The 103,680-nt window shown below is 43.6% G+C and overlaps 2 protein-coding genes and 1 long non-coding RNA gene across 4 annotated transcripts; all 3 read right to left on the bottom strand.

The window, feature by feature from the left end:
• Positions 1 to 6,492: 6,492 nt before the first annotated feature.
• LOC306904187 lies at positions 6,493 to 8,424 on the bottom strand. Its single transcript, XR_013787610.1, has 5 exons — positions 8,357 to 8,424; positions 7,575 to 7,805; positions 7,255 to 7,349; positions 6,806 to 7,170; positions 6,493 to 6,666 (listed from the first exon to the last, which is right to left on the bottom strand). It is a non-coding gene; the product is annotated as an uncharacterized lncRNA (long non-coding RNA).
• Positions 8,425 to 18,356: 9,932 nt separating this feature from the next.
• On the bottom strand, positions 18,357 to 29,565 carry LOC306904008 (membrane-spanning 4-domains subfamily A member 15). Its single transcript, XM_079473605.1, has 7 exons — positions 29,507 to 29,565; positions 28,530 to 28,718; positions 27,658 to 27,765; positions 23,672 to 23,728; positions 23,425 to 23,553; positions 21,951 to 22,064; positions 18,357 to 18,857 (listed from the first exon to the last, which is right to left on the bottom strand). Exons 1-7 carry the CDS (start codon positions 29,510 to 29,512, stop codon positions 18,816 to 18,818), a joined length of 645 nt encoding a protein of 214 aa, XP_079329731.1. The 5' UTR covers positions 29,513 to 29,565; the 3' UTR covers positions 18,357 to 18,815.
• A 4,613-nt stretch (positions 29,566 to 34,178) lies between these two features.
• On the bottom strand, positions 34,179 to 95,025 carry vit (vitrin). 2 transcript variants are annotated; one of them, XM_079473731.1, is made up of 22 exons: positions 94,848 to 95,025; positions 83,589 to 83,673; positions 81,310 to 81,369; positions 81,070 to 81,226; positions 76,958 to 77,091; positions 76,793 to 76,870; positions 70,123 to 70,275; positions 69,892 to 69,924; positions 67,817 to 67,855; positions 67,688 to 67,741; positions 65,916 to 65,978; positions 65,770 to 65,817; positions 57,937 to 58,005; positions 48,955 to 49,017; positions 48,439 to 48,489; positions 44,128 to 44,175; positions 43,612 to 43,677; positions 43,378 to 43,525; positions 40,533 to 40,636; positions 36,691 to 36,917; positions 35,833 to 36,346; positions 34,179 to 35,614 (listed from the first exon to the last, which is right to left on the bottom strand). In XM_079473731.1, the coding sequence occupies exons 2-22, from the start codon at positions 83,620 to 83,622 to the stop codon at positions 35,436 to 35,438; spliced, it is 2,322 nt and encodes a 773-aa protein (XP_079329857.1). In that variant the 5' UTR covers positions 83,623 to 83,673; positions 94,848 to 95,025; the 3' UTR covers positions 34,179 to 35,435. The 2 variants fall into 2 exon arrangements, with proteins under 2 accessions (XP_079329857.1, XP_079329858.1); XM_079473732.1 differs by lacking the exons at positions 67,688 to 67,741; positions 67,817 to 67,855; positions 69,892 to 69,924.
• Between the last annotated feature and the right edge of the window lie 8,655 nt (positions 95,026 to 103,680).

The raw sequence follows: 103,680 nt of genomic DNA, 5'->3' as shown, positions 1-103,680 counted from the left end.
AGCATTTTTTTACAGACATTAAAACATTCAGTGACATGTCAACATATTAAACTTCAGGGGTCTCATTTATAACCGTTGCGTACGCACAAAAATGGCACTGAAACAGGCGTACGCCACTTCGCACGCATAAATTGTGATTTATAAAAACAAACTTGACGGGAATATTTGCGTACCTGCACGCAAACTGTGACCCATGCGTACGAACATTTAGGAGACGGAGCAGTTTTGGCGACAACCGATGGTGAGCTGAGGGATTGACGGTAGATTAATGAAATTAAACACATTGAATTGAAAAGTTGCGCATATAGACCTATCCATATAACAATAAACATACAAATCACTTTCAATCCTCATTATGCGTCCACAATAAAACATGCATGTCCACAATACCAATTTATATAAATAAATGGTAATCATTTATCAAATAAAAGTGCATCAATTTAATTTATTTTACTTTCATTTGCTAATGATCTAAGGGTGGGCGTATGGGTTTACCACTCATTGTCTGATTGGTATGACAGGTGTAAAGGCTTGAATGTGATCGCTGCAAACATAAATACTACGGTGAAACCCCTGCATCTACGACATGATGGATGCGCTGGCATTGCTGGAGGACTATGCCAATGGCAGACTTAGGAGGGAAAGGGTGTTTAGAGACCGCAAAGATTTCCTAGCCCACGATGATGACTGGCTAATAAGCCGATTTAGATTCCCTAGACCCATGCTTTTGGATCTGTGTGCTGAGTTGCGGCCAACATTACAAAGGCAAACTAGAAGAAACCGCGCCATCCCGGTACCATCCCAAGTCCTGTCCGTTTTAGGATTTTTGGCAACCGGGAGTTACCAGCGGGAGTTAGCCGATAGGCAAGTTAACAATATGATGATACTATTTTTTTCCTGAGCAAAGCTTGATGTGGACATTTATAATTCTGTTAATTTGACATAGGTCTGGGATTTCACAGCCATCACTGAGCTCCTTAACGCCTGCTGTTTTGAAAGGGATTATTAAAATGACAAATCGATACATAAAGTTTCCTTACACTATTGGGGAACAGGCCAATATCAAAAGGCAATTTGCAGCAATGTCCGGATTCCCAAATGTAATCGGCGCAATTGACTGCACTAATATTGCTATAAGGGCTCCACATGAGAACGAGTACATTTATGTGAATCGAAAACATGTGCATTCCATAAATGTGCAAGTTGTTTGTGAGGCCAACATGATTTTTACAAACGTTGTGGCGCGATGGCCTGGTTCAACACATGGCTCGTTTATCGTAGTGCACAGCAGTGTAGGGAATAGACTTGAGGCAGGTGCTGTGCGCGATGGGTGGCTTCTTGGTAAGTGAAAATTAAATAATGGTCTGTTTTCTAACAGTTAAAGCCTAATGTAAAATTAATTATTAGTTATACTGGTAGGTGACAGTGGTCCCCCTGAGACGTTGGCTCCTCACCCCATTTCCAAACCCTCAGAGTGCCGAGCAAATGCGTTACAAGGATGCCCATGCTCGTGCGCGCTCAGTAGTTGAGAGAGCCATTGGCCTCCTCAAGTGTAGATGGCGTTGCCTTGATGTTTCGGTGATAGACTTTTATATCAACCAAAAAAAGTCTGCCAGATCATCATGGCATGCCCCATTCTACACAACATGGCACAGAGGAATGGTGTTGCTCTCCCCCCTGACCTCCCTTACCTCCAGCATGAGGAGCCTGACCCACACCCCCCTCCCCAACATGAACGGCATCATCAGGGAGCAAGGATCCGCAAGGAAATAATGCAGCATTTTTGAAGGAACAACACAAAGGTTAATTTTATAACAAGATCTTTTAATGTAGACGCAATGTCGCCCAAAACAACCCTTATTTGTTTTAGCTCATCTGCTATAACCGTAATTGCGTCAATAGTGTCCCTCTGTGTCTGAAGGACAGCCTCCGTTAACACCCGGCCACTTCCGACCGTGCCATTGGGTCTGGACGCGCTCCTGCTGGGGACCTCCGAGTCTGGACACTCCATCGTTGCTGCAGACTCAGCGCTGGGAGTCTCCTCGCCACCCTGTGCTCCCATATCATCTGGAAAAACAATACCACATTTACCTATTGTGCTATATTTTATTTAATTGTGCTAATGCAATAAAATTATTTACCCGTTTCCACCATGTCTGTGTCTCCCTCTGTGTCAGGCAGAATACCGCACACACTGGTTTCTCCAATTATAGAAGCCAGCCGGGTCTCCAAGGGGGACAGATCGGACGTCCCAGGACCCCCACCAGTCCCAGACACACTCTGTCGGTGACTGGCGAGCCTTTTTTTTGCCCCCACTTTTAAGTCGGACCACTTTTTATTTTGGGAACCGTCCGGTTAGCTGAACCAACTGCATTTACAGCTGCAGTCACATGCTGCCATTCCACACTTTTTTTTTTGTTCGTGACGCCAATACTATGGCTACCAAACAAAATAAATGTCCTTTCTTCCACCTCAGTCACAAGAACCTCTATTTCTGTGTCTGTGAAATTTCTCTTTTTCCCCTTAGTTTCCATTGCTGCTATTATCACGCATACAGAACCTTTTGCTCATTAAGATGCACGGCCATTCATGAGGTGATTTGCATGGGCTATATATGGTTGAAAAGGGGCGGGTCAAGGGCGGGATGTCGATTTTTTTCACGTGCGCAAATTATCAGGTAGATTGTGATTTATAAATGGAAAATTGCGTGCAGGTGTGCGTGCGCACGGTTTTATAAGTGTCAATTTTTGTTTGTGTACGCCATTTTTGGCTTTCGGGCGCACGCACAGTTTTATAAATGAGACCCCAGGGGCCTCATGTAGAGGTCTGCATTCCCGCGGCTCTCCCGCGGGAACCGCGGGACCCGACCACAGTTCTTGCGACGCGGGATACATTGCCGAATTAAATGCGGTAGCGGTACGGTACTTTGGTGTAATTTGATCGGGAACGGGCGGTCTAAAAACATCCCGTTCCCGTCGTCCTTTCAGAACAACATGTCTGCACTCATTCTTATCAACCACAAATAGGGCCTACAGTCTGCACTTAGGACTATTGTGCATGCGCTGCAAACATGGACCCGTGCGTGCGTAGGCCTACGTAATGCATTTTTTGCAAGGTCCGTGCACGCAGCATTTGCATAACACTCCTCAGAGCGGGCTGTACCGAATAAAGATGGCAGAGCAAAGTGCGGATGCGCTGTCCTTGAAGGATGTTCAACATGGACTGGAAAACGGTCAGTTTACTGTTAAGAAACCCACGTCAGGCAAGTCTGATGTATGGGAGTCTTTTTCGTGTGTTATAGACGCAGATGAAAAAAAAACACCCTTTGTGCGATGTGATAAATGCCTAAAAGTTTTACCGTTCAGCAGTCACAAGACTGGAACCTCGGGATTAAGGCGGCACTCATGCCTCACAAAGGGGCAAACCAAACTGACATTTACTAAGTCTAGGCAGGTGCCAGAGCAGTTTAAAAAAGAGACCACCGAAAAATGTGTTGAATTTGTTTGCAAAGACATTCGACCGTACGATACTATATCCGGAAAAGGCTTCACACAACTGGCCCAACATTTGGTCAACACAGCAGCAAAAATAGGAAGATTTGAAGTCAGTGATATACTACCACACCCAACAACGGTGTCAAGAAATGTTGAACTGAGGGCTCAGAGTCTACGTAGACATGTTGTGGATGAAATCACTGCAACAATATCGAAGTTCGGATGCGCAGTTACAGCAGACATATGGACAGAAACCTATCGCAAAACGTCCTTTTTGTCAGCAACCATTCATTACGTTGATGAACAATCTGAGCTACATTCAAGGGTGCTTTTTGCTGCCCCTTTTGACCCGAGCACCCCAAAGACGGGTGAAAACATTCGAAGGCACCTGCTGCAGAATCTCAGAGTGTTTGGCATTGATGCGACAGAAATGGGCAGAAAGATAGTTTTTGTCACAGATCGTGGAGCCAACATGATCAGTGCCTTACGGGGATACACAAGGCTAAACTGCACAGCGCACATACTAAACGTGACTCTGTCCAGTGCGTTTGGTCCCGCCGTAATGGAAATGTCTCCGGAGATCGCTGGGCTTCTAACTGATGTTAAAAAGTTGGTAACATATTTCAAACACTCAGGACAGCAGGGCAAACTAAGAAAGTCACTGAAACAATCCGTAGAGACACGGTGGAACTCCAACTTCGACATGCTAAATTCTGTTTTGGAACAGTACGAAGACATTGCATCTGTGCTGACTGAGAGCAACAATTATGACAAGATCGGACGCATCAGCGCCAGCACGCTTAAGTTACTAGTATCTTTCCTAAAACCCTTCAAAGAGGCAACTGACGACTTGGAAACCGACAACACAGCTCCAAGTGCCTCCCTGGTTCTTCCGTGGTCTGTGCGGTTAATTGAGCACTGTACGTGTGCCACCAAAGACCCTCTGCTTTCTGAAATTGCAACCGTCTGTGTGACACGGCTGAAAGAATTACTGTCAACAGACAGCACTTCGCTACAGTCGGTTCACATGCTTTATAAAACAGCAACCTTTCTGACACCAAATCTGCGAGGTTTGAAAATGTTGGATGAAAAAGGGCGACAGGAGGTGATACAGGTAGTCAAGGAGATGATCGACGATTTAAAGTTTGATATGCATGATGAGGATGTTGAGCCAACACCGGCCAAAAAGCCTACTGTTCACCGTAAATTTTCAGAATGGGAGGATGATGAAGAATCATGTGGATCAAAATCCCTCGATGTGCAGATTCAGGAATACAGGACCATGCAACTTGAACTATCAAGTCAACAAGTTTTGCAATGGTGGAATTCACATCGTTTCCAGTTCCCTGCTCTGAGCAAGCTTGCAAGATATGTCCTCTGCATCCCGGCCACGAGTGCACCTTCCGAGAGAGCATTCAGCATTTGTGGCCGGATTTTGGAGGAGAGACGTTCGTTGCTGAAGCCGCCGTCAGTCAGTGACATTCTTTTCCTGCATGGATATTTTAAATAATTTAGAAAAATATGATTTTGCAAGTAAGTAAACTGTTTTCGTTCATTTCGTTAAAGGCTTACCATTTTTTAGATGTAATTTAATTTATTATCAGTTATTGTTGCTGTATTTATAGGCTTTATTTTCTTTTGTAGGAGAGACGTTGAAGTCGACGGCGGGGATTTTTTTGTTAAATTGTTAGGTTAAAAGGTGATTTAATTTGGCAATGGTTAGCCAACAGTTTTGTTCTTTTGTTTCTAATTTTAAATGACAGATGTCTATTTTTTCCTGCTTCTCTTGCTGTGTTGACAAACATATTACATTTATATTTTGAATAAAAAGAACAAATTATTAACAAACATTTTTTTTCTGCAACACGTGTTCTTTGTGTTGACGGCTAAATGTTAAAAGCATCTTGACAAGATTAATACAAATAAATATATTTTGTACAACCTACAGTTTTATTTGTTATCTCTCTCTTTCAGTAGTGGAACTTTAAATGTGATATTGTGGAAAAGATATTTAAATTTAGCGGGAACGGTCGGATCGGGAAGAAATGTATTCTAAGCGGACAGCGGGTAAACAAAGAGTAAATACATGGCGGGAGCGGGCGGATGCGGAATATAACCTTGCGGGAGCGGGCGGGAGCGGGACGAAAAAAACTGTCCCGCGCAGACCTCTAGCCTCATGTACAAAGACTTGCGTTGAATTCATACTATAACATTGCGTACGGACAAAGCTGTAAATGTGCGTACGCACAAAAAAAACAGATGTATGAAACTCTGCGTACGAAGGATCCCACGCATATTCTCTTTGTACATCCCAATTAACGTAGAATTGAGTGCACATGCATGAGCACAACTCCCCACCCAGTCTCCTCCCCTAATTAAATCAATTTAAATATGGTAATGAGTTCACTTTGGCAAACGATAGCAGTAAGAAAATGGCTAAAGCAAGCGGCAAGAAACTAAACTTTACGGAAAGTGAACTGGAGGTGCTACTATCGGAGGTAGAAACCAGTAAAAAATATATTATTTGGCACTTTGTCCTCCGGAATTAACAACAAAAGGAAAAAATAAGAGTGGGAGAGTTTGGCTGGAGCCGTCAATGCGGTGGGATCTGAAAGTCGCACTGTAAATGACCTTAAAAAGAAATGGTCTGATATTAAGGTGGACCTAAAACGGAGAACTGCTGCGCACCGACAAAGTGTGGGCAGAACAGGCAGTGGTAAAGGGGTCGATGAACTAACACCCTTTGAGCAGAGAGTTGCCTCAATTATAGGTGACACTTTACTCTCTGAAGTGGTATCTGCTGCTGTGGGAGACTCCGATTTATTACAGGACTGCCACGAAGGTAACAATTTCTCATTTGTTTTTACTTTGGTATATATAGCCTTTTTCATTATCAAATGCATGCAATGTAGTTGACCAAAACTACACCAGAGATTTTACATATCCATTGCATTTATGGCAAATGCGTGTGCCCCTTAAAAATGGAACGGACTCAAATCAAAGTTAACATGTGCCTGTGTTTATTTAGACTCATATGGTGCAATAGCCGGAACATCCACTGGCACGCACTTGGAATCCGCCCCTCCTGAGCAGCCAGCGCCCACTGTGCCCAGTGTTTCCAGTGCTCCCACCAGTGCTGACGCCCGTCCGTCTGGCCGCGTCTTGACGCATGCTGTTTTGGAGTCACAACAGCAAATCGTCATGGCCATCGGAGAAATCAACAGTCACCTTAAAAATATCACTGACGCACTCACAGACATAAGCCACTCATTAAAGGAATTGGTCAAAAAATGAACTTTGTCTCCGATTACCATTTATATTGTTGCAATCACATGTTGACGGGCCTGAATAGCTTGTTGGTTGGGCTGCACATACATTGGTCCTGGGTCAGGGTCATCTGGCGGTGCTGCCACCTCACCAAGTGGTATGCCATGCCTGTGCGCGACATTGTGCAGCACACCACAGGCCAGCACAATGCGGCACACCTTGTCAGGGCGGTATAACAGCATCCCCCCACTCCTGTCAAGGCAGCGCCACCGAGATTTCAGCTGCCCAATCGCCCGCTCTACAACTGACCGAGTGCGAGAATGGGCATTATTGTATCTGCGCTCTTGGTCAGTTTGTGGGTTGGTGAGGGGGGTTAAAAGCCACGTCTTTAGTGGATAACCGCGGTCTCCTGAAAGGTTATTCAATAATTAAATGCAAAAAAAATAAAATAATATACAATAAGATAAAGCATAACTTTAAATGCATCACTTACCAAGAATCCACCCATCACGCAACCTGCCAGTTTGGAGCCTCATCCCAACCATGCTGTTTGTAAGGATGTATGAATCATGGGTTGACCCAGGCCACCTTGCCACAATATTTGTTAGGCGCATTTGTGCATCACATATTACCTGCACATTTATTGAATGGAAATGTTTCCGATTCACATATGCAAATTCTTCTTCAGATGGCGCCTTTATAGCAATGTGTGTGCAGTCGATCGCTCCGATTACATTAGGGAAACCGGCTATCGCTGCAAATTGCGTTTTAATGTTTGTCTGGTCAACTGCATCATATGGGAACCTTATATACCTGGTAGACATGCAGATGATCCCGTCCCATACCGCTGCCATTGCGCGGCTCAAAGATGACTGGCTTATTCCTGAGCGGTCTGCCAGTTCCCTTTGGAAAGAACCAGTTGCCAGGAAACCAAGTGTTGTCAGCACCTGCAAGGGAACGGGTATTGCGTGGCTCCTCGCTGTCTCTCTCTCTATATTCGGACCCAACTCAGCACAGAGCTCCAAGAGGATAGCCCTTGGAAATCTGAAACGGCTGATAAGCCAGTCATCATCCTGAGCAAGAAAATCATTGTGGTCCCTAAAAACTCGTTCTCTTCGGATTCTGCCATTAGCAATGTCCTCTAATAAAGCCAAAGCTGCCATTGCCATAGACTAAGGGTTGTGTCAATTTGCATACCGGTATGCTTTTATATGTTCTTATTTAATTGCATAATTGATATAATTAATATAATCCCATAAGGCTTGTGTGACAATATATGTCAATTATTTATAAATTGCTAATTAATAGCAATGCTTCCCACAGGTGGTGGTGCGATAGACTTGTAGAACAAATTATTGTGTAATGTTTACAACTTCACTTCATTGCCTGTAAGAGTCGCCAACGGACAAAAACAATGAGAAATGTACGTACGCCAGACATGAAGTTGGCTTGGAGGAACGCACATTCTCGCGTTAATTTCACCGTTAGTACATCCGACCGTGAGCGTGAAAGCTGACGTACGCAAAGTTTTTGTGCGAACGCAAGGTTGATACATGAGGCCCCAGGTCTTTAGCACCATTTACAATTTCACCAACCTGAAAGCAGGAGAAAGAAGTGAGACAAAGTAATCTCGCTCAGCAGAAAGAGAAAAACCACAAAGCAGACCAAACTGACGTAAAGCCCTAGCGGAACACAATTATCGCCACCCTGCCCCCTGCTGGCGACCCCACAATTACTCCTGACGATCATACAAAATAATTGAGTGCAAGGATAGTGGAAAAAGGTTGGTTACCCTGGATTAAACATTCAAACACTAATTATAAAAATTACAAAACCTACCACAAATGTGATAGCACTTTAGTGGGCATTACACTTGGGAAACGTTTTGTGCATAAAGCTAAATACCTAAAGGTGATACCAAGGTTCTATGCCTTTCAAGGTGAATTTGTTTCATTTACAAAAGCTCTTACAGTAATCAAAAAGCAATTAGTTAAAATAGAAGAATATGATTTAAAAGAAAAACCCTAGCCCCTTGCACCCGTTTTGTACGTTTATGGGCAAGAACTGTTATTATTGCCATATTGTTTGTACATGAATATTTGTTCAATAAAAAAATAAAAAAAAGAATCTCGGAGATAGCGGGCGCGTTTTTTATCGCAGACGAAGTGGATGTAATCGAAAAATACCACTGTTTTTACATGAAGATGGTTACAATAATAATAACTCTGTCAAATAATGTCCAAATAAACAGCTTACACATGTAAGACATTTTCAAGGATTGTATAAACAAATGTTAAATGAAGTAAATAGCAAGTTGCTTTTGAGAGACAGAGGTCATAACAAATGTTTATCATATTTAATAACACGCAGGTTTCTGCCACCTGTAAGTCAAAGCTGTATTGTAGCAAACATTCTTCATAATTTCTTCCCTTGTTTTAGGACCCAGACATTTCTCAGATGAAACCACACAAAGATGAGGCATAATGACTAAACAGTCCATTTAGATATGTATGTGTGCATGTATATTTTTAATGCATTGATTTATTAATTCACAAACACATACAATAGAATAAAGAGAAAATTACAACAAGGAAGAATTCTAATGATGAGAAATATAAAATAAACGCATGTCCTAATTCTTAACTTCACTAGGCGTGTTTTGTTTTTGTTTAGTTTGCATGTAAATATAAATAAACAGATGCGTAATCTAATTCTTAGAATGAAGAGAAAATGTATCCGTTGACATTCTCAGCCAATGAGCTTGAAGCTGTGTCGTCAGTCAGTCGTTTCCCATCATGCTTTTGAACAGCGCAGTCGGAGGAGAGCAACTGCGCTCGACTGCTCAATCCGACACAGCCGCCTTCATTTGTTTTGAGAAAAAATGTGGTCGGCTTAGAACATTTGGCCGCGTCAGTTTCCAGAGCTTTCTTCTTTTAGCGCCGCCTTTGCGTTCTCTGTCATCCATTTTTATTTCTGACGGTTTTTTATTTTGAGCAACTTGCAGTGGCGCTGTCGGGGGCGGGGCCAGGGAGTCAAAAGATAATCACGTCATCATTAACCTGCAGGCTGCGCTCTGAGTTGGGCAGCGAAGAAATATGAAATACAAAAGAGTGGGGCTGAGATAAAATAATAAATAAAAAGATTAGGGCTGCTGTGAGTGAAGGGAGCCTAGGGAAAGCCACATTTCAACCCTCGCGGCCAAAAAAACTGACCGGCCCACCGGGAATTCTCCCGGTGCTCCCGATTAGCCAATCCGGGGCTGGGCCAGAATGTTCACGTGCCGTAGGTTCGGCTCCCTACGGGACGTGACGCGCGTCTCTTTACTCTGCTAGTAGGCTTGTTTAGGATGAACAAAATCTGCGCAGAACCGATCACCGGTGATCACCGTGAGATGCATGCCGGTTAGAAAAGTGTCCGAGTTACGTCCGCCTTGCTCTGACGTCATGATGACGTGTGCCCAAAAACTCTCGCGACAGCGAGGCGGCTGTGTCGGATTGAGCAGTCGAGCGCAGTTGCTCTCCACCGACTGCGCTACTCAAAAGCATGATGGGAAACGACTGACTGACGACACAGCTTCGTGCTCATTGGCTGAGAATGTCAGCTGATATTTTTTTCCCCTTAATTCTAAGAAGTCCATTACCTATAGCCTAATACGATTTACTTTTTCTATAGTACTTAGTAATTAGGACATGTTTTATTTTATTTTCTTGGTTTGAAGTGAAGTCCTGTTTGTTTTTTTCTCTTTATTGAGAGATGTGTATTCCCTTTATACATTGACATTTTTGTACAACATTATTCCATTAAATAAATTAGTCAATCCATCAATACATGCATACATCTAATGTGACTGTTTTACAATTAGGCCTCATGTTTGTGTTTTTATCTGATATCTTTATTTGGATATGTCTGATTCCAGGAGTGCAATAAACAAAACCCACACATGCTCATTTCTTAATTTAGAATGTGTTGTTGTTTCATATTATTTTTTAAGAATAATTTGCAGCACACACTTTTCCTAATCATTAAACATGAATTGAAACTTACATTAAGGTGACAAACAATTGTGTAATATATTTATATGGAATATTTGTCATGTAAAAAAGGGATAGTTCACCCAAATAACTTTAATAATAATAAAAACAATTTTCTTTGGTTTTGAATTATCTGCAGTCAGGACTGTTTATTTTTTACTCGACATTAATTTCATTAGATGCAAGTTGCAATACCACTCTAGATCAGATAGATTTATATCCCTACCATTTACTGAATAAGCCATTTTAAGTAATGAGCACTGTTCACCTTCGGTGATTCTCCTCATCATAACCATCTTCGTGTAAAAACAGTGGTATTTCAACTGCATCAACTTCGTCTGCGATAAAGAACGCGAACGCGATCTCTTCCATTGTTGACGTTTGCAGTCCACAACACAGCGAGATTCAGGAAGTGTCCGGCTTGCCTGCACTTTTTTTCACTCCTCCCCTCACTGTAGCCGCCTACTCTCGCCTATATTTCAGGCGAGGCGAGGCGCATCTCAAACAAGCCGTTTGTTCTCCTGTCCCTTTACTTAGTGAGCGGCAGAAATTGCACGTGGATAACCGGTCAGCGCAAGGTGCATGCCGGGTAGAAATGTGTCCGCCTCGCTCTGATGTCATGCTGACGTACTCTCGCGACGGTAAGTAGGCGTGGCCGAAATCCGCAAACGAGCGCAGCTTGATCGCTTTCTGATCTATTAGGTCTCAGAGGTCTACCTCTGCTCCATGCACTAACCAGGTTAACTAACCTATATTTCTACAAATGTAATTGATTCATTTCTGTTTTATAAGTAAAAATGAAAATAAATACATTTGGGAACAAAATTCTGTACTAACAATAGTAAGTTATTCATAAAAAACCCTTTGACCTCATTTTCATTTAAAATTTGTATAAACATGTTCAATTTAAGCAAAGTTATTGCACTTGGGCTCTTGTGTTTTCTGTAAAGGAGTTACAGAACTTGCATAATATATGAACTCTCCAGAAGGATAAATATCACATCATTTTCTTATGAATGTCTTTGATTTTTGGGATAAACTGGAAACTTAAAATAGGAGGTTCTAATATGTTAAATCCAAATTCTTTCTTATAGACTTGTCACGGTTAAGCGTTTGTCTAATATAAGATTTAGAACATTTCTCAATTTTAAACCCTGCGTTCCAATCCGCATACTATGCATCCTAAAAGTATTCAAAAGTAGAATGAGTATGTCCCAAATCTTAGTATGTCGAAAATAGTATTCCAAAGATTTCCGGATGGTCTAATACTTCCGGTAGAAATTCTAAGTGCAGAATGATGCACACTAACGGCTGATTATACCCACAACTCACTGCAAGTAGGCGGAGTTTAGCGTTAATAAATAATATAACTGATGCGTCAATAAATTAACAAATGAAAATACACAGTAAACACATACATATGAAATTATGAATAAATAAATACCTTAATGTAAAGAAGAGCTGTATTTTGTATTTGTTATAGAGGTTATGCATTGACGTCTCTTTCCCATGTGAACACGCCTGGACACGCCCCATTGAGCGCCAGGAAATGTTCCCTTGAGTGGTAAAACACGCAGCAAAATAACCCACGTGGTCTTAAAGAGACAGCTCGCACAATGGTTCCAGCTTCGGAATACGCAAGAATTGAAGATATTAGAAGAGATGCTTTTTGCAGTAGTCAACACCGATTTCATCAGGCTCCGAAAACTCATCAAAAATAACACAAAGAATGGCCTTCTCAGCTGTCAAGAGTTCAACTCTTGCGTCATCACAACAGGTTTCAACCGCACCACTGTTTCCATTTAAAAAAACATCTTGTAAAGTTTTGTCGGGGCTGAATGCAGCCCAGGTGTTCCTGGACACTGAAATGTTGTACAGAATTGCGTTTCCTGATATTGTAAGCAGTCATTTTGCTGAATGTTTTGCCCCTCACAGGGGCACATTAGGTGTGCACACGTGGTGTTCACATGGTAAAATGACGACACGTCCATACCCTCTATTGGCCCCAGTGTTGTCTAAGCAACAACGGCCACTTCTGCTTCCTGTTAGAATGTCCCAGTGTGTGCAATCTCCTTTTCCATGCACTCGAAAGTACTTCCTATTCCAACACATTGGATTGCTCATGATGTCATTACACTGAAGCTACCGCACCGCTACGTTGGTATGCCCAAACGTTCTATCAAATTAAGAGGGAGTTATTACATATTAATGATACATTTTTATATCTAAAGTCGCAAAAAACATTCTTACATCGCAAATCAGTTAAAGTCCACATCACTTCCACCACTGCAAATGGAGCCGGTGATCAGTTGGTGTTTCTGCTTGGTGATATTTATCGATGCAACATTACAAAATTTTTGCAGAATCTGGAGCAATCTGTCACATCTGCAACTAGAATGGATAAAACATTGGATCTGTGCTATGGAAATACACCTACGTCCCCCTCTGGGTCGATCTGATCATAATGCTGTTCTTCTCTTGCCTCGGTATAAGCAAAAGCTAAATGGTATTGATATATTGAATGCTTCCATTTCTGGGTATGTGGATTTTTGTGTGCACAGAGCTATTCCTGTAAAACGTGTAAAATGTTACCCTAATTACAAACCTTGGGTTTACAAAGGATTGAAAACACTGTTTGAATCTAAAAAAGCTCTTTTAAAGGGAGATAACCATGGTGTTAAACTCTTGGAAAAATAATTAAAGCAAAAAACTAGGGAGGCTAAATTGCATTACAAACGTAAGGTGGAGGAAAAGTTCAAATTGGGAAATGCGTGGTTGGCCTGGCAAGGCCTAGATAGAACTGAATCAGTTCTATGCTCGTTTTGATAATTCTGACGAGAAATTGACTCCTACAGGGCTTCTTGTATCTCCCTCTCTAGCAATAGTGTAAAAGACATTGGAAATGGTGTTATTACAAGTTAAACCTTAAAAGACAACAGGGCCTGATGGAATACAGGGGAATGTGCTGAGGGAATGTGCAACACAGCTAAGGGAGTGTTAATGGAGCTTTTTCAGCTGGCGTTAGATTGTAATGTCGTACCTCAGGCCTGGAAAGCGAGAATTATTATACCACTGCCAAAAAAGGCACATGCTAAGGATCCTATTGACTATAGACCAGTGGCTACTCAATTCCAAGAGTCCACTCCAGAGTCTTCTCAAGTCCTAGAGTCTATTCCTGAGCCAAGTCAGGTCCAATAATTCCCCCTCCTGAGTCTAGTCAATAGACTCCACCTGTTTCACCCAGGCCACTATCTGCTTCATCGGCAGCATCTGTTGGTCAGTCAACTCCACCAACTCTGCCTGCTCTGCCTCTACTCTGGTCACGCACTCTGCTCTTCTACCACCACTATGGCCGCTGCCTCCAGTTTCATCTGCTCCGTCCCTGGCTCTCACCTCCAGCTCTGCTGACTCCCCCCGGTCCCCTTCTGCTCCACGGCCCAGGTCTACCTCTGCTCCATGCACTAACCAGGTTAACCAACCTATATTTGTACCAACTATTAGTGAAAATGTCTCTGTTACGTATAAAACCTCTGTCCCTGATGTAGGGACCGAGACGTTGTGTCTATTGACGACATTATTGGTTTGTATACCAGGCTCTGCCCCGGATATATAAGGAAGTCTTTATGATTTATTTTTCGGGTTTGTGCTGTCGGGTCATCAAGGGGACATAACATCTTGTTTTCTCTATCAGGGAACAGAGGTTACATATGTACTGGAGAACAAAAACTACACAGGTGGCACAAATTCCTAAACCTGGTGTGTCTAAACAAAGAACAGAACTAAATGTGCACCATGTACATCATGTGACAGAACAAGAGAGACAGACAGCACTTTGGGTGGTGGGAACTTTGTTCTTAATCGAGAGATGAGAGAGAGCAGCATCTCTCAGGGGCTCGAAAGGGGGCCTCTGAAGGCCCGCCAGGACCACATCGATGTCCCAAGAGAGTACAGAGTGCGGACGAGGTGGATACAGCCTTCTTGCGCCCCTTAGGAACCTAGCAATCAGGTTGTGTCACCCCAGAGATTTACCACTGACTGGTCCGTGATGAGCGGCAATGGCGGCTACATACAGTGCCTTGTGAAAGTATTCGGCCCCCTTAAACTTTTCAACCATTTGCCACATTTCAGGCTTCAAACATAAAGATATAAAACTGTATTTTTTTGTGAAGAATCAACAACAAGTGGGACACAATCATGAAGTGGAACGACATTTATTGGATATTTCAAACCTTTTTAACCAATAAAAAACAGAAAAATTGGGCGTGCAAAATTAGTCAGCCCCCTTAAGTTATTACTTTGTAGCGCCACCTTTTGCTGCGATTACCTGACTCCATCAGGTTTTCTTCCAGAATGGTCCTGTATTTGGCTCCATCATCTTCCCATCAATTTTAACCATTTTCCCTGTCCCTGCTGAAGAAAAGCAGGCCCAAACCATGATGCCGCCACCACCATGTTTGACAGAGGGGATGGTGTGTTCAGGGTGATGAGCTGTGTTGCTTTTATGGCAAACATAACGTTTTGCATTGTTGCCAAAAAGTTAGATTTTTGGTTTCATCTGACCAGAGCACCTTCTTCCACATGTTTGGTGTGTCTCCCAGGTGGCTTGTGGCAAACTTTAAACAACACTTTTTATGGATATCTTTGACAAATGGCTTTCTTCTTGCCACTCTTCCATAAAGGACAGACTTGTGCAGTATACGACTGATTGTTGTCCTATGGACAGAGTCTCCCACCTCAGCTGTAGATCTCTGCAGTTCATCCAGAGTGATCATGGGCCTCTTGGCTGCATCTCTGATCAGTCTTCTCCTTGTATTAGCTTTAGAGGGACGGCCGGGTCTTCGTAGATTTGCAGAGGTCTGATGCTCCTTCCATTTCAATATTATCGCTTGCATAATATTAAGTGCTCCTTGGGATGTTTAAAGCTTGGGAAATCTTTTTGTATCCAAATCTGGCTTTAAATTTCTCCACAACAGTATCTCGGACCTGCCTGGTGTGTTCCTTGTTCTTCATGATGCTCTCTGTGCTTTAAACGGAACTCTGAGACTATCACAGAGCAGGTGCATTTATACAGAGACTTGATTACACACAGGTGGATTCTATTTATCATCATTAGTCATTTAGGTAAACATTGGATCATTCAGAGATCCTCACTGAACTTCTGGAGAGAGTTTGCTGCACTGAAAGTAAAGGGGCTGAATAATTTTATTTGTTAAAAAAGTCTGAAATATCCAATGAATGTCGTTCCACTTCATAATTGTGTCCCACTTGTTGTTGATTCTTCACAAAAAAATACAGTTTTATATCTTTATGTTTGAAGCCTGAAATGTGGCAAAAGGTCGAAAAGTTCAAGGGGGCCGAATACTTTCGCAAGGCACTGTACACTTTCAGTTTGCAAGGGGAGAGATTGCTCTGGAGTCTCTCTTGCAGGAAGGACAACACGCTCCCGATCGAGCAACTCTATGAGTCTTCTCTTTGAGAAGAGCACCAGGATGAGAAAAGGCGCCACTTAAGGCGTACAGCTGCCTAGTTGCAGGGGCCCTAACCTGGGTGATGGTTTCAACCACCGCAGGGGGTAGGGCACTCAGGATCCCCTCGTCCTGTCCAGGAGCCAGACATGGAGGTTCCAGAGATCTGGTCTTGGATGCCACAACGTGCCCTTCCCCTGCGAAAGAAGGTCCTTCGTCGGGGGAATCGGCCAGGGGGGGTTGTCGTCAAGAGCATTAGCTCTGAGAACCAAGTCCGGTTGGGCCTAGTAGCACTTGATACGCCTCTTCCCTGACCTTGCATAGGACCTGTGCAATGACACCCACTGGGAGGGAAAGTGTACTTACGCTTGTCCTGCGGCCCGCTGGGCTAGTTGTGATAAGAGGAGATACAGAATTGTTTTACCTTAAATCATGTTTAGATATTGCATTTCATCTAAAACAAATGATAATATTCGTCTCGTTTGGCTCTCCCCTTTTTCCCCTGCTTGCTCTCCTGTCTCGTCTCATCTATTGATAGACTCTCTCTGCACTGCTCTGCAACTGAAAATTATGGATCTGATCAACTGGACTCTCAACGCTATTGATACCATCTTCTCAACGAGAAGCTTGGGTTCGGGGGAACCTGTCTGCCCTGACGGAACGTTCGCAGCTGGCTACACGATAGACGCCTGGGAGAGATGACGGATCGTGTGTATGGCTCCTCTTTCTGTGCAGGACATTGTAGATATCTACCTATTTGGAACCATGATTACAGATATTATGCTAATTGGATTAGGCTGTGCCCTGGGTTATCGAGAAATTAGGAAATTGGGAACAGCTGTCCAAAATCTCACAAGGATGCCCGTTATGATGGAAGTAGTGGGAAGAGCAGTCAGCTCTGGAAATTAGACTTTTAACCGCAATATGGATTCTATCACGGAGAAGCTCACGACTTTGCAAAGAAAAATTGATGTTGTTGGAGACCAAAATGGACAAAGAGAGTAGCCGTGGAAATGGAATGCGGTTGCTCGCCCCAAGACTAAACAATCAATCTTATCTTTTTCGACTCCCCTGTATCAGCCTTGGCCAAGGCTGCTGCTGGAATTTAACCCCGAGTGGAGCATTACGATGAGTCGCTCTTGCGTCCCTCCCCCATTCTACTGACACCTGCACAGACTATCACACACAACCAGACTATCACACACACACACACACACACACACACACAAATGCCGCACTCGAGAGCGGTCTCCCATCCCCAGATCCATCGCCTCCGTCGCTTTGACCCACCAGCCTGACAGTTACACTGTACTTGTATGTGTGTAATGACAATAAATTCAATCCAATCCAATCCAATTAGTTTTAGCCATGTCATATGACCCCTTTAAGGCAACTGTAGTGTTCCCTCACCACATCGGAAGCCCCACCTCTCCATTCATTCGATTGGACAATGGAATAGAGGCACATGACGTCGACTCCTTTTCTGCTCAGAGTAAAATCTTTTCAACTTCAGGCGCTCTGACCGCTCCGCCAAAAATGTGGGGCGCAGCAAGTGACACGGACACGAGGCACCTGGAGCGCATAAGTAGCACGCAAAGCGCTCCATGCCAACTGAAAACAAAAAAGGTTCGTCTAATAGCAAAAGACTCGTTTTTAATGTTTGTGGATTCGGGGGTGCGGCTTGATCGGGCATAAATTAAGCCCTGCTGATAGGAAAATATGAAATAGTAATAAAATCGACAGTAAGTTACTTGCAAATCTGCAGCAAAGTTTTAAAGTGTGTTATAAATTGGCACCGTGTTGAGGACAGAACTAGAGCCGTAACAGGTTGTACGCGCATGCAGTATATTCATGGCGAGAACCAGTCAATCTATACACTTCAATCTATAAGTCTGTCTTTTACACAAGTTGATCCACACACAAGTTGGGGGGCAATTTAGATACTTTATTTAACCTAACCTGCCTGCATGTCTTTGGGCTGTGGGAGGAAACCACACAGGGAGAACATGCAAACTTTAGTCCACACAGTCACTTGCTGTGAGGTAGCAGTGCTAACCACCGAGCCACACCCTGCACCAAAGGACAACAGATGACAGGTTATACTTACAACGTCATTCAATTTTATTTGACTGTAGGAATATGTGCATACAATGCATTCACAGGGTGTAATCAATTTCATTACTTTTGTATTCTATGTAGATAAAAATCGGTTTACAAACCTCTTTAATATGCTTATCAAAAGTTAGTCCAGAATACCTAGAAGCATACATTCTTTAGACAGTGAGTTTCATATTATGTTAGATAACTAAGGTGTAAAATATCAAGGAGAAATATCAAATAACCAAGAATATGATTGGCATTTGTGCAGCTATTAATATTCATATATTATGAAATATTGGAGTGATGCTAGCTTAATCCTATTTATAATCCTATATTTTTGAGTACTAGCTTAATCCTATTTATACAGTAACATTTTATTTACCTTTTACAAACATAGACATTTATTTTACTGTGTAAAAGAACCTGTGTGGTTCTTTGTGTGTTGTGGTTTGGTCTGTTCACTCCACCACTGTTGACAGGTTTTTCATCACAACAACAGCCTGCATGTAAAAAAAAGAGGGTTAATAATCAATTTCATCTCATCCTATATCACACAAGAGAAACATTATTTTTGTCTCAAAACATTAATCTTCACTACCTTTACCATACTGGCTAAAATACTGCAGAATTGGATTGGACAACAAAGGGGAAACATTGACTTATCGATTTCTTTAAGTGTAAAGACATTGTATTTTACTATCATAAAGCGGGATACACACCATGCTGTAATGGAGAATTATTACCACAGACAAAAAGCAGGCTGTGAGGTCAGCTTGACATTTGTAATTTTCTTTCCTTGCTCACCAATGTCATGCAAAACTTGCTAAATACCGACGACTTTGTGAAATGATATATACAGCTGCAGAAAAATAAAAGCCCATTACAAATTTTTATTTCAAATCAGCATTTCTGGATGTATTGAAATCCACGGCTGTATGGATATAAACTTAACCAAATTATAAACGCAACACTTTTGTTTTTGCCCCCATTTTTCATGAGCTGAACTCAAAGATCTAAGACTTTTTCTATGTAAACAAAAGGCCTATTTCTCTCAAATATTGTTCACAAATCTGTCTAAATCTGTGTTAGTGAGCACTTCTCCATCCGAGATAATCCATCCACCTCACAGGTGTGGCATATCAAGATGCTGATTAGACAGCATGATGGGTGACTGTATTCTGCCTGGATACAGCCACCACCTCTTCAGCATCCCGTTTGATGGCGTCTGCTGCTTCCGCGCAGCCGTCCACCTCTGCAAGCGCCGTGAGTAATGTGGGGATTCCCATGGACTTGAACCTGACAGCCGCTGACTCGGCTAACCCGTCCTCACAAGGCAGCTAAGAGTAAGTACACCAAGCCAAGGCGATAAAAGATCTGCACAAGGGTATATCCGACCCGGGCCGTATGCAGGAACTTCACACTGCCACTGACCTCACCCTCTGGGTTGCACGATGTCCACATTAGTGGTCCAGGAGAGACACCTTTGGCAGAATCTCGCGCAGATGCGTGACGCCGAGAAGGTCCGCTTTCTCAATGCGCCTATAGTGCAAAGTCTTTCAGCCTCTCAACTATTTAAATTTCAGATCTTTTTTTTTTCTCTAATTTTAGACTGATTTGATTGTGACGCCGCCTCCTTCAAGCCATTCCATCGTTGCCAGGTCGGGACTGCGCTACCTTGTCACCAAAAGAGCCTCATTCTCTGGGTTTTTCGCTTTTCAGCCGGACCCACCCATTCACTCGATGGTGTGTCACGGACCATGGAGTGACAGCGCCCTCTTCTTGGTGCGCCGGTTCCTCACATTTGCGGTCATCAGTGCTCAAAACCCGACAGCATGTTGACCTCGCATGGTCTCTACTTGGACCGCACGCAAAGCTTCAGCAGAAGGGGAGGGCTGTCTCCAAACAGAGACTGGTGCACTGCATTGGGACGCCATTACTATGGCTTACCGATCATAAGATCTCACATTCCCCCCGGTGTCTTAATACACAGTACCAACAGGTGAGACCGGCGACCGGCTGGGGGTACGCCAGCGTAAGTACGCCTCTTTGGGTGAATGCAAAGGCATTCCTTTCATCACTAAGCACTTCTCTGGTATTGAGCCATTTGGAGCTTGACACCTTACCTTTTCCACTGGACGGCTAAGACTCTCAAGAATCGCTCACCTGTGACTCGCCCAGGCCAAGCAGTGTCGCTCCGCTAGAGCTCATGACGCAGCTCAGCGACATGACGAGACTGGCATGCTGACGCCATTCGCCAAGTTCATTGGCCTTTTCAAGTTCAAGTCAGAGATGATAGGTTCTCAAGTTCAAACCCCATTGTGTTGATCCCTCCATCAGGAAACAGAGGTTACAGATGTAACTGAGATGTTTATTGTATGTAAAATAAGTTTTTTTTACATACTAATTTAAAACGTTTGACTGCTGCTTCTGCAGTAATGTGGTCGATGTACCGGTCTGTCGTGGTGAAGAAAGAGCTAAGCCGCAAGGTGATGCTCTCAATTTACTGGTCAATCTACGTTCCTATTCTCACCTATGGTCATGAGCTTTGGATCATGACCGAAAGGACAAGATCCCGGATACAGGCGGCCGAAATGAGCTTCCTCAGCAGGGTGGCTGGGTGATCCCTTAGAGATAGGGTGAGAAGCTCGGTCACACGGGAGGAGTTCGGAGTAGAGCAGCTGCTCCTCCACATCGAGAGGGGTCAGCTTAGGTGGCTTGGGCATCTGTTCCGGATGTCTCTTCTACAAGAAGACCTAGGACACGCTGGAGGGACTATGTCTCCCTGCTGGCCTGGGAAACGCCTCGGTGTCCCCCCGGAAGAGCTAGAGGAAGTGTCTAGGGTGAGGGATGTCTGGGCATCTCTGCTTAGACTGCTGCCCCCGCGACCCGGCCCCGGATAAGCGGAAGAAAATGGATGGATGGATGATAATTTAATTTCTTCCAATTTTATGTGACCTGTCCCTTTAAATTCTGAGCACAGACCACACAGGGACTTATCATACAAAGTTTGTAAACCTTGTCAAAAGGGATTAATGAAAAAAGATGTTGTAAAATGTTTAATAATTAGATGTAGACTGTATTTAGTCACAATAGTGCACATATTGTATAAAATGAATATAGGAAAGTGAAGTGATGTGAAGGCCAAGTATGGTAACCCATCTGTCCACTGCATTTAACACTTCCAATGACCACACAGAGCAGTGGGCAGCCATTCACTACACCACTTGGGGTGCAACTGGGGTAAGGAAGATTACTCAAGCGTATCTTCGTCATTTCCTGTCTGTATTGAGAATCAACTTTGGTAAGTTTAAGTTTCCTTTCACAGACCCTTTGTTGACAATAAAAACAAAAGATGATTGTTGATTTGTTGTCCCTCAATAGCGAAATTGGCATTCTTAATTGCTTTTTGCTATTAGCATTGTAATTATTTTGCCCGGTTTTGTTTCTGCCGTAACTTTAAGAACAGAGCTCTGATAATTAGGTGTTGAGCTGGGGACAGATGAGCTTCATTCAGTGTTTATCTGAGGAGGTTGTGTTTATTGCTGGATTCATGGAGGTGAGTGGAATGGCAGATGATTTGTGAGATTATTGACCTGTGTTCTGCTGGAGCGTAACGCCGTTCTGGCGAAGATCATCATAATTACAAGCAGAACACCTCCTATCAGGCTGTGGATGAGAAACACTTGCTCCATTATAAACAAGGGCATCTGCCAAAACGAAACAAATGGAAAACATTATAACATATTCATACATTAGGGGTCCAAGCATGAAGTGATGGAACCCAAATACTATTTTAAGGATAGGGGTCAAGCCCCGAAAGGGCAAAGACCCCCTTTGGATTCGTTAGGTTTCTTCTTTTTTTGCTTTTTTGCTTTTCAAAAGCTCATCATCAGATATATCCACAGTTTTTCCCTTTTGCACATTAAAATGGATTAACACTGTAATAACAATTTGCAATTGTTTTAATTCGTTGTCTTATATTGAATCATAGGAAACTTGGCACACACATAAAGGACAGTCTGAACTTTTAGCATGGAAAATATGAAGTCTCTAAATCTAACTCTACAGCGCCCCCACTAGTTCAAGTTTCCAAATACATTTCTTTTTCCAATAACTTTTGAACTTTTTTTGCTACTATTTTTTTAACCTTGCAAAAACAGAACTGCTTGTGATCTGGGCCAACCCAAAGATTAACCACAACAGTAATTGATGATCAGATAAACTGCACAGATCATGTTGCCAGCACCAGCCGGTCCTGCAGATTTATCCTGTACAAAACTAGGAAAATTTGAACTTTCTTATCCGAGCATGCTACACGTCTTAGTCCAGGCTCTTATACTGTCCAGACTGGACTATTGCAATGAGATACTGGCTGACCTCTACAGATGATACAGAATGCAGTACCAAGAGTGGTTTTCAATGAAACAGAGAGCACACATCACCCCTCTGCTTTTTAAGTTACATGGGCTTCTATAGTCGCTCATCAATTTCTCTTGCTCTTGGTCTACAGAGCCACCATTGGTTTTGGCACTCCCATACCTTCGCTCGCTAATACAGACTCATGTTCCCTCTAGAAAGCGCTCTAGTAACGAAAGTCTTGCGGTGCCATCCCAAAAAGGGAAAAAAACACTTGCATACCTTTCCTGGATCTGATCCACGATTATGAAATGGTCTGCCTGTTGCTAAAAGATCATCAGATTCTGTAGCCATCTTTAAGAGTCGTCCACCAACACCTGACCCATTAATATAGACTTCTGTTTCTTTTCCTCTCCACTTCTTTTCGTTCCTTACACGAAAACGAACTTAGATTCATATACTGTGGTAGGCTTACTGAGTTTTATTGCACTTATGCTATGTTGTCTGTGTGTTATACTAATTGATTCTTTTGTTTACCTCATTTGTTTGTCGCTTTGGATAGAAGTAACTGCTAAATGACTAATTGTAAATGTAAACTGTACATCCTAGAAAAAAAATCCTCTGGAACATAGCATATTGAGACACTGCAGACAAAAAGTTAAAAGATTTTCGATTGTCCAATTAGCATCACATGAATTCAAGAGCACTTACGTAATAATGGTGCTTCTCCTTTTCATACCAGACCTGGTACCCAATGTCCATTATAGCCCTTACAAAATCCATGCAAGCGCTTATCAGTCCAATGGTGGTGATTATACTCATCGCAAAGCTAGCAGTGATCTGTGGGCCATGAATTCAGAAAGCAGAAATAATTCTCACAGACACATTTTAATTCCATCAAGAACAGAGAATTTTCTCAACGTCCTTTGTACAACTCCGTAACATCAACATAACTCACAATCTTTTTGGTTGGGTTGTTTTCAGACAGTATAAACAGAAGGCCACAGATGCTGAACTGCCAAAAGAAATCATGTTAAATGTTTTGCCTTTTTACTATTGTTTCTAATGATTCTGGACACAGAGCGGTAAATGTGCTGTACGTTAGACCATATAAAGCATGTTTGTTTCATTTAAACAATGGCATTCAATCAGTATAGCTGAAATTATACATATATACTGCATTCTGTCTACTATATATACTAGGAGTGTAGCTGTACATATATTCTTACCGCAGCGTCACAGGACAAATTCTAAATGGAAGTGATCATTCCTATGCCCTACTACCTATGAAGGGAGCAGGGCATTTGCATGCCATTATGTAGATATTTGGAATGCATTTGGCAAAGGGTACAACGTTTTTTCTTATATTCAGCTGCCACGTTCCTTCTTTAATCAAGGTAAAAATCCCTGGTTACATTTCAAGCTATTTTTAATATGCAACTTCTCAATAGACACCTCTTTTGAGTTTTCGCTGAAGTGTTATGCAGTAGCAAGAGGTGGATGGGGGTTGTGTGAGCAGTATCAAAGAGCTTTCTTTTAAACTGCAGGCTTCAGATAACTGGAAGAAAGTATACCCTGACCGTCACGATATGGTAGGGAAGAACCCAAGCGCAGGCAGCAGTGCACACACAAAAATGACTTTTAATAACAAAATAAAACCCACAAAGGGTGTAACAAGGTTCAATAAAAGGGAATGAAAGAGACGGGAACCGGCGAACATAAAATATCTTTTAATTAATAAACTCAAACATAAATAGGTCACAAACAATAACTAAAAGCCAGGCCTGGTTCTCTCTCTAAGACGGTCCGGTCGCTCGTCCTCTTATTCTCCAATCCCGGCTCTCGTCCCGCCTACCTCACTACAATGGGGTAAAACAGTAAGGTAACTAAAACACAACAAGAACAAAAGACTTCCCGCAATGTGGCAAAACCGAGAACACATGATAACCAGACTTACTAATAAAGTGATCAAATAATAATTCACAGTCCAACACAAGGCAAGGGATCAATAAGGCAAGGGATCAATAAGGCAAGGGATCAATAAGGCAAGGGATCAATAAGGCAAGGGATCAATAAGGCAAGGCAACATAAAGACGAGGAAACATGCAAGTAATACAAAACAATTCAGCACAGGACAGCAAACACAAGGGCAATATATAGGGAGACTAACAAGGCAGGTGTGGGGTATGAAACACTTAAGGGAAGCTAACGAGAGAACGAGAGGGGCGGGGCCAAAGACGAGACCGGAGAGAAAGCACATTATGTTGTGACCGACAATCATGTGTTTCTCTCCACAAAACACGCGGTACTGTCATGACCCAACCCTAAGACTAGAAAAAGTGGCAGAACCATGACACTGGCAACATTCATTTCTTAAATCTCTGGTAAATTCACAATTAAACAACATATTGCCGATCATAAATTAACCCTGACATCAACTACAGCATACATTTAGTTTCCTGAGCTGAGTGCTCATGTGAATTGCGAGAGCGCCATCTCACATTAAGCCTTGCAATTCAGTCAAGAACCGAATAATTTCAGCGCGTAGCAGTTTTAAAATGTATTACAAATAAGATGTTTATCTTGTCAGAAGTTGAGCTATAAAACAAATAAACCAATTCTGATATTTTGGCTGATGATGCGAAAAATATTCACACAGAAAGAACCTGGCTAAAGACGAAAGTTCAGCACCGGCGCTGTGGTGGGGCACTCGAGGGCCGTGCCCCCCCTAGCGGTCATTGATGCCCCTCCTACAGGCCATGGCGTGGCCCCCCAAAAAACAGTAACTTAAATAAAAAGAATGGGGAAAAAGCATAATTTTGGTTGTTCGTGGCACGTTACTTGGCTTTGTCATGGTGAATGCTTATTGGTCGCCGAGTAAACTTGTTACATTTGATTTGCAGAGCACGCGCAAAATCCATTTCAAGTTGAAGAACGGTTTGTTCGTCTATATTATGGACAGTTGTTAGCAGCTAATTTAAAAAAAATATATTTATGAAAATGGTTTAGACCTTCGCAGCCTCGTCAATCAGCAGACTTAGATACTCCGGCCACGACCACCAGTACCACGGTCCATGAGAGCCGAGCTGGCCCTTCTTCTGCTAATGTTAGCTCCGGACAACCGCCAAAAGATTTAACTAGCGCAGCCATAGAGCAACAATCTTCAAGCCCTTCAAGTCACCAGACAGCGGTTGATGATATCGGGACTGACAGGCCTGTCCAAATTGTGTTAAAACAGTATCCTGCAACTGTTTACTGTTTGGTAAGGGGCGATCATTCGTTGATAAATGGTTTCACAACAGAGAGTGCTTGGAGTACAGTATCAAGGCAGACGCAGCATTTTGTTTTTGCTGTCGGATGTTTAGCTTTACTAGAAAATCTGGAACATTGGATGCCTTCGCGAGTGTGGGCTATCGTAACTGGAAACACGCTTTGGCCAAAGACCGTGGATTTCATAAACATGAAGCAATGAGTCAAAAATTATTTATCAAACGACAGTGCCCCCCCACCGATGATCCAATGCCCCTCCAGTTTTAACTTTAATGGTAAAAAGATAGTTTCTGAAACGAATGATAAGAATCATGAGGCATGAATTAAAGAAATAAAGATACAAAGTCTCTTCAATGTTTCTGAAACCGCGGTTCCGGTGGCTATCCAAAGATCTCTTCACCTTCTGTTTAATGCATATATTTCACAACATGCTTTCATTTGGATCAATAGTTTCATTTTTTATGTTTTGACAGACCACGCTTTTCACTTGCTAAAATAACTTTAAAAGCCTGACATTGTGAAAAAGCCTTCTGCAGAGACATTTCTTGATTTATGACAACAAATCCCCAATGTACGTGAATGTAGTCTACCAATATTTATATGTGAATGTTTATAACTTAATCCTAGGTTAACATCAGAGTTTGCAGTGGTATTTATTCCATATGGGGGATATATGCTGATAATCCAACGATATTATAAAGCACAATCGCTTTCAAAGGAAATAAAGCGAAATCATGTTAGAGTTGGATTTTGCCATTTTTATGAATGACGCACATTGCAATACACACAAGCAAACACACGCAGACTTTTGCACAGACACTCTGATCTCACTCGCTGTATTTCTCAATTTGCACAAAACACTAATTGAGCAAATACAAACATTAAGATCAGTATGCAGTTTTATGCCTAAACTTCATGACTCTTGCCCGTCTGCTCGGTGAAGATCTGTGAATAGTCAACACACATTGTAGAAGTACTGCCGCAGAGACGGCGATGGCGGAATGATCATTCTTGTTGAGTACCTATTGTGTGCTGAAGTTATGCCATCAAAACTGTGACGTCTGCCGACGGACACAATGCTGCGTAGTCAAAGGAACATGCCGGCTGAAGATAATGAGACAATGACGTCGCTCCCTTTGCCAAGTGCCTTCCAAACATCTACATAATGACACGCAAATGCCCTGCTCACTCCAAAGTCTAAACTCCAAGGGTTCTGCTCTTCGAAGGGAGTAGGGCATTTTCCCCCTGTGACGGTTCGGTACAAATACAGGTACACCCGTAGTATATGGGCCTTTCTACAGAATTGGTGCAAAGTCAGATTTGGAAACATCTTGATGTTTACATCTTGTATGTATGCAACCACTGCACCATGTGGACTGCACTATCACATTCATCAACAGTGTTAATCTGGCTGTCACTATCTAAAATATAAATCAAATGTTAAAAATATTAAACAAAGCCATATCACATTAAGGAATTTTAGTTTTACACATTTTCTACATAATGTTTCATGATTATCATGATTAAGAAAATTGTGATTGTGGGACAGCAGTTTGCACCAGTTATGTAGAATTGCCCAGATACAATTACAATTTTAATGAATTGTGACTTTAGAAGATAGAAGTATCTCGTGATTAGTATTATTCCTAAAGGAAAATATACAAGTCATCATACCATAATCCCAAGGAAGAAGGGGCTGTATGAGGATCCTGAAGTCAACTGTTCTGTTGTCAAAATCCTTCCAAACACGCAGAGACATATGCCTATAAGCACCAGCACAATCTGACACAAACACAGATACAAATATTCTCAGAAAGACATCATAGAGTAATGTTCATTATCAATGAGCGGAAAATAATATGCAACTGTATTGTCTAGAGACATGAAGTGTATGTTCATCTAGCGAAAGGCTGTGGGTGACTGGGGTCCAAAGCACATGTCCAATGACGATAATCTTTTTGGCCCGCATCAACGGCATCATATAAACTTTAAAAGCTTGTTAATGACATATAAGGTCCTGAATTTTTTGGCTCCTCATAACCTGACTGATCTCCTGTCAAATACAGTCCTTCACATTCACTGTGGTCTCAGAATTCTGGGCAATACCTAGAAATGTAAAATCAAGTGCGGGAGGAAGATCCTTGTAATGTACAAGAGACAGACACACTCTTGTCAGTTTAAATCTAGATTCAAAACTCATGTGTCTTCACCCTGACTCTACTGCTCCACGCTCCAAATCCCTTACAAGATTGTTAGGCTGCGCTAGTTAGATCAACCGGAAACAGGTTGCAGTACTGCATTTGTTACAGTACATCAAAGTGTATGGAATGGTATTCGACTCTCAGTATGTTCAGTCTTCTCATTTTCACAAGGTAACCAAAGCTGTAATCCGAATGATGGTGGATCCGAAAGGATGAGACGATGGCCAGACAAGTCCTGGTCACAATATATATAGTGTAATATTCATTCGTTATATGTCTTTAGACAATTCTTAGAGATGGCTAAAGATTCCGCTGTTCTTATAGAAGAGGACAGAAAAGTCTTACTCCAATACACTTGGGTTCTCCTCTGATGAACCGATGCAGAGGTTTAGTGCCGCCAGTTACAGTGCTGATGGTCTCCCCTGCCTCTCCTGTCGGTGGATTCTCTGCCATACCTGCAGGACTTAATTTGCACGATTGCAATGCTTCCTTGAAAAAGTTTTTATTGCAAAAGAAAGCCAGTCGTGATTTCACCTGGATACAAGAGAACATTATTGATAACAGTATTGTTTATACACTGAATGAACATACTACAGTTTTTGGGATAAAGCCTATTTCTTACACAGCTCTTTAAAATACTTTTCACATTCAGATTACCAAGATGCCAAGATCTGTTATGTGAAGGATAATGTATAGACAGACAGTTGTTATCACAGTATGAGCATAAACTGAATTTAAGAATAACTTTACCACAGAAATGATTTTAGAGACATCAGAAACTACATAGTGTTGCTTTAAAGTGCGCCGGTCAAGATGCCTCACAGTATCCGGATGGCCAAGTGTTATTAGTCTTGAGTGATTGTTATCAGGGAATAACACCTTCGGAATCAACAGCTGTATTAAAGCAATAACACAGGCTCATCCAGGGAGTATGTGTCATCTTGACCTTAAAGATCATGTATTTGCAAATATAATTAATCCTAATTAGAGTTTTCAAATGCCTCTTGTTTAAATGTGTCTTGTTTGAATGTCTAGTTTTGGCTTTCCCGAGGGTTTGCATTCTTTATAAACAATTCAAATATTTCAAATCATCATAATTATTATTATCTAAGATAAGATTTACTCACATGGTAAGTGGGATAATGTACAACTAGCCGATTGTTGTCACAACGGGTCATACTATCTGTTTTATTTTGCTATAACAACCGGCTGCCTGTACATAATTGCTCACAAACAGTTATTTACACTAAACAGAAGCATAACACTAAAAAGCAACTTGAGAAAAAATGCTCAAGAAATGAATGTGAAAGCTTGTCAAATACCTTCATACATCTGATCAAGAGCCACGGAGAAGAAAACAAGAGGATTGTGCAAGAGCAGGACACACAGACACAAGAGATGGATGGAGGAAGTGAGGGAGGGTTGGGGCGTCACCACTGGATTTTTGGAAAGAGGGGTCAAATACAGAAACAAAGCCAACATTGTGAACAGAAAGAAGGATACTGTGAAGCTTAAATGCGTATCTCTAAGCTCGAATTGTATTGCTTTAAAACGTGTTTCAACCAAGTGTGTAAAACAGAGAGAGGCAACTTTTAAGAAAGAAGTGAAATATGCATGTGGCTCTTGAGATCTCCCGAAGGAACACAGCTGGCGTCTCGTGACTAACTACATCCAGATGAATCTCACTTTACTTCCCTAAAGCCAACTCTATTAAAGGCAGAGTAGGCATTCCTGTCCAGAAAAGTTCTTGTCATGCTGGTTGGAGGTCTCTTAACATCCTGATAGCACTCAATAAGTAAAGTGAAACATTGGTATTTTATACCAAAATTCTATATCGTCTGTGAAAGGCGTAGGGTCAAAAAACGTTGGACCCTTTACTCCGAATGCAATGATACGTCATGTGTACGTCACTTTTGATATGTATTTTTCCAAATGTCTTTCTCTGGGTTTATCAGAACAAAGAAATGTACACACATTTGGAACAACTCAAAGGTAAGTAAATGAGGCCAAAACAGACGACACAACACATTAGATCGTGCAGGGTTAATGTTTGTGACCGATTTTATTAGAGATACGCTAACATCTCCAAGACAGCATAAATGCCACAGTGCCAGAAATAGAAGAAATCACTACATTCATATAAAAATACCAAGGACGGTGACGTCGCCCGGTATGGCGCAACCGGGGCACCACCCTGGAGCCAGGCCCAGGGTCGGTGCTCGTATGCGAGCGCCTGGTGGCCGGGCCTTTCCCCACGGGGTCCGGCCGGGCTCAGCCCGAAGGAGCGACGTGGAGCCGCCTTCCCATGGGCTCACCACGTGCGGGAGGGACCATAGGGGGTCAGTGCAGAGTGGATCGGGCGGCAGTCGGAGGAGAGTACCTCGACAGCCCGATCCCTGGATACGGAAGCTAGCTCTAGGGACGTGGAACGTCACCTCGCTGGCGGGGAAGGAGCCTGAGATGGTGCGTGAAGTTGAGAGGTTCCGACTAGAGATAGTCGGGATCACCTCTACGCATGGCTTGGGCTCTGGAACCACACTCCTCGAGAGAGGATGGACACTTCACCACTCTGGAGTTGCCCATGGGGAGAGGCGGCGGGCTGGTGTGGGTTTGCTTATAGCCCCCCAGCTCTCCCGCCATGTGTTGGAGTTTACCCCGGTGAACGAGAGGGTCGTCTCCCTGCGCCTACGGGTCGGGGTTAGGTCTCTCACTGTTGTTTGTGCCTACGGGCCGAACGGCAGTGCAGAGTACCCGACCTTCTTGGAGTCCCTGGGAGGGGTGCTGGAAAGTGCTCCGACTGGGGACTCCGTCGTCCTACTGGGGGACTTCAACGCCCATGTGGGCAACGACAGTGACACCTGGAGGGGCATGATTGGGAGGAACGGCCCCCCTGATCTGAACCCGAGCGGTGTTCAGCTATTGGACTTCTGTGCTAGTCACAGTTTGTCTATAACGAACACCATGTTCAAGCATAAGGGTGTCCATCAGTACACATGGCACCAGGACACCCTAGGCCGCAGGTCGATGATCGACTTTGTAGTCGTTTCATCTGACCTGCGACCGTATGTTTTGGACACTCGGGTTAAGAGAGGGGCGGAGCTGTCAACTGATCACCACCTGGTGGTGAGTTGGATCCGATGGCGAGAGAGGAAGCTGGACAGACTCGGCAGACCCAAACGTACTGTAAGGGTCTGCTGGGAACGCCTGGCCGAGTCTCCTGTCAGAGAGATCTTTAACTCCCACCTCCGGCAGAGCTTCAACCAGATCCCGAGGGAGGCTGGAGACATTGAGTCCGAGTGGACCATGTTCTCCACCTCCATTGTCGAAGCGGCCGCTCGGAGCTGTGGCCGTAAGGTCTCCGGTGCCTGTCGAGGCGGGAATCACCCGAACCCGGTGGTGGACACCGGAAGTAAGGGAAACCGTCAAGCTGAAGAAGGAGTCCTATCGGGCCTGGTTGGCTTGTGGGACTCCTGAGGCAGCTGACGGGTACCGGCAGGCCAAGCGGACTGCTGCCCGGGTAGTTGTGGAGGCAAAAACTCGGGCCTGGGAGGAGTTTGGTGAGGCCATGGAGAAGGACTATCGACTGGCCTCGAAGAGATTCTGGCAAACCGTCCGGCGCCTCAGGAGAGGGAAACAGTGCCCTACCAACGCTGTTTACAGTGGAGGTGGGAGGCTGTTGACCTCAACTGGGGATGTCGTCGGACCGTGGAAGGAGTACTTCGAGGATCTCCTCAATCCCACCGTCACGTCCTCCATTGGATGGACTCGTCCATCACCCAGGCCGAAGTCACTGAGGTAGTCAAGAAACTCCTCAGTGGCAAGGCACCGGGGGTGGATGAGATTCGCCCTGAGTACCTCAAGTCTCTGGATGTTGTGGGGCTGTCTTGGCTGACACGCCTCTGCAGCATCGCGTGGCGGTCGGGGACAGTGCCTCATGGATGGCGGTCCCTCTTTTTAAGAAGGGGGACCGGAGGGTGTGTTTCAACTATAGGGGGATCACACTTCTCAGCCTTCCCGGGAAAGTCTATGCCAGGGTACTGGAGAGGAGAATACGGCCGATAGTAGAACCTCGGATTCAGGAGGAACAGTGTGGTTTTCGTCCAGGCCGTGGAACGCTGGACCAGCTCTACACCCTCTACAGGGTGCTGGAGGGTTCATGGGAGTTTGCTCAACCAATCCACATGTGTTTTGTGGATTTGGAGAAGGCATTCGACTGTGTCCCTCGTGGCATCCTGTGGAGGGTGCTTCGGGAGTATGGGGTCTGTGGTCCTTTACTAAGGGCTGTCAGGTCCCTGTACGACCGAAGCAGGAGCTTGGTTCGTATTGCCGGCAGTAAGTCGGACTTGTTCCCAGTGCATGTTGGACTCCGGCAGGGCTGCCCTTTGTCACCGGTTCTGTTCGTAATTTTTATGGACAGAATTTCTAGGCGCAGCCAGGGGCCGGAGGGTGTCAGGTTTGGGGACCACACGATCTCGTCTCTGCTATTTGCGGATGACGTTGTCGTGTTGGCCCCTTCAAACCAGGACCTTCAGCATGCACTGGGACGGTTTACAGCAGAGTGTGAAGCGGCTGGCATGAAAATCAGTACCTCCAAATCCGAGGCCATGGTCCTCAGTCGGAAAAGGGTGGCTTGTCCACTTCAGGTTGGTGGAGAGTTCCTTCCTCAAGTGGAGGAGTTTAAGTATCTCGGGGTCTTGTTCACGAGTGAGGGAAGGATGGAACGGGAGATTGACAGACGGATCGGTGCAGCTTCTGCAGTAATGCGGTCGATGTACCGGTCCGTCGTGGTGAAGAAAGAGCTGAGCCGCAAGGCGAAGCTCTCAATTTACCGGTCAATCTACGTTCCTACTCTCACCTATGGTCATGAGCTTTGGGTCATGACCGAAAGGACAAGATCCCGGATACAAGCGGCTGAAATGAGCTTCCTCCGCAGGGTGGCTGGGCGATCCCTTAGAGATAGGGTGAGAAGCTCGGTCACCCGGGAGGAGCTTGGAGTAGAGCCGCTGCTCCTCCACATCGAGAGGGGTCAGCTGAGGTGGCTTGGGCATCTGTTACGGATGCCTACTGGACGCCTTCCCCTGAAGGTGTTCAGGGCCCGTCCGACCGGGAGGAGACCCCGGGGAAGACCTAGGACACGCTGGTGGGACTATGTCTCCCGGCTGGCCTGGGAACGCCTCGGTGTCCCCCCGGAAGAGCTAGAGGAAGTGTCTAGGGTGAGGGATGTCTGGGCATCTCTGCTTAGACTGCTGCCCCCGCGACCCGACCCCGGATAAGCGGTAGAAAATGGATGGATGGATTCATATATTTGGCTGCTGGATAAATGCAACTATGCAGCAATCTGATCACTCAAAGAAACTTATTGCGTCACTGTGCATTTTCTATCAAATGCATTGATAAAAACTAAATAAAGAATACACACACACACACACACACACACACACACACACACACACACAGATAGATGTTACTATACCCTTGAAGGCTCCCTATTGGCTGATTCTTTCTCATCTCTCACCTCATATTCATTTGAAGATTTCTGACTGGCACCTGAATATTGTTAATATTTATAACTAGTGTTGATGGTCCTGAAATCTAGATTGAAGTTGAGGGGTGACTGTGCTTGCTGGGCCGAAACTTTTCTCTCCAATTAGTTTATTCAGAATCTGAATTTAATTCCAATTTAAAAAACTTCCCTTTTTCCAAGGCTTATGACTCTCCGTAGAGTATAAGGATCTGTCAAATACTGTAGCAATGTTTTTGTTTTGTGCATTGCGGTCAAAACGCTTTGTATTTATTTCTGTCTTTTTAGCAAAGTTTTGTACAGCCCAGTGGTCAACTAAAGTTGTTTTTATTGTGCTTTATAAATACATTTTTATTGAATTTTATTTAAGGTAACAATTTCTATACAAGTTTCTTGCGTTTCCAGTACTTTTACCTAGGTTTTGGGTGCAGAGGTTCCCATATTTATTTATTTACAATATTTATTTATTTCCTGGAAAAAAAAGGTTATAATAATAACACATTCACTGGATGCTGTCTTCTGCATGTTGCTAAAACTACAATTTTGTTGATCTCTGGTTTTTGACTACAGCAGTCATTCTTTTCTTGATCAAATTTGCTCATGAGTTGTGTGTCAGTTTTTGACAAGATTTCTGAAAGCTAATCTTTAGTTTACAATTGAAACACTTTAAACTAAACAAGTAGGATGGTATGAAGGTGAGTAAATGATGATTGCTCATTTCGAAATGTTGTTTTTCTGTGAACTATTCCATTTGACATTCCTTTTACAGTTTGCAAAGAAAGGTATTCACTATCATTGTTTGCACAGTAGATGGCGATGTAAACATAGAATATTGGCATTCACAATCATAAACATCCACGCTGATCCCGCAGATTTCATCACCTTACACATATATTCTCATTCAGACATTTTACAGTTGCATCTGAAGTAATAAATGTGCTGGTTTTCAATAATACTTTTTATTACAAATTGCATAAAAATATTGATTATCTGTCTTTTAAAAAATGAAAAAGCAAGGTTGAAGAGATTTATATACATATCTAAGGACAATATATGAAATGAAATTGAGACAAAGACATACTCTCAAGGTCTACAAATGACAGCTGTTAGAAGGATTCATAATGACACAAACTCCCATGACCTTTCTGAATGCTGCCATTCTTGAAATGCAAATATGCTCTTTAACATCTATTCAAAGCACTCAAGTCTGACGTTCTAACAAACATTTTGCAGTTTAGAGTTAGATCGGTCGGTTCTAGCATGCATTAACAACCAAACTCCATCTCTATGTGATAGATTGATTCATGCTTAAATCTTTTAACATGTTCTCTTCTCCTTTAATACTGGACGTGCGCATTCATTCCACTTTACAAACATTTTGCTCTACAAAGACAATTAACTATGACTAAGCATATTATATTATTTATATAAAACTGTGTGATTGTGTTCGATGGGTCGTCTCCGTTGAGACACGTATCTTCAAATGTGTTTCATGCATCAACCAATAAGTCATCATAATCACAACAATGCCTTCCAATAACACTACCTATGGCTTTAAAGGCAGTGGGTAGCTGTAGCAGATTTACATGTTTTGTTTGTTTGTAAAAAATACCTTAAAATATTAAGGCTAATAGTACCACATTTTCTTCAAAAACGTTCATCTGAAAAGAAAGGCCTCCTGCTATTCAAAAGTTGTAATACTGTTACACTGCCGACTGTGAACTGGTAATTCAATTCCGTGGCTGCGAGTTGAACTCTTGGCAGATGTTGTGAATAATTTTTGACACATACTTGTAGAGGTTATCAAACTCATCCACGAAGAACGAGTGCTCTCTGTCGGGGTCAGTGGCAATGTATTCCAGCTCATCCTGCGCGGCCCAGGCTATGCCAATGGAGTAGGCAACCACACCTGATTTACAAAAGTACAAAACACTTTGATACAAACACAATATTCATGGGCCCTGATATTAAGAAACTTCACATGGTCAGGTAGAACATGTTCCTGGATTCACCAGTAATTTTAGGGTTGTGGTGAACAAAGCCTTTAGGACTAATCTTGGGAATGCTGAGCCAGGACCATGTACACCAAAGCAAGTGGAGCTGTCTAATTGATTGATTCCCCCTTACCTTTACGATGTACTGCTAGCGCCGGGGCCCGCACGTCATCATAGGAGCGGCCATCTGTTATGACGATCATGATCTTGCGTTTGTTGGGTTTGGACTTGCTGAAGAGTTGATCAGCAGCGAATGTTATAGCCGCTCCTGTGCTGGTGCCTCCGCTCCAGTAGTTTATACGCTTGATAGCGTTGAGCAGGTCAGCTTTGATGTTGTGCTGTCCGAAAGCAAACTCCAGCCTCTGTTCGTATGTGTACTGGACGATTCCTACACGAGTGTCCGTGTCCGAGATCTCAAACTCACGCGTCACATTTGCCACAAACTGCAACACGGTGCGGAAGTTTCCGGTCCCCACACTGCTGGAGCCATCGATGATGAAGGCAATGTCATTGGCGTTGAGGCAGGTCTTACTGCACACCAGGCGCTCTGTGTCGCACACTCGCTTTACCAGGGGCTGCACAGCTTTACGCAAAGCAAACCAGCTTGTTACCGGGAGCGTGAAGAAGCCGTTGGTCCGGCACACGGCCTACAATCAAAAACATGTTCCTTAATTACAAGCATCCCTACCACATTCTGGAAGGTACAAACTGTAACTCCGAATACTGACACATTTTCAAGCTTAATAAAACCATACTGTAATTTGGTTTTAATTACAGTATAAGTAATAAGAAATAAGTTGTCAAGCTCTGTAAAAACAAGTCTATGAAAGACTCACTCACTCACTCACTCACTCACTCACTCACTCACTCACTCACTCACTCACTCACTCACTCACTCACTCACTCTATTGAATTTGATTCCTTGCTTGATTACATCATTGCCATGTAGACAAAAAGCCTTAATTCCCATGTCATAAGGTTGTGTTCATACCTTGTCAACAAAGTTGGCTTCAACCACATTCTGTTTTTCATTTTCATCTGGACCTTCAATGGTGACAAAAAAGATGTTGATGCCAGACTCTCTGGCCAGACGTGAAGCTTCCTCCACTCTGTCCGTAGGCCAGCCGTCCACCAGGACCACAGCCACATTGGGTGCCCCACCTCGGTTCCCATTGGCATCACTGAAGAAATTATTGTTGATGTAGGAGAGGGCCTTCCCTTAAATTTCCACAAAGCTCAGCTCAGTACAAACAGTTTCAGTTCTTTCAGCCTTCAACCCCACAAACAAATTTTCTGAGTCCAGACCTTAAACGCTTCCAGAACTTAAGAGAAGGAGAGTGGGCAGTTCCCTTTATGTCGGTATCTCAACTTTGTGTCGAACCGACAGATGGGGTTTGATCTTGAAAACCTATCAACTCTGATTGTACATTTTAAAAGGCGAGCCCAGGACGAGTCTGCACCGCACCACCTTGGTGAAACACTCGTGGCAGGATTGGTACCCCATACCTCTCTTCTGGATGTGCATGACAAGCTCACAAAGACTGGGAACACTCCCTTTTCACCTGGGCCTGCGGGTCAGCTGGGATAGGACAAGCTCTCCCCTGCGAGAGCACCTCTTCTCTCGGTGTGGAACTAGACTCCGTCACCATGACACTACGGAACTCCGTCACCATGACACTACGGCAAAACGAGCGGTCCCACTGAAAATCTTTCAGAGGCTCCTGGGGCATATGGCGTCCTCAGCAGCAGTGTTCCGCTCTGGTAGATGCATATGAGACCGCTTCAGCATTGGCTAAAGAGTCCAGTTCCTTGGAGAGTGTAGCACACTAGCACGAAGTGTGTTCCTATCACGCCTCGCTGCTGTCACACCCTGGCCCCTTGGGCAGGGGTGTCCTTTCAACGGGTTGGAATCCCGCTCGGGCAAGTCGAGGCGCATCACGGTGATGACAGACGGCTTCCTGCTCCCTGGTTTTAGGCACAGGCGAACCGGGCAGTCGCCCGGGGCGGCATTTTTTCATGTCACATGGGGGGCGGCACCGGCACGAGCAGTAAAATTTTTCTATGATCTATCATTCATTCATTGTGTGGGGAATCGGCAAATTGGCGCCCCTGCATGTTGAGAAGGTGCCGTGTGTGTGAAGGGGAAAGGGGAGGGGCGGACAGGGTATAGTTCACCTCTGGGTGTTCAAACCGAACGCGAATGAAGCTTTAAGCGCGAGTGATTTACATGTTAAGTCAATGCAAAGACGCGATGACCTACTTGCGGTGCGATTCGCGCGAATGAAGCGATTGAGTGTTCGCGTTGAAAAATCTGAACTTTGGCAAAAATTCGCACTGCCAATCAGGAGCTTGCTCTAGTAGGGCCGTGATTATTTAAATTTAGTTATTTAGCATAGGCGCTTTTATCCAAAGCGACTTACAAAGAGTTCGGGGAGCAATAAGCGACATGTCATACAAGAGCAATGGTACAATAGGTGCTAATACAAAGTTAGTTTCAACAAAAGACCACTACCTGTTGAGAGAAGAGTGTTAATGTACGTTTTTTTTTATTTGTCTGTCAGGTATTCGCCGAAGATGCACGTTATTTGGACGAAATTATTATGACTTAGAGAGCGGCAGAAGCCCCTCCCATGACGCGAATTCAATTAGTGGGCTAAAGTCAGTCACACACCACCTCGACTTTCTTCCAAATAACGCACATTTTATCAATAATGCAATGAATACAGGCCTATAGTTCCTGCACATCTTTGTTTTTCTGAATTGTGTGAAATGGCTAATAAAAAATAAGTAATACAAAACGATTATGGCCGTGACTCGTTTCCTGAGTGACAGTGTTGGGGGGCAGGGGGGGAATTGTTGATTGTCTTGTGCCGAATAAACAGAGATGGACAGGAAAAGATCAAAGCCATCAGGTGCACAAAAAAACGGATTTGTGCAATTAAGAAATATAATTTTCTCTTTCACTTATGTTGTTATAAAAAATATGACGGTTTGTCATCACCAATTTGTGTGTTTTATTTTTATTTATACATTTTTAGGGGGGGGGGGGATTTGCTCAAAGGTGGTCTCGCCCGGGGTGCAATTCAATGTAGAACCGCCACTGCCTGCTCCTCTGGGGTGATGTGCACAACGGCATGCAGTGCCGGGGCTTTGGGCCCCTGCCTGCAGTGGCATATCAATTGCCTGGACTTGCTGACTGCTGGGATTGCTCTAAAGAGGTTCTACCCCTCATTCAGGACGAGTAAGTGCTGCCCTCCGGAGAGCACAACTGTCGCAGCTAGCCCGACACCACCTCTTCAACAGTGAGCAGAGGATGGAATCCCTACGGACCACTCATCCCGGGCGACCTCAACCGGACAGCCGATGCACTCTCTCGGCAGGTTACGCTCCACGGAGAGTGCGGACTCCACCCAGCGCTGTCCAGTTTGTGTGGTTCGCAGTTCAGGTAGGCACAGGTGGTCCTGTTGCCTCACTAGACACCGCTCAATGCCTGCTTTGGTATGCCCTGACCACGGCCCGCCTCGGCACGGACACCTTTGCGCACAGCTTTCCGCGGGGCAAGCGGAAGTAAGTTCCCCCAGTGAGCCTCCCTGCACAGGTTCTGTGAAAGGTCAGGGAGGAGGGACATCAAGTACTGCTAGTTGCACCCTATATGCCCAACCTGACTTGGAAGGGGTTGGAGAGCAATCTTACCCCTTCTACCCTTAAGGTGTATGTTGCCGCCATCGCCGCACATCATGTACTGGTCCAAGGTAAGTATCAGTCAGCACGACCTGATCATCAGATCCCATCATTCTCCCATGAGTTATCCCCATGTTGCCAGACTGTGTGTGTAATTTCCACATATCACCTCCCTGTTGGTAGGATGTGGTTCCTGCACTCCCCAGTGTCCCTCACAGTGCAAGGCCGCCATCTCATATATAGAGTAGGAAGGCCCCCGCCTGTGAGGGCCATCGGTAAGAGCCCTCGCCCCTCAAGTGCTGCCTTACTTTTTTTCACTGGTAGATCATGATTTGCGGCAGTGCTCACTCGTGACTCGCCTAGGCCGCTTGAGGTTGTGATACGGGCAAAGCTGCAGCGATCTGGGTATCCTTTCCAGGTTCCTCAGCCCAAAAGGTGAATGAATGGGCGCCATTCGCCAATTTCATTGGCCTTTTAAAAAGTACAATCAGAGTTGATAGGTTTTCAAGATCAAACCCCATCTGTCGGTTCGACACAACGTCTTGTTCCCTCAATCAGGGAACTGAGGTTACATCTGTAACATTATGCTGCAATCCTGCAGTAATGTCAGAAAAAATTATTCCATAGAAATATTATGATTACGTGAAGCATATAGTGCCGTTTACCTCTGTTGCCGTAGCACAGTAAACAAAGGGTTGAACCAAGAGGGATTGAGTATTTCAAACACCTTTTTTGCATTAGTTTTTTTGTGCGATTTCTGTTTAAAGGTGTTTCTGAAATGTTTAATGTAGTGTGAACCTTAATAGCAAAAGATCATTCTGATCAACTAAAACTGATCATTTTGAACAACTGGCCCCAGAAGATGAAGTTTTTATGCTTAAGATATCTTTACATTCATGGGTCTGTTAGAGATGACGGCTGATGTTTTACAGAGTCCCTGTGTCATATTAAAGTGAGAAGCAGACTCTATCTATCACACGAAACAGAAAGCCAATGTCAAAGCTAATCTCTAGGTTGGATAAACCTCAGTGTGGTCAGCTTAAAGAAATCTCCTTAGACCGCCTTCAGCCCTTTCATTTAGACACAGTTTTCAGCTCTGGTTTAGAAGTGAAATGGGTAAACAGTTCTGCATCAGAACTGTTATTAACTCACCCACGTTAGAAAGGCCACCCTTCTGGACTATTTTACTGATGGCTGGTTTCAGGTCTTTGGAGTTGGAAAACTGTTTCAGACTGAATTCTGTCACTGCATCGTCCCTGAATGAGAAAATTCACAACATTATCGACCAAAAGGCACAAACATTTAGTCACGTACAATATCAATGTGAATAACACTTAAATGTGGTGAGGTGTATCAGAGTGTAACAGCTTCTGCAATGAGAAAATGTAGCCTGGGCTTTATTTTGTTCTTTGGGAATTGATTGGATTGTTGGATGTTGGAAGCCTGGCCATTGGACAGTCAGTATAGTCCCGCCCTCAGGCCGAGAGCTACGTCATATCGCAACTAGAGCTACTAAACTCATCTTGCAAGGAGGGGAGTTATGTTTGTAATGTATATAACCTATTACATGTCTACAAACCATTACGCCAAAAAGACTAGAAAATTGTGGCACAACACTCCCAGTCTCTTCTTATAGGAATAAAAAGAAAACAAATAAAGAGACCTAAGCTAAACCTAAACCCACAGATGAGATCTCTTTAATATCATAATTATTTCTCCTAGACATCAATGAGATGAAATGGAGAACAAACAGGAACTTATTTTTGCCAACCAAGACTTTTACTTTTACATTTTCTGGGTGTCTAATAATAGTTTTTAATGCGGTATTGTTCAAAAACACACTATACCATATTGCAATGTCTGTCCTAACCATGTCTACTTAACGTGCCTCCTATCAAAATGCTCTTGGCTGCGTTTCCTAAAAGGATCATATGCCTACGATGATCGTATCTCCATTCGTGGCAATAGGTCTAAACTCAACTTTAAGTTACGATGCTTTTGGGAAACGCAGCCTAGATTGGTTAAGCTGACCCAGTCATTCAGGTCAACCACTCAGAACTCATTATATAACAGGGTTTAGGTAGGTTTGACCTCAAGATTAACACGCACATTGATGAGAAGTATTTTTTACACCACACCGGTTACATAAACAGGAATAACAGTGGCATCAGTTCTTCCTTTAAAGTTTGAGCCAAAGTTGGATAATGAACCAAGCAGATCGACCAGAGGAACATTTGCAAACAGGACTTCAAAGTACGAATCACCAGAAAAACTTAAATCTTAATCGCTGGGCCGGTTACTTAAAAGTAATACTGTATTCCGTATTATTAAACGGTTGCAGAGTTAAACAATTACTGCCTGTCATTTGAGTTTGTGACAAAACATTATGCTGTGATAACATATAGTTTATGACTGCATAATACAATTCATTAAAGTACAAGTTGATTTTATAATAACTGTATTTTTTACATTTTGTGTTAAGATGAATAAAATACTAGTTTTCCCAATATATTTCACCATTGAGGATTTAAAAAAAAAAGAATCTCGTCTCATATCATGAGATAAGTGTCTCGTCACACCCCTATTGATTACCATAGTAGGAAAAATACAAATGAAAGGTGCCCCAACTAGAAGGGGTTTGCTTTACCACATTCCAGTTCTAACACACGCATACAGTGTTCGGCGTGTCTCACGTCTGTCAAAGCAGAAATAAAACCACTGCTCATCTCCGGTCGTGCTCATATGTACATCGCATGCACTTATTTCATCTAATCAAATGAAATATGTGAAAAAGCAAATACATTTACCCAGCAAGGGTGTATGGTTGGGTAAATGTGTGTTTGCTTTTTCAAACATTTCTTGAAGAAATCAGGACACAAGTGGTCAAAATAGACGGATTACAGCAGCAGGTGTAAACGGTTATGTGCGTCTTTCTTCTACTTGTGATCCGATCAACCAAAACTCATCTTAATACCAGACCTAAAGAGAGCCTTATAAAGACTGCAGGGAGCCGCAGCAGGGGGCAGAAGAGACTCGTCCTGGCGTTTACAATTCCCCTTGGCGTTTCAGTAGCTGGTTGGAGGTGTCTAAAAGAGCAATTTCTCCTGCAGCGTACACATGTCGCCAGGCATCTTTCGCCGCTGTAGTCATCGGCTGGCGATTTCCTGATATCGGATAATGAGGACTCCCTGCAGCATCCGAGGCGAGGGGGTAGCGATTCCCAGTACTCCTTACGGTGTCGGGCGGCCTACTCGCCTCCAGAGTAGCAAGGCCACCGCCTGTACGGCTGGTAGTAAGAACCTCTCGTCGTGGTCATACGATTTGATGTCTTACTACACTACTGGATGGTTACGATTCGCAAGGACGTTCATTTGTGACTTGCCCAGGCCGCTCAGTGTCGTTCTGCTGTAAATCGCGACGCGGTGCAGCACTGTGGCGTTTTCCAGGGTAACCCCATTCTGTCAGTCTCGACACAACGTCGAGAGACCGACAGAAAGGGAACGTCTTGGTTACGTGTGTAACCTCGGTTCCCTGATGGAGGGAATGAGACATTGTGTCCATCATGCCACGAGCGATGCGCTGGCACTCTGCAGCGAACAAGAGTGCCTCTCAAGTTCCTCAGCCCAAAAAGGTGAATGAATGGGCACAAATCTTTTGACACCTTATCTGCATCTCAGATATTTCTCCTGAGAAAAGGAGACAGATATCTCATAACATTGAAGTTTCAGAAAATATCACAAACTGAGCTCAGATTTGTCAAGTCTGCAATCAAAATCCAAAATGTATTCTCATGAACATAGAAACAAAGAAAAGGCCTTTGTCTGTTTTAGCATTGATGTGTGCAGAGCAGTGGGACTCTTAAGAGACTATAATCTTCAAAAATGTTTCAAAGCAACACACACATAATAATATCACGAGAAATGTTATATAGGTGACGATACCTTCATCAAATGCACTCAAAATCATGAATAGAAAAGAAAGAAAAGCACGTTATTACCCATACTGAATGATGCCCATCATGGGTCCAGCTACACCCCCGTTCATGACCTGAGAGACCTCCACCAGAAAATCTTTCTGAATCTTAAAGCGCCGCTTGCCAATGCTCCAGCTTCCATCCATGAGGAACGCCACATCCACTTTACAGGCTACACAAACAAAGCACCAGAGTCATGAAGTCAAGTCAAGAGTTTAGAACGCCCAAGCTGTGATTGAACAACATGAAAGAATGTACTTGGTTCTCCTTGAGTCATGATCTCGGGAGCTCTGGCTGCTGGTTCTTGCCCTCGAACACTGAAGACTGAACACAGATGTTTATGAACACGCTACCAGTCACACAAAGACAGTTCATGCACATGTCTCTTTTCCTAAAGTTTTTTTGGTATTGGCAATCAGTTTTACATTTCTTTTTTAAAATGTTTTAAAAAATTGCCTACAATCTTACAATACAATATGTCATGATACAGTGGACAAGTTTACTTCCAATAGTGACCACATTGATGTTTTGCGCACAGCCCTGTTTAAAACCTTGTTCCATGCGCCGCTTTTGTACTTTTAAGCACTTGCCCCTTTAAAGGTCTCTGCACGGCCCTGCCTTCCGAGAGAAATGCTTTCACGCGTGTGATATATGTTGAATAGCAGTAAAAATAGCGAAGGCATGAAGAAGTTGTTTACCTGTCTGTAAGTTGCTGATCATAACACAGAACGTAAAAGCTTTAAACTGCTGGGCTTGGAACACAAAGATTCTCACCTGACTCGAACGGGTTTGAATCGGGCTCCCATGATTCAGTTGGTGCCTCTGTGACGACAACAACAGCACAACAAAATGTATTACACAATTATAACAAACACCACAGAAGCTTTGAATCCAGCCATTCAAATGGCATTCAATTGGGTCATCTATGTATGGGAATCATGTTGTGAGTTCAAAATAAATGAAAAATAAGGGATATTGTCGTATGTTGTCCTTGTATATTCTGACCGTAAACCATTGTCCAACATGTAAAACATTAAGACTAGTGCTATCATTCATTAAAAAATAAAACCATTAATCGCACATTTGTTTTTTGGAATTTAATTACAATACAATTACAATTAACATGTAAAATGAAGCACGATTTATTGTAATTTTAATAATGTTTTAAAATATACTTTTAGATACTGATAACTTCACATTGATGTAAAACAACAAAGACAGTCTATTTTCTAATATTACTTTACTGTCACATCATTTAATAAATGAAAACCTGTATCACTGCTATCAGTACTAATACTGATGTATCTATAAAATAATTTTGTCCTAATTTTAACATTAAGTATAATTGAGAGCTGTCAATTTAAAAATGTATTAGGTTAAAATGACGTTTAATGAACTTAAACGTTGTAAACAATCTTTACAAGCCCATTATAATTTAATATCTGTGCCCTTACAGGTTGGAAATATAGCCTACAGAAATTGAGTTCTCAAACACTTTGCAGTCCTGACCGCTAAATTCTACATTAAATACAGAGGAATTCTGATTAATGCTACAAAACACGTAAAATTCTTCTTTTATTTTGCAGTGACGATTCTAGACGAAAGTAGCTGGGGGGGATTGGGTCAAGGGAGAGGCCACTTTTAGGGTGCACACTACAGTTAATTTTCAGGATTTTGTAATGCATCATTCTCTTTTCTATAGAAGTAATCTAATAAACTAATAAAAGAAGTTCAACTGAATCGGATGTTTCATGTTCCTTTATTTGGCAGTAGTGTTGTAAGGTTTAATTAGGATGTTGTTAGCATGATGCTAAGACGATTAACATGTTGCTAGCATAATGTTAGCACAATTAGAATGTTGGTAACATGATATTAAAACCATTCACGTGTTAAGTACATTTACATTTATTCATTTGGCAGACGCTTTTATCCAAAGCCACTTACAAGTAGTTTTTTTACAGTGGCACATTACTGCAGAGCAATCAGGGGTAAGGTGTCTTGATCAAAAGCACTTCAGTCATGACCTGCTGGCACTGAGATTCGAAGCCCAACGCTCTAACCACTAGGCCACAGCTGACCCCTGCTAAGTATATGCTAACATGAAGCTAACGTTATTAACATGTTGCTAGCATTATGTTAACACGATTAGCATGTTTGTTATGTTTGAGGTTTTGAAATCCGGTTTTCAAATATCAGAACCCGGATCAGTTAGAAATATATCAGTTAGATATAGCAACACCGTCTTGCTCCTCCGTCACATATTCGGACACGATGCGTGACGAAGATGAGATGTCCCTTGCAGCATCGGAGGGCGACCTGCTTGCGTATGACCCCGATGATTCCTTGGAGCCACTTCCCCTAGGAGGTCGAGCTCAGGATGAAATGGACGTCGAGATGTCGACCATGCTCTCTCGGGCCGCCGTGGGCATTGGGTTGCAATGCACAGCACCACCTACCCCCCAGCGCTCGCGGCTGGATAATTGGTTCATCGGGACCTGGCGCGACTCCAAGCCAGGTCCCGTGCGGGGTCCAGTGCCCACATGTTCACAAAAAGAGCTTTTGTTCCCTCTGGGTCCTTCTCACAGCCGCTCTCACCCTCTGCGCGACGGTGTTCGGCAACTCGACATTGTGTCACAGCGACGCGCAATGCAGAGTATAAACATAGCCAGCCCTCAGCACTCTGTATGGCTTGTATGACGTCATTGTGAAAAGGGCCTATTGGGGCTGTGTCCGAGATAGCCCCCTATATTAATTCACTAATACAGTCCACTTGAAGAAGCAAATTATAAAAAACGAGTGACTTTAGAAATTATTTGTGAGCCTCACGATAGATAGCTAGCAGCTAGCCATAGATGTACATCGGTTGTACACTCATAGGGCCTCATTCATGAAACATTCGCAAATATATGAGTAAATTCCGAGTAATCTGCGCGTAAAACAGACATTCCTCTTTGGAATTTGATAGTAAAATGTGTGTATGCTATGATTTAGAATATCCGCAACAGTTAGTCTACTTGTTACTAGTATCTTATTTTAAAGAATATTACTTAATATGAAAATGCAGTAACCATTTATATTAACTTCTCCATTGTTGTGTATGATGGTTTATCATGTCGTGTTTGTCCCGCCTCTCCGCCACTGTGATTGGACAGCTGTGTAAAAAAGGACATTTACGAGCTCTGCATTTTACCCAAAGTTAAAATGATCAAATAACACATGAAATATCATTATGATACATAGTGCATCAAAACGCAGTGTCATCAGTTTGTCTAAAATAATACGGAACGTTACGTGCAGTTTTACGCACTATTTACATGTGGGATGGAGTAGGTGTACATTTCTTTCGTACCAACTAACATTTCCAAAATACAAAGATTTTCATAAATCAGAATTGTTTTTACAAAATATTTTTTTTATCAGAACGATTTCCAAAAAAAAAAAATTCCGCTCGTGTTTCATGAATGAGGCTGTCAAGGATGTGTTAGAGGGAGAACCCAAGTGCAGGCAGACACGGGGATGACTGGGTAACAATAAGATTTTAATAATAAACACAAAACAAAAACGCACGAGGGAGTAAAACAGGACAAGATAAACAATAGTTACAAACAGGACACGGACTAACTAAACTAGGAACATAAACACTAAGGACAAGACTAAACTAACTCACCAAAACACGATGTAACAAGAACTAGAGACACGATGCAGTAATAATCCAAGATGTACAAGGCATACAACATACAAAGTACAATGAACGAGCACAGGACAATGAACACGAGGATGTTTTAAAGGGGAACAAACACAGGATAATTAACAAGGGGCAGGTGCGGGTAATGAAACACTAATGGGAAGGTTAACGAGACAAAAGGTCGGGAAACACTGACGAGACACGAGAAAGCACATGGCAAGTCAGAATCAAAACAAAGCCATGTCTTTCTCACACAAAACCTAAGGCTATGCCATGACTCTGCTGCAAGACAAAGAATAAACATGACATGATAGCGGAATCATGACAGAGGCCCATTATTACGATGCATCATGGATTGAATGAGTGCACTCAATCATTTCCACAAAAAATGGATGTCCCCTCAAAAAGTGCAGTAGATAAGGGTATAGGGGGCTGTGATACAATAGTGATGCCTTCTTCTAGCTCTTCTACAGCATTTTAGTCATGCCATGCTCAAAAGCTCCTCCGTCACCAACTGCTCCTCATCCTGATTTTATCTTTCAATACTGTATACTTTAAGGCAGTTTATGGCAGATTTGGTTCTGCTTTTTTACAGAGACAAAGAAGCTTTTTTATTGATTGATGCTAAAACGATGATGCATTTAAACTCTGAAAACACCAGACCACATTTGTACTCTGAATTCATTTGAACCAAAATAGAAATTTTGCATGTCAAGAACATATGAATATATTATAAATAGAGTAAACATTTTGTTGCTTATAGAATTTAAGCAAAATGAAAGGGGTTGTGTTAATACGTTGCTATGTTGATTTTAGTTTGTAATAATGACATTTTTCCGCATGTTCACAACACAATTTAAAGATAATTTCAAATAAAACTTAACAAGAGAATTTGCATATCGTTTTTTCTTCCTATTTAACGGATTTGAAATGATCCAGTGGTGGTTTTCAACTTATGCAATAAGCGCATGTAATAAACCTTTGACCTATCACGACCTATCATAAACTGTTTTCCCTTATTCATCGTGTCAGGCTGTCTGTTGTGATGTGTTCATCGTGCGAGTTCATATCGCGATGATGATGAAAATTTGATGTATTGTTCAGCCCTAATGCAAACGCATACTTGCAACAACTCTTTCCCTCATAGACACGGAAAAAAGCATCATTCACATTCAGTAGGAGGTTGATTCCTCCTCAGTGTATGAAGGAGAGACATTTGAAGTATTTTATTCATGCTGCGATTAGGCTGTACAACTACACCCTAGTATGTAGTGTGTGAGAAAAGTGTTATAATCAAATGTTTGACTTGATTTCATCTTCTGAAATATATAGGCATGTTGTGTGTCAAGTGAGACATTTGGTTCTGCATAGACAGTGTGTGTATTTGTGGTTTTGAATACCTCTGGTGTGGCTTGTCTCAGACAGAAGCTTGTGTTCATCTGATTCAGGGGCTGAGAACAGAAATCAGGAAATCAGAATTAGGAAGACTCTGTCAGAGATACACAAAAAGCTGTACTTCCACCTGCAGCTTTAAATCTCCAAAACACATGTTCCAATAACGTATTCTGCATCAGGAAAAATATGGACAAAAGTGCTGGGACCCCTTCTAATGCATAGGTTTGATTACTTTAGTTATTTCCATGATCACAAATATCCCAGAATGATATTCTGGAGAATTCTGTTTGGACAGGGCTCTTTTCTGTTTCAACATCAAAATGCACAAAGCAAGAAATGATGGATTCAGTCCATGTGAAAGAACTGGTCTGCATAAAGCCTACAGCTGAACACCATCACCCAAACCCATCAATACAGTCAATTCACAACAGGAAAGATCCGTCCAAAAGAGTGATGAAAACTCAATTCTTTCAAATGCTACTGTATAGTGAAGTATATTTCAAAGAAAAGATTATACTTACAGTACTGTCCAAAGTTATGCAACCAGTGCTTGTGTTCTGTGTTGTCAGGCCCTGGCTCACGCGCTGCAGGGAAAAGCAGTTAGTACAGCCCAGTGCAGTATGGGAAGCATGTGGGCCTAATAATTGCTATGTGTGCATGTTTGCAAAGAATGAAGCCAAGCTGTGAAGAAAAGTTCAAGGAGTTCAAAAAGGTGAACTATGAATGTAGGCCAGAAACACATGCTACTGTACTGTACTTTACACATAAAGGGAACGTTCCCTGATGAAAAAACTATAGAAACAGAACAGAAACCAGGGGCGTCACTAGGCCCTTTTTAGGGGGGCTTCTGCCCAGCCCCCCTAAAATTATTTGATTAATTAATTTGTGATCGCTTCAGTCCCCTTTAAAAACTGTCAGGCCTCGGGACTAGCACTTGTCTGTTTCGTCTATTGGTGTGTGTGTGAATGTTCATGTTTGTTAGGATTGCTTTGACAGCCGCACGTTCTATCTGCGTGTTATGTGCCACACCTGCCGCCTCATTACCGCATGCATTTAGTTCATTGTTCACACCTGGTGTTCATTTAGTCTGCCCTATTTAATCCTCACCTATTCACACTCCCTTTGTGCGATCGTTGTACTCAGTTCACAAACCCTGATTCTGTACTCCAGTTAATTGTATTCTTGTCTTTTCCTGTCCTGTCGATTCGGATTATCGCGTCAAGCCCGAAGTGCTGGATACCTTGTCAACTGTGTGCGTGTTGTGGATTACCTTTATCTTCGTTTTTCCTTGTTAGCTCAGTCTTCCCAAATCTACTGGATTTACTCCTGCCACCTCTGCGTCACCCATAGCGGACATCGCCGCCTCCGAGAGGATTGCCAACGCTGTGCTCAGCTGTCTCCCCACTCGCTGCTGCCGTCTTCGGCACACACGGGGTCTCGTTGAGGCTGCTTGGAGGAGCGCCTCCTACGTGGGTCTACGCCGCCCACTGTTGTCCCCCAGCTGCTTCACTCGGGAGAACAGACTGCACACAAGACTTCCAACGTCATTGGCTGGTGGCTCTGTCTTCGCTGCTGCGGTTGCCTGCTATCTCTGGGTGGTCCTTCGAACTGGACGGACGTTCGCTTTTCCATCGGCTGGCGCTGCCGTACACTGGGTCTCCCAGTTGGCCTTGCAGTCAGCCCCAACGTCCGGACCATTAGTCAACTCCAACTCTGTTGGTCTCTCCCAGTTTCTCTCTGTCGTATTTCAATAAATACCCCTGTTACCCCTGCAATTGAATCCGTGTATTTTTCTGCCCTGACTAAACCCTGACAGAACGATCGCACCAAGAATGGATTCAGCAGAGGCAGATCCACTGCGGGCGGCCCTTACTCGGCAAGGAGTAATGCTGGGCGAACAAGCTACCCGTCTCAACTCCGCGGCACAGGAGATTGGTGCGCTATACGCCCAGGTTAACGAACTCTCGTCTCGTCTCCAAGCCGTACAGCTCGACGCAGCAGCTCGGGCAGAGCCTCCAGGACGGGAACCCGAACCCCATGTCAACAATCCTCCAGTCTATAATGGTGACCCCAACTCCTGCCGTGCCTTTTTGTCTCAATGCTCTCTGGTTTTCAACCTCCAGCCTCGTCGTTACACTTCCGAGGCAGCTAAAGTGAGCTTCGTTCTTACCCTCCTGACTGGTCAGGCCCGGGAGTGGGGTATGGCTGTCTGGGATGCTCAAGCACACTGCTGTTCATCGTTTGAGGAGTTTCGTAAGGAGATGCAAAGACTTTTTGATCGCTCAGTCCAGGGGGATGAGGCAGCGGCTAAACTATCGCGCTTGATGCAGGGCAGCTCATCCGTCACTGATTATGCCATCCAGTTCCAGACCCTCAGTGCTGCATGCGAATGGAATGCTGCTGCTCTACGAGCACGGTTCATGCAGGGACTCAACGATTCCATCGCAGACGAGCTGGCTATTATGGATGTGCCCACAGAACTAGAACAACTCATTTCTCTTGCTTTACGAGTTGAATCTCGCCTAGATCTCCGCCGTCGCAGACGACAGGTCGTCCACCCATGGCGCCGGACGGAGGCTACGGACGTTATGGGCCTCGATTCACAACCTACCACGTCCGGGGATTCAGAACCCATGCAGCTGGGGCGACTCCGACTCTCCGCTCTCCAGAAACAACAACGGCTGACTCAGGGTCTCTGCCTGTACTGTGGCCGATCTGGTCATTTCGCCATCAAATGCCCACTAAAAGCCAACGCCCACCGGTAGGACAGAGGATACTGGTGGGCAAGCTTCTCTGTCCTCTCACGGAGGTGTCCCACACACAATTAATGTTTACCTTGGAGTACCAGGGGGTCACTCACGCGGGTCTGGCTCTGTTGGATTCAGGGGCCGAAGGCAACTTCATTGACCGCAAGACGGCTCAGCGTTGGCAACTTCCTTCGATTCCTCTCTCTGCTCCAGTCTCGGCTTGTTCATTGGGTGGCGCTCTCCTCTTCACAGTCACTCACTGCACCCCTAGCGTAAGTCTGTTCGTCTCTGGGAATCATCGTGAGAACATTGTGCTGTACATACTCGATTCCCCCAACAATACTATTGTCCTCGGGCATCCGTGGTTGATACAGCACAGTCCTCACGTTGATTGGGTAAATAACACCATTATTTCTTGGAGTCCGTCTTGTCATGTGTCTTGTCTTGGTCCTGCCCTCTCTCCTGTCTCTGTCTCTTGTGCCCCGCAGGTGGAACCCATCGACCTGATCTCGGTCCCGGCGGAGTATCATGATCTTGGCGCGGTTTTTAGCAAGTCCCGGGCCACTTCGCTACCTCCTCATCGCCCATACGACTGTGCCATTGACCTCCTCCCCGGCACTTCTCCTCCTAGGGGTCGATTATTTTCCCTGTCCGGTCCTGAGAGAGAGGCCATGGACCAATACATCCGCGATTCTCTGCAGTCTGGACTCATCCGCCGATCCTCCTCCCCCGCGGGCGCGGGCTTCTTTTTTGTAAAGAAAAAGGATGGCTCTCTGCGTCCTTGTATTGATTATCGAGGTTTGAACGACATTACCGTTAAGAACAGGTACCCCCTACCTCTCATGTCTTCTGCCTTTGAATTATTGCAGGGAGCCAAGGTCTTCACTAAGTTAGACCTCCGCAACGCTTACCACCTTGTTCGCATGCGGGAAGGAGATGAGTGGAAGACAGCATTTAATACACCCACGGGACACTACGAGTATTTGGTGCTTCCCTTCGGACTCACCAATGCTCCAGCTGTCTTTCAGGGCCTTGTCAACAGCGTTCTGGGTGACATGATCAATCAGTTTGTCTTTGTGTATCTGGACGATATTTTAATCTTCTCCCCTTCCTTCCAGGTACACACCCAGCACGTTAGACGGGTTCTCCAGCGCCTGCTAGAGAATAGACTTTTTGTCAAAGCAGAGAAGTGCGAGTTCCATGCCGAGTCCGTGACATTTCTTGGCCACATAATATCCACTACGGGTATCCAGGCTGATCCCGGCAAGATAAAGGCTGTCGCCAAGTGGCCAATACCCGACTCTCGTAAGGACGTGCAGCGGTTTCTGGGATTCGCTAATTTTTATCGCCGTTTCATCAGAAACTTTGGTCAGACAGCTGCACCCCTTACTGCATTGACTTCAACAAAGACTCCCTTCAGGTGGAATCAGCAGGCTCAGGAGGCCTTTGATAATTTAAAGTCCCGTTTTATCTCTGCTCCTGTCTTGTCTCTTCCAGATCCTGCGGGGCAGTTTATCGTCGAGGTTGATGCTTCAGACGTCGGAGTAGGCGCGGTCTTGTCTCAGCGGTCCGCTCACGATGGGAAGGTTCACCCCTGTGCCTATTTCTCCCATCGGCTCAGCCCGGCAGAATGTAACTACGACATCGGCAACAGAGAGTTGCTGGCGGTCAAGCTAGCCCTGGGCGAGTGGCGTCACTGGTTGGAGGGCGCGGCGCAGCCCTTCCTGGTCTGGACGGACCACAAGAATTTAGAGTACATCCGTTCGGCCAAGAGGTTAAGCTCCCGTCAGGCCCGTTGGGCACTCTTTTTTGGTCGATTCAACTTCACCCTCTCGTTCCGGCCTGGCTCAAAGAACACGAAACCCGATGCCCTCTCCCGCCTGTTCGAGGTCTCTGAGGACAGCCGGTCGACCGACGCCATCCTTCCCACAGGAGTGGTAGTCGGGGCTGTTTCCTGGGGAGTCGAGCAGCGGGTGAGGGAGGCCGGACGAGGGGTGCAAGTACCGATTGAGTGTCCGGCGGGTCGATTGTTTGTGCCGGCTGCGTTGCGATCTGCGGTCCTTCAGTGGGGACATTCGTCCAGGCTGGTTTGCCATCCAGGGATTCGGGGAACGCGGGCGTCGGTTCGACGGCGTTTCTGGTGGCCGTCATGGTCCACCGATGTCAGACAGTTCGTGTTGGCCTGCCCGACGTGCGCCCAATCTAAACCTAGTAACCGTCCTGCCGTTGGTCTGCTTCGTCCTCTCCCCATCCCCTCCCGCCCCTGGTCACATATAGCCCTTGATTTTGTTACTGGACTTCCTCCCTCTGGCGGTAACACGGTGGTTCTCACTGTGGTGGATCGCTTTTCCAAGGCGGTTCATTTCATCCCCCTTCCCAAGCTTCCCTCCGCACGGGAGACTGCACAACTGGTCATTGACCACATTTTCCGGCTCCATGGTTTGCCGGTGGACGTGGTCTCGGATAGGGGGCCACAGTTTACCTCCCGATTCTGGAAGGAGTTTTGTAGACAGATCGGGGCCTCTGCGAGTCTGTCTTCCGGTTTCCACCCTCAGACCAACGGGCAGTGCGAGCGGGCCAACCAGGATCTCGGCAGAATGCTCCGCTGTCTGACATCGTCACTTCCGAGTTCTTGGAGCCAACAACTCTCATGGGTGGAATATGCTCATAACTCTCTTCCGTCGGCTGCCTCAGGTTTGTCCCCCTTCGAGTGTTCTATTGGTTATAACCCTCCTCTTTTTCCCTCACAGGAACCCGACGCTGCCGTGCCGTCTGCTCTGGCCTTCATCCAGCGCTGTCGACGCACCTGGCGGAGGGCCAGAGAGGTCCTGGCCCGGACTTCAAGACGCACGAAGACAGCAGCCGATCGTCACCGATCTTCTCCCCCTACCTATGTGTGTGGTCAACGGGTTTGGCTCGCTACTAAGGACCTACCTCTCCGAGCGCCTTCTCGTAAGCTGGCACCCAGGTTCATAGGGCCATTCCGCATCACCAAGGTGGTTAATCCGGTGGCCATCAGGCTCAGACTCCCCCCTTCCCTTGGTCGGGTCCACCCAGTTTTTCATGTATCCCGGGTTAAACCTGTGGTTTCTTCACCTATTAATCCTGCCTGCAGCCGACCCCCTCCACCGCCACCACGTCTTGTTGATGGTGCTCCCTCTTACTCGGTACGGAGACTCCTTGACGTGCGTCGGCGGGGCAGGGGGTTTCAATATCTAGTGGACTGGGAGGGATATGGTGCAGAGGAGAGGAGCTGGGTGCCGTCCCGGGACATTCTGGATCGCTCATTGATCATGGATCTCCATCGGAGACGAGGTGAGCCCCCTCCTAGACCGCCTGGGGGCGTTCGTGGAGGGGGGGGTACTGTCAGGCCTCGGGACTAGCACTTGTCTGTTTCGTCTATTGGTGTGTGTGTGAATGTTCATGTTTGTTAGGATTGCTTTGACAGCCGCACGTTCTATCTGCGTGTTATGTGCCACACCTGCCGCCTCATTACCGCATGCATTTAGTTCATTGTTCACACCTGGTGTTCATTTAGTCTGCCCTATTTAATCCTCACCTATTCACACTCCCTTTGTGCGATCGTTGTACTCAGTTCACAAACCCTGATTCTGTACTCCAGTTAATTGTATTCTTGTCTTTTCCTGTCCTGTCGATTCGGATTATCGCGTCAAGCCCGAAGTGCTGGATACCTTGTCAACTGTGTGCGTGTTGTGGATTACCTTTATCTTCGTTTTTCCTTGTTAGCTCAGTCTTCCCAAATCTACTGGATTTACTCCTGCCACCTCTGCGTCACCCATAGCGGACATCGCCGCCTCCGAGAGGATTGCCAACGCTGTGCTCAGCTGTCTCCCCACTCGCTGCTGCCGTCTTCGGCACACACGGGGTCTCGTTGAGGCTGCTTGGAGGAGCGCCTCCTACGTGGGTCTACGCCGCCCACTGTTGTCCCCCAGCTGCTTCACTCGGGAGAACAGACTGCACACAAGACTTCCAACGTCATTGGCTGGTGGCTCTGTCTTCGCTGCTGCGGTTGCCTGCTATCTCTGGGTGGTCCTTCGAACTGGACGGACGTTCGCTTTTCCATCGGCTGGCGCTGCCGTACACTGGGTCTCCCAGTTGGCCTTGCAGTCAGCCCCAACGTCCGGACCATTAGTCAACTCCAACTCTGTTGGTCTCTCCCAGTTTCTCTCTGTCGTATTTCAATAAATACCCCTGTTACCCCTGCAATTGAATCCGTGTATTTTTCTGCCCTGACTAAACCCTGACAAAAAACTAATTTGTAACGGCGGCGCGCTGCGTCAAGTTTCGGCTCCTCCCCTGATCTGAGTCTGCATGGATTCAGTGCGTTTTTCAATCCGCAGGGGCGCCGAGCAGAGCGAACATCAGAGAGAACAAGGTGTGTGTGTGTGTGTGTGTGCATTTATTGACAGATTGCTAGATAAACCTAGTTAATCTAGATGTTAATCTGCATCGGTGCAGTTCTTGTAATTGCAGTTTACATAATGTTACTGGACCAATACACGGTTCGGTTTCTCATCCAATACCAGTACGTCTTCACTACAGTGTGGTAGTTGTTTTTTCTTCCAACAAAAATGAAGCGATTAGCACCTATGAAAACATACTTTAGAAAACGATCATGATTTATTTTAATTTACTTTTTAAAATTTAAAACACATTATTGTGTATCTCGGCATTACATTGTGCAGCCATGCCCAGAAATGGTTAAATACACACATCATTGTCTGAAAGCAACAAAACATCATGTGGAGTTATTTTGTTTTGTAATATTAAATATTTTTTTGTATTAAGTAATAATGAATCATCAGTGTATCATGATACATTAGAGTAAGAGTAGAGTAAAGGGATTTGTGTTTTATTTGAAGTAATTGATTTATAGAAGTGGCAAATTGATAATTCATGTTGTTATTTTTAATAAATAGAAATAAATATAGAACAGATTAAACATATTTCCAATAGACAATTACATTAATACATGTTTTGTCTATATTCTTATACATACACTTCTCGAATACAATGAAATAGTGGATAGCAATAAGGTTAGTAGTATACAAACCTACCCTAATAGTCAAATCATATTTTTTTAATCATACCCCTATTGGGGGCTGAGCCCCCCTAAAATGAAAATCCTAGAATCGCCCCTGACAGAAACCATCACAGAAATTCCAATGGTTTGCATTAAAGGTCCAGTGTTTGAAATGCAATATATTATACATAACTATGTGTTCAGAGTAGAGATCGACCGATACATAGTTTTCCCGATATTTAATCAATTTCCCATCATCGGGTATCTGTTTTCTAACATCGGATTCACCGATAAGCTCTGAAATCTTGTGGCCGTTTAGAGAAATGCGTGCAGGACCGTCACTGCCGCAGAGCCTCTGAGGGGAGCCGCGACAGAAACGACAGGGTGCACAGGTAGTATATACTCACTTGCTTTATTAATACACTTATATTTAACATAAGAGCAATTCAAGGACAAGTCACATTGCCTAAACTATCAATTCCTCCCCTCAATAAAGACGTAACTTTACATGAGTCAGATGAAACAGCTATGAATTCATTCATGTTGGGAATAAAAGAGCTGAATTTAATGTCTTTGCTCATCATTCATATTGATGTTCACTCACCGGGTTGATGCTCAGGCAGTTTTAGTATAGCCTCCGCATGTAGCTAACTTTCATCAAGATGAACTTAACACCCTAAGTTATGCTTTCATGGACTATGTAACCATTATTTCACTAATAAACGTTGTAATAAATACAGCCCTGTGGAATTCAGTATTTATTATCCCCACAAGCGATCGCATTTTAAATGTAACGTTATATATAAACAGTGCTTTGTCCGCAGGTTTTTAATAAGACAAAAATATTATTAACGTAACATAATTTAGCAGTTGAGATATGCAATGATTTATATGCTGTTTTGTTTGTTACTTTCATGACAATTTATTATTCCCATACAATGCATTTACTTATTCGACGTCACATTTGGTCATTTTTCTACCCATCCGTGATAGTGACTGTATCTGTGATCGATTAACTAGAAGATAAACCTTCTTCTCTCTTTCCTGACCTGTTTGATGTGTGTTGACGCGCGCTCTCTTTCTCAATGAGCTCCGTGTGTGAGCCCTGATCCCTACCAATGACTTTGGTGCAGTGTTTTCGTTTGTGTCTCAGACGCCTTTATTTATATGGAAAGCAAATGCTGCCAAATTTAAATAAATGAATTAAACGATGAAAATGAAAACCAGATTAACAATCTCATTATAAAAATTAAGACGAAAATGAAATTAAGATAAATCAAACTTTACATTTTAATATGAATTGTGTCAGTGTTCTTGCGTGAGCATTAATTACAACCTTTGTAAAAAATGTTTTTTCAATTTCTTTTTCACATTTGCCTTTTCATTTTCATATTGGCAGTCTTGCCTCGAGGTTTTAATGAAAATGAAATGTCAAATCACAAATTGCATTTTCTTTTTCAATTTGACACATTGTCAGTGTAGAAATGAAAATAAAATCTTTTCATAAAATTTTTCATCTCGGCACATTTTGTGACACAACGCAGTTTATAATGAAATTGTTAATCTGGTTTTCATTTTCATCGTTTAATTTGTTTATTTAAATTTGGCAGGGTTTGCCTTCCATATTATAGTTATTATATTTACTGTAATAAGAACACACTATGTACATGGGAAACAGGACTGTAAAATATTATTGATCATGACTATGTTACCTGTTGGTCTCCTGCTGCCAGAGAACCAGTCTGTGTTTGCAGGATTTGGCGAATCTCTTCTTGCAAGTGCTGGATAGAGAAAGCAAGGAAGTACTTACAACGGATGACAGAGAGACAACCATCAGATGACTTTCAGCAGGGTCATCCGTGTTCATGAAAACACACTCAGACAAACACATTGATCTACAGTTGTACACGGCATTGACACTCACCTGCATTGCTTGGATTGGCTCTCGGGTTAAAGACACGCTATACTTTGTATTTACTGAAGGCTAGATGTCGTTCAAATGTCAATAGATGATTCAAATCAAAACTGCAAAATCACATTGGTACTATTTCTACTTAAAACTACTAGTTTCTCTTAAAACTAAAAACCTTATCGGTGGATGGCACATTATTGTCAATCACCCAGACCTGAAAAGGTCATCTTTAATTTGAATGTAATTCAACATTTTGTCAAATGACACTAAAGTCTCCCTGCAGTTGAGAATATTGTCACTTAAATCTAGGGCTGTCCATTTAACATGTTCATTCTAATTGATGTGTAATGAAAAAAAAACAATTAACGCAGCCACCCCGACCCAAATAGGTCATCTTACATTTCATACAGCCGATTGCTGACAAATATGAGAAGAACTCACTGTGTAATACAGCCTATGGAATTAGGTTAGAAAGAACCTAAAATTGAAAGATACCTGTGCAAAAATAACCCTAAATCAGCTTTAGAAAACTATGAGTACAGATGTTATCTTGATTGCATTTCAAATTCAAATTCATTTAATTTTCAACAGTTTTCTGAAATGGCTTATGGCACCTTTAAAGTCAAACTGAAAGTTCTTTCCTTTATTATTAATGAGTGAGTCTTAAGGACATCAATAAACTGATATACTACAGCATTGAGCGCTGACCAAATTCGCGTTTAGAAGATATAACCGTTCAAAACTAACAGTCTGGCACGTGCCCTCAAACAAATCTAGAAATTCCATGACATCCCGCTACACTTCTGCCGCTCGTCAAAGTTTTCATCCAATCAAATCCGCTTTAGAATCCAAAGAGTCCTGCCCACTCATATGTGACCCTGGACCACAAAACCAGTCGTAAGTCGCACGGGTATATTTCTGGCAAAAGCCGAAAATACATTGTTTGGGTCAAAATGATCAATTTTTATTTTATGCCAAAAATCATTAGTATATTAAGTAAAGATCATGTTTCATGAAGATATTTTGTAACTTTCCTAACGTAAATATATTAAAACATCATTTTTGTGAGTGGATCCCTCAATATCGTGAAGAAAAAATGGTCCGAAACATGCGTACAAACTTAACTCGCTGCTGTCCGCTCTATGAGAACTATTCATTCATGTTTGGTATCTTTCTAAGGTTTACAGTTTCCGCTTTCAAGTTCATCTACTCTCTTCTATGTCATTACATGGGTAAGCCAATCGAGAGTGTTAAAACAAACCTGTTTCTTCTTAGCAACGGCCTGCTATAGCGTCTCTAATTGGCTGCCAATTTTGTCACGTGCGGAGCGTACACAATCCGTCATGATCGCGGTTCAAAACATGGATTCTGAAATAGCGCGTTTGCTCAATCTAAATGCTAATGACAGCAATTATTTAACGAACCTAGTAAATGATTTTTTTGCAAATAATTCGGAAGATGATACGGAATGTCCAGAGACCGGCTTGACAAAAGAGGATGCCCCGGAAGACGACCAATTCAATCAATGTTTGGACCACTTCGACTCCGTTATGAAAAATAATGCCATGAAGCAATACAAAGTTTTCACTGCATTTTATATGTTCTTGGTAAATTATTGTTATGAAATTTTGTGTGTATAAAGTTTAAGTTGTGGTAAATCAATGGTGTAAGTTTCATTTATTTCCGATCATTAGTAATATGCGTTGCTAAGGACTACTTCTGGAAAACTTTAAAGATGATTTTCTCAATATTTTGATTTTTCCCACCCTCAGATTCCAGAATTTTAAATGATTGTATCTCGGCCAAATATTGTCCTATCATAACAAACCATATATCAATAGAAAGCGTATTTAATCAGCTTTCATGTGGTGTATAAATCTCAATTTTGAAAAAATTACCCATAAGACTGGTTTTGTGGTCCAGGGTCACATATAAGCCACTTGTTCGCAAATTTAATAAAATAACACATAATTCACTAGATGGGAGATAGAGGGTGATCCAGACATTAACGTTAAAGTCCCAGTGAAATAAAAAATTACAATTCTTATTTTTTTCATGAAATATTGCAGCATTTAAAATAAGCAGTTTATCAATGAGGGTCATTCTATTTTTAAATTCATGTACCCTCATAATCACTTGCGCCCTGAAATGACTTTTCATCTCAAATGATATAAATTAGATGGTTTGGGCGAAGCATCCGTTAACTCATGCCATTCAAGTCTCAGTCTGCTGCCAGACTAGTTCCATTTCAAAATGCAACAGCTCTTTTTAAACAAACCAATCAATTCAAAGTGAAAAATGCAAGCAATTTTCTCATTTGAAATTCCATTTCATCAGGAAATGTGTCAGAATACAAAAATAAAAACGATCACAAATTACAGTTCACAGGAAGTTGAAAAATCAATAAAAACGCAGCTTTTAGTAGTCAACCACTCTTTTTTAGTAGTAAAAATACATAAACGATAAACAATCCTATTGGTGAGACATACATTTCCAGTTTTATAAAATTCTATAAAAGTCTTGAAAACGAGTATGTTAATTCAAATGTGTGCAGCTATCACACAAACTCTGTGAGATTCGTTTGCATACTAATTCTTGCATTATTTTCAGTTTGGATTAATGACGGTTTGGTGGATTGTTTGTTTGAATGTACCTTTTTGGACACTCCCTCAAAGCAGAAATACATATTTTTTGTCAACTCACATTATGATCATATGTAAATCGCAAGTGCTTATTTAATCCATTCGATCGAAAGATCTAAAATAGCCCATAAACCCTCGCCAGGACAGAAGTGGTCTCATGTGGACAAAAGAGACGGATTAAACCCTCATAAATGGATGTGTCTCTTTCGTCCACTTAATACTTTTTAAAGGGAAGAGAGATGTATGGCTTAAAATATCAATGGCATTGACTTTGAAAATGTGAAATAAAAAATAGTGTAAGTATTTATAAACTTTGAAAAAATATTTGTACTCTGAGGCTGCCATTTTGTTTTAAGTCAAAATACTTTGTCAAATGGTTCCTTAATGCTACAGCGAGGTACATGTGTTCCCTTTCTGTCGGTACCTAACATGCTCCGGCATGCTGAAGTAGCTTTGTGCTAACGGTATTGCGGTCACAGCTGACCATGTTCGTTGGACACGGCCACGACACCGTTTGCTATTAAGCTGGCTGCGGCGGATATGGGAGTCCCGGTGGGCGTAACTCCGTCGCATTACTGCCGCAGACCACCCAGGCCCCGTCATGCTCACCAAACCTGTCCCCTATGGGTTTCGACAGACTAGGGTGTCGAGGTGCGTCTGCATCCCAGCAGCCCCGCCCCTCCGTACCTCTGTCCCAGGCTCCGGTGCCCCCTCCTCAGGTGGCCCCCCGCGGATGGAGGTTTCAACAGTGGATATCAACTCCCCGCCAGGAAGCGGCTGGCAGGAGTCACCAGGGGAGACCCAGGACATCGGGCGCAGCTCCGGCCACGAGATCGCTGTCGAGCCACAATTGATGATCCTCGCCACGTCCCACATCAAGCCGGGCCCTTCTTAGGGCCTGGTGCCCACTTGGTCTCCAGGAGAGCTTCCTTCTCCCTGGGTGCCCACAGCATGCAACAGCCTCAATTCGATGTTGTGACATGCAACTTCCGCAGCCCTTCGCACTCTCCACGCGACGGTGCGTTCGGCAGGGAAGACTTAAGGCAGGTAAGTCAGCAGACCCACTCGCCCCCCCAGGGCTCTGACCCTGGCGGGACAGCCGTGCTGCCCAAAACCTCCCCCCACGGGGGGCAATGAAGCAGATCTCACCGCTAGTTCCTCGGTCACGATGTCTGGGGGCTGGGTCGCGGCGGAGAGGCTGATGGCCTCCGTCTGCTATTTCGTCAAAAGACTCGAAAGTCTTTGGCGGTATCACCAAGCAGCCCACGCTGTGCAATGGGTGCATCAAGAAAGCAGACTCTCGACGCCTCCCATCTGCGCAGAATTGAGCCAGCGGTGTCTCTCTTGGACCACAAGAGTTGACATTGTCAGACCCAGTGTGCGCGCCGTCACTTCGGTTGCCTGGAGTGCCTTCACAAAGGTCACGGACGCTGCCCTAACTCCCCCGGGAGCAGGGCGTGCGTATGCTAACTATCTTAACGACTGACCTATCTTGGCACTTGTGGGATATGTGGCCTACGCAGAGGGACCGATTGGGTCTACGGGTCAACCAGGACAAGAGCATGCCCTCCCCTGTCCGAGCACCTCTTCTCCCGGTATGGAACTAGACTCTGTTACCATCAGAGGTGGGTTGTAACGAGTTACATTTAATCTGTTACATTTACTTAAGTAAGTTTAAAAAAAATTATACTTCTAGGAGTAGTTTTAAATCACTATACTTTTTACTTTTGCTTGAGTAGATTTTTGAAAAGGAAACTGTACTCTTACTCCGCTACATTATGCTACAATGAGCTCGTTACGTTTTACCTATTTGGTATTCTACGTATCATTGTTTTATTCCCCCCATGTACGCCTCATTTTAATGTTTTATTTTGACAGAGAGAGAGAGATTTTCGCTAAAGGCTCTACCAAGGCGTGTTTCACCAATCAAACGTAGTTGTGCTGCGCAGTCTCGTCACATGACCATACTCCATCTCAGCGGCGGGACGGGTTAGCTTTGCAGTCGTATGGTCGTAGGTAGCAAAACAAAAATGTCAGAATTATCCGTCGGCAATGCAGAAACAGACGAGGAGGAAGACCCCTGGCCTCATGTTGAAAGCATGTTTACCTTAGTAAAAGTGAGTAACAGCAGCTACATTATGCGGTGTCTTCTGTGTCTACCAAAACAAACGGAAATTTCAGCATTCAAAAACTCAACATCCAACTTGAGGAAACATGTACGTTTCCTAAATTTATTCTCTTTTCTTTATTTGTATTTTATTTGCTGTGGATAGGCGAATGTTTGTCTTTTAGGTTACACATATTTTAAACATTTCCTATATATATATATATATATATATATATATATATATATACGCAAACACACACACACACACACACACACACACAGAGAGAGAGAGTTTATGGCTGCCTTGTTCTAGTACTGCCTGCAGACCCTGGTAAGAAAGTATACAAATTTAGAAATTTTTGTTACTTGTGCTTATTTATTTTTTATTATTTTATCTTTGAAGTACTTGAATCTTTTAATTTAAGCTATTTTAAATCAGAGGTTACTCAACAGGTACTCAGTACTTGAGTTCTTTTTATACTCTTTTGGATGACTACTTTCTAATTATTTGGATGACTACTTTCTACTTTTACTTGAGTCATATTATTCTGAAGTAACAGTACTTTTACTTGAGTAAAATTTTGGGCTACTCTACCCACCTCTGGTTACCATACAGCATGCCTCGCGAGAGCGTGCTCAGTCGATGCTGTGCTGCCTGGCCCTTGTCAGGCAACAGTCAGTGGTCGCCCTGGAACACTCAGAGGCTCCTGGGGCATATAGCGTCCTTGTCGGCACTCATGCCGCTTAGGTTGATGCATATAAGACCGCTACAGCAGTGGCTTCAGAGTCGGGTACCCTGGAGAGCGTGGCACACCGGCACAAGGCGTGTTCCCATCACGTCTATCTGCCGGCACACCCTAACCTCTCGGAAAGACAATGTCCCAGTCCGGGCTGGAGTCCCGTTAGAGCAATTGGTAGGCGTGCCGTGGTACAGCAGACGCCTCCCAGCTTGGTTGGGGTGCTGTGTGCAACCGGCAGGCAGTGTCGGGGAGCTGGACGGGCCCCCGCCTGCAGTGGCAATCCAATTGCCTGGAGTTGCTGAAAGCTTGCCTTGTGATGTAGAGGCCCCTGCCTCCCATTTGGCGCAAGCACATGCTGCAGACAGCATAGCTGCCCTAGCGTACGTCAACCGCCAGGTGGCGTTTGTTCATGGCAGATGTTGCAGCTGGCCCGAAAGTCAAGAGACCAACAGAAAGGGAATGTCTCGGTTACGTATGTAACCGCGGTTCCCTGATGGAGGGAACGAGACGTTGTGTCCATCATGCCACAAGCGCTGTTCCGGCCCGCTGCAGCAAACGAGAGCGCCTCTCAAGTTCCTCAGCCCAAAAATGTCATGATTCTGCTATCATGTCATGTTTATTCTTGGTCTTGCAGCGGAGTCATGTCATAGCCTTAGGTTTTGTGTGAGAAAGACATGGCTTTGTTTTGATATTGACTTGCCATGTGCTTTCTCGTGTCTCGTCGGTGTTTCCCGCCCTTTTGTCTCGTTAGCCTTCCCATTAGTGTTTCATTACCTACACCTGCCCCTTGTTAATTATCCTGTGTTTGTTCCCCTTTAAAACATCCTCGTGTTCATTGTCCTGTGCTCGTTCATTGTACTTTGTACGTTATATGCTTTGTATTCCGTGGATAATTATTGCATCGTGTCAAGTTCTTGTTACCTTGTGTTTTTGGTGAGTTAGTCTTGTCCTTAGTATTTATTTTTCCCAGTCTAGTTAGTCCGTGTCCTGGTTGTCACTATTATTTATCTTGTCCTGTTTTACTCCCTTGTGGGTTTTTGTTTAGTGTTTATTGTTGATTAAACTTATTGTTAACCCTTTCATCCCTGTGTCTGCCTGCACTTGGGTTCTTCCACCACGCATTCCTTGACAAAAAAGGTGAATGAATGGGCACGCCATCTTCCCTTTTATACCCGTATGTATGGGGCAGAGTCTGGCATGTCGTCCCATTCGCCAAGTTCATTGGCCTTTTCAAAGTAGAATCGGAGATGATAGGTTCTCAAGTCGAACCCCATTCTGTCAGTCTCGACACAACGTCTCGTTCCCTCCATCAGGTAACCAAGGTTACATACGTAACCAAGACGTTTTCCATCGATGTAAATATATAAGTAAAAGAATGTAATGTTAATATATAAGTAAATACACTGGGACGTGGGTGGCGGTATGTCGTCTTGACACATGCCTGCCTGCCATAAAAGTAGAACGAGTAAACATATCACTTAATCACAGCTTTAAACCTCTATCTTTAAGACTATTTAAGACACTATCATCCACCCCTATAGTATACCTTAGTAAATACATTGCGAATACTGTAACAAGATTCTTGCGGTTTGGTTATTTATTCTGTATTAGAGCACACTTGAATGTCAGGTTTAAAAGCCCCTATCGATGCTAGTAGTGTACAGCTATTACAATGTATTCAAGTCTCAGGATCCCTTCAAAAATGTTTACATTTCGTCTAGAACAAACCTAAAGAGAGGCTTTACTCTGATCTAAACACACACACACACACACATACTGTATATGTACAGTATATTGCTGTTGTCCTTCTGAAACCTTGTATCTCCATATTTCATGATTATTATTAGTTACCCTATTACTTGTTTGACACCGGGTTTTGAAAATATATAAAACCAATTTAAAGTCAACTTTTACAACACAGTATTTAATCATTTAAAAAGCGCACAGTGTTTTTTCCTGTTCCTGAGAAATAGTGAATTTGGATGTACAAGGTTTCAGAAGGACAGTGCCGATATACTGAATATGAGATGTCAATTTAGTTAGATCATAATTTGTAGTATTCTTAAAAAATGTTTAGCATTTCCAAAAGTTTTTGTGCTTTAAAAGTAATACTAGCCATTTATGATGTATACGCTGATACTCACCAGGATTAGAGAGTGCTGTCTGCTGCGACGACTGAACACGTCTATAAACTGCATAACAATGTCAAATAGACAAGAGTGAGGAAAGCAGGTTCTAATATCTGTTGCATGGCTGTCATGGGTGTGTTTGAAATGGATGGATGATTCACCTGAACCTGAGGGAACCTTTGGCTGTCTGCGGACGGCGCTGCTTGTTTCTGATCTCTGCACATCTGTGTCATATATACAAAGATAAGCCACATTTGACTGACAGAACACAGTACATGATGAAGGCATTTACAACAGAAATAAACACGCCAAAGTAAGCTGTTCAAACTTGCCTGTCTATTAACTCATCATACCAAATCTGTTCAATTTAAAAGCACATTTTAGTTTTACAGTGAATGTTTGTAACTGTGCCACTTGTCACCGAAGCCACAAACCGACTAAGAACTCACAGAGTTATAATACAAATAACAATGTTATTAGGGTGTTTCTGCAACTACGGGCACTTTTAAGTCCCAGCAGTGAAATTTTAGATTTATGTCAAAATGTTTCATATTCACAGTGTCATAACACAGCTTAACGAAAAATATAATTCATGATTAATGTGATTTAATATCAACTTTTGTTCATGTCACACAACTCACACAATGTTAAGAGACACGTAAAAATATATATTTTTGTAATTATTTGAAATGGAATAGTTTAATATACATATTAATGTACAGCATCTTACATTTTTTTGTATTGTTTACTGATCATTTTTGTGACTTTTTTAAGTAAATGTGCCTGTCCCACACTTTTGAGTCCTCGATGCAACGATGAAAAATCTTATATTATGGCATTAAATCAAAGACAAACAAGTCTAGTTTCTATGGAAACAGGAATTGCTGACAGATTAGGCCACCTCACTACCTCAATCACAAGATCCCAAAAATATAAGATATATCATATTTTCTGTGTCAGTATTTATTCTCTGTCCTATGAGTTTCGTAATTCTATACTCTGAACTACATTTTCAAACTAAATGTATGTTACTGTTTAATTCATTTATAGTAAGATGCTAAGAGTCAAGACTAATGTAGTGGACCTTGCTGGCTGAAAATTAGCTGCAATATTAGCAAAAAGTTCATTTGCGCAACTTGTCTTTCAACATTTTCAAGGTTTACTGTATATTTAATTACAAATATAAACTAAACATGTAACATGCAATGTTTTTGACATTTTTATATGTATTGTATGTGTACTTATTCACAGGGTTAGATTTTTTTTTGTCAATAGTGCCTGTAGTTGCAGAAACAGCCATTAGTAAGATAACCATAGCATGAATAAAGGAATACATTTTAAAGGAACACAGCTAAAATGCAAATAAAGTGTGATTTCAAGTTCAAATCAAATGGCCATATTCTCAGAACAGCCCAACCCAACGCAGATTCCACAGAATAAAGAAACAAAACATTTTGCGGAACATTTCAAGAGATTCATGCTGCCTTCAGGTGAACCTGTGAAACTCATGCCATCCAATGTTACGACAACATGTAACGTGTTCAAACGAACTTGATTTGTGGACTTATTATGAATCATTTCTTTTACCACATCCACTTTATACATCTGCCCAGGCTTGCATCCCTTTACGAAACACATGAGAAGCTTAGTTTTTTTTATTATATTTTTCAGATCACGGGTACACTGGTATCTAACAGAAATATTGAATTTTTGTGTGTGATTCCATACATTGCACATATAATTATGAAGACAACACATGTAGAACAGAAGCAATCTTGCAAAGTGATTCGCAGAGTTTCCCACTGGTGAAATAGTGAACAGGACATTTCCGACTCCACTTTAAAGCAGCATCACACACAACAACAGATCATCGCTTCACTGCACACAGTACAGAACAACGAGACAATATGATTGTGACAGGATTCTGGTTTACCTGTGTTTGTTCGGGGTGAAAATCTATTGGCATAGATGGAGCTGCCTCTAAATGCTTTAGACAAATGTAATGGTTAGAGGTACTGACATAAGAAGTGAGCTCTAAAGACAGTGTAAAAGCACGACATACCTTGCATGGGACCTCTTCCTTGGACATTCTGTGACTGTCCTATAGCCAGTGTATAGATAGAACATTCAGATATAGAGTTTAAGTAGCTGAGTTGATAAACCATTTATCGGAAAGGGTGTGGTTTTCAAATCACAACAAATATCAAATACCATACCAAAATCATGGATCTTTCTTATCTTTTTTTGGTTGGACTGGGGAAAAGAAGAATGAAAGGTAGGGGCGAGGAGTCAGAATGCGAGGTGCAGTTCAAAGGAGAGTTAGAGCTGTTGTCATAGATGAAATAACAGCCACCACCATGGACCACATGGTAAAGCCACACCGAGCCGGCGTGTTGCATTCATGCCGGCCCCTTTTATATGCTACTGCGAGGGTGATATGGGGATTACGCGGACCGTTCACACCCCGTCTCGCGCGGACGTCAAGATGTCAACCAATCTCTCCAGGGCCGCCGCAAATTTTGGGCTGCAGTGCACCGTTCCGCCACTCCCCCAACACTCATGGTTGGACAGTTGGTTTCTCGGGACCGGGCACGACTCTAAGCTACGTTCTGCCCCGGAAGTGCATGAGGAGCTTAGTAGGACCTTGAACGCCCCCTTCTCGGCGCATGCACGTCAGACTAGCTCGGTCACCCTCACTACTCTCGACGAAGGGGCAGCTAGGGGCTACGTCGATGTGCCCAAGAATGAACGATCCGTTGCGGTGCATTTGTGCCTGCAGGCGGCTGCCACCTGGAGAGATCGACCAAGGCTCCCTTCCAAGGCGTGTACATTTTTGACATTCCTGGTGTTGAAGGCTTTCTCTGCTACGGGTCAAGCTGCCTCGGCTCTTCACTCTATGGCCATCCTTCAGGTACACCAGGCCAAGGCGTTGAAAGAGTTGCACGAGGGAAGGACCGACCCGGGGCTTATGCAGGAACTCCACACCGCCACTGACCTCGACCTCCGGGGTGACCAAGCTGACGCCGCGGACGATGTCCACACTAGTGGTCCAGAAGAGACCCCTCTGGCTTAACCTTGCGCAGATGCGGGATGCCGAGAAGGTTCGCTTTCTCGACGCCCCCATCTCGCAGGGTGGGCTGTTTGGTGATACGGTCGAGGACTTCTCTCAGCAGTTCTTGATGATAAAGAAGCAGACAGAGGCCATCAAACACATCCTGCCCCACCCACGACCCGGCCGTCAAGGTCCTGTGTGGAATCTGCTTCCCAGCAGCCCCGCCTCTCTTCGGGAGAGAGCGATCTCTCCCCTTCTAAACTGAACGAACCAGTTGGTGAGAAGTCTCTGATCATTAGGTTCCTAAGTGGCGCGAGAAGGTTGAATCCTGCTTGTCCGTACCCTGTACCCTCTTGGGACCTCAATGTGGTCCTGGCGGGCGCTCGCCTCCATCAAGAGGGTAGGGGACCTACAAGCATTGTCCGTGGCCACGGATTGCATAGAGATCGGACCAGGACACTCTCACATTATCCTGAGACCCACGGCCCGGCTACGTGCCCAAAGACCCACCACTCCCTTTAGGGACCAGGTGGTGAACCTGCAGGCGCTCCCCACTAGAGAGGAAGACCCAACCCCCTCCGTGTTGTGTCTAGTACGCGTGCTGTGCCTCTACTTGGACCGCACGCAGAGCTTCAGGAGCTCTGAGCAGCTAGGAAATACATTTTCCTAAAGACACGTAACATGAAGAATTTGCCATTAAAAACCAAACTGAACTATTTGAATTGCTGCAACAGCATATATAGAGGGGAGGTAAAAAACAAAGACTTATTTCGGACTTGGGCTGAGAATTTTGATAAGCTGTTGGACAAGGGCTGGGCAAGAGCCTAAATTTGCGGCCTGTACAGAGCTCTAATGATAGAGTTGTGATATTGGCACTAAAGGGGTCTATGCAATGACTATGAATCTGCAACATCAGAAACTAAAAGGATAGAAAGGCCAACAACCAGCTACACCCAAAAGTAAAGAAAGCTTTACAGTCAGAGAATATTAAGTTCAGTGATCCACCACAACCGACAAAAACAGCAGCCACAATCATTTACAAGAACAGCTTGATTGAGGCTTGAAATAAAGCCTCCAGAACTTACGTGCTATAGAGCTGAAATACGGATGACTGCTGCCTGGATAAGAAATAGATGGTTTTGTTTTTTAGAAATTGAAGATGAAAATGAATAAGAGTCCCTTAATCCATATCACCGTTTAATGTCCATCAGGATAATTACTTTGCAGGTGCTGAACTCATCAAATGCATGATATGACTGTACAGGACTGTTTGAAAGAGAACAGATCCCAGTCAAGAGAATAATCATTCAGCTCACCTGCCTCTCGAACTTTATGCACAGTGACTTGTGGCTTGGCTGTTGTGATGGGCAGGGCTGTGGTGGTGCTGGGAAATGCCACCGTTGTGGTTGTAGGTGGAGCTGAGGTTGTTGTAGTAAAGCTGGGTTCTGCAGCTACTACGGGCTCTGGTGCTGCTTTGGAAACATATTTTTATGAAACAAAATTTAATTTAATAATAAAAAATAAAACAAACATGCATCTGCTTACAATCAGTTGCCTTTTGACTTGCATTATAATACATTAGATTGCACATGCATGAGCTCCTTTTATGTAATGAAAATAAAACAACCAAACATGCCCCATATAGTACATAAACATGCAAAATTGGTGCTATACTGGACCCTGTTGTAATTCAGCTGGGGCCATATTTGTCTCCTACTTTATCAAGACCATTGCAAAGAGAACTGTTCTCAGTCAACCTAACAAGCATGTGAACTTCCTTAAAGAAAAGAGGACTACTTTAACTAGGTTTGGTAAAGGACTCGTCGGATGAGCACTTTCAACAAGTTTGTATTATTTATTAGGGTCTTCATGAAATGTCTGGAACATATTTTGCATAAAAACACTCAATGTCTGTGTAAACAAAACCCTTTTTGCCTTGTAAAAAACAGCCATGATCACAGCAACCCGTTTTGCGCATGTCTCTTTAAATGATAATGGGCAACAGCGCACCCCAGCCCCTTCCGTCCGACATGTCAACACAACAGTACTGCCACGGTGATGGTTTAGCTAAATGATATTTCCTGAACTCCTCTGCAGTTAGTTTCATTTTAAACGTCTCAAATCATTCGTCCGGAAACAAAAAAATCTGTCACAGCAAACAATATCATCCTAATGCGCTCATGTTGTGTGTGTATGCTTGCCTAAAATCTACAGAATGACTGACTCAGCTCCCTTCGCTCTCATATGCTAACGTTATCCTCCTATATATACGGTACATTAAGTCAATTCAGACTGTTGATTAATATTACTTACATCGGCAGCTTCGTCTCTTTCAGTTGCCATCTTCTTTGGTCTAGATCACTCTTGAGGAACTTTGAAGCTAATGCTGCTTGTACTGTCCCAGGTTGATAAAGTACTCCAGCTTGAAGTGATTCGCGCAAACAAGCATGTTCTTACTATGTTTGAACTTAGATGGTTTCTGATGGATTTCCAGTAAAAATAAAATAAATCCACACCTGTCTCTTCCGAGCAGCGATTACATTGCATGTTGCATGTTTTCCATGAACATTAGCCATGGCACGTACACCGCTGTCGCTTGCGAAAACAACAATGGCGGCAGCGCGGTGGGTGGAATTGTGTAGATTAAGGGGCGCTTACAATATAATAAGATGCTAAGAAAATAATAAGAAAAGCTAGTTCCTTTTCTGTCGGTCTCTCGACGTTGTGTCGAAACGACAGATGGGGTTCGCCCCTGAGAACCTATCATCTTCTGACTATTTTGAAAAGGCCAATGAAATTGGCGAATGAAATTTGCATGCCGGGTTCCGCCCCCGGATATCCGGGTATAAAAGAGGAGCCGCCGGCGTGCTCATTCATTCACCTTTTGTTCTTCGGAGCCTTCGCATCTGATGACATTCTTCGAATTGCCGAATTCTATGACGCGGTGCAGCGGAGATTCCCCTGGGCGTCCTGGCAGTTCCAGAGGTATTTTTCTAAAAGAGCAATTTCCTCAGCGTGGCATTGCCCGCTGATCTCTTGGGTGCAGTACACTCATCGAGGACGGGGACGGACACGGTGGTTGCCGCAGGTGTTCGGGGGTCCGACCACTGTGGCAGCCTCGTGGATTCGTCCTGCCCGCACTGCGCGCGGATGGCTATTCAGACGTTGCATCACTGCGGGCAGATGGCTATTCAGATGTTGCGTCACGGTGGCTGTGTTCTGTAAGATCCGGCCAACACCTCGTTTGCTTCCCGTTCTGTGACCGCAGCGGCTACGGCCCTGCCGTCAGCGGCGGCGAGCAGCGAGGGTGATGTGGGGATTATCGTGAGCGTTAATCCGTCAGCCGGCCGGCTCGCGGACCGCTCGTGCCCCGTCTCGCTTGTTTAGCAGTTCCCCAAGGATGGTCCTAAGCCATCTTATTCCTCAGCCACGCGCTCGGACACGAGCCGTGGAGATGAGGTGTCTCTTGCAACATCGGAGCGCGACCTGCTAACAGCAGACTCTGGCGATTCCCTGAAGCTCCCTTCCTTCGGGAGGTCGAGCACAGGTGAGAGCAGACGTCAAGATGTCAGCCATGCTCGCTCGGACCGCCGTGAGTGTCGGATTGCGGTGCGCCGCAGCCCTGGCGCTCGCGGCTGGGTACTTCGCACATTGGGCCTGGGCGCGACTCCAAGCCGTGCCCGGCTCAAGTGCCAAGTTTTACCGAGCTGCATAAGGACTTCAGTAAGACCTGGAGCGCCCCCTTCAGCGCGTCTCCGTCTAGCTGACTCTATCGCCCTCTCTTCCCTCGGGGCGGGGAGGCAGCTAGGGACTATGTCAATGCACCCTGGGTGGAGCATGCAGTCGCGGGTATCCGCAGACGGCGGCCACCTGGGGAGCTTGACCTAGACTCACCGTCCAGGGCATGTAAGGTCTCGACATCTCTGGTGTTGAGGCTGGCAGTGCCGTGGGCCAAGCTGCCACCACTCTTACGCCATGGCCATCCTGCAGGCCAGGGCGCTAAAGAGAGCCCCACGGGGTAAGACAGACCCAAGTAGTGCCGCCGCCTGGCCCTCCGGGGACCACGGTGGCAGCGCAGGCTGGGTCAAACGATGTCCACATCAGTGGCCTGGAAAGACGCCTCTGACTCAATCTTGCGCAGGTGGGCGATGTCGAGAAAGGCCACTTTCCCGACTCCCCTCTCACAAGGTCGGCTGATTGGTGGCGCTGTCAAGGACTGCTCCAGCAGCCTTTTGACAGTGTAGAAACAGACCGGCCTGCTGTGACCCGGCCGCTTTCGGCCGTCGAGGTCTCGCATGTGGTCTGCCCCCCAGCAGCCCCGGCCTTCTCCAGCGTCGACTCCGGTTCTGGTGCCCCCGCAGGTGGCCCCCCGGAGGAAGACGTCGAGAGAAGGACCACCTAGAGAGATTGAACCATCGGGCCCGACCCAGCATTGGTAGCTGGATGGTCGGACTGGGGCGGACCCTGCCGCGTCCCAACACCTTCTGGGCCCCTTCGGGGGCCTAGTGCCCGCCTTCTCACAAGGAGAGGTCTCTCTCTGGGTCCCACTTGCAGCCACTCTCAACCTCTGAAAGATTGTGTTCGGAAACTCGACGTTGCGTCATGGCGGCACGCAATGGCGAGTATAAAGCAGCCCTCAGCACTCTCGCTTCGACGGTGCGTCGAGCTGCGCCATCGCCTGGCAGGTAATTGAAATCAGTTTCAGAGGCTCCTGGGCATGGTGTCCTCGGGGGTGACCTGTCCCCCTCGGGTTGACGCACATGGGACCGCGACAGCACTGACTACAGAGATGAGTTCCCTGGAGAGCGTGGCGCACTGGCAGTAGGTGTATCGTCATTACGCCTGCTGCCGTCGCATCCTAACCCCGGGCAGGTCTTGAGGCTGGTCGTGGTAACGACAGACGCCTCCTTACGGGGTGCGGGTGCGGTGTGCAACGGGCGCGTAGTGTCGGGTCGCTGGACAGGCCCCCGCCTGCGTTGGCATATCACTGCCCTCAAGTTGCTAGCTGTCCTGCTTGCACTGATGAGGCTCCGGCCTCTCGTGCAGAGCGAGCATACTAGCCCGGACAGCACGACCGGCGTAGCGTACTAAACCTCAGGGTGGCATTCGCTCGCTGCAGTCATCGCAACTCGCCCAAACGCCTCCTCCCGTGGAGACAGCAGGTGGCAAAGCCCCTGCATGTCACACGCCCACCGGGTGTCCTGAACCAGACAGCCAAGCGCTCTCTCGTCAGTTGACACCTCGTGGGAAGTGACGACTCCACCCCTGCGGGCCGGCTTGGGTGTGGTTTGGGCGGGCACAGGTGGACCTGTTGCCTCCCTGATCACCACCCAGTACCGCTGGGCACTCCCTGGACGAGGCCCCCCCTCGACACGGAGGCCCTAGCGCGCAGCTGGCCGCCGGAAAAGCGGAAGTACGCTTTCCCCCAGTGAGCTTCATTGCGCAGGTCCTGTGCAAGGTCTGGGAAGGGAGTATCAAGTGCTGCTAGTTGCGCCTACGGACCCAACTACACTTGGTCCTCGGAGCTAATACTACTGACGACAACTCCCCCTGGCCAAATCCCCTGGCGAAGGGCCTACTCGCAGGGGATGGGCACGTTGTGGCATTCGAGCCGGATCTTTGGGTCTGGCTCCTGGATGGGACGAGGAGTTCCTGGATGATCTACCCCCCACAGTGGTGGAGACTATCACTCAGGCAAGGGCCATGTCCACAAGGCTGGATGCCTTTAAGTGGCGCCCATTCTCGTCCTGGTGCTCTTCTCGAGGAGAAGACCCTCGGAATTGCTCGCTCAGGAACGTGCTGTCCTATTGCAGGAGAGGCTGGGGAGTAATCTCCCCTTCCACATTGGAGCGTGGGTACCCGCTGTCGCGGTTATCACGTACCAGTTGCTGGTGAGCCTCTGGGGTGGCATGACCTGATTATTAGGTTCCTCTAGGGCGCGAGGGGCTAAGGCCTCGTCCGCGCCCCGTACCCTCTTGGGACCTTAAGGTGGACTTTTGGGTCCCCTTTTTTCGGGCCCTGCGGAGAGCCCCCTTCCTCGTTCTGCGAGGGGGGTTGGCTCTCCTGCTGGGGCTCGAGTCCATCCAGAGGGTGAGGCACCTGCAAGCATTCCGTGTCCACCGATTGCAAAAATTCAGGCCCGGTGACTCTCACGTGATCCTGAGATCCCGGCCGACTTACGTGCCCAAAGTTCCGCCGCCCCCCTTTGGGAACTATGTGGTGAACTTGCAGGCGCTCCCACACTGGGAGAAAGACCCAACCTGTACGTGGGGTGTCCAGTAAGCGCATTGCGCCTCTACTCGAACCACATGGAGGGCTTCAAGGCCCTGAGCAGCTCTTGTCTGTTATGGAGGTCAGCAACGGGAGTGCTGTCTCCGAGGAGAGTTGTCGCGCTGGATCGCACACGCCGTCACTACGGCGTGCCGATCCTAGCCCTTGCCCATTTGAGTGACGGTACACTCCGCTCGGGGTGTGGCCTCCTCGTGGGCATCGGCTCAGTGCGCCTCTCTGGCAGACATCTGTAGAGTTGCGGGTTGGGCTACGCTATACCTCGCAGAGGCTTGCAACCTCCGTGGGGAGTCGGCAGCTCGAGTCTTGCCAACAGGTGAGACCAGCAGTCGTAGGGCGTACGCTTGCGCATAGCGCCATTCCCCTTCCTAGGTGGATCAGTGCGCTATGGGCTGCCTCCCTTCTTTCCCCAAGGGTGAAGAATAGGCAGTCCGTCCATCCATCAATAAGCACTCAGGGCGGCGGGCTCGGCGGAGCAGCCCTGCCGCCTATGGCCGGGTATCAAGCTGAGTTATTACATATAGCTCTAACCGGACCTAGTGCCCCACACGTAGTAACCCCCCACTAGGGTGGTTCCGTCTGAGATGTCGTCATGAGAGGGTTCCCCGCGTGGCAACCCATGACCTCCCCCAGGTGGACATCCACCTTGCGGCATTCCGCACATACCTCCCATGAGTTCTCCCCTATTTGGTGAGACCATGTTGGTGTCTCCACTGTATTCCCCCCTTTGGTGGGAAGTGGTCTCCGTAGCGCACGTCCAGACCACTCAGCGCTTACCCAGTAGCCCTACGGTACCGGACGGCTTCTCGTTTAGAGAACAAGGCCTCCGTCTGTGGTGGCCGAGGGCAGGGGCTACTCATCTTTGCCAAAAGCTCTGGGAGCCCCTGCCTGCCCACTGGAAGGTTACAAATTTCGTGATAGCGCTCACGTGTGGCTCGCCCAGGCCGGTCAATGTCGCTTCGCTAGAGATTGTGACGCGGCTTAGTGCTGTGGCGTTTTCAATAGGAACCCCATCTGTCGGTTCGACACAACGTCGAGAGACAGACAGAAAGGGAACGTCTCGGTTACGTATGTAACCTCTGTTCCCTGATGGAGGGAACGAGACGTTGTGTCCCTCATGCCACAACATTAGCCGTCCGCTGCAGCGATCGTGAGATGCTCTCAGGCTCCTCAGCACAAAAGGTGAATGAATGAGCACGCCGGCTCCCCTTTTATACCCGGATATCCGGGGGCGGAGCCCGGCATGCAAATTTCATTCGCCAATTTCATTGGCCTTTTCAAAATAGTCAGAAGATGATAGGTTCTCAGGGGCGAACCCCATCTGTCGGTTCGACACAACGTCGAGAGACCGACAGAAAGGGAACAGAGGTTACATACGTAACCGAGACGTTTTCTCACATCCTTGCAGGGAAAGGCACACCAGAACAAACTTACTAGGTTCTTATTTTTCATGTTTCCTGGGTTTCTAGACGGCACCGGGGACCCGATTATAGCACTTAAACACAGAAAGATTGGGGTTTCCTCCGATGTCACCTTTAACATCCATCCATTAAACCATTTTCTACTTTACACCACTTATCCTTTGTATGCCACCATACAGAGATGGCCAATCCATCAGATTATTTATTCACCGCTTCATGCACGAAACAGAGCCTTTTAATTCTCAATGCTTGAATCGTCTTGTCAAAAATCACTTGCCTGTTTTCACAACTGTTGGTCGTGAGGCGGTGAAGTCCAGAGTGGATGGATAGATCACTCCTTTCTTTGGTTTACCCACTGAGGTTTGGAATCAAACACATACAACAGATGAAAGCAGTTAAACAATGTTTCTACTTCTTTCCAACAGAACAAAAACGACTCTACCTGAGACTGAAAACGACTCCCTCCAGTTGGGTAAGGACAGAGATCTGACACCGTTGGCAAAGCTGCCTTTATAGATGGTCTCTCCCGCCATCTTCTTCACAATGACTTTTCCTCCTGAGTTAGTGATGACCCCGCTGACAACAAAATAACAGCAACAAATGGCAAGCATGTGAGAGAGTACCCATGGGCTATGCAGGGATCGACGCTTGGGAGGATTATGTTGAAACAAAGTTTGTGAAAATATTAACTTCAAAATGCAGAGTTATTATTATGGCATGAGATGTCAGGATATAAGGCAGAACTTGAACCTAGTGAACAGTCAGTCTGGGTTCTGTTTTTGACTGCTGTTTGTGTTGGATTAATGATCAAAGTGGTAACCCACAGATTCACACGCTGCATGTGCCTTTACTACATTAAATAAGAACAACTTCTGTTTTATTGAGATCCAAACACAAAGTGTGTTTCATGACTTCCAGATGAAAGCCATTAATCCAAACACAATGCCTTCTGTCTGCCTTTTACTGCATCAGTCAGGCCACTTCCTACCAAATTCTCCAGATTAGCTCCTTATTTGGGCTTTTGTCACTTTGGAAAAGCGCAGAGGGAGAGAGAGTGGGAAGTGAAGTTTATGACAACAATCCAACACATCCTCCCAAACAAACACAATGTGGAATAAATGGTTGAATATATACGTACATATGGAATAGTCTGTATATATGGTTTTATTGTTTTAATTTGGTGTTATGATCCTCGGCATCTGTATTTATGTGTGCCTTGCTCTGTGTGTGTGTACAGGGATTGGCTGCACATCTAGAAGCGTGATTCTGAGAATATTTCATGCTGACCGTTCTTTCGTCTGTTATGTCCCAATGGTGTTCTTGGAGCGTAGGGGTGGCCTGCTTCTTCGCATCATCTTTATGGTCCTTTATTAAATTGTGTAAATGATGTTTTTATTATCAAAGTTCGTGAGGAGATGGAGCATATAATCAAGCCCGGCTGATCGGCATCAGCAATCGCAGCCGATCCGCATTAACTATCACGCCTTCTACCCTATCAGACCCAGCGAACTATCCAATAAATAAAAGCTGATTTAAGCTGAAGGAAATGACTGTCGTGTCCATATCTACAATCACATCATCCTTAAATTCACATTTCACTTAACAGTTGTGAAGCAGCATGGCACAGAGACTGTGTTCGACTTCATGCAACACTACGCAGACAGACTGGCATATGACATCAAAGTACCATTGGGCTTATATGTTTCTGAATCATGTTATGTCATATGTACGTGTTCTGTGTATGTGCAACGTGGCATGATGTGGAACACTTTAAATAAAATAAAGAAGCAATGATAGTCAACAGATGTTATCCCATTTGAAGCTCGTCACATGTAAATGCTCAAATCAATCGGATGACTTTATAGTGTTCCCTATTTTTGGATTCCTTAATCGGAATAATGAACAAAATGTATGCATGTAAATGTAATGTTACAGGTATGTTTCTATTTTGGGGGAAAGATATATTGGTTTGTTTTCCTCTACTTGTGTTATCACCATATTAGTGATGGGAGTGGTTGTAGCCGTATTTAAGCCTCTGGCAGGGGCGGCACTAGAAGCGGGCTATGGGGGCTGGGTTTTTTACAATGCCCTGTACAAATCACTTAGGGGCCTGTCGCATTCCTCTTCTTTTGCGTGTGCATGTTTATTCAATTTAAATGTAGACTCAAATAGAGAGCAACACTGTCCCAGCATGCATGTGATGCAATTGATCCTTTGCCAGAACTATCGCAGCGGATACGCCGCTCATGATTGCTTTGCAATGACAGACCGAGCACTTTGACAAAAACAAGACAGAACACACGAGGGCATTAAATAAGGGACCAAATCAAGAGGGGAACAGGTGTAGGGCATGAATCGATAACGAAGAGACGAGAGGACGGGAACAGAGATGAGACCGGAGAGAGCGTATGGAAGGCCATAAGGGCCACTGCCTCTCTTCACACAAGACATTTACATTTAGTCATTTAGCAGACGCTTTTATCCAAAGCGACTTACAGATGAGGAAACATTGGAAGCAATTATAACAACATGAATTATAACCTGACATGAGACTCTGTCATGATCCTGCCACTTAACCAAGAGAAACATGATATGATGCGGCAGAATCATGACAGTTATTTTATTGTATTGTTTTGTAAAGATAAACACTTGTTAATAATGATCTGTCATCTGTTGCAAGTAAATTACATAAATGTAAATCTACAGTAAGTTACTGGCAAACTGCTGCCATCATCAAAGCTTGTAACGCAAATCAACCAATCATATTTAGCCTAAGGACCGGAAGTATCAATTTTATTTATTATCTCCAGTTATTCTTTATCATTCCAATTTCAATGTCCAAATATTCTAATGAAAGGCATTTGTTCTTTAAAATGGTGTACTTGCTTTTTAACATCATTACGTAATCAGTTTCATAAAATATGAATATGATAAATTGCTTGGAATTATTTTGCCTCCTACCTTGCTTTTGATTGTTGCCCTGATCCGTGCATGATAGGGTTATGGGTGCTTTTTTATTTTGTTTAGAATTCTCTGTTATGTATATATCTTTAGGGAGATGCGTATATTTGAATTGTGTTTATCATATGTGTTCTAGGTTTCGATTAAAAATTCTAACTAGATTTGGTTTGTTGTTTGGTATTTCCTCTCACGAAGATTGAGTTGCTCCTTTTTTAACCGAAACTCTTTTTGAACTCTTGAGTGAGAGAGTGGAGCCTCCATGGGTCTTTTGTTAGGATCGCTCATATTTAATTACAATGTTATGTTTCTTTTTATTGCATAGAGTGAATACAGCACAGTAGCTACTGATCCAAACATTTCTCCTGTAGTACAGTGGGGCTTTCCTCTACTGTAAATCTAAAGAACACAGACCTTACAACCACAAAGCTTGCGTTTTCCACTGCCTAATATGGAGGAGAAATCAATGATAAAATGAGTTGTTCAGGTTCGGAGAGTTAGAAATGTAAAGGGACAGTTACATGATTCTTCCTACACCACATAAACAACAAAAGACAAATATTCTTTTGTGAAGAACATCTGCAGAAGCCAAGAGATCATAGAGAAGGAAGTCTGAACAGCTGGTGCAGTCAAAACAACCCGGAGCTGAAATGTTCTTATACTGCTTATGTTTCTGGACTTTAGCGTCACTCAGGACCTGAGGTGGGACTCATACATTGACTGTATTGTGATAGAACGTTCAACCTGCTAATACAGTCCTACCCATCAGTCACTGAGTCTGTAACTCTTTAACTGTCTGGTGTGGATAATCAGAAGATTACAATGACAGCTGATCACTACCTCACCATCCCCAAATACTGCATGAAGAAACATGAATCGGTGTGGACACATGCTCCAAACACAAAACACAGAAGAAAACTATTTTGGCAAATTTTGAACATGCAAGAATAGGGTTGGAAATCAAAAATGAATTTCAATTCTGGAGCCGGAATGCAAAAGTTACGAATCAGATATTTTATATCAAATTTAAATTTCTGTTCCTTCTATCAATTCCAGTGTGCACATTTTCAGACTTGTGATCTACTGATATCTCAATAAAAGCCTGTTTTATAGCCATAACCCTAACCACAATTAATTATAGTAACTACAGGTTAACCATGATATTTGTAGTTAAACTATGGTAAAACGAATCAATTGTAATCAATCGGTCATAACATGTTTGATATGTGGATATACACAAAACGGAGCTCATAAATATATACATTTTATATGCATACAGTACATGCATCAATAAGCAGGGTAAATGACCAAACAGGTTGATATCGAAATGTTTTTACAACTTTGAAAAATAAACTGGGAATGAACAAGATTGAATTCTAACACCACCCAACCCTTCTTAAGAATAAGTGAACAGTTGAGTGGCTGAGAGAAACATTCTTGTGATGATGCCACACATACTGATATACTGCTGTATTCTGTAATATATTGAGATTAAATGTCATTTTGTCATGAAGGTGTATTACTGTAACAATGATCCTACAGTATGTAAGAAAGTTCATGGTTTCTGAAACACGGGTTCTAACAGGCTGAGCTTACCTGTGAATGGCTGCATTGCAGATACTGGATATAGAAGCAAACACTCCTGTCCCGTACACCCTCTCTTTAGTCTCTCTGCAGTTTGCGGGACACTTAACAATAAACTCAGGCAAATTGATCCTCCCGGCCCGTACGTCACACTCTACGGCAGGAACAACTGAACGAACAGAAGCCACGTAAGAACAGTCACAAATGATGAGACGTCATATTTCTATTCAAGTATCACTGTGCAACATATACCTTGTTTTTGCTTTTTGTTCTTCCCATTTGGCCTCGCTTCACTACAGCTCAGCAGAATTGCTACGAACAAAAACATGAAACAATAACAAAGGATTGGTCCATCATTTACGTAATTTCACTTTTTGCAATGCCAACAACAAATTTGCCACAACCAATGACACATAATCCTGAGACTTTAAATCCAATATTCATTTTCTAACTTGTTTTAAAAAATATGTCTGTAATTTACTTGTTGTATGAACAGATGTATTATTAATAAAAAGCAGATTCTGGATGGTTAAGGGCAAGCCTAAACAACCTTAAAAGAATTAACTTTGCAAAGTGATGTTACGGTACGGAAAAACTCCTCTGACAAGAGACTCAAACCTGACTCACACCAAACCCGACGCACAACTTATTTCAATAGTTTAAAAGGAACCTTTGGTATAGAGAGATGTGTGGATTAATTTACTGACAATGGCATTGACTGTATAAATGTTAAATAAAAAACAGTGTAACTGTCACACTATTTGTAAACAATATAAACAAATATTTTTAGTCTGAGCCCACCATTTTTGGGGGGTCAAAATCTGTGACGTCAAATGTTTGCAACCTAAACCTGTTCACTTTGGCTACAGTGAAGCACACACTTTTTTTATACAGTAACAGTCAAATATGAGATGTCAAACATAAGATCAGATATATTAACACACAGGGACAGTAGGTGCGGTATGTCCTCTTGACACAAAGAAGAACGCCATAAAAGAAGAACGCGTTCAGTATCAGTAAGGGTCTGTTCAAGGTAAACATGCATTAAATCATGGCTTTAAACTACCGTCTTTAAGACAGCTTAAGACAATTTAAGACATCATCATCCACCACTATGTACATTATTAGAATATAATGATAAACACAATAATAAGTTGCTTGCGGTTTGGTATTCTGAATCAGAGCACACCTGAATATTAGCCTCCGTCAGCTCATGACAGAGAGAGAAGACAATAATGTTAGGCTACTGATGTTGATAAATCAACATAAAAAGTCAAAATCTAGATCAGATGCATTTTATCATTGCTGAAAACATTGTGTATATATTAAATTCGAAATGATTTTGGTTATTAATATGTATTTTTGTATTGTTTCTAAGCAACAATATTAAAATGAAGTCAAATACACCAAATAGCGTCTTTATTTTCTAATATCTTTTCATGTGACAACACTGAAGAAATGACACTTTACTCCAGTGTAAAGTAGTGAGTGTACAGCTTGTGTAACTGTGTAAGTTTGCTGTTCCCTCAACACACAGCCATTAATGTCTAAACCGCTGGGAACAAAAGTGAGTACAAGCCATTTCCCCTCCCGGTGTCATGTGATTCATCAGTGTAACAAGGTCTCAGGTGTGAATGGGGAGCAGGTGTGTTTAATATGGTGTAATCGCTCTCACTCTCTCATACTGGTCAGGGGATGTTCAACATGGCACCTCATGGCAAAGAGATCTCTGAGGATCTGAAATAAAGAATTGTTGCTCTACATAAAGATGGCATGGGCTGTAAGAAGATTGCCAAGACCCTGAAACTGAGCTACAAAAGAAGTTGAGGACACATGCTCGGCGTCATATCTAGAGTTTGTCTTTGGGAAATAGACGTATGAGTGCTGCCAGCATCGATGCACAGGTTGAAGGGGTGGGGGCTCTGCCTGTCAGTGCTCAGACCATTCGCTGCACACGGCATTAAATTGTTCAAGAAAAATCTTCTAAAGATGATGCACAAGAAAGCCAACAAACCGTTTGCTGAAGACAAGCAGACTAAGGCCATGGATTACTGGAACCGTGTCCTGTGGTCTGATGAGACCAAGATAAACATATTTGGTTCAGATGGTGTCAAGGGTGTGTGGCGTCAACAAGGTGGTGAGTACAAAGACAAGTATGTCTTGCCTAGAGTCAAGCATGGTGGTGGGAGTGTCATGGTCTGGGGCTGCATCAGTGCTGCCGTCTTTAGGGAAGCTAAAGTTCATTGAGGGAACCATGAATGGCAACATTTTACTGTGAAATACTGAAGCAGAGCATAATCCCCTCCCTCCTGAAACTGATCCGCAGGGCAGAATTCCAACCTGATAACGACCCCTAACACACCTCCAAGAAGACCACTGTCTTGCTTAAGAAGCTGAGGGTAAAGGTGATTGACCTAAAGCCTATTTACAATCTGTGGGGCATTCTCAAATGGAAGGTGGAGGAGCGCAAGGTTGACAAGTATGATACAAACTGAATCTCAAACAGACATACAAGTATAATAATTACTTACCGATTAAGAAAGCGGTGACAGGTGTTTTAATCATCTTGAGCTGTAGAGTCGGATGAAATGTTCCCTCTGGTTCCCGCAAAACTTCCTGTATTTAAAGAGAGGAAAGAATATACTGGTAAAATTCAATACATCAACACATGTCTGTATAAACTGTATATACTGTATATGTGTGTATAGCATAACCCTAACCAAAGCTCAACAGGTAGTGGTCAAGCTTTTGTTGAAACTAGTATCTTTGCATTAGCACCTATTGTATTATTGCTCTGTATGACATATCGCTTATTGCTCTCTGAACTCTTTGTAAGTCGCTCTGGATAAAAGCATCTGCTAAATGTAAATGTATATTTAGAAGACAATTACATAGAAGACTAAGATATCGGGTTATTTTGAAGATCTCACATGAACTCCACTTCAAAAGTTGATTATGAACAAACAGGGTTTACTTTACTTTATTTTTCACTTTGGATGCATGACTTCAAAACAATCAGTGGCCATTTCAATCCACAGAAGATTCAGAACTTAAGCAATACAGACGGATAAAAATGAATGAGCTGAAAGAGAGGTGAATCTATCTCGACAGTGTCCATGTGTCACTGCGGAGGTAAATGTCATTGGCACAAAGCACATGTTTACTGAACAAAACACTGGAATGTTCCATAAAGACAAAAAAGGCCTTTCTCTAAACCAGTAAACCATGATGGTTGCAGAAAATACAGTGAAGATGTATCTAACCCTGTTATTTTCTATCGGTCAGACTTGGTTTTATGCATTATACGTGGTGTATTTTTGTGTACTGTGACAAGACTGCTTTCTGAATAGCAGCTATATAAAACGTTGTCACGCTCATACTTTTCAGAAATCCTGATTCTGATCTATGAATGTTTTTCTAATGACACAAGTTTTTCCTCCATATCAAACACTGCTCAAATGCAAAATGAAATGCAGCAGCAGATTCATACATCATCTTGTCTTTGGTAAGCTACACTAGCACAACACACTGCTGTGGCACATGGTTAGCAGACCCTACACTGACACACATTTACTGGAATAAATGTTGCGTTTTAAAGGCAAACCAATAAGTTAGTGGACTTGCATGACTTGATGATAAAAATAACCCTGAACCTTCTTGTATCTTTTGTTTTGAATCTTGCAATACTAGATAAAAAACAAAGGCTTTCTTCCCTAAAGCTAACATCACTGGCTCGAAAGCAAATCATACTAAAATGTACAAATACGATCAAATTAATTTATATGAATTAGACAAAAATGTCCAGCTGAAAACCTTTGGTGTGACTTTATATGCAGACATTTTGCCCAAAACTTGTTCATGCAGAAAGTATTCACAGCGCTTCTCTTTTCCACATTTTGTTACGTTACAGCCTCAACCCAAATGGATTTAATTTATTATAATAACCACTTGAAATTAAGTTTGTTTTTAATCTCTTCAAATGTAATTAAAATAAGCAACGACAAAATTACATTTACATAAGCATTCACAGTCTTTGCTCAAACCTTGGTTGAAGCACCTTTGGCAGCAATCACAGCCTCAAGTCTTTTTGAGTATGATGCTATAAGCCTGAAACACCCATTTTTGGCCAGTTCCTCCCATTCTTTTTTGCAGTACCTCTCAAGTTCCAGCATGTTGGATGGAGACCCTGTTTAGGGTCATGCCACAACATCGTAATTGGATTTAGATCCAGACTTTCACGAACCACTCCAAATCAAAAAAAAATTTGCAATTCAAAGGTGGACTTGCTGCTATGTTTCAGATCATTGTCCTGCTACATAACTCACAAACTGATGGCTGGACATTATCCTTCAGGATTTTCTGGTAGACCGCAGAATTCACGGTTCCACAATTATGGCAAGTTGTCCAGGTCCCGAAGCTGCAAACCAGCTCCATACCATCACACCACCATCATCACCATGTTTGACTGTTGGCTTTTATGAAATGCTGTTTAGGGCCCGCTCTTAAAATATCATATTTTCTAGGGCTGGGCGATACATCTATTCTTATGTTTCTCAATAAATTTTGGTTAAATGGCGCCACATCCGAAAGCCAGAGGGCGCTCTTGTGCATTAACAGAAGAAGAACGATTAGTTCTTCTATTGCTGCGTTCGAAATCGCATACTGCGACAGTACGCACTGAATTTGAATAAGTACCTACCTATCGGCTGTTAAAAAAGTACGTTCTATATAATATTAGAAGGCATGTTCAGCTCTATTCTGTTCACACTAATCTCAACACATACTTAAGCAGTGCCTCTGCGCTGGTGCAGTAAGTGTGACAGTAGTGTCAGCCCTCGTGTGCTGCCAGTGGCGCAAAAAGTGGGTATGCGCTATATGCGGTGCATAGGGGCGCGCCAACGCGATGGTTTAAAAAATGTGAAATAATAAAAGTTATATAAATTTTTATAAAATAAAAAGTAATATACATTTTAGAGGACTAACAGGCTAGGCGGCACCGGTGCCCTGATAAGATTCCATCATATCATTTATTTAGAGAAAGAAGGGTAATATCGCGAGTGGGCGGGGTGCCGTGAGTTACGTTAAGTACGCAGTAACGTTGGTGAGTTGTCGTTGAAATTTAAATTTGAAAAAGATGGATAAACCAAAAAAGCCATCGGGGGCTAAAATAGAAAAAGAAAGATGGAAAAAGGAGACGTCCTGTCAAGGGATGCAACAGCAGCTAAATACGTGGATGGTGAAAGGTAACAGGTTAGATTTATAATGTGACGTCTATTCTTGCAAATACAATATTCATGTTAACAGACTAACGTTAGCTAGCGAGCTTGCTGAGCAACCGACTGTCGGAATCATGAATAGATTTTCTACCAAACTTGGAGGCTTGCAAATATAAATATTGACTGGCAAGTGTTTGCTAACTTAAATGCAAAATAATGTTGCTGCTGATATCTACATTTATATTTTGGTTAAACCCTATTCTACCAATGCCATGCATGACATATCTCAATTTTATTAAAGTAAAATAAGAACTGGTAAATATATGGTAGCATGCACAATAAATGACTAGAAGCTGGAAAACATTACTTATGCAATAAGGCTGGTTTATCATGGATTGTTTTATCATTAGCTTCATGTTAGCTCAGCTGTGCTGTCAGACATACAGGCTACTTTACATCTGCTGGGTGACATGGAAGCTGCAAGGGCCACATTTCTCCTTCATTAAAGATCTGTGGTATATGTGTATGTATGTATGTATATATATCAGTACAGACCTTTAAACAGAGAGAGATGTGACCCTGTAATTACTTTTCTATATGTATGTGTGTGTGTCATATTTGTACTTTTTAAAATCCCAAATGTTAATGTAATTTCAACAGCAGCACAACCTCACTGCATAATAGTTGTCTTATCTGATGCCATCCCTAGGCTGATTTAAAAGTTTTATTTAGGCTGCTATATTTAACAGCAAAGTTCATTTTATTCAGGTGTGAGGATGGTGGATCAGGAAAGACAGGGGAAAGCAACAGGATTGGGTCTAACATTAGGTGGAAGTGTAGAGGGAGCTTGATACCAACTTGATACCAACAGATTCATTTCTTAATATTATGAATATGGAAAAGGTAGGGGTGTAATGGTTCACAAAATTCAGGGTTCGGTTCGATACGATACACTTGTGTCACGTTTCGGTACGGATCGGTACGTTTTAGATACGGCAAAAAGAAAGAAATGGCAGAGAAATGTCCATGAATACATTTTTATATATTTGTGTCCATATACCATATAATTATGGTAGGCTTACAGTAGCTGTCTGATATACTTTTAATATAAACTTTTATTATTTCAAGCCCATACATGATGATGTCGGCACACTTTTTTATTTGGGGGGCGCCAAAACAGTTTCTGCATTCCCCCCTAACACTGAGTAGTTGCGCCCCTGTGTGCAGCCCTCCTCGTGTGAAGACTGACGAGAGTAAAGACCTGCGATTCTACCTGTGCGACTCCACCGAGCAAAGACACCGGCAAGGCACATCAGTTTTTATTTAATTGTATACTAACATCATATGTTTCCAGTTTCATATATTCCACCGCAGACAGTGCTCCTGCCCAAGACGCAAGACAATATTTCACACTATCTTCCCTATGCAATAACTATTCGTTTGAATACCACGCTGTTAATATCACTTCTCCAACTCAGTATTATTGTTGTGTACCGCTCCCCAGGTCCTCTTCACAACTTCAATGAAGAGTAAAATGTGCTTCTCTTATCATTCTCGGAGGATGGCAGTCCTCTTGTAGTCTTTGGGGACTTCAACAGTGAACCCCTCCATGACACCCTGAAGGATCTGCCAGAGACGTAGGCTTTAAACAAGCGGAGAGAGGAGCCTGAGATTCCTAAAGATGACAGGGTTGCTAGCAGTTTGATTTGTTTATTGGTAGATGTATCAATTTATTATTTTAAACTCAAGTCATTGTCAGCACATTAGTAAATCCACTGTATGCAGAGCAGAAGGTGTGCCTCACTCTCAAGCGCCTTTTGCCGCCATGTTGCTTTTTTTGGTGCTGTTGCCAAGGTGAATCGTAATACGGGAGCTCCATTAATCACAGCTTGTCGTAGTCATGGTCCACGCACTTAACAAAAGGTAAGTCTACCCAGAGTTGATAGAACTAACTCAAATCGGCTGTTCTGAAACCAAAATCTCAGTTTCAAATCTCTATTCACATTTTAACTCGGTGTTGGTTGAACCTCCTTATTGAAACGGGCCCCCTGGAAAGGTTCACCAGTGTTCCACGTTACTCTATTTGTGGATAATGGCTCTCACCATGGCTGCTGGAGTCCTGAAGCCTTAAAAATGGCTTTGTAACTATGACATGTGACAATTCATTTGTTTTTCATCTATTCATGGATTTCTTTAGGTCGTGACATGGTGTGTTGCTTTTTGACATCTTTTGGCTTACTTCACTTTGTCATACAGGTTCTATTTAATTGATTTCTTCATTTAACATGTCTGGCAGTAATCAGACCTGGGTGTGGCTAATATAATTGAACTTAAATACTCAATTAATCACAGTGAATTCATGATTTAACAGTGGGGGGCAATTACTAAATCTTTGACTTCATGATAACTAGCACTTCTCTGTATAATACTCCCTCTATATAGGTGAATACACACACATCGAATACAACACCCTAATCGCAATTTCACATGAATCACCATGATAACCCTCTTGATTCTTATTGTTTACATTAATAAAATGTAACTAAGTATTTACATAGTCTAATCAGAATTATCATGTCTTGACTATAGTCTGATAGTCTAATCATACGTGTGTTTGGGGCGACACCAGGTGGTTAAGAGTACAGCGCAAAGTGCAGTGCAACATTGATGCACAACAAAACAATCACACATTAATTTACAGAATTGGTTTAGAACAAAATAGAACTTTAAAATAAATAAAAATGAGAAATGAAACGAAATAAGCCAGTATCAAGTCACAATGCGCTAAATAAATTGGACATTTTCCTTAAACATCAGGTACATTTATGCTGACCAGATCTCCCTGATAAAAAACTATTTTACAAACGGGAATACAACAAGTTCATTACCAATGAACTACCAATAACAGTTACTTTTACCACATGTAAAGGAGGAATGCAATAAAGCATCTTAACATTTAAACAATCAAAAAGCCCCTTTCATCTTTTTTCCTGCCCACTGTTTCTCCTTTGCTTTCAGTTCAGAAAGTCTGAGCTGTGCTTGTCATATGCATTGATTTTGGTTGTATGATGCAGCGCAAAGTTCAGTCTAAATAACATACTATGTGCATTTACAGACAAAGTGTTAATTCAAATTGAAATGCTCAAACATACAGACAGATGTTTGGAAACGGTGTACGTTGTTCATTTGCGAGTTATCTGCGGGTGCTTGTGGAACGAGCTGCTTCTCGTTACCGGTCTCCCAGCACCGAAGACGCGGAGAGATGCGATCCTGCACTGGGTCATAAACAGACCTCGCGCTCACATGGGCCAGGGGTTTTCGTACCCAAACCTAAAAATGTAGACCCCATTTCTTTACATCATAAATTATATTTTGGCGGCGCAGTGCATGCCTGTCTGCTATGCCACTGCCCATATAACCCAAATGGCATGATCCCCATCGCATAACACCTCTGAGAAGATTCGACTGTGAGATTGGTAGTCAAATCAGGCTCCTCCTATCGAAGCACTGAATCTTCAACTGTTTGGGGTCACCCTTAATAAAATTTTATTAGAAATATATTAAATAATTCTAGTCGCTGTTTAGACACTGTAAAATGTATTTGACATTGATCCAGCTGTAAGGCAAATTCTTTTTACCAGACTGTGCATTGTGTACCAAACACTTTTAACACAATTTTGAACACAGAGCTGTTTCGGATCAGTGGCAACTGGTACCCTGAGCTAAAAAAACTCTTGAACAATTGTATGTTTTATTCTGAGGAACATATTTCATAATCCTTATGTAACTGGATCAACTCCCCTCATCTACATATGCATTACTGCAGCTAATATGTTTAGTAGAAGTGTTCAGACAAGAAGCTTAGTTTGTTTTGGAAACGTTGTCTCAAGCAAAACCCTTAATATTATAATATGTACTACAGCAGTGGTTCCCAACTCCCAAGCCTCTGTGGTCCACTGTTCCGCCTTGACACACAACATTTTGCATCCGCAATAGCCGACGGTGTAGTTTCCACGGATACAGTCCCACAAGTTTTTAGGGCCGGAGTTGAACCAATCATATACATTAAGACAGAACCCCTCTATTTCGGTACTGTAGGTTCTATATTGAGTACCCTGATAGAGCTGCTGTCATGCCTTGTTCAAAGAGGATCAGGGCTGGGTTTCCCAAAACCTTCGTATCACTATGTCAGTCTTAAAAAATATGTCGCTACTGCTCTATAACTTAAGAATGACGTAGCATTAAGAAGGTTTCAGGAAACCCAGCCCAGGTTTGCATTTAAGACATTCAGGCATTTAGAAAACAATTTAATGCAAAACGAGTCACAAGAGTCGGGAAACAGTGATGTGATTCATCATAGGCAGTTAACATGTTCCTGTCTGGACTCAATTTTGCAAATCATTACAACGGCAAGGAATAGGAAAGGTGATTGAGATCTAAACATTAAATCTCAAAACATCAGATCATATGTAAGCTACAATCCTAAGAACAGTGTGAACAAACTGTAGCTGAAGTAGACTCAGTAGACTCCGTAGACTCTCTCTTAACTAAAAATACCATAGTAAAGGTAATTCTCATGAAATCTTGGTTTCAAGTACCAGTGTAAACAAATGTCCTTTATATTCATTTAAACCCAGGTGCATGAGCACCCTGTAAGCGAATGATTGGAATTCATTAAGAACCCCATTTTCCTATGAAATCTAACGTTTACAAAGTATTTGTGAATCCAGAGGAAAGTTTTCGGGAAGGTCTATTTTGCATGCAAACTACTCGGAATTTACTCATATATTTAGGAATGTTTCATGATTGAGGCCCATTCATTATAAAAACTTGTTCTGACCTTTTGAAGATGTCATGAACTGGCCCTTTATATTGTATTATATTGTTGTATGAGGTCTACTTATGACGTTCGCATGGTTTTTACCTTCAAAAACCTAAATAAGTTATAGGCTATTTTCTACCTGGGTTTTTTAGGCCAGCTCGACAAACACACTGTTCCCTTTCTGTCGGTCTCTCGACGTTGCGTCGACAGAATGGGGTTGACTTGAGAAACTATCATCTCTGACTGACTTGAAAAGGCCGATGAAAATTGGCAAATGAGATTTGCATGCCGGTCCCCGCCCCGGACATCCAGGTATAAAAGCCAGAGTACTTTCTAAAAGAGCAAATTTCTTTCAGCGTGGCATGTCCCGCTGTGCTCGTGGGTGCAACGCACTCTTCAGTCACGCACTCGGACACGGGGCGTGACAACGATGAGATGTTGCTCGCAGCATCGGAGGGCGGCCTCTTGACATGCGACCCCGAAGAAGCGGACGTCGAGAAGTCAACCATGCTCTTGTGGACTGCCACATGGAGAGTTCAACCAAGGCTCCCTTCCAAGGCTTGTAAGTTTTCGGCACCTCTGACTTAACCTTGCGCAGATGTGGGATGGTGTGAAGGTTCGCTTTCTCGACGCTCCCATCTCGCAAGGCGGGCTGTTGATACAGTCGAGGACTTCTCCCGCAAGTTCTCGACGGTAAAGAAGATGACGGAGGCGATCAAGCAAATCCTGCCCCACCGTGACCCGGTCGCATTCCGGCCGTTGAGGTCCCGCGCGCCGTCTGCTTCCTAGCAGCCCCACCCCTGTTCGACACAGACTCCGGCTCCAGCGCCCCCTACCCAGGTGGGCTCTCGAAGGAAGCCGTCAAAGAGGAGAGCATCATCTCATCACCAACCGCCACGGAAGCAGAAGCGTTCCTGACGAGATGAGGCCAGGGAGATCGAGTTCACCAGGCCCGACCCCAGCCTCTACATCGCTGGAGGGTCGGACTGGGACGGTTCCTGCCCGTCCCAGCAACACTACCCAGGCCTTTTCAGGGCCTGGTGCCCACATTCTCACAAAAAGAGCTTCCTCTCTCCCTGGGCTTTTCTCACAGTCGCTCTCACCCTCCAAAGGACGATGCTCGGCAACCCCGCGTTGTGTCTCGGCGAGGCACAGGGTCGGGTGTACATTTCAGCCACCAGCACCCTCAGTCAGACTGTGCGGTGAGCTGCAGTATCGCCAGGTAGGCATCCCGGCAGAGCCGCTCTCCTCCCCAGGGTCCCCCCACGGCGAGGGAGCTGTACTTCCAGCCATCGATGATGAAGCAGATCGAACCTCCGGTCCCCCTGTCTCGGTCCCAGGGAGCCTGGTTGGCTCTTCCCAGACCGGCACGGTGGCTGGAGGGAACGATCCCTCTCGGCTACGCGATTCATTTTGCCAAGCGCCCACCCAAATTTTGGGGCATCCTCTTCACCTCAGTCAGTGCTTAGGGCCGAGGTCGCTATTCTTCTGGCGAAGGGCGCGATCGAGCTCGTCCCTCTGGCCGGGATGTGCTCCGGGTTTGGTCGGACAGCACGACTGCCGTGGCGTATCAACCGTCAGGGCGTTATCCGCTCGCGGCAGTTATCACAACTTGCCCGACGCCTCCTCCTGTTCAGTCGGTAGGTGACGAAGTCTCAGTTAGCCACACACATCCCGGGTGACCTGAACCAGACAGCCGATGCGCTCTTTCGTCAGTCGACGCCCTGCGGAGATTGGCGGCCCACCCCCGCGCAATTCTGATTCTAATTTGGGTGCAGTTCGGGCAGGCACAGGTGGACCTGTTCGCCTCCCTGGACACCACCCATTGCCCGCTTTGGTACTCCCTGACCGAGGCCCCCTCGGCACGGATGCCTTGGTCCACAGCTGGCCGCGGGTATCGGCCCGAGTCTTACAGGATACCACCAGGTAAGCCCGGCAGCCGGTGGTGCGTACGTCTGCAAAAGCGTCTTGTTCTTTGGGCGTGCCTTATTGAAGACTTTGATGTAAACGCCCACTGCTATGATTGGATAGCAGTTGTGAAGTCTCCTGTGAATTTGGTTAGACACGTAGCGTTAGGTTACCCATTATCAGGACATATCAAGCGATCTCCTAATAAAGCAACAGTGACGCATAGTACAAATATGTTTTACTCACATAAGATTTCTGCGGCATTCCTGTCAGAATCAATATTGACAGCAAAGCACTGCTTTTTAATTTTAGTCTCTCCGCAAATACAGCATCGACCTGTGGCTTGTTCACAAAGGAATGCGCGGTGAAATGAGGCAAACAAATGCTCAATGTTTTACACACGTGAGATTGAACATCTGTAAAAATAAACTTCAACCACACATTACTAAGGTGTGCTTCCACAGCCAGGCACTGCCAGTATTATGCGATCTTTAACAGCATGTTTATTGCTAGCTCGCTCTATTTGGACTGGAAAAGTAGTTGTTGATTTTCTGTGGAGGCGGTGTTCAACCTATCAATAGATGCAAGTTTTTATTAATCTTACATAATAGAACATAAATGAAGTATATTTTAATAGAAACGTATACATTTCAAATGCGGAAAACTACCTCTGTATTGGTATTGACAATGAATATCAAGTTTTTTACTATACAAATATAAAGTAATCAACTTGTTAATCATTTGAAAAGTACTAGTAGATGTGTTTCTTCATTCCAAATCAAACTAAATGTAAATATATTTGTGTGTGTGTGTGTGTGTGTGTGTGTGTACAGTCACTTTAAACATTTTATAAAGGATGAGAATAATAGTCTTGGACACTTTTTCTATTATGCATAAGTTAATATTTTGTCAATAATTATTTCCCTTATGGGAACATCCATTAGAACATCCAAGAGTTTTTTTTCTCTGTTTGAATAACAACACATTTCAGTTTTCTTACATAAAGAAAAATAATTCTATATTTCTAAATCATGTTTTGTCCAAGGTAGAGAACACAATTATCGTTTTTATGATCATTTGTTTTATGCGTTATAATTCAAATCTTTACTGCCATGATGTTTCAGTGGGTTTATGAGAATGACCCATATGTTGATATCATGGTAAACTTGTGGTTACAACGCTTTCACTACACAAAACTCTAAAAAGAATACACAACTACGTTAAACTGTGGATGATTGTCGTTAAGTGCATGTCTTGGGTAATGGCTTGTCAAATGATTCTCTAGATACTATCAGCATTACCCATGACTTGTTAACAATATCCTACTGTCGTGCTTGTGAAATGGAAAACTATGGAACATTTCTGCTTTTTTTTTATTTGAATGTGGTGTACACATTGACTACATCAAACAGCAAAAGCATGCATCATTCCCTCAACATGAGCCTTTACAGAGACACGCATCATTCCCTCGACACAAACACAAGTCTTATCGAAGAAAGTCTCACATGAAAACACACACCACAGGTCAGTCCAAATATTTGCTGCAAGTAACGAAACCGCAGAGTTTTAATTCTCACTGCTTTGTGCTGCAGGCTCAAGTCTATACTCGTTCAGGGCTGTAACAGCAGATCACAAAAGAGTGTGAACTTATACTGTATGTCCACACATCAAAGGTTTATTTTCACACTGTTAGTGACTTTAAATACGCGTTTGCTTGTTTCTTTAATGAAGTTCATGGGTGTGAGAGGAGAAACAAACTGAACCGCAGATCAGCGGCTTTTATTTATCAGTAAACCTACATCACTTATTACACGAGCGTGTGTTCAAATCAAAGGTGTTCTTACCTTGACGCAACGCGAATGCCGCCCGGAGACTCCACAGATAAGCGCGTTTAATCTCCAGACACGCGCGTTCAACCCTCGCTGGACGCGTCAGATCTCCAGACACGCGCGTTCAACCCTCGCTGCGCGCGTCAGCTGTGAGGATCTGCCTGCTTCAGTCGCACGCGGGCGTGTGTTGGGTTCTATTGGTGGGACGCGATGAGAGCCAATCAAACCTCATTAAATTCCACTGCAGAGGGTCCAAAACACCCCACAAAACACTGAAATGGTCATAATGGTAAACAACTTCTTCACAAGGGTGTCAAGACACTAGTGCTATCTGTCATTTTATGAGAATAATTTCTTTATGTGTAATTGAACTGTCTGTAATGTACCTGATATTGTGTGAAACACTCTTAACCGTCATTTCTTAAGGCTGTGTTTCTGCTGAAGAGCGCAGTCATTACCTGTGCTGACATTGACCATGTGCACAGTTTCTGTTATTCGTGATTCTTATTTATAATGTAGGGTGCAGCTATTTGCCTCTATACAGAAAGAGATATATGTAGATATACCACATTCATTCATTCATTCAGAAATAAATGTTACACATGATTGCACATGATATTAATGTACAAATATGCTATTCATATTCTGATTTTAGTCATTTAACCAAATAGTGTATGTTTATTGCTGCCTTGAACAACACCTGAAAAGTTTTTTTTCACCGGTCTGCAAGTACATTTATGTTAATCACTTCTTTAGTAAAACCTTTTACATAAAACAACTGCCTGTCATCAAGGGCTCAATAACTGTCTTATGCAAACGTGTGTGTGTGTGTGTGTTCACTACTCACTTAATGGGTTGAAGGCAGAGGACAGATTCTCAATATGGATTACTTCACTTCAAGTATATCTTTTTTAACTCTTATTTCTTTGTGATGTTAATTGAAATGTATTTTCATTGTATATAAATGTGGTCACTGTATCTGATCATCAGTGCATTTGTTAAAGTTCTTTGATAACTTTGTGTTTAACTGGTTGTCATTGCTCTACATCTGGATGGACATCACTGAAGTAAGTGGCAGGATATATTTAGGATAAGGAGAATATATCTGTCATCTGGTTGATGTAATGTATTTCAATCTTTTATCTGGACACATGAAGGGGCATGCTGTTGAAGTTGCTACAGAACATGGAGCTCATATAAAGTGGCCGATCTGGCCGTGTGCCGAAAGTGCTCATGGTGGATGCATACTGTAGAAACCACAGATGGGACCGCATGAACACCACAGCATTTGGACACCATGCCAGAATGAGGGCTTTGTAAACAACCATATAAACAAGCTGAGAAGAAGTTAGAGCCAACTACACCAAGATGGGAATTTATATCTCCAAAAATTATTGTCTTTCATTCCTTATTTAATCAGCAAGAACATCTGGCAATAAATCTGGCGTAAAACAAATATATTTGTGTAGGTATATAAGAGCTGGGTCTTACAGTACCAGTCTAAGCATTGACACACAAGAAGAGAGAGGTGATGTTGAATTCATTTAAGCAAAAGACTACAGGTAAGGGGTGTAAATCAAGCACGTAGCAGAGTTCAGCGGAGAATATCTGCTTACTGCCGTGATTACAACAAGCAGCCGAAGAAATGACTACAGTGATGCAATCTAAAAAAAAGGTGTAGAAAGAGAATCTCTTCTCTTGAAGGCAGTTTTATTTGTATTTAAACAAAAGAGAAGACGCCATAAACTGGGTTTGCTATGAGAGCAAAACACCACTTTGAAACGTTTCTGAGCATATGGACAGGTTTTTAGCTGCCTCTGCTTTATTGGTATAGAGAGACAGCTCGGCAGCTTCTAACGTGAGCAAAGGTTTTGCGGAAGCAGTGCAAGTAAGTCTGATCTGGTGGATTTTGTTCCACTGGAGTACAGGGACGCTCAGGTGCAGCATTTCATTGCGATTCAGCCCTTGTGTGGCTGGTCATGTCCCGTCATGTTGAAAGAGTAACCTGTTAATACTTCCTACATGCCTGCCTCGCTCGCTCACTTTCTCACATTTACACGCCTCTTCTCTCTTTCCTCTTCAGTTTCTTCAAATGGTAAGTGTTTTAGTGGATAAATTCAATTTCACACTTTTCCTGGTGGACCCTTATTCCCCTGAATGACACCTAGAAGCATAGAAATGTTCATTCTGTTCTTGCTGGCTGCCACTGTTAAACCGTGTGAAACAGGAGGCTTTTGTCATGTTATTTTTCCAGCACCCTGTTTTTCTAACGCTCTCCAAACAGTCTCACACAAGGCAACAGTATTCCAACTGGCCTACAGCGAAGTCAAACGCAGACCAAATTAAGAAGAAAATGCAAACAGTTTCACTGCGTAATGACAACGGTTAACACTGTATTCATGCACTCGGCAGGACTTATTATTCCACAATACCATAAAAGAGCTAGCATCAAGAAGAAACAGTAGTGTGCATTTATTATATAAAACTCAAACCTTGTAGAACGCAGAGGATTTGACATTTGTGTCTGTGAAATCCCTCTTTGTTCTTTGTACTTTATACAGTGTTGCAGTCAGCCCAAAGGTAAAGAGGCCGGCCGACCTCAATGCAACATTGTGTTCAAAAATGACAGTTTCACCTCATAGCTACAAAATGACACTTTGACCTCAATGCAACATTGTGCTGAAGTTGCGCCTTGACCTCAACGCTAACCCAGAAAGCTTTGGAAAAGGAAACTTGAATCTTTGGTTACACTTCTTGAGCATGGCTTCAATTAACTGGAGCCCCATTTCCACATCTTAAACTATGTCAAACCTTCTTAAACCACAGACCTGCACAGTTCGCCTCTAAAACTTTGGAGATGGGAAAATTCTATTTAAAGCAAATTATTTTCTTGGGTGGGAAAATAAAATCTACCCAGCGATTACCTATTGTGAGTCATTCCAAGATACTTTGAATTCATGCATCTCAGAACCTCATTTGAGTAAAAAATCTAAAATGGCCTTATCCATCGCCACATTCCAGAATGGTCTATATGAAGGTAAATCACTAGCAAAACTTGACAGCATGTAGATTTTAAAGTACGTTATTCTACCTGTACACTAAAATGTATACTCACAGCCCCAATGTGAAAACTTGTCAAATAAAAACTGAAGTTGAATGTTGAGATTTGCTCATTTATACATCACCCTAATCACATTAAAGATCTTAATTATATTTTGCAGATGTGGTAGAAAAGCAATAAAATATATAATACAGGACAAACTAAGAACAAAGATATACTATACTAGTATTTTAGTAAAGGAAAATGTATTTATTGATTTATAGTTACAGTTTAACTTTTTATTACCAAACATATAACTCAATACCAATAACACAATAGCAGCATCACAGTTTAAAACTTAAGAACAGTAAATAGAGAAAGTAAGTGACTTTGTAAACATATGTAGAATAGCCAACACACACTACACATTTGAAACGGCAAACTTTTCTTCAGTAATCAGAATAGCAAAACAAAAAAACTATCAATGTTTAACAGTAAAATCTCAATTCAGATGGCAAGCTGCACCTAATTAAAGTCATAGCAACATAGTTTGCTAACATACATCAGCAAGTTCGAGGCGCATTACGATTAGTAGCAGCACATGGACATTTCCCGAATTTAAGTTGATTAAACATGTACTTACCTGCAAATGATGCACATGGGCATCATCTCGCAGTTTCTTCTTCTTTCTTTTCTCTGATCCTGACTCCTGCTGTCTTTTTTCGGGGCCATTTCCAAATATGTTGCCTAGGCTACCGTCTGTCAAACTGTGTAAGGCTGCTGCGTGGACCGTACATGGGCGGGTGGTGGTGTGGGGGGGTGATATGGGATTTTTTTTCAAATACATGGCTAAAATGTGCCTGCCTAATAATTTTTCTATAGCCTAAAGAAATAATATTAGATTTGAAAAAAATCATTTTTATCAGGCTATTTTTGGTGCCCCCTCAGCACTTGGTGCCCTACGCACAGCGCGTGATGGTGGGAGTGGCGGCGCTGGGTACATATACAATTTAAAATCGACATGCTCTCAAGTTTTGCTACCGATTTACCTTCATAGGTCCAGCTCTTACAGTGGATTCCAGCTTGTGTCAGAGTGCTATTATGGCTGATCAGGTGAAAATAAGCATTTCTTTCCATGTGATTTCATGACAGATACATGTTGCTTTGATACATTAATAATTTCACCACCAAGTGGTCGCTACAGGGTGAATACTAAGTAAGAGGTCATGACTTTAGGGAGAACAAGGGCAAGAACTAATCTGACTAACAACAGTGAGTCCGCTGATTACAGATCCGTTGTTTAGGCAGTTTGTAACTGAAGGCCAGAATGCACAGAAGGTGAATATAAGAACATTGTGTTTTTACTGTGTAAAACAAAGATCAAACTTAGGTGAAAGACTTGTTTGTCTGGCAATAGCTCAGGTTGGAATTTAATTGTAAAACACGTGCTTCAGGACTTTGCAGAGGAAGGAGTGTAGAGATATCAATCTGTCTGGGTCTGGGCAACTGAAGGGCTGATAGAACAGCATTGTAGTTAGATCACGTAAGATAAGCAGTGGTGATGGCAGGCACGTAGTGGTGGTGTTGTTGAAGTGTAAACTGCAAAAAGCAACGCAACATTGCACAAACTACATAAGACTAAGAACAGGAATCAATAGATGGACTTAGCAATAAACCCTGTTTAGAAATGATTTTCATTCAGCATGACTGCATGTGAGTAATTTTGCCAACAGGCATAAACAAGACTCCAGTGTCAGGATTTACCAAGCACTACAAAAAAACCTGCAGCTGCATTTTTGCATTACCTGTGAGTTTAATCAACGAACGTTTATGGAAGTCGTGCCGTTCAATGGCATTGTTTGCAACGCCAGCAATTTCTCCCATAGCAAGACCGCAGTCCTGTCTACTTGGAAGGCAGATATTTATAAAATTGCAGGACAAAATCACAATTAAGAAGCATATTTCCATTCAATGATTAAACCTAGAATGAACTGTGCCATAACATTTGTTTCCTAAGCTTAAATGCACTAAAACATCTTCTTAAGTTGGGGTCTGGGGTCAGTTGGCCTGGGAGTTAGAGCGTTGGGTTTGTGATCAGAAGGTTGCAGGTTCTAATCTCCGTGCCAGCAGGTCATGACTGAAGGGCCCTTGATCAAGACACATTACCCCTGATTGCTCTGCAGTAATGTGACACTGTATAAAAACTAATTGTAAGTCGCTTTGGATAAAAGCGTCTGCCAAATGAATAAATGTAAATGTAGGTTGATTAAAAGAAACGGAAACTAAATAAAAAACTGAACTTTCTCTGGCTACATCATATATTTTATGTTGAAACCTGTTTTTGATAACCCACATCCTACTTCTTCTTCTAGACTTATAACTCTCAAATTATATTGGAGAATTAAAATAATCTTTTATTTCATAATATATGTTCCTCAGAATGGCTGATAACTGTCAAACAGTAACCAAAATAAAAATAGTATTCCTGCATTTGCCTTCCCCTCTTTAAATCTGCCATGCCCTCTAGGCACAAAACTGCAAGGCTAATTCTGTGATTTCATCAACAGCCAGACACTCCCACTCCCCAGTAACCCGATTCCCTGTAGACAACACACTTACAGTGTGTCCCTTGTTTAACACTTTGCCTTAAGCCCAACTTCTCTGGATGGAGTGTAAATGTCCGCCTGCCATTGCATTGTTTTTCTTTTGAAAACACACAGCAAATGCTGTTGGGCTAAACCATTGAGCTGCACTGTCATTTCTTTGTGAGTGATTCCTGTAAACAAAACATAACAGTACAGTAATTAAAATAGATTCAGCACCCACTGGGAGGTCACACCAATACGGACAGCGATCCATCTGAATTTAAAACACCACACCATCTTCACCAGCAATTTATGTAAGACACACTTTTTAATTTTGAGTCATTTATTACAAATACTGTATATAGACTATGTGTAGCCTAGCGGCCTACCAATAGTGACTACGCCACCCTGAATAAACAGGGAAATTAACTAAAGCACACACGTCCACTCCCTTCAAGAGGACAAGGCAAGAGGCGGGGGTAAAGGTACAAAAATAGTTGTATTTATTACAATCAAAGAAAGGATAATCAGAAAAAAATCAATTAAATCAAAACACAGAGCATAAACACAATACGTTAAACAAACAAACAAACAACTCAAACGAAAAGCAGGACGGCTGAGGCGACCTGTGTAAGAGGCGGGCTGGAACAAGGTTACCAGTTTACACACCACGCACACTGCATACACCACTTCGATCCATAATAATGGCACAGCAAACTTATACACCATAACACCATTGGGTGTGATAAAGAGTCAGCCCGCCTCAGGACACACTCAGCTCCTGCAACGAAAGAAATATTAATTTAAAGCAAATATCACACAAAAACACTTCCAAACCAAATAACCTAATAAAGAAAAGACAATTAAATGTTAACCAAGAAAACCAAGACCGGAAAGAAATGAAATAACTACAACCACAATTCTACCCACGTAGGATACAAGATCACGTATAAAAGGCAAAAGGTCCAAGCATTAGCAAAGGGTCGACTTCGCTATTACATTATGAGATATGAGAACACTCAAGATAAAGGGTAACTCCTCATAAGATGACTCCGAGATACACGGGAGAGAAACTGCAATACATATATTGAGTGACAATATGGCCACACAAATCAGGACCACACTGGGGGTGGTAAAATACAATACTGGGAAAACAAAAATAAGAAACGCAGCAAAAGCTTTGATCTCCACAAAGCAGCAGCGTGAAAGCGTCACAATAGCACAGCCCAACTTGCTCCAATGATTCAAAGAATTATTGCCCAGAAATCCACCGTAAACTAACGCTCGTTCTTTAGCCGCTACAGCTTTAGCCCAGCCTATGCTCCGCCATCCAGGCAGACCGGGAAACAACAGTAGTAGCCCTGGGAATGAGCCGCCTAATACGCACAGTCCGTCCTTTGTCCACTCAAACCGCATAAAACGCACGCTGATGATTGTCTTACGCACACCACATCTCAGCAGCCCAAGATACTGTGTGATTCACAACGATACAACGGGGCGGGTCCCTGACCATGACGTATCCCAGGAGACACAACCAGCAGGTATTTATACCCAATGACACAGTTGCTAATTGGACATGCCCTTATGACGACAGCTGTCACTACCGCCTTGCCACATCTACCCCTAAATTTTGTGTCGTCGTCCCGACGATATACATGTGTACCCAGTCCAGATACTAATCCCAAGGCCTGAATAACTCTGAACATATACTAGCCATTGACCCTGAAATAACTACTGCCTCTCTCACACTTTCCACTGCCCGAGGAAGATGATTGACATTGGAATGTTGTCCCGCTGTGGCCCGGCTCGTTCTTCGTACCACCCCCTCTCCTACCTGGACATGGGAAGGGAGGACACTCATCTCTGTTGAACCAGAGGTAACCCCACTCAATAACTCACCATCTGCAGTAGGTGGGGACACCCCCACGGCAGGACCTGTACCTTCTGAAAACGGTCGTCCGGACCCAACAGGAGGAGGAACGATTGATTCTGGTACACCAGACACCACAGAGTCTCCCCTCACGGTGTGCTCCCCACCATTCTGAGAGACTCCTGGAACCGCCACCCAAAGTTCCATTTCCTCCCCGTTTCCTGGTACTGGCAAGGGCCTAGCTAAAGAGTCATCAATAGGGACAACCGTTGGAAAGTCCTGCTGTATTCGAAGTTTTATCGAAGATCGATGCACATTCCTTAGCTTATTCAGATCACCCACAGGTGCAACTGAATACACCGACCCTCCATCCTGTGGTGCCCGTATGACCTGATACACCACAGAGCTCCACATGTCCTGGATTTTATGCCGCCCTCTCGCACCATAATTCCGAAGATACACCAATTGACCCTCCCTCAGTGGTGCATCATGGACATACTGGTCATGCTGTTCCTTACGACGTTTGGCAGCACCCCTCAAACGTTCCCTTGCCCCTTCAAATGCCACATTGATCCTTGCCCGATGCTCGATCATCCACTCGTGAACCCCACCCTCACCAGGTTCCTGAACCCTACCCAACAAAAAATCAACTGGGAGTCTAGGCTCGTGACCAAACATCAAGTGGTATGGAGATTCACCGGTAGATTGATGTGGGGTGGTGTTATATGAAAACAGAACCTGTGGAAGGCAGGCTACCCAATCTCTTTTCCTGGAAACAGGCAGAGTGCGCAAGAGGTTATGTAGGGTTCGGTTGAACCGTTCGCACTGGCCATTGCCCGCTGGATGATATGGTGTAGTTCTGGATTTTTCAATGTCATAAAACCTACAAAGCTGTTTCATAAGGGAAGACTCAAAATTACGGCCCTGGTCAGAGTGGATACGACCTGGGACTCCAAACTTGAAAAACCATTCGGTGAACAAGGCTTGCACCACTGTTTCAGCCCGCTGGTCCCTAGTGGGGACAGCTAATGTATACTTACTAAACACATCTGTTAACACTAAAACATTCTCATGTCCAGAGCGAGATGGCTCAAGCATTGTAAAGTCAATTGCCAAGATCTCATTTGGCTTAGAAGCCAAAACATGTCCCATAAAACCCCGGGCTGGTGGTCGGGTGTCTTTAGCTAACTGGCACCGCTCGCACTCCCGACACCACTGTGCAATTTCTGCGAACATCCCGGGCCAATAACACCTCTTACGGATCAGTTCGGTTGTTCGTTCAACACTCTGGTGTCCATGCTGTTGATGCATCTGAGTCAATACCTCTGGTCTTAAAATGGCAGGCAAAACAAG

The sequence above is a fragment of the Barbatula barbatula genome, assembly GCF_947034865.1.
Source record: "Barbatula barbatula genome assembly, chromosome: 14".
Classification (NCBI taxonomy): domain Eukaryota; kingdom Metazoa; phylum Chordata; class Actinopteri; order Cypriniformes; family Nemacheilidae; genus Barbatula; species Barbatula barbatula.
Note: the sequence above shows the minus strand (reverse complement) of the source record. Positions and strands in the feature narration are given on the sequence as shown.

Bases quoted from the DNA above. Each gene is read 5' to 3' on its own strand.
- LOC306904008 (XM_079473605.1), bottom strand. The intron at 23,729-27,657 runs GTATGATGACTT...TTCTTTTGGCAG, and splicing joins CCTTCTTCCTTGGGATTATG to TTCAGCATCTGTGGCCTTCT. The intron at 22,065-23,424 runs GTAAGTGCTCTT...TCGTTTTGGCAG, and splicing joins AGGAGAAGCACCATTATTAC to ATGCCCTTGTTTATAATGGA.
- vit (XM_079473731.1), bottom strand. From the start codon at position 83,622: ATGATTAAAACACCTGTCACCGCTTTCTTAATCG. The intron at 49,018-57,936 runs GTAACATAGTCA...TTTTCCCTGCAG, and splicing joins TGGCAGCAGGAGACCAACAG to CGCGTGAGCCAGGGCCTGAC. The intron at 43,678-44,127 runs GTGAGAATCTTT...ATCTGTGTTCAG, and splicing joins TTCAAACCCGTTCGAGTCAG to TCTTCAGTGTTCGAGGGCAA.